The sequence below is a fragment of the Sphaeramia orbicularis genome, chromosome 12 (genome assembly GCF_902148855.1).
Source record: "Sphaeramia orbicularis chromosome 12, fSphaOr1.1, whole genome shotgun sequence".
NCBI lineage: Eukaryota > Metazoa > Chordata > Actinopteri > Kurtiformes > Apogonidae > Sphaeramia > Sphaeramia orbicularis.
In genome coordinates, this window is record NC_043968.1 from 7,964,447 (window position 1) to 8,108,625 (window position 144,179).

Consider the following 144,179-nt stretch of genomic DNA (forward strand, 5'->3'; position numbering starts at 1 on the left):
ACGCATCCCACACGTGCGGCCAAGTAGCAGCAACCACCGATGAAACGCACGCGCGTGCACCCCCCCACCCGCCGATGAAACGCGGGTGCGTGTAACCCCACTGACGAAATGCACATGCTTGCACCCCCCTATTACACACCGCCACACCAACAGATGAATTCCACATGAAACACTGACTGTATCCAGTGGTTCAATAAATCCATCATTAAGGAATATGATATGTTTTTTTCATGAAGTATATAAACAATATTTAGCTTTTATTCTTATTAGTGCTGGGCAGCAATTAAAATTTTTAATCACAATTAATCGCATGAATTTCTGCGATTAATCACGATTAATCGCATAGTTATGTTGGGGGGGGTTGCTGGCATCAACAGCGTGTATTGCCTTTAAGTGATATTTCAGACTGGAAGTAGTCTGGTGATAAAAATAATTCCACATCGCAGTGCTTACAAACAACTTTGTCCTTCTCACCCCCACCATCTGAAGACATTTAAAATGAAAATGTCCATGGAAAAGACTGGTACTTTTCCATGTTTATGTCCACACCAGTTTATTTCTGCTTGTGAGTGATTGACAGGAGTCTTAGTCCCACTAATAAGTACTAATACTAATAAGCCCAATAATATGTGATGTTCAGTTGTTAAAAGCAAGCAAAAGGGGGCCCTCTAGTGGTTGGAATAAGTGTCACTAACGTATGTTTTGTCCTTTTGGTGTTACTGTAGTCAGTTCGGACATAGAACTAACAGACACGTTTCTTTCACTCTGTTTGTATGGCTCCAAAAATGTTTGCCTGTGAGTATTCTATGTTCAGTTGTTGTCAGAATGAATAGTATCAAATATCTCTGACGTGAACCTTTGTTGCTGGATAAAAAGACGTAAATTTTAAAATAATCTGTAAATGCTAATCGTTAGCATGTCTATGGATTTTCCCATTCAAGTTATCATTGAGCTCATCACATCATAAATGAGTAAAGATTAGTTCAAAGGCTGGCATATTATACCTAAACACAACCAATGAATTTACATAAACTTGGCATGAGCCCGCATAAAGAATTAGCAACCCATCTCCGACTGCTAGCATAAACAAATTAGCGTAAACATGTTAATAGCACATTGTAATAAACACATCCAAAATAATGTCATAAACATGTTTCTAACGGCACGTTTGCATGTGAAATTATTTAGCAAACAACAGAATGATTGATACATACAGGCGTTGAACTGCAGGAGTTACACAAAGTTTGATTCAGCATTTCTTAGGAAGTTCGCCGACTTTCTCCTCTTAGCTACACTGGCACCGGCGCTTAGTTCTAGTGCATGTGGAGCGCCAAGATAAAAGCATGAGTTTCAAAATAAGAGTCCGTATGTAAATGAACGAAGACTTGCTTGAAAGGCAGAACGGCATTAACGGGAGATTTAAAAAAAAAATTGTCAGTGTTATTTAATGAATGCGTTAACGTGGTAATAATGCGTTAACTTGCCCAGCCCTAATTCTTATACACCATATTGAAAGAGAAATTCAGGTTCTCAGGAAAATCGCCGATTATCAATTAGGTCAACCAACTAATGATTAATGGATTAATCGATAATTTACGACGGCGTATTAGGGCCATGTAAGAAAAAAAAAACCGCTTGTCACCACGAGAATAAAGTCGTTATTTAATGAGAATAAAGTCATTATTTAATGAGAATAAAGTCGTAGTTTTAAAAAAGTCATTATTTAACAAGAATAAAGTCACTAATTAAGGAGAATAAAGTCGCTAATTAATGAGAATAAAGTCGTTAATTAATGAGAATAAAGTCGTAGTTTGAAAAAGTCATTTTTAAATGAGAATAAAGTCGTTAATTAATGAGAATAAAGTCGTTGATTAACGAGAATAAAGTCATTATTTAACGAGAATAAACTTGTACTTTTATGAGATTAAACTCGTAATATTTTGAAAATTCGACAAAGTTTCCGGTTTTACAGCGAAGTCAAACTCACAGTAGAATTCCCACTTTGTTCAGAAACACCAAACCCTCTGTGTTTAGTTCTCTGGTGTTTCCACTGATAACCCTACAGCTGAACACTTCATCAGTTTCTCCTCCACAAAAGAGGAAATTGGCTACAAATCAATTTGGTTCTTCCAACAAACCCAAATGTGTGCGAACTCTTCAAAGTCTTTAGACTGATGTGTTGATGGAGGATAGACTAATGAAAGCAGAACTCCACAAAATGTTCCAAGTTCTACATCAATGATTAGGTACAACTTCTCATTATATTATGACTTTATTCTCGAAATATAACGACTTTATTCTCGTTAAATAATGACTTTATTCTCGTTAAATAATGATTTTATTCTCGTTAAATAACGACTTTATTCTCGTAGTGACCAGCGTTTTTTTTTTTCTTATGTGGCCCTAATACGCCGTCGTAATAATTTGCATCCCGAGTCGGGTCAAATAATTCCACAAAAGCCCACAGGTTGAAAAAAAACTGGACTCGCACATCACAACCCGACCTCATAATGAGTACGCACAGAGTGAAAGTGAAACTTACAGACACTTCACTAGTTCTTCTGAGCCTCCTGCTGTTGTGCAGCTTTTCCCTACCTCCATAAACTTTAATTTGAGGGGGCAGGACGTTTGCGTCCCCCATCGGGTCCGGATCAACCCAGTCTCATGACTAAATCCTATCTGAGCTTCTAAAAAATGTCATATCGGTAGCCGATACCGATCTGTAGATGGGATCGGGACATTCCTAACGGTGATGATGTCACTGCAAGTAAAATGTATTTTTATAATAATCAAAACACATTCCAGTCATTCTGCCTGGGATTATGATGGTGTACTCTTCCATTTCTAAGCCAGCAGTCTCAAAAAAAAAAAAAAAAAAAATCAGAACCGATAATTCTCTTCTAAAAGAAATTCCGCTATTGAACAACAAGTTAATAAGACCCATGTGATTGCCCTAAAATCGAAGACATAAAAAAGAAAATGGGTTTAGAATAAATGAGGTAAGAAATGAAATGAATCAAGCCGTGTTATAAACTGAACCCACTCAGGTCCAGGTCTCTTCAGTCTGGAATATCTAGTTTTCTGTTCTTCCTCATTTACCTGTTTACCCTTTTCGCCCTGATCTCCCAGCACACCTCGCAGCCCCGGGATTCCCTTGGTGACAAAACAAAAACACATCCATTACTTCAGTGAGGATGAAATCCACTTTAATAGTGCACTCTGATCTCCAGATATGGAATAAGACAAGGCCTTACGGAGGTCATTGAAACCGTTTAGTTCAGGTTCCACATCCAGACCAATATGATCGAAGGGAAAATAATAACATAATAACCTATAAATAATGAGTCTACATTTTCTTCTTGGATTAATTCTAAAAAAATAATATTACATTATGCGTAAAAATAATGACAAATGCAAATGTTCCTTAGTTTTAGTGCAAAACAATAACATTAAATCATGAAAATATAAATTTTTCAAGCAAAAAAACGTCAACTAAATAAAGATCATTTATACATGTGTATTACACCACAAAACATTTATAAACAGGCAGAATATTGTTAAAATTGTACTGTATGTTTAGACATTTCAGGTTGTTCATATATGTTCAGGTTATTCACATTTTATTGTTAAAAGATAGATTGTTAATTTAAATATTTTTATAATTTCATGTTATTTTTTTTGCATTAAAAGAGAAAAACATGTAGCTGTCATTATTCATAGGTACATTGCAATATTATGTTCTTCACATTAAACGAAGAAGAACCTTTGGAGTGAAGTTAACACTACTGTTGATCTAGAGCCAGGATGTCAAACATAAGGCCTGTGGGCCAAAACTGGCCCGCCAAAGGGTCCCATCCGGCCCATGGGTGAATGCTTTAGGTCCAAACTCCAAAATTCTAACAATATTCTGCATGTTATTAAAAAAAATACTATCATAATTATCTATAAATAATGACAACTACAAATATTTCTCATTGTTTTAGTGTGAAAAAATAAAATTACATGATGAAAATGTTTACATTTACAAACTGTCCTTCCTCAAAGACTGTGAATAATCTACACAACCATGAACAACCTGAGGTTTCTTAAGAAAAATAAGTGTAATGTTAACAATATTCTGCCTGTTTTCTACATGTTTTGTGTCTTTGTAGATCCACTGTGATCTGTAAGTTGTAATGTACATGTATAAATGACATAAACTGACGCATAATATTGTTCAAACTGCACTTATTTTCCTTTAAAAATTTCAGGTTGTTCATATTTGTTCAGGGTGCTCACATGGTTGTATCTGGATGTTTGTAAATGTAAAGATTTTCAAAGTTTAATCTTTTTTTTTTTTTGCAATAAAACACACATTTGGACTCATTACCTTATCACCTCAGATCAGCCAACACTAACCTCCTCACTCCCACCACTAGGACAAAGCACCAGACCTTGGGGGGCCGAGCCTTCGCTGCAGCCGCCCCCACCCCCACCCCCACCCTATGGAACTCATTCCCACGAAACATCAGGAACTCGGACTCAATTCAAAACTTCAAATCACTACACAAAACGTACCTGTTCAAACTTACATTTTCTTGAGCCTCTTTCTTTTCTCTCTGTTCTTTTTGTTTGTTTGTGAAGCATCTTTGAGTGTCCAAAAAAGCGCTACATAAGTGTGATGTATTACACTGGGTTACAAAAAAATGTTTTTTGCAAGTTGTCTAGGTTTTTTCAACTGAATTAGGACCATTTTGCACCGCTAAATCCAAAAATGACATCTGTTTTTCTCAATCAGGTCAGGTTTTCTTTGCTAATTTGATTTTGTAAAATTTCATCTTCTCACAAAATTGATTACATTTTTGTGACTTTATCAGTTGATTGTTTATATAGTTCTCACCCAAAATAGGTTTTAAGAGAAAAAAAATCATTTGATCACTTGATTCCTGTTAGGTACAATGGTGTATTCACCACAGATGTAGCAGAATACGTCAGGGTTATTTTTGCAAGATCTTCTAGTCAAAGCCATTTCATTCACCTGTAATATTAAAAAAAACAATCATAAATTGGCAAAAGTAAAATCTTCAGAACTCATTTATTGCAAGAAATATGAAAGAATTTTGTATCATATGATGTGAAAATGCCCATAAATGTAAGCAAAAATGTGAAAAAGCCAATATGCAGCATAGTTCAGAAAGTTGACCTGATTGAGCAAAATGAATGTGATTTTTGGATTCAGCACCAAAATTATACTAAATCCGCTCAAAAAACTTCAACAATACATTTGTTGTTGACCAGTGTTATTATTATTATTATTATTATTTGCAGGTTATATAATGTTATTAATTTACTTGGTCTGTGTGTGGAACCTGAACTAAAACCAGTTCAACACCAATGACTGTTAGTATTTCAGTGTAATTTTTCATCCCACTGGCCCTGATTTAAAAGGTAATTTGCTATGACATAAGTGGTGTGTGTGTGTGTGTGTGCATGTGTGTGTGTGTGTGTGTGTGTGTAAATAAATGGACTTACAATGAGCCCTGGCAAACCGGGAAGGCCAGCCAATCCGGTGTCTTCCTTTAGTCCCTGACCGAGAAAAACACAATGTCCCGTTGGCTCATGCATCATAATTAGGGTGAATGTACCCAGGATGCACCTCCTCTTCTCCCACTTTTGGTCCTCGGTCTCCATGGGCCCCTCTGACCCCAGCCTTCCCTCGTTCCCCCTGTGGACGAGTACGGCAAGAGCCACTTAATGTTTAATGGATGAACACGCCCGTACAAACTGACCGCCTGTTTCAGTCCATTTTCTGCTTTTACACATGAAAACGTAACCGCACTTCAATACAGGGATGGAAATGTTCATAGAAGTGGACACAGCGGCTTTAGGTGTTTTTAACGACTTTAAGGCTCCTACCCTCCTGGACGGAGGGTAGGATGTTGGACACATGACCTGTCCTCCCACTGATCTGTCCTTTCTGTCATCTCCCTGAAAGAAATAGTGCAAAAGGAAAAAATTCAGCAGGTCATTTCCACAATGCAATCTGATCGACCTATATTAGATTAGATTAGATTAGTTTAGGTTAGGTTAGATTAGTTTAGGTTAGATTAGATTAGATTAGATTAGTTTAGGTTAGGTTAGATTAGATTAGATTAGTTTAGGTTAGATTAGATTAGATTAGATTAGGATAGATAAAATTAGGTTAGATTAGGTTAGGATAGGATAGGATAGGATAGATTAGATTAGGTTAGGTTAGGTTAGGTTAGATTAGGTTAGGTTAGGATAGATTAGATTAGATTAGATTAGATTAGATTAGATTAGATAAGGTTAGGTTAGGTTAGGTTAGGTTAGATTAGGTTAGGTTAGGTTAGGATAGATTAGATTAGATTAGATTAGATTAGATTAGATTAGATAAGGTTAGGTTAGGTTAGGTTAGGATAGGATAGGATAGATTAGGTTAGGTTAGATTAGGTTAGGTTAGGTTAGGATAGATTAGATTAGATTAGATTAGATTAGATTAGATTAGATTAGATAAGGTTAGGTTAGGATAGGATAGGATAGATTAGATTAGGTTAGATTAGGTTAGGATAGGATAGATTAGATTAGATTAGATTAGATAAAGTTAGGATAGATTAGATTAGGATAGGATAGATTAGATTAGAATAGATAAAGTTAGGTTAGGTTAGGATAGATTAGATTAGGTTAGGATAGATTAGATTAGATTAGATTAGATTAGATAAAGTTAGGTTAGGATAGATTAGATTAGGTTAGGATAGATTAGATTAGGCTAGATTAGATTAGGTTAGGTTAGGATAGGATAGGATAGGATAGGTTAGGATAGGATAGATTAGATTAGATTAGGTTAGGATAGATTAGATTAGATTAGATTAGGTTAGGTTAGGTTAGATTAGATTAGATTAGGCTAGATAAAATTAGATTAGGTTAGGTTAGGTTAGGTTAGAGTAGAGCAGAGTAGAGTAGATTTGATGGGTGGAGTTGCAGCAGAAACCCACTGCTGAGACTTCAGAATCAGAAAACGAGGCTTGTCTGGGCCATGAAACAGCGCCGGTGGACTACTGAAGACTGGAAGAAGGGGTTATGGACTGATCCAACCTCCAGCTGGAAGTCTTGTGTTCCCAGTGTAAACTCAGACTCTCTTACTCCTCCTCTATCTTCTCTGTGCTTTCAGCTGTCGTCCTGTCAGTCTCCTCTCACTCCAGCTGTTGACTGTCATAAACTCTACTTCTGATTCTGTTGTGTCTTTGGTTCTTCCAGACCTGTTCCTGTCAGCGTTTCCCAGTCCAGTTTCTGAGTGCCTTTGGATGGTGAAGGAAACTGGACTGACTGACTGACACCTGGACTTTCTTGGACATTTCTCTGGAGGACACACCTACATTTATCAGTCTTCTGATGCTCTGTCTCTCTTCTATGGTTAATTGCCTTTTCCTCTTTTCCATTTTTATAGTAACACACTACTGTCTGCAGTCCAATACTGTTCAAATAATGCTCACAACGGTATGGTACCAAAGTGTGTTCCAACACTACTTTTCTGCAGACACAGGGGGTTGAAGGAATTCACAAACGTTGGGACACCTGGAGGAACTAGTAGCACCAACCTTCCAGGCTTGCTCAACCTCCATTACTGCAGAACTACTTTAAGTTGTTAACCCATTTCTTGTTTGGCTTTTTGTATAATTCTGAAATGTACATTATTTTCAGTTTTGTTAACCTTACCTTTTTTTTTTTTTTTTTTTTTTTTTTTTTTAACCACTGGCTGTTTACCGCTTACCTTTGTACCATTTCAAGCTGTTCATTGGACTGGAACTGCTGGAATTTCAATACAAAACTGGAAAAATTGGGGTGTTCTAAAACTTTTGACCGGTAGTGTATATCTATATCTATATATAATATTTTATTAATTTAGTTATATTTATTATTTTTATTATTTTTATTTTTAATTTTTATTTTTCAATTTCCTATTTATTATAAATGAACTGTACAAATTGGAAAAATACAGATAAAAATACTGAACAAAACATCTAAAGTTGACCAAAACATGGCAAAACGCATTAGTAGAACACTCCAAACCAGCACTATCACTATTATATACAATTATTTACAAGTATTCACAGCTAAAACGGTGCTAAAAATAATAATAGTCTGTCACTGATTGGACTGACCCCTCAGGCAGGCCTTTACCGTAACCTCAGCTTTCAGATACTATAATTTTGTCAACAGCACATACGGTTCAGGTGTTAGTAGACAGTGAAAGCAGAAATGTGGCGCCGGAGACACAACCGTCTTAAAAGGGTTAATATGGAGGAGGGGCTTTAAACCTGTTCCCCAGGTGGGCCCGGGGGTCCTGGTTCAGCTTTCAGTCTCTGTGGTCCTGGTTTCCCTTTAGCTCCCTGGTCTCCCTGAGGTCCAGACTGACCTATTGGACCCTGATGACACCAGACAAGGACATTAAATCCACGTTATTTAGTTGTTTTGTTTCCACTTAAAATTGCATTTTTCTGTGAATACTTTTCTGGTGAGTTCTTTTAACTTTCACTGCAAGTTAGAAAAATCTATTAGTGCAGTTTTTGCATATTTTATTTCAAAACTGTCATTGAATTCAGTGGAGTTCATATTCCATCTTCTATTCCATCTATGCATTTTGAAGTTTTATAATTTCATCTAATGAAATGTTTTCAGTCTTAACTCACATTAACCCTTCGATGCATAAGTGACTCAAAAATGACCCATTGAGGTTGTGTTTTTGCAATATCTTTGTAATGTAATGAAAAGTTATCATTTCATACATTACCATTTATTAACATTTTGCCACTTAAATTGTTAACTTACCTTTTATAGATTTGATTAAATTCAGGTCCCATTGGAATGAGATCATCAATATTAAAATACCTGTCATCTGTTACATAAACTATCTGTTTTGATGAATGCTGTTGGTGTTGTTGGGCTGGAAATGCTTTCGTATTGTAGCTAAAACTAACATATTCCTGGTGCATTAGACACTTAGATGTGGTCCCAGTTTCCCTGTTTCTCCTCTCACACCTCATGCTCCAGTATTTCCCTATTAGATTTAGCCGCTAAGATCTCCACATATGTATTCTGTGCACTGCGATATTTAATACGATACGTGGAATAATCAGAGTTCACCTGAAGGCCTCCTAACCCGGGTGGTCCGGTGATGCCCATGGACCCAGACTCCCCCTGAAGACATGGACAAAAACAGTGTTAAGCTCCTATTCTTCAACACGTCTTCTGATTTAACTGATATGATTCAAGCAGTGCATTATGGGTCATGTGCTGGATATATTAGATCAGGGCTCTCAAACTAATTTTCTTTCAGGTTCCACATTCAGCCTGATTTGATCTCCAGTGGGCCGGACCAATAAAATAATAACATAATAACCTATAAAGAATGACAACTCCAAATTTTTGTCTGTGTTTTAGTGCAAAAAACCCCATAAAATCATGAAAATGCTTACTTTTATGTGAATAACCAGAAAAAAACTGAAACTTTTTAAGAAAACTAAGTGTAATTTTAACAATGTTATGCCTCAACTTATCATTTCTACATGTGCATTATGGATCAGATCTACAAAGACACTAAACTCTGAGGAACAGGCAGAAAATAGTTCAAATTGTGCTGAATTTTCTTTAGACATTTCAGGTTGTTCATATTTGTTCAGGTTATTCACATTTTATTGTTACAGGACAGTTTGTAAATGTAAATATTTTCACAATTTAATGTTATTTTTTGCACAAAAACAAAGACAAAAATTTGAAAGTCATTATTTATAGGCATAATGTAATATTATGTTTTTCACATCAAATTGAGATGAAAATATGGAGTCATTATTTTTTGTAGGTTATTCTGTTATTATTTGACTGTAGGTCATATTGGTCTGTATGTGGAACCTGAACTAAAATGAGTTCCACAGCCTTGACTGTGGAATTTCTGCACTTTGCAAATTCAACCCATGGGCCGAATTGGAACCTTTGGCGGGCCTGTTACGCACCGGCCGAGGCGTTCACCAGGGCGAACATAATATGCTCAATTTGTCCCCTCCCAGCTCCCAAGCACACACGTCAGTCACAAACTAAAATTCACAATATCTATTATTAGTATTTTGCACAACAACTAAGGAAGGGTTAGGGGAGGGAGCGGCTAAAACAACAAACAAAATCTCTTCTAGTTTAACTAACTTACCCAATCAAAAATAAATGCATGAAATAAAATACAGAAAACTTACCTAACTTTCTAACCAAAAAAACAGGAGAAAATGGGAAAACAAAAGAAGCCGACCTCCCCTACTAGAAAAAGGTTCAATTTACCAAAAATGCTATTTACAACTATATACAATCAAATTGTCACACGAGCACACAAAGACTGACGGTCACATGCGCAGGAACACAGGGTGAGATCTGGCAGGAGGCAAGAGAGAGGACGAATGGAAGCGCTGGGGCCATTTTTAAAGGGACTGGGCAATCACCCTCCACCAATCTGCTTCCTGCAAACAAACAGACACAAAAGGGCACAGCACACCTACAGGACGGAGGAGAACACACACACTACACAGAAAACACATACATACAGACCTGATCAAAATCTGAAGACCAGTTGAAAAATAGCTAGAATTTACCTTTTGCACGTTTGGATCTTAATGAGGTTTTAAGTAGAGCTACAATATACAAAAGCAAGAAGGGGGAGTGAGACAAAAAGCACTTTGAAAAAGGAATTTATTGAAAACAACAAGTAAACTGAAATAGGCTGTTTATCAGCTGATCAAAAGTTTAAGACCATCTCTCAAAAAATTACAAAAAACTCTCCAAACCAGAACAAAACATGTTCTCAGTAGGACTCAGTAATGAGTAGCTCCACCGTTCTTGTTAATCACTTCATAAATTCGTTTGGGCATGCTTGATGCGAGTGTTTCCAGGAGGCTGGTGGGAACATTGCTCCACGTGGTGAAGATGGCTTCACGAAGGGCATCAACTGTGTGGAACTGATGGCCATTTTTATAAACTTCCCTTGCCATCCATCCTCAAATGTTCTCTATGGGATTTAAATCATGGGAACATGTGGGATGGTCCAAAAGAGTGATGTTATTCTCCCTGAAGAAGTCCTTGGTCAAGCGAGCATTGTGACCTGCAGCGTTGTCCTGTTTTTAAACCCAGCTGTTCCCACACAGACCAGGGCCCTCAGTCATGAGGGACGCCCGCTGCAACATCTGCACGTAACCGGCTGCCGTTTGACCACCCTGCACCACCTGAAGCTCCAGTGTTCCACTGAATGAAAAAGCACCCCAGATCATGATGGACCCCCCTCCACTGTGCCGGGTAGAAAACATCTCAGGTGGGATCTCCTTGTCATGTCAGTAACGTTGGAAGCCATCTGGACCGTCAAGGTTCCATTTTTTCTCATCAGAGAATAAAACTTTTTTCCACCTTTCAGTGTCCCATGTTTGATGCTCCTGGCAAAGTCTAAACGGGCAGTTTTGTGGCGTTGGAGGAGATGAGGTCTTTGAATTGTTTTTTTGTTTTTGAAACCCTTTTCCTGCAGATGCCGTCTGATGGTTATTGTGCTGCAGTCTGCACCAGTAAGGGCCTTCATTTGGGTGGAGGACCGCCCTGTGTGTTGACGGACAGTCAATCGGATCCTCCGGCTCAGCGCAGGTGTAATTTTTTTGGGTCTACCACTTGACTTTTTTGTTCCATAATGCTCAGGATCTGTCCAAAAATGTAGAATGACTGTCTTACTGCGTCCAACCTCAGCAGCAATGGTACGCTGCCAGAGGCCTCGCTTATGCAGCTGGACGATCCGACCACGTTCAAGAAGAGAAAGCTTCTGAGCTTTAGCCATCAGGAGGGCATGACCGTGTGAATGCCCGACAGAAAATGAGAATTTTGAGCAGATTTTGGCTTTTATAGCCTGTGGTCTTAAACTTTTGGTCAGCTGATAAACAGCCTATTTCAGTTTACTTGTTGTTTTCAATAAATGACTTTTTCAAAGTGCTTTTTGTCTCACTCCCCCTTCTTGCTTTTGTATATTGTAGCTCTACTTAAAACCTCATTAAGATCCAAATGTGCAAAAGGTAAATTCTAGCTATTTTTCAGCTGGTCTTAAGATTTTGATCAGGTGTGTATAAACAGACAAATTATGACCCAGGGTCATAACAGGGCCACATTTGGCCCCTGACGCATGTTTGAGACCCTTGGGTTAGGTGAAGTGCAGTAGGCAGGGGTCCTCAGTCAGTTGATTTGTGAGAGACAGCGTTGATCAAACCTATTTTTGTCCACAGTGAAGCACATTTCCAATCAGTAAAGTCCACACTCATGGCATTAAGGAGAAGAAATCACTGAAAACCTCAAGAGGAACATGAATAATCTCAAGTTAACCATGAAAGCAGAGCTAGTTGGAGCCACTGAAAGCACCAACAGCAAAAACATGACAATACGTAATTAAAAATCAGGATTATTCCACTAAATATTGAATGTATATATTTGTCATGTGTATATTTCATTCATCAACTTGTGCCATAAAAATACAAATTGCTCAATAACTGTCATGTTTTCACCCTTTAAATGCCATGTTTGTAATGTAAACAAACCTTTTTTTTTTTTTTTAATTTAACATTTGTTAATATGCATTATTATATTTTATGCTAGGTCACATGTTAAATTCTAAATGTGTCTGTGCCTTTTTTAATCACTTTGTAGAAGGGTGTTAGTGTAGGAATTTGACATCGTTTATAATGAGTCGATTTTAGAGACTGGATCAAAATGTTAAAAATCGTGCAAAAATGAACAACCTTTGAATTCTGACCTAAAACAAATTGTGGAGAAATAAGACCTTTTATAACATGAAGTGCAAAGTGTGCATATTATGCTCACCTGGATACCAGAACGTTTCACTGTTATTCTTCTCTTTTGTTCATTTCATATTTCACTTCTGATGCTTTTTATATTTGTGTCGTTAGTCTTCCATTTAAGAAGAAGCTGAAACACAGTTATTCATTTTCCAAAAAGCTTTGTAAACAGAAATTCCACACTGCATGAATCTGTCTTCAACATGCACCTGTGATTATAATATCTGAGTAGAAACAGTTTTTGATGTGTTTCGTTCTGTTTTTGAGTGGAAGGTGAATTATTTTGTCGATCTGAAGATGCACCTGCTGCTGTTTTTATGTTGTCGACATGTGAGACTGTCACGAGGAATGTTTAGTTCCGTGGTTTCTGTAACTGTGATTGTGATTTAATGCTTTTCAAATGATTTCACACCCATTCCATGGACCCACACCTGAGACAGTCTTATGTTTGTGGTTATAATAAGCTCAGTCTCAGCTTCAGATTGTTTGTGTGATGTTATGAAGTAAACAAGTCATTTATAAGAAACAGCTGCTTTTGTTCTAAACATCTGCACAAACAGCAAAAACCTACATGAAACTCTGAGGCTGTGTGGTGGTGGATCTCTTGCCCACTGCAATCTTGTGTTAGTAGTTTTTGTTTCATGAGTTTTTGTTAAGTTACAGTTAATGATTACATCACACAGTTTAGTTACAGTATTTTATTTAAACATTCTAATGTGGGTGCGCATTAGTTATGTTTGTGTTATTTACTCATGTTGTTCCTCAGTTGCAGACAAAAGACCAGACAAAGGTTTTTGGCTAGCATTTAAGGAGCTGGAAGGAACTAATACCACATCCTGTTTGTCTCTTTATGTTAAATCTTTATGTTAAATTCTTGGTTTAAATCACATTGGTTTCACACAGTTAGTATTTTGTGTCTAATTATGATTCTTTACTTTTTATGTTATTTTGACTCAGTTAAGGGTTTGGTTTAATTTGTTAGTGTAATGCCTCCCCCTTGTGTTTGATTTGGGTCAGTCCACTTCTATTTCAGCCCACCTTGGTTCTTCGTCTGCTTAGGTCAGTTTTTGTTCTGTTGCAGTTTGGTTTAGTTGACCTCAGTTGGGTTCATCTTTGTTCATTTTGTGAATTGACATTTTTTTGGAGCTTGTGTTAGCCTTTTTCTAACTTTATTAAATTATAATTTTTCCTAATTTTACCACCTTTGTCCTGGTCCTTATGAATGAATGAATGAATGAATGAATGTTTTTATTATTGTGTCTTGCATAAAACATTCCCAGCCCTTACATGGGCTTATAAGACACCAAAAATACAAACCAAAGATCAAATACCAGACAATAGGCACAATAGGTATGAACAAAACAAAGTACTGACCTATTTAAACAAACACATCTGCTGCTTTTTCCAGGCTTCACAAACAAATAATGCTAATTTAAATATGTTTGAACTAAACAACCATTTCATCTCGTCATCATCAGTGCTCCAGAACAAATCAGGGTTTCGGATAAGTGCGTATTGTCGGTTTTTCCATTAAATCACAAATGCAGTGATCTGTTTATTATCACAACATCACACGAGAAGTCATTCCATAAACATGGCGACAAACCTAAATATGGAGTTGATTTACAGATATATTCATTATTATTATATATTACCCCTCTATCTCGTACTAAATTAAAAATTGATTCGGTTTCCTGGTGTGTCCACATAAACCACAACATGTTTCTTTAAAAACTCTTCTTCTTTTCTTGTAACATCCGTCAACATCCGTTTTGTTTTATTCATGTGACTCTAGTTGCAGAAAAAGGTCTTTCCATTGCAGTTTTTCATGATACACCATTTGCGCTACACCGGAAAAACCACCTCTTGCCAGCGCAAAAACTTTTAATCGAAAAACGACAGTTTTGACAAAATTTTTGTTTTGCCATTAGGTACATTTTTACACGCAAGTTATATTCACACAATTTGAGGGTCAATGGAAAAGCGACTACTTATATCATAATCCCCCAAAAATCCCACTTATTTTAACACAAGTCTGAATAAAATTGCTTTTTAACCGCTGCCATACGTTGCTTTTGACCCGACAGATCCTTGTCCAGAGTGAAATCTGTGATTTTACTGCCTGTTGGACCTATTGGATTTGTAGGGTTTTATGCAGGATTTACAGATTTGGTGAAAATAAAGACAGGTTCAAGCAGTGCTGTACTCATAACATATTTTCTCATCGTGGGAAATGACTGAACTGGTCATACTGACGGACCCTCAATCCCTCGGAGTCCTTTGTCTCCAGGTCGAGCCTGTAAAAACCAGGACAACAGAGACGTTAAGAGACCTGGTCCAAGTGGACCAGCTCCAGTTTATTTCTCCTCCATAAACCACTTTGGATCCAGTCAGTTAGCTTTAATTTTCTGATGTTTTATTCAACACGTGTCAGATATTTCTAATTGTGCTGCTTCTTGCCATGGGGTCAGAGGTCAAACTAAATACTGATTTTAACCTTTAGGACCCCAGCCTGTGCTTTAAGGCTGTGCATGTACAGTATTTGCTGTATTTTCTTGTATCTGAAAACAAAGAGAATGAGAAATAAACATATCTGCTCATTTCAACTCTGAAAAACAACAGAGATAAAAGTGGAATGAGTCTTCTGCACAGAACTGTACACTCTGAATGTGGCTGTAAAAACTACAAATTAATCTATTCTATAAAAGTCAAGTGGCCTCTGTGTAAATCCATACACAGCTGACTGCTGCAGTTTGTCATACTTCTGTATTTTTGGTCAAGGAACAGACTAGTGAAAACGGCAAGTTGATAGGACCGACATTTTGGGAGATATTAGTAATTTTTGAATACAATAGCCTTACAATCATGTTGCTATACCTAGAATGCTTTGGCGGTGACTGCTGGACAAATGCGGTACAGCATGCACAAATACACAACAGCACAAAAAACTACCACATCTACAACCTGTGGATCCACATGGGTCAACGCACTAGTTAATAATAACACAGAAACATAGAATACAGTCTACAGAATGACCTTCATTTGAGTAAACAACTAATCACAATATTTTATCAATCAATCAGTCAATCAATCAATCAATCAGTCAGTCAATCAGTCAATTGACAATTATTATCGTACAGTTGCTCCATTCAAATATCCTAAAAAGTAGCAGCAGGAACTTAAACTTTTGATCGGCTGTTTGTCAGCTGATCAGAAGTTTCTATTTCAGTTTAATTATTGTTCAATAAATTGCTTACTCAATTTTTTTTTTTTTATCTCACTCTCATTTCTTCCTTTTGCATCTATCTATCTATCTATCTATCTATCTATCTATCTATCTATCTAGATAGATAGATAGATAGATAGATAGATATGCACTATTAAGACACAATTAGAATAGAAATTTGCACAATATGTACTAGAAAAATATTATTAATATGATAATTAAAGAAATATACATAAGTAAGTGTGCAAAAATATTTAAAATACTGGTGTTTTATTAAAAGTTATGTGGTTATAATGAGGAAATACCATGACCTTAAAGTTCAAACTTTACAGTAACAGTCCATAAAACATGTGAAAACCATCAGTCCCATGTTCGTTAGGACAAAGGTGTATTTATGTATCTGAAGGTTTTTCTCACCTGAGGTCCCTGCTGTCCTTTTTGTCCCTGAGGACCTGGCAGACCCTGAAAAATACAAAACACAAAACAGGACAAGCCAGAACTCGCACTTCGTTCTCCTGTGAGCATTGAACGACACATCAAAAATATGTCTGTGCGGCCCATTTTTGGCCCACGGGCCGTATGTTTGACACCCCTGCTCCTTTTGGGTTCGTTTCTTTCCCACCGGCGTCTCTGAGGACGCTGCCTCTGTTCTGTCAGACTTTACTCTGTGACAGATTGATGGATTTCGCGGCGGCGGTGGGCGACAGAGTGAGTGGGACGCATCCGTCAGAAACAACGGTGTGCAGTGATGCTGCTCGGACGACTGTGCACGTGGACTTCAGAGTCTGCAGTCCCACTCTCTATACTCAAAGTGAAACTATTTCCATGCAACAGGGACTTTTCTTATTCCCACATCTAACCAGCCAGAACAGGGACTGATTCACAGAAGGTTTCTAAAAGTTGAACTTTCAAGTTTTGACCAGAGCGTCAGTAAAACACAGGGAAAGCCTTTAACCCCTTATAGACTACACTGGTCAGCAACAAATTTATTAAGTTTTTTGAGCTGATTTAGGATAATTTTGGTGTGCTGAATCCAAAAATCACATTAATTTTGCTCAATCAGGTCAACTTTCTGAACTATGCTACATATTGGCTTTTTAACATTTTTGCTTACATTTATGGGCATTTTCACATCATATGATACAAAATTCTTTCATATTTCTTGTAATAAACGAGTTCTGAAGATTTTACTTTTACCAATTTATGATTAATGTTTTTTTTTTAATATTACAGGTGAATGAAATGGCTTCGACTAGAAGATCTTGCAAAAATAAGCCTGACGTATTCTGCTACATCTGCGGTGAATACACCATTGTACCTAACAGGAATCAAGTCACAAGTTTCATAAAGTGTGCTTACCAATCTGATTTTGGTATTAATTATTATATTTTGTGAGAAGATCAAATTTTTCAAAATCAAATTAGCAAAAAAACCCTGACCTGATTGAGAAAAACAGATGTCATTTTTGGATTTAGCGGTGCAAGATGGTCCGAATTCAGCTGAAAAAACCTAGACAACTTGCAAATACATTTTTTTGTAACCCAGTGCTATTGTCATGACTTCACCTCAGTATCCCACTGTTTTAATGAGGGGCTGTTCAACACATGCATTAGCCTCATAGCATAATAGCACAAGTCATGCACTATGTGGACAAAAGTAAGTGGACACGTTGAATTCAGGTGTTTCTTTTCTAACAGAGGTTTGGGATACAAAACAATAACGACAAATTTCATAACATAGTTTTATATTGGGATAAATATTATTGTGGTGTCAGAAACCAGTATTTTAATCAAAAATATTCAGTTTGTGTTCAAAAGTATTTAACCTGTATTTATTTTCATGCCAGAAGTTATTCTTAGTGTAATGTGTGGATTGTACCAGAGTAGCTGACTTCTTTTCCTGGGAGAACCGCTACAAAAAGACATGTGCGCCCATGGAAAGTTTTCAAAACGTGGTGGACAAAAGTACATGTGAGTGGAAATTTAGGACATTCTGGGAAATAATTTACATATTCTAGGAAAAAGTTACATATTTATATATGATAAATTAATTCTAGGAAATAGTTGCATATCCACTCTAGATAGACACCAGTAAAATTTTACCTGCAGAAACCCTGATCCACAGTATAAATTTGGTGCAGATGTGTCAATGCATTCTTCAGATAATGCAATTACAGTGTTGGAAGGGCAGACAGAAAAAGATCCCAATTTAAACTAAACTAACCAATGCAATGATATTTATCCCAATATGAAACTATATTCTGACATTAGTCATTATTGTTTTGTCAATAATACTTTTCTACCACAACTAACCCTCTACTTTTTTCACATCTCACTGAGGAAGAAAAATGTCCCATTAAATTTGGAAAAAAATATTTATGTTTATAAATTAAATGGACATAAATATAAATTATAGGGCAGTAACTTTCAACAGAATCATACACTACATTTGGCTGAGGGGGATTAAAAGTACACAGCACGTTACGTTACTTAACTTCTCTCAACATTGATTTTGTGGTTTTTTTTATCCATGACAATGAATTTAAATGTTCTACCTCTAAATTTCTAAAATATTTTTCATGCTCTGACTGTAAATAATACTTTTCTACTGCAACTATCCATCTAATTACTTCACATCTCACTGAGGAAGAAAAATCTCCCATTAAACTTTAAGGAAATACTGATGTTTATAAACTACATTGACATAAATATTAGGACACATCATGTCTACAGCTGTAAGATGTCCATTTTCATAATGATTCGACATATAAATCAATATAAATATCTATATAAATATAGAGATAGATTTAAAACCATAGTTATGGATAAAAAAAACAACAACAAAAAACAAATCAGTGTTGAGTGTTACAAAAGAAACACCTGAATTCAACGTGTCCCAATACTTTTGTCCATATAGTTTATGAAGACGAGTGCTCAATGATAAAGGATGGTCGGCTCAGAACCTCTGTCCTCCGGCGCTTTGACATGCCGTCTCGCACATTCGATTTGTGACCAGTGTCGCCCACAAAATCAATCAGTGCAACCTGTTGTCCTCCATAAGTGCACACTCCACTGCTCTGCTCTGATTTTCCTGAAGCCTCCTTGGTTTGACCCCATCATAGCAGCTGTCTTCCTCCTCTAATATAGACCCTTCTGGGGTCAGTAAATGAGAAATAAACAATAAAAATAATGTGCAGACACTTACTGGAGGCCCCGGCTTCCCTGGAGGTCCAGGTAAACCTCGGACACCCCGCTTGCCCTGCAGTTGAAAAAAAAGAGTATTATTGTGACTGATTATTATTGCTGCTGTTGATGTTGGTGAGTTCACTGCTGAACCTTTAACCCTTTCACGCATGAATTAGGAGAACCTTAGTTAATTTTTTTTTTCATCTTTAGACATGATAAAAACAGTGCAAATGAATTTTTTTTTTAATGAACCTCTTTTTCATGGAGTTACAAAAAATATCTACTCAGCTGGAGTTTAACTGAAGCAAATAAATATGTATTTAACAAACCAACATCAGAAAATGATGAAAACTATGACATAAAAACATTTTTAATGCTGCTAATCATCAAACACTGTGACATCATTGAGTTGAGACATCATCAATTACTTTATGACTTCATCAATTACTTAGTGACATCATCAGTGACATCATCAATTACTTTGACTTCATCATTGACTTCATCAATTTCTTTGTGACCTCATCAGTGACATCATCAATTACGTTGTGACTTCATCAGTGACATCATCAATTACTTTGTGACATCATAAATTCATGACACCATCAGTGACATCATCAAATATTTTGTGACATCATCAATTTGACATCACCGGTGACATTATCAATTATTTCGTGAGGTTATTAATTTATGACATCACTACTGACATCATCATGACTTTGTGACATCATCAGTGACAATAAGTGCCAATTTATTTTATGTATATTTGTATGAGTGTATGTGTTTTAATGTGGAGGATCGAGTGGGCGGGAGCCTAGCCGGGGGAATTGTATGTGTAGAGTAGTGGGGGGGGGGGCGGGGGGGGGGGCTGCCTCTTGTGGGACTCACGTGGGTTGCAGTGCTGAACAGGCCAATGTGTAAGTGCAGTGCCTCCAGTAGAGGGTGCTAGCGTGTTGTGTTTGCAGAGAACCTTAAGCTTGCTGTGATATGTGGAAGTGGGTAATGGTGGGGGCCTTCTCTGGAGTGAGAAAGCGCAGAACCCGCCCCCCCCCCCCCAGCTGACACTTTTTTTCCTCCTCTTTTATGAATTGTGTTTTTACTTGGAATAAAGATTATTGTATTATACCGCTTTTCTCTGGGTGATTATTGCATGGCTCTGACTAGGTGACTTTAAATTCAACCCCCTGGTTGGAAATCACTTCACATTACAGTAGTTAAACCAGTCTACCATCTAGCTAGCATTTGGTGGAGCTAATATGCTATAGCAGGGGTGTCAAACTCATTTTCCTCCGGGGGCCACATTCAGCCCAATTTGATCTCCAGTGGGCCGGACCAAAAAAGTAATAGCATGATAGCCATTAAATAATGACAACTACAAATTGTTTTAGTGCAAAAAATGACATTCAATTATGCCAATATTTACGTTTACAAACTATCCAAACAAAAAGGATGTGAACAACCTGGAAAAAAAAAGAAATTTGTTAAGAAATATAAATACAACTTTATTAATATTGTGCCTCAACTAATCATTTATACATATACATTACAGATCAGATCTACAAAGACACTAAACACTTAGTAACAGGTAGAAAATTGCTAAAATTGCACTTGTTCTCAAGCATGTTCTCAAAATCGATCTGAAATGAAAGTTTAAGCCACAACTAATGATGCAGTTAGTCACAATGTGAAAAATCAACATTTACGCTTCAGAAAAGCTACAAAACTCAACATTTTAAAAGCCCAAAACTAGTCAATAATGTCTGTTTTTCCTGGAAAAAAAGACAAAATTATTGATGTTTAATTTTCTTTTGACCCATGAATCACTGGTGATAAGATTTTAACCAAAGCACAGGTTAAATTTGAACATAAATGATTTAAATCAGTTCAGACAAATAGTGTATTTTCCGGACTATAAGCTGCTACTTTTTTCTCAGGCTTTGAACCCTGCGGCTTATACAACTATGTGGCTCAAGTATAGATTTTTACGGGCTAACGGCCTCCTGGTGACGCTCTAGCAGGGAGCGGCAAACTGAGACAGACAGGTGGAAGAGGTGATGAAGAGGAGAAGTTTTAAGCTGAACTTTGAACAATCATTTTATGTGTCATGCACAAACCCTCATCATGGAAAACACACGAAGAAATGCATATGATGCAGCTTTTAAGTTCAAATCAATCAATGTGTCTGTAAAGAAGGAACTAGAGCTGCAGCATGGAAGAGACAATGAGAGACAACAGAAGAGAGACGTAGAAGGAGTGTGACGAAGCCTTTCTGAGGATGTACAGCTCCGACACTGAAGAAGACGACTGCAGTGGTTTAATGAGCAGAAGGACGATGAAGATACAGATCAATGACTTTTCTGGGTTTTGAACCAGCCTGTTCCTGCCGTTTTACAGGCACTGTGTGGAAAAAAGTAGTGAGGGGATGGAAATAAATATTTAAATCATCTGTCTGTTTACCACAGTGTTTTTCAGCCTTGGGGTCGGGACCCCACATGGAATCACCTGAAATTTCTAGTAATTGATAAAAATAAAATAAAACAAACCTTACTAATAAAAAATATCTATGGTGAGTTGACAGAGACAATCCCAATCCATAACAGACATGACAAACTGTGGTTGTGAAACTGCAGCACTGTGGTTCTGTTTCTGTGTCAAATGTTCATTGTGGTCAGTTTCAGATGCTGCAGCTCTTTCATAATTCATAGTTTCAGTTCTTGTTTGTTCAGTATTAATTGTCCTCCTTGTAAATCACAGCTGGACTGACTGGACAGATCCTGACCAAGGAAAATAAAATTCTCCCTTTGTGCAGTAATCTACACCTGGATTTTCTGCCTCTGTCCATAATAATATCCATTACATAGACTAAATATCGTCTAAAATTAACATTTATTTGCAACATAGTATAGCAAACTATTACATGATCACAAAACAAATTAATCTTAGCAAAAAAAAAAAAAGTCTCCGTTTTGAAAGTCTGGGATTGCCACAAATTTGTGATGTTAAAATGGGGTCATGGGCCGACAAAGGTTGGAAACCACTAGTTTACCATCTGCCTGTGGAAATATCTCATGTTACAACATGGACACCTGAGGCTTATAGTCAGATGCGGCCTATATATGGACAAATATTTTTTTTCTTTTAAAATGTGGTGGGTGTGGCTTATATTCAGGTGTGCTCTGTAGCCTAGAAAATACAGTATATATAAACATATAATATTAACCTCCTGAGACCCAGGAATTGTCAGCAAAGTACCAGCTTTTTTTTTTTTTTTTTTTATTAAATAAGTACCTATATTGGAAACATCATGATGCAAGTTTTGTCTGATGCAATTTTTTAAACATTTTTCTGGAATCTCCTTTGTCCTTTGTGGTGGACAGTTTTCTTTTTCTTTTTCTTTGTTTTTTTTTTTTTTTGTATATAGTTGTGAAACTTGTCCACAAATGTGGACAGAAAACCCATAGCTGGGTCTGAGGAGGATAAAGACAAATAATCATTCATAGAACAATTAACCCACAAAGACCCAGTGCTACTTTTGTGACTAGGGATGAGAATCGATAACAATTTAACAATTCCGATTCCATTATCTATTTTGCTTATCGATCCGATTCCTTACCAATTCTCATTGGGTGAGGGAATAAAAAACAGGTTTGTTTGCATCAACTGTCTTCTATATTTCCATCTCTGCACAGAAAATCCAACATTTACAGAATGTACAAATAATAATAACAGATGATGCCGGTATTTTCTTCTCAGTCCAGGACATGCATCTGTTTGGGTGAAGAGTGAGGAGATTTATGAGGTGTTTGGGTACAGAAGCAGAACGCTGATGTTGGCTGGGTGTTTTCCTTTGGATGCTGTTGTTCTACATCAGGGGCGTCAAACACATTTTAGTTCAGGTTCCACATTCAGTCCAGTATAATCTCCAGTGGATCAGACCAGTAAAACAACAATAACCTGTAAATAATATCAACGCCTAAGTTTTCTCTATGTTTTATATTTTAAAAAAATATAAAATTACAATATGAGAATGTTTACATTTACAAAGCATCCTTTAAAAAATATGAATAACATGAACAACTTGAAATTTCTTAACAAAAACAAGTGCAATTTTAACAATATTCTGCCTCAGTTTATCGTATATATTACAACTTACAGATCACAGTGGATCTACAAATACATAAAATATTTTAGTAACAAGCAGAATTTTGGTAAACATCAATATTTCCTTAAAGTTTAAGTTTCTTAAAGTTTCTATATAAAACTATATTCTGACACTAGTCATTATTGTTTTGTATCCCAGACCCCTGTTAGAAAAGAAACACCTGAATTCAACGTGTCCACATACTTTTGTCCATATAGTGCATTTTGAGGAGATGATAGTTGCTGGACAGTATCGTCTTTAAAAAGGGTTATTTTTGATGGTTTTGGTTTGTCTTGAAAAGTGGATTTAAAGGAAATGCTAATATTAAACTGCTCAACTGTGCATTGAAAATCTTTGAATCTTAGAATCTTGGACAATCCAGGACTTTTCACAATTTAAAAGAAGCTTTTTTTGTTTGGAACGAGGCTTAATGATAAATGGAAGAACTTAAGGAAGTGTGATAAATATTCAGATATATGACACTCCAACCTTAGAAGTAACTAAAGTGGTCAGAGACATGGAAAAGCTGAAGATGTGAACTCGTGTTGACACAGTGCCCTCTGCTGTCAGATACAGGTACTGCACCTTAAAGTCAGATGACATTTTTGGGGCATTTCCATCTGAACAGCCTTTCATTATGTCACCGTCTGTCACTTCATCAGCCGCTCTGATCATCTAATATTCACTGAAGGATTTTACAGTCAAACCTGTGACTGTGCAGTGACTTTATTTACGTATCGTCACCAGTCAGAGCTACTGATGGAGCGGACGTAAAACCAGGTTTCACGTTTAACCTCAGCTGGGTCGGAACAGTAAAATAACATAATAATGTGTAAATAATGACAACTCCAAATTTTTAATTTTGTTTTAGTGCAAAAAAAACCCATCAAGTGATGAATATATTTACATTAACAAACTATCCTGTAACAATAAAATGTGAATAACCTGAACAAATACGAACAACCTGAAATGTCTGAAGAAAATTAAGTGCAGTTTTAACAATATTGTGCCTGTTACTAAATGTGTTGTACTATAATGCACATGTCTAAATGATAAGCTGAGGTGTAGTATTGCAAAAAAAAAAGAAGAAATTTCATTTTTTTCAGGTTAAGATAAATTATGAAAATATCCACATTTGCAAAATATCCTTTCACAAATAAGATGTGAATAATTGAAAAAAATTAAATTTCTTCTTCTTTTTTTTTTTTTTTTAGCAATATTATGCCTCAACTAATCATTTGTACATGTACATCATGGTGCAAAACATTTAGTAGCTGGCAGAATATTGTTAAAATTGTATTTAATTTTCTTTAGACATTTCAGGTTGTTCATATTTGTTCAGGTTATTCAACATTTTATCATTAAAGGATAGTTTGTTCATGTAAATATATTCATTACTTATTGCTCGCTGTAATATTGCTCACTGAAAGGAAAAAAAAGTAATTTGTGACATTTACTTACACGCACTCACATTTATCTATGTGCATAAATGATTGTGGGCGTGTCCATGAAGCACTCACATGCAAGAAAAAGGTGTAATATAAGTAAAGTAAATAAGTAAGTAAATGGATAATAACAACAACAACAATAATAATAATAATAATAATAATAATAATAATAATAATAATAATAATAATAATAATAATAATAATAACTAGAAAAGCACTCAGAGAGCGCAGACCTCCGCCAAGGCTGATCAGTGGCCCCCCCCGTGGGCCCCCCCACGCCAAGGAGGTTATGTTTTTGCCAGGGTTTGTTTGTTTGTTTGTTTGTTTGTTTGTTTGTTTGTTTGTCTGTCTGTCTGTCTGTTTGTCTGTCCGTTAGTGTGCAACATAACTCAAAAAGTTATGGACAGATTTTGATGAAATTTTCTGGTCTGCGCCCCCCCCGTGGGCCCCCCCCACCCCCGATCACCACCAAAATTTAATCATTTCTTCCTTATCCCATTTCCAACAAACCCTGAAAATTTCATCCAAATCTGTCCATAACTTTTTGAGTTATGTTGCACACTAACGGACAGACAAACAGACAAACAAACAAACAAACAAACAAACAAACAAACAAACAAACCCTGGCAAAAACATAACCTCCTTGGCAGAGGTAATAATGATAATAACAAGCTATGAACATAAGAGTAGCACAGTAAAAAAAAAAAACTCAAGGGAAGAGAAAGAGAGTTAGTACCATCTTCAATGTTCAGTCAAAGTCAGATTTGCTGAAGTTATATATTTAATCCAAGGTGGTTGTTTTTTTTCCCTGTTGTTTGCAGTGCTATTGTGATTTTCCTTAGTTTTTCCTCAGTATATATACATACATACATATACACACACACACACACACACACACAGAGATATATATATATATATATATATATATATATATATATATATATATATATATATATGTATTAGGCCTGTAACGGTACACGGTACATTTTCGGTTTTCAAAGCCACGTTTCATTTTTTTTTGGTTCGGTACGGGAAGAAAGAAAACCCCTCAAAATGTCTATTAATGCATTTATGAATTTTTTAACATTTTCCCCCAATTTTTGGAGACAATAGAATATAGAAAAACAGGAATAATTAAATTCTACTGCTATGAATCAAATAGAAAATAAAATAAATTATAAATATTACTAAATGTATTTTAAACATTAGTATTGCACTTTTCCCTGAAAGGCAGTTTTGAACAAACAAGAAAAATCTAATCACAGTTCTGTCAGTTCACATTCTGCAGAAAAATAACATAAAAATTCCACATGAAGTGCAACATTAACAAGAGGGTAAACTGGTATTCTGTAGAAACAAACTGAAGAGAAACACTGACAACACAATGAACCAAATGATTTATTTTAGGACAGAGAACAAACTGTTTAGGACACTGTGTGTATTTGTGTGTGTGTGTGTGTGTGCACGGGGGATTTTTTTTTTTTTGTTGTTGGAGCCGGGGGATGGGGGGGGGGCGCAGTTATATACCTGGGGGTGCGGTCCATAACTAATGTAACGAACGCTGTCGTGAAACGAAAGTGAAACTTTACATACTTTCAACTTTCTATTTATTCCTCTATGATACAGCGTGAGTGACAGACAGACAGACAGACAGACAGACAGACAGACAGACAGACAGACAGACAGAGCTAGTGTCAGTGTTTTAGAACTACCGTAGTTCCTAGGGGCCAAACAATGTCCATCTTACTAACGTCTCTTTCCTGGTTGTTGTCTTTCACCTGAACCTGAACTGATCCAAACTGGACTGGACTGGTGGTGGAGGGTCTGCAGTCTCTTCCTTCCAGGTTCACATCATATTTGTTGTTTTTTTTTTAACCTTATATCAGATGCTATTTCATATTTAGGGTCAATGTGTGCTCCTTTATTAAGTCCGTGTGAAACTTGTGTGGATTTAAAGTTCTGTGTTGAACGATGTCTTTCGTTCCTTTTTCTTTTTCTCATCATACTGTGCCGTTTCAGTACCGCTGTGTACCGAACCGAACAGGTGTGCACCGAAACGGTTCGGTACGTGTACCGTTACAGGCCTAATAATAAGGGTTATAATATAGACTTCAGAGAACCGAGTTAAGGTTCAAGGTTCAAAGTTATTTTATTTCTACCCGTGGGTAGATTTGTTTTGCAGACATAGCGATTGCTTTTGGCATTACAACAAAACACACATTGAGCCTGTTCAGCAGGTACTGGATCGAGTGTCAAGACAAAAAGTGTTCAGTGTTCCACCGTTCAACAGTATAGCAGCACGGATAAGTAAAAGAATAAAATAAATAAGATCAAATAAATAAAAACAAGATGCAATAAAACACAATAAAATTAGAAAAGCACTTGGAGAGCGCAGACCTCTGCCAAGACAGATCAGTGCCCCCCCCCATCACCACCAAAATTTAATCATTTGTTCCTTGTGCTAGTATCAACATTTCCTGAAAATTTCATCCCGTCCATAACTTTTTGAGTTAACTTGCACACAGACAGACAGACAGACAGACAGACAGACAGACAGACAGACAGACAGACAGACACCGGCAAAAACATAACCTCCTTGGCGGAGGTAAAAACCTCAAGAAGATAAAAACAGCCTCTGGGATAAAAACCAGGATAAGAACATAAAATTTAATTTGGCCCTTTCATGCATAAGTCACCCCCGTGGACAGTTCTTCTCTAGCTGTCGTCTTGTATATTAATGGGTTTAGTTGTTTAGTTCCATATCAGCCCACACAGTGAACACTTATGCATCATCTCATATCCTGACATTCAGACCATTATTGTAACTTTGCTGTTCTTGATAAACCTGATCTGCACTAACATGTTTACGTGTAAATCAATTATTTGTTAGACAAGAAGGTTTTTTTTTTTGCGGATTGTCTTGATGAAATGAAGAATTAATAGCATTAGAATATGTTAAAATGTGAGAAGACATCAGATTAGCAGCATTAAACATGTTTTTATTTCATTGTTTTCATATCACTTTCTGATATTGGGTTTTAAACACGTTTCTTTACTTCAAAAATTAAATGCATTGATATTTTTTACTTATTTTTACTCCACAGAAAAAAAAACTCGACCGCATTGTTTTTTTCATGCCTACGGAGGAATAAAAACACTGAATAAAAAAATCTTGACTAAGGTTCTCACAATTAATGCATGAAAGGGTTAACAATTAGAAGTCACAATAATAATAAATAGAGCAAAGAAATAGGATAAATAACTAAAATAAGTAAATAAAGTAAATAGAGTTACAGGTGTGTTTTTGCTTTTTTGTGAAATTAGCGAACTTCATTTACAGCCGTTTTCCAAGAGTCGTACATGAAAAACTCCATTTCCCAGAGTTCTTGCGGCATATCACGCTGACGTCACCAGGAAGTAAAATGTTATCTGCTGCAGAGGTGAAGTTGAGTGGAGGTTTTACTATTTTAATGTTAAACAAACACACTCGACACGTTTGACGGAATCAGCGCTGGATATTAACGCTGACTAAGAAATAGTTAATAATAAAAGAAGTAGAAGTAAGTAATAACATGAAACTAGCGGTAGCCGTTTCACTGTCTCACTGTTTTTAACGACTAGCAAGAGTGACATGTCAGTTAAGTGTTTCTTACTCGACAGTACACACTTATTTTGCTGTTAGATTCATTAATTTTCTCACCCTCTGGGCTCCTAAATGAGCTCCACCCACACAAAGTTCGAGCATGTAGAGATAACAGAGCTGATGTAAAGTTGTGTTGTGTTCAGGGTCCTGTTCCAGGTCTGGTTAACTCTGTCTGAACCTGAGGCAGTCAGTCCTGCACGAATCCACAAAGGAAGCAACTGTTGGACAAAGGTGAGCAGATTAACCACACTTTTACCAAACTAACCTGTTGGTCTTCATCTGTAATATATTTTCAAACATGCCTGATAAATGTATATATGTGTGTATATATATATCTGTGTATGAACATGTATGTACATATATGTGTTATTGTATTGTGTTTATATAAATTATATTTGTTCGTAATTAGGGGTGTGAGAAAATATCATGATATATATATATTGTGATATTTCATTTCACAATACTGTATCGATATTAAAAAAGCACTGTATCGATTTTTTTTTTTTTTTTTTAGATATTTATTCAAATGCAGATATGGGAGAGGTTCATTTTTGTTTTTCTTCACTGTTTATATCTTAATTATTATTTTTTAAATAATGGTTATTTGAAGCATCCTAAATGCACTTTTTACTGTCTGAGAGGTAGATGTTAGTTCTTTGGGAAACTAGGAGAATTAGAAAAATTTTGTGACATAGCATTAGATCCTGTTCTAATCAAATAAAAATGTGTTTAGTATTTGTGCATATTTCTGATTTAATTTAATTCTTTCAGGAAATAATCTTAAAAAAAAAAGAAAAGAAAAAAAGAAACAAACCATATCTTATCATGATCTTAGTGTTGTGATTTGTATCGTATCAGCGGATTCTTTTTTGTTTTTCTTTTTTGTTTCTATTTTATTTATTATTATTTTACACTCTTTTATTAAATAATGTTAGTTCATTTGTTGGGATTGAACTAAAATAATGTTCTGATGTTAGTTCTGAACTAATAGAATCTGAACATTTGAACAGGATCTTAATCTGTAATGTATGTAAAACATCATTTAAGTTTGAACACAGGAACATTTTGGGATAAAGCATTAGATCCTGTTGTGATCAAATAAAAATGTGTTTAGTATTTGTGCAGATTTCTGCTGTAATTAAATTCTTCAAGGAAATAATCATTTAAAAAAAAGAAACAAACAAAATATTGACTTTTTAACAGTATCATGATCCTAGTATTGTGATTTCTATCGTATCGCCAGGTTCTTGCCAATATACAGCCCTATTTGTAATACTATAAAACCAGAAAGAAAATTATTTAAGAAGTATCAGGCACGTTATAGTATAGATATATTATAGTATAGATATGTTTAGACTTGGAAGCTTATTACTGTTATTAATCATTTAAGGAGAAGGGGTGGGAATTATAAGTTATGTTTCTTCTCACTCACTTTCGAATATGTTTTATATGTCTTATGTTTGAGTGTTTTGTTTATTTATTTTTCTTCTGTTTTGACATTCATATTCGAAATAAATGCATCAATGAATGAATGAATGAATGAATCAGTAAAGTTTAATAATCATAATAAATTTTATTTGTAAAGCACTTTACGTTTTTATCTAAAAATCTCAAAGTGCTACAGGCAGGGTACAATAAATACAGAGAATAAAAATAGAAATTTAGTATGACAGATAAAAACAGTTTAAAAATAAAAAAAACAGCAGTTTAAAAATAAAGACAATTAAAACAGGTGAAGCATGCACAGATGTGGGGAGATCATGGATATGCTTTCCTGAATAAAAAGGTCTTCAGACCTTTTTTAAAAGTGTCCTCAGTCTGTGGGGCCTGGAGGTGGTCAGGCAGGGCGTTCCAAGGGAAAGTTTACACCTTATTTTGTTACCGAAAAAAACTGTGATTTCAAATCAAGAAATACAAATAGATGAGATAGTTTTTTGGACTTTGAATGTTTGCTAGCTGAGGTATTACTGCTTAGTCTAAAGTCCAAATATCACGGTCACAAATGAATAACAGCAGCAACTACTTTAGCCCTTCTTAACAGAGAGAAATCTGCCCCCAGGAGAGAAGTCAAAACCAGTTTAAACTGGAGTTTCCAGGTATCTGTGCTTATTTGTTTGTACTTTACTCACTACATTTCTGCATAGATATCTGTATTTTCTACTCCTTATACTTTCAAAAAGACTTACTTTTATTTCAATGCATTTCAGTGGAATTTTTGATAAGCTTTTACTTTAGCTTTTACTTTTGCCACAAATTTCAACTTAAATGGACTTAACACTAATACATAGAGAAACATGATGCATTGGTATATCCCTCAGTTCATTCTACACATAACAAATGTAACTACATTAAAACAGAACAGAACAAAAACAATGTTCAAGACAAAACAAGGTGAAAATGACATTAAACATGTAACAGCATGTAGACAAAAATGACTTGAAAGACTAAAAAGTGACAATTTACTGTTATTTTTCATTTCATTTCTGTGTAGTTTTTCACATTTACTGCATTAAAGACCTTTAGTCAGTGATGGTGCATTTTGAGAGGCCTTGCTTATGCGGCTCAACAATCTGGCCACGTTCAAAGAGAGAGAGCTTTTTTGCCTTTGCCATCAGGAGATCATGACAGTGTGAATCCCTGACAGAAAATGACATTGGATCCACATTTTTGCACAGATTTTGGCTTTTAAAGGCTGTGGTCTTAAACTTCTGTTTGCCTGATGAACAGACTATTTCGGTTTAATTGTTGTTTTCAGTAAATTGCTTACTCAAACTATTATTTTTTTGTCTCCCTTCCATTTCTTCCTTTTACATTTTGAAACTCTACTTAGAATCTTAAGATCCAACAGTACAAAATGTAAATGCGTGCAATTTTTCAACTGGTTTTAATATTTTTATCAGGTGTCTATAATCTACTATGTAATCATAGGTTTTTAGTCTTGGCTCACACAAAGCGTTACATGAACATTATCAACAACCAACATAACAGCATATTATTACTAACATAACATAACATATTATTACTTACAGGACTAAATATAAGGCAGCAAATGTTATAAATTTAAAACTTGATTACACATATTTGAATTAATCAGAAATATAGCAGCAGAATCCAGTGTGGTATTGTGATGGTATTGGTGCATATGATGATGTTTGTATCTTTGTAAAAACTTTCCATTTTCTGTGTAGTTGCAGCTTTCATGTAGCGAGGGGTGGATGTCAAAAAGTTAAAACGCAGATAGAAGGAAGAATGGCAGTCCGTCCAATATGTTATGAAAATAATCACACAGTACGTCCTTCAAAACCAGACAAGGTCACTTCAGTACGTCCTCATATTTCCATTTTATTCTCTGCAGTTAAGAGCATAAACTTCAAATGAATTTGGCACAGACTGAATTTTATTCACTACATCCCCAAATCTGATTTTCTGTATCCTTGCTGTTCTGTGGAGATCAAACTTATACTGATTAAAAAATATAAAGACTTGAGAAAGGGACGGTATTAAATAAGTTGCACTTTTTCCCACACCTTTTCGGGCATGTAAATGAAACTATTGTGCTGTTTTTCATTTTAAGATTGTCTTGATTATTGATTTTTGTATTATTATTATTATTTCTGTTTTATTTGTTCACATATATGTTCAGTTTTATTGCATGTTCGAAAATGAATCACAAAATAAAATAAATAAAAAAATAAAGACACTAACTTAAACTTCTGAATAGGACTGTGTATTGGTAAGAATCTAGCAATACAATACAAATTACAGTACTAGGATCACAATAGGATATATCGCAATATATATCATGATACTGTTTACAAGGCAATATTTTTTGTTTTGTTTCTTTTTTTTAAAAGATTATTTCCTGGAAAAACTTATAATGCAGCATTTGAATAAAGTTTTAACATTCGGCTTTACCACTACAAAAAAAACACACAAATAAATAAATAAATAAATAAATGTATAATGTTTTTCAGACATTACAGTTTAAGATCCTGCTTAAATGTTCGTATTCTGTTGTGAAAAGAATACATAGTGTTCAGTCTCTGAATCATCCAACATCAGAACATTATTTTTGTGCATTCCCAATAAAAAAACAAACAAACGTTTGCCTCTTTCAGACAGTAAAAAGTGCTTTGAGGATGCTTGAATTATCTATTATTTAACAAAACAGCGTTATCATTTTCAAAAAACTACACGTATGACCTGCAATATCACAATAGTACTTTTGTAGTATACAAACAACAGAATAAAATACCCATGTGAATATAGAAATAAAAGAGTCTGAAGAACAAAAATGAACCTCCGCCATGTCTGCATTTGAATAAATACCTGAAAATATCGATACAGTACTTTTTAATATCGATACAGTATAGTCAAGTGAAATATCGCGATATATTGCGATACCGATATTTTCTTACACCCCTGCTTCGTAACGTCTTCTCTTTCCTGCCAACCCTAGGGGCCTCTGTTGATGTAGTGGACGTTAGGTGAAGGACTGTAGTTGCAGTCATGTAATTAGTGACAAGATTCCTAGATTTTGCAAAATCTTCTACCATGTGACAAAAGCCTCTGTGACTTATGACACATTGAGCCTCTTTACATTTGTACACATTTACATGTACTAATCAGATGTGATGTGTTTACATGCACTTCAGAAATGCGATAATCGAAAACACGGTTTAGATCAGGGCTCTCAAACTCATTTTCTTTCAGCCCAATTTGATCTCCAGTGGGCCGGAGCAGTAAAATAATAGCATAATTACCTATAAATAATGACAACTCCAAATTTTGGTCTTGGTTTTAGTGCAAAACAACCCCATTAAATTATGAAAATACTTACTTTTATAAAGTATCCAAACAAAAAACGTGTGAATAACCTGAAAAAACTGAAATTTCTTAAGAAAAATAAGTGCAATTTTAACAATATTCTGCCTCAACTTATCATTTCTCCATGTGCATTATGGATCGGATCTACAAAGACACTAAACACTTAGGAACAGGCAGAAAATAGTTAAAATTGTGCTTAATTTTCTTCCGACATTTCAGGTTGTTCGTATTTGTTCAGGTTATTCACATTGTATTGTTACAGGATAGTTTGTAAATGTAAATATTTTCATAATTTAATGTTATTTTTTGCACTAAAACAAAGACAAAAATTTGAAGTTGTCATTATTTATAGGTATAATGTGATATTGTTTTCACATCAAACCGAGAAGAAAATCTGGAGTCATTCTTTTTTGTCGGTTCTTCTGCTGTTATTATTTGGCTGTAGATCATACTGGTCTGTATGTGGAACCGCAACTAAAATGAGTTCCACAGCCTTGACCGAGGAATTTTTGCACTTTGTAAACTCATCCCAGGGGCCAGATTGGAACCTTTGGCGGGCCACATTTGGCCCCCGGGCCGCATGTTTGAGACCCCTGATTTAAACGCTCCAGTCCATTATCGGATTTCTTTCAGAGTACGTACGTACATACATAGTGATGGTAGATTCAGACTTCCTGTTATTGTCTACTGTTCGTGTTTGACTGTGTAACTTCTGTTTCCTTCGACTTTAATTGTGTTTACACAGAATGAAATAAATCAGATAAACCCGTGTACATGCAGGAAGACATCAGAGTATTGGGGAAAAATCCAGGTGTGTTAATCTGATTTCTCATAATCAGATTGCGGCTTTTATCTGATGAAATATATCACATTATCCTGTTTACACGGTCACTTGAATAATCTGATAACTCCAGAAATCAGATAATAATTGGAGTGTTAGTGTGGATGTAAACAGGCTCATTATCTTTGAATGTTTTCTGGCATATAATAATAATAATAATAATAATAATAATAATAATAATAATAATAATAGCTTTATTTATATAGCACCTTTAAAAATGAAGTTTACAAAGTGCTTTGACAGACAAAGCAGAGGGCACAACAGCAGGATACAAGATGCAAGTAAAGACACTAAAACAGAAGCAACACAATAAAACAGATATGTACAACAAATGCATAAACATGACACTTCGAATTAATTAAGTGAATCGGAGTAAAGAGGGCAGGGATGACATGATGCTGTCAAATCAATGTAAAAATGAAAGAGTGAGATAAAACAACATGTATGAGAATATAAATTAATAACCAAACAGGATAAAATTCAGATTTAAAAAATTAAAATTAAAATTAAAATGGGACAGACATCACATAAAGGCAAGTCTATAAAAAATAATACGATATGATATATGATGAGGCTCTCGGTCTCATGAAAGAATGAACAAGGTTTTGCTTTTGATATTCTAATATTTTAAATATGCTCTTATGATACCCTTCAAATACAGTCTCTCCACGATGGCACTGGCTGGAGTAAGAGTCATCGAACTTGCAGGCCTGGCACCAGCACCCTTTTGTGGAATGATTTTGGCGGACTTTGGGGCCCAGGTGATCCGTGTTGACAGGACGAGGCCTACCATGGCGCTGGACACACAGGGCCGAGGGAAACGATCCGTGGCCATTAACCTGAAGACCGCTGAGGGTATAATGCTGCTGAGGAAGCTGTGTCTGCAGTCTGATGTGGTCCTGGAGCCCTATCGTAAAGGTCAGATATCGACACTCTGACCAGCAGTGCAGCATAGGTTCTCTCAGGAAAATGGTCCTGGAATGGTGTGTAATAAACCGTCACTGAATCATAAATGCACCCTTTCAGCTGCAGTCAAACTTATTACACTGCGGGTTGAAGGCAGGGTCGTGCAATCTGGCCAAAAGACCTTATGTCAATACAATTTTCTCAATTTTTATACAGTGTATACAAGTTAAAACAAAGGTTTTCTTTAAGTTTCCTCTGGTTTGTGGATGCTTAGGCTGTGCTCAGTAAGAGTCTGGTTTAGACCAGCTCTAAATGTAAAGTGTCATGCATAGGGGTGTAAGAAAATATCGATTCTGCAATATATCGCAATATTTCATTTCACAATACTGTATCGATATTAAAACCTACTGTATCGATATTTTTAGGTATTTATTCAAATGCAGATATTGTGGAGTTTTGGTTTTTTTTTTTATGTTTTTTGTTTTTCTCTTTTGTCTATATTTGATTATTGTTTAATAATATTTTATTAAATAATGGTTATTTAAAGCATCCTAAAAGCACGTTTTACTGTCTGAGAGGCAGATGTTAATTCCTTTGTTGGGATCGCACAAAAATACTGTTCTGATGTTTGTTCTGAACTAATAGAATATAAACATTTGAACAGGAGCTTAAACTGTAATGTCTGGAAAACATAATTTCAGTTTGAACACAGGAACATTTTGTGATATAACATTAGATCCTGTTCTGATCAAATAAAAATGTGTTTAGTATTTGTGCAGATTTCTGGTGTAATTCAATTCTTCAAGGAAATAATCATTTAAAATAAATAAGCAAATAAAAAAAAAAATCGCCTTTTTAACAGTATCATGATATACCGTGATATATCGTATTGTGATCCTAGTATTGTGATTTGTATCGTATCGCCAGATTCTTGTCAATACACAGCGCTAGTCATGAGATAACTTTTGTTATGATTTGGTACTCTACGGGTTTTTGTTGTTATCTGACTTGAAACTCAACCAGCATTATTAAAATATTGACAAGACACAGATGAACTGACCTTTCCGCTGAGAAAAACAAAACAAAACAAAAAAACAGATTTATTGAGCAAGTAATCATAGGTCTATCAGCCATCATACTGAGGTGTTGTACAGTCAGAGGCAGTGGGGATGAAGGATCTTCATTCCCACTCAGCCCTGCAGTCATCCACTACTGCTGCTTTTCTGGTTTATCAGAGTGAGAAGAAGAGGATGATATGGGTTTTCCAAGATGTCTTCAACGGTATTCAATGTCTGTCTTTCCACCACAGTTCCCATTGAATTTACAAATCTACATTCAATACCTTAAAAAAGTATTTAAAAGGTATTCAGTTGGATATGGTAGGTCTTAAATTATGTTGCCATAAAGTTGTGGCTGTATTGTGTTTAAATGTGTCTGTTAAATGTCCAAACTGCAAAGAAAGTAACGTTAGTCGACTCAGTTCCACCTGTTTCAACTCGACAGTTTATACTGAAATTAGGAAGCAATTATTGCTAACTTTGCAGCCCCCGGTGAGAAATGATCACAGAACATTCATGTAATATCCAGTCTCTGCTGATGAAATAAATACATTTTCCTAAATTCTACGAGTTACAAATTTTTGCCAGTATGGCTTTGAAATGGGCAGTAAATTCTGTTCTAATTAGTCTTAAAAAGTCTTAAATTTAACTTGTAGGAACCCTGAGAGAGGGACTGGATTCTGCTGAAGGCACTTGAAAAATCAGAGTATGATTCTTGCATGACCACCAGTTTCATCCAGATGGGAGAAGGCTCGGTACTAGCAACCCGCCCACATGCCTGTGTGCAACGCTCAGTAAAATAGCGTAATTAGATACCTACATGTACCCAATTAAATACCCACAAGTCATTCCTTCCCACAGCCATCAGACTCTGCAACAGTTCCCAGTGTAATGTAAACATAATGTAATGTAAATATGTAAATAATATTTGTATTTTTTATCTATATAAATACCAAATTTCTTATTTCTCTTTATATTTAATTTTTCACTCATATACTGTTTTTCTACCTGTCTTTTCTCTGCATTTGTGTGTTAGCCTATATGTTACTGCTGTTAAACTGTGAAATTTCCCCACACTGGGCTAAATAAAGTCACATCTTATTACACTGAGAAACAGGCCATGACACCATCTTTACAATTCCTCCAAAAATAGGTCTTATTACAAATTAAGACTGATCAGGAGCTTCAACCCTGGGTGAAGGTGAACAGTGTCTTCTTTTCACCCATGTTCATTTCTGTGTGTGTGTAAAAATAACTCCTCAATAGAAACCTCAGGCTTTATGAAACTTACAGACTGACCAATAGCGAATTTTTGAAAATAATGATTATTTTGAGAATTAAAAAAAGATAATACGCAAGTACGTGGCTGTTAATGTTTTCTATCCTGCCCCCAGAAATTCAGCAGTGCCAGAAATGAACTTTGACTTTGGTAGATCCTGAAAACTGTTCACCTCAACATGAGTCATGTACTAATAATTCAATAACTGAACCTGCTGTAAAAACTGCAGGTAGGATCTTTTTTTTTTTTTCCCCTTTTGAGCTGTTTAACTAATCAACAGTCTGATAGTAGTAGAGAGTCTTGAATCCTCTGAGCGTGAATTTACACCAGTTCGAGTCTCTATCCCTCGATGCTCAGCTTCACTGTGTACTCTGATGAACAAACACTATCATGCCCTTCCAGTGTGAGTCTCTACGTACCAACGTTATTATCGTTAACAAAAACTAATGTAATGATGAAAACTAGAATTGTAAAAACATTTTTGTTAACTGAAATAAATAAAAACTATAATTAAAAGAAAAAACTATACCTAACTGAAACTGTATTGTGTGTTTACAAAACTAACTAAAATGGATAAAAGTTTTGAAAAAAATTCCCTTCGTTTTTGTCTTGTCATTGTCAGATTGATATGAAATCGATTTATTTTTCGCTCTAGCAATTTTATCTGCTGGCACCAAATGATATTTGACGGTCTGTCACTTGTGTTCACTTGTGGTTTCCAGTCGTCTTCTGGTCCCCACTCTACCTGGAAACATGGAGACTAAAGTTGGGAGAAAGCAGCAGAGTCCTGTCTGGGATTTATGTGAATACGATGGCGAAGAAGAGAAAAGATATAAAAAAAAACTAAACTAAAATTAAGCTTTTAGAAAATAATGGAAACTAATAAAAACTAGCAAACCTGCCCTAAAAACTAATTAAAACTAACTGAATTAGAGAAAAAAAAGTCAAAACTAAATAAAACTAAAGTATAATGAAAAATACAAAACTATTATAACCTTGCTACGTACAGGTCATACAGGTCAGACTAACATGTTAATTTTCTCTTTTAATCAGGGGAGTCATTTGAAAGTTAGTGCTTGTGCTCATACATTGATGGGAATTGAGTCTTGCATGGAGGGTTTTCATCCCCTTTCTGATGCAATGTTCATCATCACAATCAAATCAAATTTTATTCTCATAGCGTCACATTGTAACAAAACTTATCTCTCATGTCATAAGAGAGTGGAAATGGGTGGACACACATGGAAGCACAGCAAACTGAACTACAACTGTTAAAAATAGAACAGCTGGTGCTAGTATAACTGCCAATAACTAGAACAAATGTCCATAAGTGCTGTCCCTACTCCTACACTACAAGCACTAACAGTAGATCTACTACTACTGCAGCTGTTATTACCAATAATAGAAACCTCTACCGTCCACGTAACTATATAATATACACAATCGCAACTATATGGATAGTGATGATGGAGACAGGAGAGAAGCAGGACCACAGCAGCAGGTCCAGAGATGATCCGTGGAAAACCTGTGAGGACATAAAGCACAGAGAACCCAGGAGAATATTTGATAATAAGGAAACTAGCAATGGGTTATAATTTATAGTACTTTATAGTTTCAGGTAAATATGGAAAGGAAAATGTATAACTCCATGAGCAAAAATGTTATGGAAAAAAAAAAAAGTTGATCAGTTTTATATGTTTTCTTCATTTTTCTTTGATTTTCAGGTGTGATGGAGAAGCTGGGCCTTGGTCCACAGGAGTTGCTAAAGGAAAATCCTCGCCTGATCTATGCTCGGTTAACGGGGTATGGGCAGAGTGGATCCTATGCTCTGGCAGCTGGACATGACATAAACTACCTGGCTATGTCAGGTAATACCATACTTAACTGTTAGTCTGCAGCACGGCTAGGCATTAGATCCGTAATATTATTATATTCAGTGCTGTTTTGTTTAAGAAATCAGAGACAGGCATATTTCATATATTGATTATGCCTAATGTTTCTCAACTATTTCCTACCATCTACAGCACTGGGTTACAAAAAAATATTTTTTGCAAGTTGTCTAGGCTTTTTCAACTGAATTAGGACCATTTTGCACCGCTAAATCCAAAAATGACATCTGTTTTTCTCAATCAGGGCAGGTTTTTTTGCTAATTTGATTTTGAAAAATTTGATTTTCTCACAAAATTGATTACATTTTTGTGACTTTATCAGTTGATTTTTTTATATAGTTCTCACCCAAAATAGGTTTTAAGAGAAAAAAAATCATTTTCTAACAGGATGTATTTATTATTTATTATGTATTCAGTGCAGATGTAGCAGAATACGTCAGGCTTATTTTTGCAAGATCTTCTAGTCAAAGCTATTTCATTCACCTGTAATATTAAAAAAACATTAATCATAAATTGACAAAAGTAAAATCTTCAGAACTGGTTTATTGCAAGAAATATGAAAGAATTTTGTATCATATGATGTGAAAATGCCCGTAAATGTAAGCAAAAATGTTAAAAAGCCAATATGTAGCATAGTTCAGAAAGTTGACCTGATTGAGCAAAATTAATGTGATTTTTGGATTCAGCACACCAAAATGATCCTAAATCAGCTCAAAAAACTGAAACAATAAATTTGTTGTTGACCAGTGCAGTCGTCCTCAAAAACTCAAACACACCATACTTCCCTTATCAAAATGAAGAAACCAAAATACACAGGTCTAACCTGGCCTCCCAACTCAAAATAGGAGAAAACGTGATAAATTAAAATAGACTTCTCACCCTTAACATTTGCTGTGGTGACTACAAACTATTTACTATATAATCAAAACAAATGCCGGAATTCCGAAACTCTCTCTCTGTCTTTCTGAAATCATAAAACGAAACTGGCGGCGTTGGTTGGGAGCAGGGCAAGGTCGAGGGGCGGGGCTGGGCTGTCATCAGGCTCATTTTAAAGGCGGAGTCTGTCTTTCTCCACCAACACTGGTCTACAATTTTTTAGAAATGATTTGCTTCAGACATTAAATGTGCTAAATGTTATGTATTTTAATAAGATTAATTGGAAAATAAATGACAAAAGTGCCAGTTTGCTGATGTTTTCAAGGTATATGATAATGTGTTGTTACACATATATATTGGTTTATGTACATTTATATAATAGTTTTATAAATCTTCCACTAAATAGAACCTGTAAAGTGAATGTATTCTAATGTGCAGACAGTGTTTTGAAGTAGATCTTGTAGCTCTGAAACAAATATTCCTTTTGAGTCAAACCCATTCTCTCGTTAATTCTTGAATTTCACATTTTGACCCAAGGCTGTATCTTGGAAACTTCAGCCAACCAGCATTTTTGACTTGACTTTTCTTTATCAGTGACTCTCATGTGGTAAAATTTCATTACTTTTATTCTGGAAACATTTTCTTTGTAGACCAGTGCAATTAGCGGACCGTACGTTCCTGGCTGGCCAATCTGCAGGACGCTCATTCCTCCAATCTGGGACAGCTACCTGCACTTAAGCACACGCACTTCTAATACATGTACACACATATACACCACTGGCCCTCTACAGGCCGGTGAGGGAGGACATTATAAATGACACATATACATATATGACCTCAGGGTCGTAACAAGTCAAGTTGAGTTGAGTCGATACCACATAGTGGAAACGCAGCAAAAGAGAACAGCAGTAATGCACAGCAGACTGCCACAAAACCTATAATATTAAATGCAGAATATTGAGAGTATCAGCTGTATTACTGCATACAGCATCAGTGAAAATGATGATAAACAACACAAACTTAAAATCACAAAATATTTTTAACAGCTTCACATGACAGATGCTGATATATGCGGTTCAATTTCATTAATAAATCACCAAGTATCTGAATTATTCTGAATATTGGATTGATAATAAACCAACTGAAGCTCATCATACACAAAACACGTTACATGTCTCTAATACTGCGTCAAACAACATGTCTTCAGAGGCTGAGCAGTGTTTGATTTTATGAAAGAGATTAATTAACATCCTCTTCTCCCGAGGGTATTGTGCCGTGATCAGGGAGTGATTCATTTATTTTTTCAGTCTCTAGTAATAATCCTTTTGACTAAATGAGACTAAAGGTTAGATTTGTCTCCTTTTTTTTACAGCTTAATCTAAATATTTACAGATTGCTTTAGTCTCACAAAAAAAGATAAGGAATAAATTACAGCTTAATCTAAATATTTACAGATTGCTTTAGTCTCAGAAAAAGATAAGGAATAAATTAAGTAGGGGTTTGAGTGCCAGTCAAGCCAAGGTACAGACCCTGTTGTGTTTTAATTTAAATTAGCATATTCTGGTGCTGATCTGGCATTTTTTAGAAGATCAGATCAGATCAGATTTAGTCACGTGATAGAGCTGATCCAGTTTTTACACTATTTTTCAGAGTGGTTCCGCTTAAAGGACTGATATTTTGCTTTTTTAAATGGAATTATGCATTTTAATACATTTCCGTGTGGTCTACAAACCTTAAATGTGCAAATGTCCTGACACAACTAGTTATAAAACATAACAAATTTAGCAGGAATTGAAATGGGTTGTAGAAATCACTCGATTTTTGATGAATATAAAGATAGCTTTGCAGCACCTGGAGGATTCAAATTCAAACTTTATGAACTATTAGGGTCCAAATACACAAATAAATGAACCAAAGACTAATAAAAATGGGTTTAGCAAAATATCACCCCTTTAATGGCTTCGGCAAATGAAAACGAAACATCGTGCAACATGTCCACAGTGTGGGAACGCTTTTCTCTGGAAAGCAATGAAAGTCAAGCAGCAACTTGTAACATGTGTAAACTGGCAGTTGCGTGAGGAAGGAGCATCAGGGCTCCCTTTAATACGACAAATGTGATTCGTCACTTACTTAAGTATCACAGGACCGAGTATGAGAACTACAAGGCTGCAGTGAAGCTGAATGTAGAATGAATGCTGAATTAAAGCTGAATTTAGAGCCCATAGAATAAAAGTTTTAGTTCTTATCAGATTTTTGAAATGTAAAATCTAAGTTACCTGATTGCTTGGTTATTTATTTTTACCTCCGCCAAGTGTAACGGCGGAGGTTATGTTTTCATTGGGGTTTGTTTGTTTGTCTGTTAGCAAGATAACTCAAAAAGTTATGGATGGATTTTCAGGAAATTTTCAGGAAATGTTGATACTGGTACAAGGAACAAATGATTACATTTTGGTGGTATTATGGGGGGGTGCCTGCCTTGGTGGAGGTCTGCGCTCTCTGAGTGCTTTTCTAGTTTTATATTTAAAATCTTATTTTAAAAGGTTTTTTAAAAATTTCTATTTTTTATAAGAAGTCTAAAAAACACATCACAGTGGTGCAGTGGTTAGCACTTGTGTCTCACAGGAAAACGGTCCTGGGTTCGATTCCAACACCAGTCGATGGGGGTGGGACCTTTCTGTGTGGAGTTTGCATGTTCTCTCCATGTCTGCGTGGGTTCTCTCTGGGTACTCCGGCTTCCTCCCACCGTCCAAACACATGCACTGATAGGTTAATTGGTTAATCTATATTGCCCATAGGTGTGAATGTGACAGTGTTTTTTTGTCTCTATATGTTCAGCCCTGTGATGAACTGGTGACATGTCCAGGGTGTACCCCGCCCTCACCCATAAGTAGCTGGGATAGACTCCAAGGGGCCCTAGTGAGGATAAAGCTGGCTCAGAAAATGAATGAATGAATGAAGAAGTATAATACCCCACAAATACTGGCGTGGATTGGACTTGGTTCCTTATATGACTTGACTTGGTGTAGGTTTGTTAAAAAAAAATTAAATAGAAAAAAATATTGTTGGTTATGTAGTGAAACATAATAAAAACCTCTGGGTAATACTTTGGTTGCATTTAATGCTGGGAAGAGCTATTTTGATGTTAGACATACACCAGAAATTCATGTTTGTTGTAAAATCAGAATTTAATAGCAAAAAAGTATCGGTATGGGCAAAACTAATCATAAAAAAAATCGTCTCATAAGCAAAATGATTCAGATAAGGACATCACTAATATGAAGCTTAGTCTGGCTACTATTTAAAAAGCAGATTAACTGATGTACAAGTGTTGATAAAAGCTGTCAGAGCAACGTATTGGTATTGATGAACATTCATGCTCTGCAGTTGCTGTTACTCCTCTCTAATGTTATCCTTTAAGGTGGTATTTGTGAAGATTCACTATATTCTGGTGTCTTTTATGTCTTCTTTGCCGTCCCAGGTCTTTTATCCCGTTTGGGTCGTAGCGGAGAGAAGCCTTACGCTCCACTGAACCTCTTGGCCGACTTTGGAGGTGGTGGTCTTACCTGTGCCCTTGGGATATTGCTGGCACTGCTGGAGAGGACGAAGTCAGGGAAAGGACAGGTTGTTGACGCGAGCATGGTAAGAACATCACAGTCTGAAGAACATGAATGGTAGCAGATTGTTATGAATTTCAATTGCTTCACAGTTACTGCTTCAAACAGGCACAAAAAGGAAAGTAATTCTCTCTCTTTTTTTTTTTTTCTCTCAAAAATCTGCTTAGGTAAAGTTTTGATTTTTGGAGCAGGCTCTGTAACACATGCTTACACCTCTGTGAGATAAGGTTAGGGCATCTCCAGCAAACACTGGTCAGGATGTGATATGGGATAGTGTGGGTGTTGCCACAGATCAGGAGCGACTAATGCCTTTTGTGTAATCTTTGCAAATTCATTCCGGGGGCCGGATTGAACCCTTTAGAGCAGGGATCTCAAACTCATTGCCCAGGGGCCAATTGCAGCCTGCGGGATGATATTTTGTGTTTCGTGTTAGTGTGGCTCAAATGCAGCATAGTTCTCAAATGCACCTTTTTGCTGAGTCTTGCCACATTTTTATTTTATTCATTTGTATCACTTACGGGCTACCATAGATAGTTTCGTCACAGCTTCCAGCGGCATTTGTTGTCAACGGTTGTCAAGATAGCCAACCACAAAGTACCTGGGGAAGTATGAACGTTAGTCTGTTAGTTGAACTATATTCCGGAGTGACACCAAGTGGACGTAAAATATCTGCCATCACCCAGTTCAGTCATGTCTCTGTCAAAACGTGACGTGAAGAGAAAGGTTGACAACGAGCACAGGCAATTTCAGGAAAAGTGGGAGACGGAATATTTGTTTGTGAAGCACAGATGCACCCCTATGTGTCTGATATGCACAGAGAAAGTTGCGATGTATAAGGAATACAACGTCTGATGTCATTACTCGACTAGACATGTAGAAGAGTTTACAAAATACCAGGGAGATCAGAGAAAGAACCAGGTCGCCAATCTGAAAAAAGGCCTATTGAGGAAACAAGATTTATTCAAGAAAACAAACAAAGCGAATGAAGCAGCAGTCGAAGCGGCTACGTGGCGAGTGAGATTGTGATACAGTGTATTAAATGGGAGTTGAATGTGTGACTTTGACTAGTTCTAAAATGTCGGATGGACATCATACATCATGAACCAAAATGGAGGAGAAGAGGAAATGTAATGTTGTGAGTTGTATGCTTAAGCTTTACATTACAAAGTTGTTTTGCTTGAAGAGTCTTTTTATTTTTGCAAGTCTTAAGTTATATTCTGAGTTATACTTTCCAACTGTATCTTGTATTTTTATTTTAGAGGTACTGAACAGTCAGGTTTGATTCATGTGTGTGTGTGGTTTTGATGTACTCAGACCTGTCTTTGCTGAACTCAGAGGAGAGGTCAGATTCTACCTAAAAGATCTAATTTTACATCTTTAGAAAGTAGTTGTGGTAAAGAGCATAGAGCAGAAAAAACAGAATATGAACTAGGGGATTTTTGTGGTCCAGACATGCTAGCCTAACAGTGCAGGTGTTAAGCTAAAGCTGTGCACATGCAAAAGCATGTGCTTTTCTTAGAATTAGCTTATGGAGTGACTGACATGTTCTGCCCAGTAAATACCATTAACCAGTAATAAACATACGACAAATGACGTCATTGAATAATGGGAGTCTCCAAGAGTCACTAAAGACTATAAAAAGTAATAAAGGAAACTCTTTCTGGGCAGTTTGTTTCTTTTTCTCTCTGTGACAAAATGTGTGTTTAATGCTAGATTCTTTTGTAACTTTTGCCTGAAGCAATAAACCAAGCTATTGCTTTAACTCTTTAAGACCTCAAACCTTCCTTTTTGGTGAGTTCTTCCATTTCTCCTGGTTTGGTCCGTCCATCCGACACATAACTGGTGAGTTAAATTTAAATTATGTGACCCCCCCTCTGGTAAACAGCCTAAATGGCACCAATTTTAGTACTTTGCAGACATGTAGATGCTGTCCAGGAATCAGCAAAGTCTCTTTTCCGGTGAATAAACATGGAAAAATCTGGAACAATGAGCCATTTAACTTAACATAATTGTGTTTTTTTGAGATTATTGGGCTACGTGTTACAAGATGATTGCTATGGCCAGAGAGACATTCAAAGATGGAGAGTTCATCAAAAAGTGTATGTTTCTAGCTGTGAGTAACGTAAAGAAACCCTTTTTTTGTGGAAGACCCAGACTCTACCCCCAACGGCCCCCACATCAGCTGAGTTTGAGACCCCTGCCTAATAGGGCCGGTTTTGACCCACATGCCTTATGTTTGACACCTGTGGCCTAAAGGAAACCTTTCCTCCCTTGCTTCCCTCTTGGTCTGTAGGCTTCATGACTGAATACTGAATCCCTATCTTGTCTAAATTATTTACGTCCCCTTACATTTGTCTGCGCACAGGGCTTGTCGTTTCATATGTGAATGCTGTACATCACTTTGTAGACTTGTTTACCATGGTGATAGAAGGCTTGATTGTTTCTTCCTGTTACCTTCTGCCAGGAGACAAGTTAGTGGGCGATGTGAGAGGAGCACAGGCTGAACTCACCAGAGCTCAGTGATTGATAGGATAAGTGTGTTTTTAAAACTGTGATCGAAAGGAACAGGTTGTGTTTATATGCATGTGGATGCACGCTGTGGAATTCAATAGATTTTAGTTTTTAAGTCCTCTCAGGCGTTAGGTGGGTGGTTATTGCCTAATTAATCTATGGGCATCTCTCAGATTGACCCTAAAAATATAAACAAAGTTTCAGTGTTTTCATTCCTCATCAGAGCAGAGGGAAATTATGGAGGAGAAAAATGATAAGGGACTGTTCTAAACAAAGCTGTAAGAGGATGAAATTATGGTATGATGACATATTACATGTAAAGGGTCAACTGTGACATAGGCTACGTTTACATGTAGCCGGGTATCTGGCAAAACGGAGATTTTTCTCTGCATTTGTGCCTATCATTAACATGAGAATGATGGGCACACGCACTGAAAATGATGGTTTCTAAAAACTCCAGCCAAGCTGGAGATTTCAGTAAATCTTGGACACTTCTCAGACGGACGTCACAGTTTTCGAAGGAAATATTCTACCACTTCACATGTGATGATATAGTATAGAGCACCGATGTCAAACATGCGGCCTGGGGGCCAAATCCGGCCCACCAGAGGGTCCAATCCGGCCTGTTGGATGAATTTGTGAAATGCAAAAATTACACTGAAGATATTAACAATCAAGGATGTCAAAATGATTTTAATTCAGGTTCCACATACAGACCAACTGGATCTCAAGTGGGTCAGACCAGGAAAATACTATCATATTAAACATATAAATAATGAAAACAGCCAATTTTCTCTTTGTTTTAGTGTAAAAAAGTAAAATTACATGAAAATGTTTGTATTAACCAACTATTCTTTTACAAAAAATGTGAATAACCTGAAATGTCTTAAGATAAGTAAATGCAATTTTACCAGTATTCTGCCTGTTATTGAATGTTTTGTGCATTTTTAATTATAATGTAAGTTGTAAGGCACATGCGTAAAGGATGAACTAATAATCTGAGGCATAGTATTGTTAAAATTGCGCTTGTTTTTCTTAAGATGTTTCCAGTTGTTCATAATATTCAGATTTTTGTAGATGTAAACATTATCATAATTTAATTTTAGTTTTTTCACTGTTATTATTTTACTGGAGACCACTTGAGACCATACTGAGCTGAATGTGGCCCCTGAACTAAAAATAGTTTGACACCCCTGGTATAGAGGAAGAGAATGGAGCTGATAAGTGAAGTTACAAGTATTAAATGAGAAAATAAGGAAGTTTGGGGCCAGTTAGCATCTTAGCTAATTAGCGCCCACTACATCTGCTTAACAGGATCTTTGTGTATTTACATGATATAAAATAAGGCTTTTATGAGGTGTTTCCCATCTTCATACTTCATATTTTGTTTATCAGTCCTTTATTTGTTTTGTCCGGTTCAGTGGAAGGTAAATAAAGTGATAATTTACGTCCTTGCACAGCGGTCATCATGAACTAAAGACAAAACATGACTGAAAAGCAGACCACAGCTGTTAACGACGACAGAACTGACACGGTTTGACTCAACAGAGTTCAAACCCTTTTTCATCCACTCTGTCACGTCAGCAAAGCAGTTTGTATTTGTATAAAAAAGTCACTGGCTCATCTATTTGCATTGCATTGTATTGGTTACACGTCTTGGATTTCTTTGTGGGTTCATAGCAGAAGTAACGTTTTGTTGTTGGGTTCTGATTGGTTAAGGGTATTCTATCGTCTCACCACGCTGCCATCTATAGGCCTGGCATGCTCTTGATGATGTGGATATACGGGGCCGAGTAATGGAAGATTTTTCTGAAAATGGTCACATCTGCACAAGATTTTTTTTTTAAATTCAGAGGGTAAAATATCAATTTTCTAAAATACCCGGCTACATGTAAACGTAGCCTTAGTTTTGTACAAAATCCCCTTTTTTGGTCGGTTATTCACCCTCCTCTTAAAAATGCCTGTAAGTAGGGCTGTGTATTGGGAAGAATCTGGCGATGCGATACAAATCACAATACTAGGATCACGATACAATATATCACGATATATCCTGATACTGATAAAAAGGCCTTTTTTTTTTTTTTTTTGATGGTTATTTCCTGGAAGAATTGAATTACACCAGAAATCTGCACAAATACTAAACACATTTTTATTTGATCACAACAGGATCTAATGTTATATCACAAAATGTTCCTCTGTTAAAACTTAAATTATGTTTTATAGACATTACAGATTAAGATCCTGTTCAAATGTTCATATTCTATTAGTTCAGAACTAACATCATAACAATATTTTTGTGCAATGCCAACAAAGGAATTAACATCTGCCTCTCAGACAGTAAAAAGTGCTTTTAGGATGCTTCAAATAACCATTATTTAATAAAATAGTGTTAAATAATAATAAATAAGATATAAACAATAAAGAAAAACAAAAAACAAAAATGAACCTCTGCCATATCTGCATTTCAATGAATACCTAAAAATATCAATACAGTACTTTTTAATATCGATACAGTATTGTGAAATTAAATATCGCAATATATTGCAGAACTAATATTTTCTAACGCCCCTCCCTGTAAGTGTAGACAGTATGTTTCTCGCCAGAATCACATCAACAAAAATTTCTTCCATTTTGCCAAAAATGCATTTCATATCTTTAATTAAACATCTTTAAATTTTTTACCACATATGTGTCTGGACATACATGGATGCAGATTGACGTTGAAGTGGTTGGAGGAGGCAGACATCGGTCAGTCGGAGAGAAGTTATCAGCGGCTGTGTTTGAAAAACGTGTATCACACAGAAACACGTGTAACAGCACAACAGAAAATGAAAACCTTGAAAACAAGTTAAGACAAAGGCATCGCAATACTATACTATACAAAAGACACTAATACAGAACAACTAATGCTATCCTAGCACCAACAATGTGAATCAATACCAACCTCCCACAGGAGACACACCATTAACCACCCATCAAGTCAAACAATTCATCAATAAAACACTTTTGCGCCACGCATTCAATATCACTGTTGACTACACTCATAGTCTCTGAAGTCAGTGAATACAAGCCTGAGCATCCGTCAACTAACTGGTCGAACAATATTGAAAATGTGTAAGAGTACTACATCCTCTGACACTCAGTTGTAAGGAGTTTCATGTTCCCTCAGCCTCAACAGCTGCAGCTTTGCCTGAATGTTTTCGACCAAAATTTAACGTAGCAGGTGGATCCTCATGTTGACTCGTAACCGACCGCATGTTGCATGTTTTCAGAGACTGTTTATGAAGCTTTGGAGCTAAAGTATGAATAATCATGTCCAGTAAAGTAGCATTAGTCATGAACAGATTTTCTGCCCATCATCTTCAGTGCATGTTTGTCCAAACTGTAAAGAGTTTGCGTTGTTGTACCATTTGTCTGAGCCCTGTTTGTGATACAAGATGAAAAATATGACGGTATCACTGAATGCAGATACAGTTTTGCTCCATCTGTTTTCATTTGATGTCTTATAAATTTAACTTGGGCCAAATAATTGTTAATTGTTTTGGATATTTCTGTAATGTTCTTTTTAACGGTTAGTCCATTATTGACAACTGCAGCTAGAAATGTAACATGTTGGACATCCTCCACCCTCAGCCCTTGTACGATAATGTCAGGTGGAGGGGTGGGACTTCATTTGACAGGAAACAAAACAAAACAAAAAAACACACACTCACAGTTCTGGACAGATTGAGTGTGAGGCATCAATGAATCATCCAATCTGCAATTTTACCATTTCTCATTATACACAAAATGGAAACTTTAACGATATGGTGTTTTGCAGAAATCCTTTACTGTCCATTATTCACAATGCTAATAAAACAAAACAAAAAGATCATTTAATATCTAATTACATGGCTTTGAAGTCTTTACTACATATATCAGGAGTGTCAAACGCATTTTGTTCCAGGTTCCACATTCAGCCCAATTTGATCTCCAGTAAAATAATGGCATAATAGCCTATAAATAAAGACAACTCCAAATTTTTCACTTTGTTTTAGTACAAAAAAACAAACAAATTTATGAATCACATAATAGCTTATAAATTATAAATATATTTACATTTACAAACTATCCTTTCACAAAAAAAGATGTAAATAACCTAAAAAACTGAAATTTCATAAGAAATATAAGCACAATTTTAACAATATTATGCCTTAACTTTTATACATGTGCATTACAGATAAGATCTACAAAAGGCACAAAACATTTAGTAACAAGCAGAATATTGTTAAAATGGCACTTTATTTTCTTTAGACATTTCATGAGGTTCATATTTGTTCAGAATTAAGAATAGTTTGTAAATGTAAATATTTTCATCACATAGTGTATTTTTCACATTAAATTAAGAAGAAAATTTGGAGTTATTACTTATAGGTTATTATGCTGTTATTTGACTTGAGATCAAATTGGTCTGTATGTGGAACCTGAACTAAAACTAGTTGAACCCTCTTGATTGTTAATATCTTCAGTATAATATTTGCACTTTGCAGTTCTTCCTGTAGGCCAGATTGGAACCGTTGAAGGACCAGTTTTGGCCCACAGGCCAAATGTTTGACACCCCTGACATATATTATGAAACTGGAACAAATTGATACTCTCCATGGTGAAGAGTGAAACCAGTGCATCAAAGGGAGTCAGTCCTCATTGACCTCCATGTTAAAATGGCCATCTTTACCGAAGAAATTAACATGTTTACAGCCTGGTACAGAAACAGTTTTGGCTTCTATAGTTTATTTCCCACTCTATGACAACTCTCGGGGATGAAAGTGGGTAAAACCCTAGGGTTTAGATCACCCAAAGCCCAAATGTTGCACAGTGGGAGGGAGTGGCCACTGTGATTGACAGGTGAGTCTGTCATTGTTGACCTTGCTGTGTGGGTTTTGATTGGTAGCTAGCATTAGGGCTCCTAAGTCGAACATTTAGATCAGGGCTGTCAAACTCATTTTAGCTCAGTTCCACATTCAGCTAAATTTTATCTGCAGTGGGCTGAACCAGTAAAATAATAACATAATAATATATAAATAATGTCAACTCCAAACTTTTCTATGTTTTAGAGCAAAAAAAGTACATTTACATTTTGAAAAGGTTTACATCTACGAACTATCCTTTCAAAAGATGTGAATGACATGAACAAACTGAAAAAATAAGTGTAACTTTAACAATGTTATGCCTCAGTTTATCATTTACACATGTACATTATAACTTACAGATGACAGTAGATCTACAAACACACAAAACATTTAGTAACAGGTGGAATTTTCTTAAAATTGTACTTACTTCTCTTAAGACATTTCAGGTTGTTCATATTTGTTCAGGTTATTTACTTTTTTTTTTTTTTTTTTTTTTACAAAATTATACTTTGTTTTAGTGTAAAAACATGAAAACATTTACATTTTACTGGTCCTGCCCACTTGACATTGAATTGTTGTGAATGTGGAACCTGAACTAAAAGGACTGTTAATGTTTTAGTGTAATTTTTGCATTTCACAAATTCATCCCAAGGGCCGGACTGGACCCTTTGGTGGGCCGGATTTGGTCCCCGGGCCACATGTTTGTCACATGTGATTTAGAGCTTATGTTTACTCGATAAAACTTATTTTTCCACTTGACCGGCAATTCTGCTGTAATTGAGTTTGAAGAGTTACACTAACAAGCCGGTCAGAGAGTTATGTCGTGAAGTTTACTTTTTAAACAAACCTAAATTAGCTGTCAGTTAGCCTGCTAATTAGCCCAGTTACCTGTAATTAGCATGTCTCAACATTCTTAATGACTTTGACATTACTGCTCTATGTGTTAATATTAATAAATTATCTGAAATTACTGAATGGCATTTATTATTGGACTGTTAATCATTGTTATTGATGTTTTCATTTATGTTTCAGTTTTATCCTTAACTGTTGTTTAACTCCAGCCATGTGTGTCTATAAAAGCAACAGGGTGACAGCCATGTTGTGCATCTCAAATGTTCAAAATTACAGCTCACAAACCAGCGGGTGAAAGGTTTTGTCCACTATGCATACGCAGTGGAGGAGGCGAACAACGGTGGCTTCAATTGTTTGATTGATATCTTTATTTCGATCATATTAATTACAAATTAAAAACAGAAATGCAAATAAATGATAATCAAGAGAATGAGAACAAAACAAAACGATAACTTACAACCTCAAAATTTACATGAGCGAAAAGGAGTAGGAAGAAGTCTAAACTGATCTAATCCGACCCCTTCAAACCTTTCCATACTGACTGACAACAACATTGTCCCAAATTTATCAGCAATTTTGAAACCTGTACATTTGGTTACTCATCCATATTACAACACATTCACCATACCCTGCAAAACTGATGTCCAAATAACAAACAAATGCCTTGTGGAGTTTATTTATCAATGTACCTCTGGAAAACTGTAGTTTCTTTAGAAAATTGTAGTTTCTCAGGACTGTTTCAATCGATATTCTGCTCACTTTCAGTATCTGTGTCTAACTGTTTACACAAGTCCTTCTCTCTATGTGCAAGAGCAGCAAGAACCTCTGAGCTGTAACAACAGGGGAAAGTCTTTTTCATAATTTTCTGTGGGATTTCTTTGTGTTTGGATTCAGTTATTTTAATGCCATGTCATGCTTCACTACATGCAAATGTTTGACCACAGAAGCTTCTCCTTCTGTGCTATTTTGTAAGGTCTATGCTCAGAGCTGCTCAACATGAATGTGATCCGTTTAAAAAAATGCACAAATTAACTTCCTCTATTGTAGATAGGATTGAGCCAGACGGTTCTAAAGCGCCAGCACAAACCTGATTAAATGTTTACATAGGCATGGAAAAGCAAGATTACTCATGCAGTGCACATTTTGTCACACAAATGCAATTATAGATAATTATTTGTCTTGTAGGCTATGACTGCACACTTCTGTGATTGCATCAAATTACAATCTTAGTTTTAATACCAGCTTGGACATTTTCCGTGATAACCAAGTAGAGTGCAACTGCAGTATTGCCCACAATAACTGCAGTTAGGGCTGTAAGAAAATATGGGTTCTGCTATATATCACAATATTTCATTTCACAATACTGTATCGATATTAAAAATTACTGTATCGATATTTTTAGGTATTTATTCAAATGCAGATTTTGTGAAGGTTCATTTTTACCTCCGCCAGGAGGTATTATGACCACTTTGCTTTGTGTGTTTGCATGCGTACGTGTTTGTTTGTTTGTTTGTTTGTTTGTTTGTTTGTTTGTTTGCAAGATAACTCAAAAAGTTATGGACGGATTTTCATGAATTTTTCAGGAAATGTTGATACTGGCACAAGGAAGAAATGATTAAATTTTGGTGGTGATCAGGGGGGCCAGATCTGTCTTGGTGGAGGTCTGCTCTTTCCCAGTGCTTTTCTTGTTGTTTTTCTTTTTTGTTTATATTTTATTTATTGTTATTTAACACTCTTTTATTAAATAATGTTAGTTTCTTTGTTGGAATTGCACAAAAATGATGTTCTGATGTTAGTTCTGAACTAACAGAATATGAACATTTGAACAGGATCTTAAACTGTAATGTCTGTAAAACAAATTTCAGTTTGAACACAGGAACATTTTGTGATATAGCATTAGATCATGTTGGGATCAAATACAAATGTGTTTAGTATTTGTGCAGATTTCTGGTGTAATTCAATTCTTCAAGGAAATAATCATTTAAAAAAAGAAACAAATAAAAAATTGCCTTTTTAACAGTATCGTGATATATCATGATATATTGTATCGTGATCCTAGTATTAGGATTTGTATCGTATCGCCAGATTCTTGCCGATATACACCCCTAATTGCAGTATGATTTTTTTTTTTCCCGAATAAATCATGCAGCTCTAGTATGAAGTCAAGTGTGGTTACTATTAATATGTCCTCTATGACTACAGTGACAGTGAAGGCTTCAGTGTAAATAAATTTCCATGGTAATGGTAGAAAAATACTTAGTCTGAACATTATAATTACCACCATCTGCTTCTCAGCATCACCTGTAACAAGGCAGGAAAGAACAAACGTGGTATGACGCCTACTGCAGTTTTCCTTAGATGATCTGTCATAAACTTCTTTTTTATCAAACCCGTCCATCCTCACTATCCATTTGTTTTCTTGATAATTGTCGGCTGTTTTGGGTTTGGCAGTGTCTTATTTTGGACTAAGTAAGCATGAAGCGGCCCAAGACACTCCAACACTTTAGAGTGGTGTTTGTGGCAGGACATTCTTCAATTCTTTATTTTTATTTTCTGCAGAAATAAATAAGATAATCATTTGACAATAGTGTGATAATAATGCACACTGCAGTTGATAATTTTTATTAGTGATTTTTTTTTTCCCCCACACCAATTTTTTTCCAGGTGTTTATCGCTCAGTTTAGTCTTCATTTGGTTAGCGGTTATTATTTCGTTTTATTTTCAGGCTGTATGAGGAAGTTTGATTAAGTTGATAAAAATAGAATGTGACAAAATATGGTTCAAACAGCTATTTGTTATTGAATACAAAATGCATAGTGCTTGTGCGGGTCTTGAAAGCTTTAAAAAGTCTGGAATTTTGAAACAGTGTTTTCCAGACCTTGAAAAGTCTAGAATTTTGTGTGAAAGTCTAAATGAAGTATGAAAAAAAGTTTCTCTCATAGTTGAATTTTCGAGTATATTCAAAGACACATAATCTTGTAAGATAAGAAATACACGAGGAAAGCATATAAAAAAAAAAGGTTATGATTTCAGTAACCTTTGGAATGATACCATTGAAACTTTTTTGGGTGATATTCTTGCACTTTTGTGATTTTCGTGTGTTTTAATAATGTTTCTGTCAGTAAAACATAATTTACCACGAATTATGCATTAATTCATTCATTCATTCATTCATACATTTATTAAAATGAACTTTTCTACTACACACAACAGATACAATGTCAACCAAAAAAGTAGGAATGCAAGTATAAACGTACATATTTATAGGTTATAATGATAATATTTTACTGGTTCTGACCCACTTCAAATCTAATTGGACTGAATGTGTCTGTATGTGAAACCTCAATTAAAATGATTTTGACACCACTGATTGTTCATATCTTCAGTGTAATTTTTGCAGTTTTTCACAAATTCATCCCGTGGGCCGGATTTGGCCCCCGGGCCGTATGTTTGACACCTGCAATTTAGACAGCTATCCCAATACCTTTGGCAATATTAAGTATATTAAGTGACATGCGACCATATCTATCTGATCTGGGTCAGATAGTGTTTCTCTTGAAGGGGTCATATTTTGCTAAACCCACTTTTATTAGTCTGTGGTTCATTTATTTGTGTATTTGGACGCTAATAGTTCCAAAAGTTTGAATTTGAACCCTCCAGGTGCTGCAAAGCTATCTTTATATTTATTTTGACAAAAATCAAGTGGATTTCTACAACCTGTTTTAATTCCTGCTTAATTTGTTATGTCTATAACTAGTTACAGGGTGGGGAAGCAAAATTTACAATATTTTGAGGCAGGGATTGAAAGACAGTGTATGACCAGTTAGTTTATTGAAAGTCATGAGAATTTATTTGCCACAAGAAAATGTCCATAATAGAAAATGTTTTTATTCTATGTGTCCTCCTTCTTTCTCAATAACTGCCTTCACACGCTTCCTGAAACTTGCGCAAGTGTTCCTCAAATATTCAGGTGACAACTTCTCCCATTCTTCTTTAATAGTATCTTCCAGACTTTCTGGTAATAGTTTTGCTCATAGTCATTCTCTTCTTTCCATTATAAACAGTCTTTATGGACACTCCAACTATTTTTGAAATCTCCTTTGGTGTGACGAGTGCATTCAGCAAATCACACACTCTTTGACGTTTGCTTTCCTGATTACTCATATGGGCAAAAGTTTCTGAAAAGGTATGGATAATAGTGTTAGGTATGATTATGACATCAATATATGTTTGGTTTCAAAACAACTGACGTAGTGCCTGCTGAGAAAAAACAACTAAATGTTCACTGTAAATTTTGCTTCCCCACCCTGTATGTCACGACATTTGCTCATATAAGGTCAAGACTTCCGATGAACATTTTTCTGAATATGCCATAATTGTCTGTCAGCAGCAGCGGTTGTAGTCCAGACTGAAAATATGTCCAAACTTGGAGCCAATTACCTAAAATGTTCAGTTGTCGGTTGAACGGGACCTAGCAGCACAGTTAACAACCTGGAGGGGGCGGGGCCTGAAGGGGCTCATGTGCATTTAAAGGGCCAGCGCTCCAAACCACCTTTCTGGTGTCATTACTCAGAAATAGGGCTGAAGATGGACCTGTGGAGTTGAATGAAGGAAGAATTCAGACCCAAGCAGAGCATTTACAGTTTATGGAGACCACAGGGAGATGTTTGAAAATAAAGAATTTCATTAAAAAAAAAAAAAAAAAAAAAAAGCTAAATATCACTCCTTTAATGAAGATACTGAAACATACAGATGGTGCATTTTCGGTAGCCTTTCAGTCTGACGGTAAAGGACGATATAAATTTGCTACTGCTTAATACTAACACTGCATAATACTGAGACGCCCACTGATTTCAGTGACTAAAGCACATCAAAAGCATCTGTTTTACAGACTCCATTATGTCCTGTATGTGTATTCTTCCACTTAAATATCACTGCAGCCCTGTCTAGACAGAACTGCCTTCTTCTCCACAGTGATTTGTTTGTGATTACTCATAGAGAAGCCTTTTGGAAAAAGGGGGTAATTTGACATTTTTAAACTAACTTCCAAACTTTCATAAATTATTGTACATTATGAACAGTGTGAATAGTTGTAACATTACATTAAATACATCAGTGGATGAGAAGTTAACCAAGACCAGTTATTGATGCTGCCAACTTCCTCAATTTGAGAAGTATATTTCCACCAAACATGACCTTGTGTTTGCAGTGTCTACAGTTCTTTGCAGATGGAGGAGGTGAGGAGGGTTTGAAGACCTTAGGAGGGAATGCTCGTGGGTCTTCAGGGGTGAACACATACACTTCAGTTTGGTAGTTGGGAATTAAAGGTCCACTGTGTGAGAGTTAACAAGGAATGTAATACAGAGACAAGAAAAAGTATGCAAACCCTTTCTTTTCCAGTTTTCTACATGAATTTGTAATAAAATGTGATCTGATCTGCATTTATGTCACATACCCTACTAAGACAGTTATATTTCATGTCTTTATTGAACACAGCTGTTAAACATTCAAGTCAACCTTAGTTTCATCAGTCTAGAAAACATTGCATCTGTTGTGTTATGGAAAACTTCAAACTTCAGGCATGCAGTGATTTTTTTTGTTGTTGTTGGAAAGCAGTATCTTTGGCCACGACAGGACACCACACCTCTGCAATCTTGAACAGATATTAACCCCTTCCCATGATTCCTTCAAGCTTTTAACTCTTACTGTAGAGCTCATTTTTTTTGTATTTTATTCCTACTGATGTTTGAAATAAAGTCATTATCATTATCCAACGCCAGTCCATGGGGGTGGGACCTTTCTGTGTGGAGTTTGCATATTCTCCTCATGTCTGCGTGGGTTCTCTCCGGGTACTCCGGCTTCCTCCCACCATCCAAACACATGCACTGATAGGTTAATGGGTTAATCTAAATTGCCCATAGGTGTGAATGTGACAGTAGTGGTTTGTCTCTATATGTCAGTCCTGTGATGGACTGGTGTACCCCGCCTTCGCCCCTATGTAGCTGGGATAGACTCCAGTGACCCCTGTGACCCTAGTGAGGATAAAGCGGGTTCAGAAATGAATGAATCATTATCATTGTGTGCACATTCTACATTTGACCCATTTGACGGTATGCCACTCGAGCTATCTCCCAATATCCCCAATGCATTAGGGGCTTAATGTGACTAATTGCAGGATGGAATTTATGCAATTAGTGCAGTACCAACACGCTGAGTTAGAGTTTACTTCCTGCATACATTAAGTACGCAAAAAGCTCAGAAAATGTAGGCAGAAACAGTAATCTGCTGCAGGGAAACAAATGAATACAAGTGTAAGAACATGTTATGGAATCAGTCTGGCATGACACATTTACATGTAAAGTATTATTACAGAGAAAGACAGCATGCTTGTGCAGTTTGAACACTGAAATTAAGCTAATAAGTAAGCACAAAACACTAGATAGAAACCAGCACTGGTAATTAAGGCAAGGTTTTTACACTAAATGCTCTGTTAAGTGTGGAATGGATTCTATAGCCTGGGCAGGAGCCAATCAAAATAAGAGGTTTTGTACTAAATATAACCATTTCTACTTATGAAAGAGATGAAAGCAGAAATGAAAGTCTCTCTATATAAGACAAGTGTCCTTCAATAACACCACCTACAGCTGAGGAAAGTAAAAGCCCACTGACACTATTTGAGTTCAGGGCCCATGACCTTTACACAACTGGATCTATATTTTGCAAATTGACCCTTTAAAGCAGGGGTGTCAAACATGCGTCCCGGGGGCCAAATGTGGCCCACCAAAGGTTCCAATCTGGCCCGTGGGATGAATGAGTGAAGTGCAAAAATTCCACAGTCAAGGCTGTGGAACTCATTTTAGTTGCGGTTCCACATACAGACCAGTATGATCTACAGCCAAATAATAACAGCAGAAGAACCGACAAAAAAGAATAACTCCAGATTTTCTTCTCGGTTTGATGTGAAAAAAAATAATTTTACACTATGCCTATCAGTAATGACAACTTCAAATTTTTGTCTTTGTTTTAGTGCAAAAAACAACATTAAATTATGAAAATATTTACATTTACAAACAATCCTGTAACAATAAAATGTGAATAACCTGAACAAATATGAACAACCTGAAATGTCTAAAGAAAATTAAGCACAATTTGAACTATTTTCTGCCTGTTACTAAGTGTTTAGTGTCTTTGTAGATCCGAAATGGTAAGTTGAGGCATAATATTATTAAAATTGGACTTATTTTTCTTTTTTTTTTTGTTTATTCACATCTTTTTTGTTTGGATAGTTTGTAAAAGTAAGTATTTTCATAATTTAATGGGGTTTTTTGCATTAAATAAAAATTTGGAGTTGTCATTATTTATAGCGGGGTTTTTCAACCTTGGAGTTGGGACCCCACATGGGGTCGCCTGACATTTCTAGTAAGTGATAGAAATAAAAAAACTTACTAATAAAAAATATATGATGAGTTTTGAGAGAGATAATCCCAATACATAAAAGACATGACAAAGTGAGTCTGAAACTGCAGCTTTGTGGTTCTGTTTATCTGTCACATGTTCATTTGTGATCGGTTTCAGATGCTGCAGCTCTTTCATAATTCATAGTTTGAGTTCTTGTTTTTTCAGTGTTAATTGTCAGTCTTGTAAATCCAAGTTGAACTGACTGTACATATCGTGACCAAGGAAAATCCAATTCTCCCTTTGTGCAGTAATCTACACCTGGCTTTTCTGCCTCCGTCCATAATAATATACATTATATAGACTAAATGTCCTCTAAAATTAACGTTTATTTGCAACATAGTACAGCAAACTACTACATAATCAAAAACAAATTAATTTTTAGCAAAAAGTGTCTGGGGTCGCCAGAAATTTGTGATGTTAAAATGGGGTCATGAGCCAAAAAGGTTGGAAATGACTGATTTATAGGTTATTCTGTTATTATTTTACTGCTCCGGCCCACTGGAGATCAAATCGGGCTGAATGTGGCCCCTGAAAGAAAATGAGTTTGAGACCCCTGCTACAGAATTCCTGTTTTATGGAACCTTCAGTTATCAGTTAAGTTGCTTTTGTAACCTAATCAGAATCTCTTTTAAAAAAAAAAACAACAAAAAAAACACAGGGTGTCCTGAATATTTCTAAAAGTAACTGATTACATCTCCTTGGGGAATTCAGTGCAGTGCATCTCATGAATTTTAGTGCGATCTGCAGCACCTGGAGTAACTACCAAACATATGGAGACTTAATGATAGTATGATTATATGCAGCTGATTTGTGCAGTAACTGTCTGCAGGAAAAACATATTGGTGTATTTCAGAAGCCTGGCTTAAAGCGTGTTTATTTGTGCGAGGAATTTCTGCATCATCATATTTTACCTGCCCTGTACGTTTACCTGTTCAGTAAAGCTGGAGCTGGACTGTGTGCTGCTGATAACCCAGTGCTTTAACACACTGGAATGTTAAACGTATTGACAGTTATGTGCAGTAAATGGAGCATCAAAGGTGCAATTAAGTATAGCTATCGAATGTATTTCTGTCCTTATGCCTGCTTTTCCTCTCTTCAGGTTGAAGGAGCTGCATATTTGGGCTCATTCATATGGAAATCTTCTCGCATCGGTATGTGGAACCGTCCTCGAGGAGAGAATATGCTGGACAGTGGAGCGCCGTTCTATGACACATACCAGACATCAGATGGGAAGTACGTGGCTGTGGGCGCCATAGAGCCACAGTTCTACAGCAAGCTGCTTCAAGGTTAGTGCACTAGTTCCCAACCTTGTTTTTGGCTTGTGACCCCATTTTAACATCAGAAAAATAAAGGAAGGTCCGCACAACCTGTGAGCTCCCAAACCATTTATTGGTGACGTTTCAGGCCTCGGCCCTTCATCAGGCTGATGAAGGGCCGAGGCCTGAAACGTCACCAATAAATGGTTTGGGAGCTCACAGGTTGTGCGGACCTTCCTTTATTTTTTCACGTTCTACTTTTTGGGATTCTGCACACCTCTAATTTTGGATGTGCGTGTTGTTTACCTTTTCCCATTTTAACATCACAAATTTCTGGCCACTGCAGACATTCAAAACGGAGAATTTTTTTTTTTTTTTCTGAAATAAATTTGTTTTTGATCATCTAATAATTTGCTATACTATGTTGCAAATAAACATTAATTTCAGATGAGATTCAGGCCATATAATGTATATTATTATGGACGGTGGCAGAAAAGCCAGGTTGAAATTAGATAGATAGATAGATAGATAGATAGATAGATAGATAGATAGATAGATAGATAGATAGATAGATAGATAGATAGATAGATAGATAGATAGATAGATAGATAGATAGATAGATACTTTATTGATCATTTGCAGGAAATTGTTTGGTTACGACAGCAGTACAAAAAACACACTGACCCGTCCCAACAGACATCCCACATACAACCAACAATGGAAGGAAGAAGTGATAAAAACAGAATAAAAGATATATATAAATATATAATATGTACAATAAAAGTAATGAATCAGAATCAGAATAGCCTTTATTGTCATTTGACAGCACAGACTACATCAAACGAAATTAACATCGATGATTAGGGACATGGATGTAAAGTAATACAATAAAACAAAACACGTATTGTATGGACAGCATACAATAATTTATCGCACAGCAATATTGAAAAGTTTAATAGCAGCCGGCAGGAAGGACCTCCTACTACGTTCAGTCCTGGACTGAGGGGGAATCAGTCTGTGGCTGAAGGTGCTCTTCCTGAACACCTCAAGGTCGTGCAGTGGTTCAGCTTCCAGAGCATTCTCAGCCCAGCCACCTGCTGAACTGTGTCCAGTCCAGTCCCAGTGATGGAGCTGGCTTTCTTCATGAGTTTGTTCAGTCTGTTTCTGTCTGAAATGCGAGCTCCCTCCCCCTAACACACCACACCCAAAAACAGGACACCAGCCACCACAGTCTGGTAGAAGCTGCACACAAGAGGCTTGGAGATGCTGAATGACCCTCATCTCTGTAGGAAATAAAGTCTACTGTGCCCCTTCTTGTGCAGAGTCTCCATATGACAGGACCAGTCCAACTTGTTGTCCAGCTGGACTCCCAGGTACCTGCAATTGGAGGCAACTTCCACCTCTGTGCTGTGTTGTGGATTACTGCACAAAGTGAGAATTTTATTTTCCTTGATCAGGATATGTACAGTCAGTCCAGCTGTGATTTACAAGGAGGACAATTAATACTGAACAAACAAGAACTGAAATTATGAATTATGAAAGAGCTGCAGCATCTGAAACCGACCACAATGAACATTTGACACAGAAACAGAACCACAGTGCTGCAGTTTCACAACCACAGTTTGTCATGTCTGTTATAGATTGGGATTGTCTCTGTCAACTCACCATATATTTATTATTAGTAAGTTTTTTATTTATTTTGATCAATTCCTAGAAATTTCAGGCGACCCCACGTGGGGTCCCGACCCCAAGGTTGAAAAACACTGTTAGTAGTATACATACGAGTGCTTCTACGAAACCGGTCCCTAAAAACAGGACATGGGGCTAAAAATTCACACCAGATGTAGACTAATGTTATGAAGCAAGTTTGGAAGCACTTTGGGTCTATTTTAAAAATAAGTACTTACTGAGATAAAGAGAAACTATTTTTCAGATAAAACACATTTTTATAATATTTTGCATTATTTTTAATACAGAAATCTGTATGTAACACGGTCAAAAGGACACAAAAATTATGCGCTATTATTTAAAAAAAAAAAAAAAATCTCTTTATTCTCTCACAGGTACATTTTAGGAATCGAACTAATTATGCAAGGCAGAGTGTTTCACAAAAGTGACCGCTGTTGCAAAATAATTTGCAATTTATTTGTGTTTAACTGGGCAGGTTCTGCACATAACGCAAGTGGACACGATGGGTTACACACGAAACCTGGAATGAGACTGAGATTCATGAAAAACCTGCATGTCTGGATTAGAAAAACCACTAGGATCATCAAATTTAACACTGTCTTTATTTATCGCGGTAAATAAGACCATTTCAATCGATGTTTACAAGATCAAATGCACTGACATCGAGGTAGTTTTTCATGTCCCAGTTTTGGTCCTATTTTTGGCCCCAGTATTTTATTAAAAAATCATTAATTATGGGATGGCTCAGAGCAAGAGTATAATTTTTTTGGCATTTATCTGAAGTCATCATTAGGTCCATCCTGGGGGGAAACGTGTAAATTTCTCTTTTATTATGGGGTCTAAAAAGCTGGCAAATTGCCAGGTACCAAAATGTACCCAGTTTCATAGAAGCACCCCAAATACAGGTCACAAACACAGCATGGTGCTTGTGTTTGTCTTGAAAAATTTACCGCCGCAGGTGGGAGACATCTTTGGTCCCTTTGACGCTCTTCCTCACTGTACTCTGGCATGTTGAATTTACGTCTCTGTACTCCCGTCTACGTAGTGGAGCTTCGTCAAGTAAATGCACACAGAGTCAAGTCAAAGTCGGAGATCGAGCAGAATTGGAGCCGCATAAAGTGTTTATTCATGCATAAAATAAACACTGAGCTGACATCCGCAGAAGCAACTGACTGTTTCGCTCCGGGAGACCATTTTTATATTTTCAGAAGTAGGTTGGGTTTAGCTACAAACCGTTCCCATTTTTATCATATTTTGAACATTAATCTAGTCACGTCGGAAACCCCCTTTTTTTAGCTTGTCTCCGATAGGGTACGATTTTCTTGGTGTCTATCAGGATTGGTCAGAGAATATACATATGCACTAGATTCCTAGAATTAATTTATCATATATTAATATTAAACTTTTTCCCAGAAAATGTAAATTATTTCCCAGAATGTCCAAAATTTTTCCTCACGTGCACTTCTCTTGTACACCACGTTCACCAAAACTTTCCATGAGCTCACATGCTCTTTCTGGCCGCCCCATTTTGTAACTTTCCACCATTTCACATGTTCGTTCTTTTGGGGGTCTCCCAGGAAAAAAGTCAGCTACTCTGGTACAATCCACACATTACACTAAGAATAACTTCTGGCATGCAAATGAATACAGCTTAAATACTTAATGAACACAGGTTAAATACTTTTGAATACAAATTGAATACTTTGATTAAAATACTGATTTTTTGACACCACATGTTACGTCCTGGCCCAGGGGTTTACCGAGACGTACATAATATGCTCCATGTCCCCTCCCAACTCCCAAGCACACACGTCAGTCGAGAACTAAACTCCAAAATGTTTATTATTAAATAACTAAAGGAGGGTTAGGGGAGGGCTCGGCTAAAACAACAAACAAAATGTCTTCTTCAAAGTTTAATCTAAATTCCCTGATCAGAAAAATAAATGCAAGAAATAAAATACATTAAACTAACCTAAACTCCCTAAACGAAAAACAGGGGAAAAGGTGAAAACAGAAGAGCCACCCTCCCCTACCAGAAAATTAGGACTGTTGGAAAAAAAGGGACAATTTACAACTATTTACAAAATTTACACAGACACGATCGAACACACACGATGACTGATGATCAAACACACACACAGGATCCACAGTTGGGAGCGAGCAGGGAGCAAAGAAGAGAACTTGCTGCTGGATCCAAGGCCATTTAAATATGCCAGTCCATCTGGCTCCACCAATCCACTTCCCCCTGCAAGGGAAACAACACGTCAAAAGACAACACAGCACCCCCACAGGTCTGGGGGAGAACACAGCACACACTGTAACAGAAAATATAAACATATAAACACAAATAGACAAATTATGACTCAGGGTCATACCACTTGCGCAGGTCTTGAAAGTCTGAAAAAGTATGGAATTTTGAAACACTGTTTGTCCAGACGTTGAAAAATCTGTAATTTTGCATGAAAGTCATAATAAATTATGGAAAAAAAGTTTCTCTCATTGTCTAATGTTCTTTTTTCTCCTAGGTTTAGAGCTGGACTCTGGAGACTTACCCCCGCAGATGAGCTTTAATGATTGGCCGCAACTGAGGCGAGTCTTCGCAGAGCGCTTCGCCTCAAAAACACAGGCGGACTGGACGAGGATTTTTGACGGCACTGATGCCTGCGTTACGCCCGTGCTATCTTTTGATGACGTGAGTTCGCATCCACACAACCAGCAAAGAGGTTCATTCATCAAAGACTCAGACGGGGAGGAGAGTCCCAGGCCAGCTCCGGCTCTCTCTCGGACCCCCGCTGAGCCCTGCCTCGCTTCCGATCCTTGTATCGGAGAACACACGGTTGAGATCCTGAAGGAATACGGCTTTACATCAGAGCAGATAGAGCAGCTACTGGCAGCGGGGACTGTGGAGTGTAATGCAGCAAAGTTGTAATGAACCGCTTGTCCAACACTTGTGGAAATCTACACTCGGAACAATTAGTGTTAAAATGCGTTGAAGTCGATGTGCAACACACGGAGAATCTTGAGTGCAATTATGAAACACCTTGGATTTAATGATTATGAGTAATTGAGGACTTGCTATTCAAGTCCTTTTTGTCAGATATTCACAGGGGAGTTTTAATAAACATGGGCAGGCAGAGAGAGACAGAAAAATACCGTCTTCTGTTCAAAAATGGGAAACATGAAGTAGTCTGAGCCCGTTGTTTTCATCGCATAATGCCCGATGACCCCGATGCAGACCGGTTCTCACTGTCAGAACCATGTGAAGAGCCCGTCATGTGTTTCCTGATGCTTTCAGCCGCATGTGTTTACCCTTTATAGTTCACTCATAGAAAAACTCTGAAATTCAAAATGTCACCCATAGTTTGTTATTGGAGGACATAACAAGACTTTATTACTTTTGTCAAATATTTCAAATTTTTTTATTGTCATGTAGAAAATCAAGGCCAATAAAGTTACTGTATTTGGTTTCTTGTGTTTAAGTGGCAAAATAATAATAATAATAATAATTATAATCCACTGTATCCACTGTAATGCATTCTTTTATCCAACACTTTTCAGTTTCTATAAACCAAGAAATGTCTCATAATTACTTGAAAAGTGACTCTGAAACTAAATAAAACCCCAACAAACTAATCAGTTCCTCTAATAAATAAATTCTGTATAATAATAGTAATAATAATAATAATAATAATAATAATAATAATAATGATAATAATAATAATAATAATAATAATAATAAAACCAAGAAATGTCTCATAATTACTTGAAAAGTTACTCTCAAACTAAATAAAACCCCAACAAACTAATCAGTTCCTCAAATAAATAAATTCTGTACAATAATAATAATAATAATAATAATAATAATAATAAAAATAATATTAAATCCAAGAAATATATACATATAGGGTTAAGCATTTACCAATTTTACTAGATCTTGTTTTCCACAATGCACATGCAGGAGAATAACATATTGGTAAATTTCATAAGAATTGTAAGAATGCCCCCCCCCCAAAAAAAACAAAACAAAACAAAACCAAAATGTACACATACATAGGTGGTTCCACATATCACCAAAACCTAATATCTGTCAGGGAGAGGAGAATTTCAGGTATAGTGGAGAGACAGTGCTGTGCTATTTAAGGTCTGCTGTGGTTCTTTGTTGGTGTTAATAGGGCACTCAGATGGAACTCCTGACATCTGGAGGTATTTCTAAGAGCCTCACTCTCCATCTTCATCTGGACTCCATTCACTCTAAATCCCATCATTCTGGGCAAAATCAGGAAAAAACATAGAACTCAAAGTGTCACTGTGTCTCATCTTGTCTACTTCTGTTATTACACTTAATGCAGGTTATTAAATACATATTTCGAAGCACTTGAACACATCTTCAGTGAAGCACCTGGGGTCATAGGGGGTTTCAGGTCTTTCAACCTCATCTCCCCTCACTCAGGCGACCCGACTGGGAGTGTGTCCAAGTGGCATTAGCCCAGTCCTTGTCCCTCCTAATCCACAGTCATCATGAGGCTCTACTGATGGCTTTCCTTTTCCTCACTCCACTGATGCCAAGGAGGCTGCAGACCTTGCAAATCGATCTTCCTGCAAAGCCTCTGCCCCCCACGTCCATGGGCAAACACCGAGTACACCACCCCCATCTGCGACAGTCCTCTGCCAGCTCTGCACTTTCCCCTTCGTCCTTTCACTGGCCTCCTCCGTCTTCTGCTCCCAGGACACCGTAAGCTCAAGCATGACCACCTGCTTTGGTTTGTCGGAGAACACCACCATGTCTGGTCCGAGGCAAGGTTCTAATAGTTTTGGATTTTTCATTCTAGTTTAGTTTTATTTAGTTTTGACTTTTTTTCTCTAATTCAGTTAGTTTTAATTCGTTTTTAGAGCAGGTTTGATAGTTTTTATTAGTTTTGGTTATTTTCTAAATGCTTAGTTTTAGTTTAGTTGTAGTTCAGTCGTCTCTTTTCTCTTCTTCTCTGTAATCATATTCAAATAAATCCCAGACAGGACTCTGCTGCTTTCTCCCAACTTTAGTCTCCATGTTTCCAGGTAGAGTGGGGACCAGAAGACGACTGGAAACCACAAGTGAACACGTGTCTGACTGTCAAATATCATATGGTGCCAGCAGAGAAAATTGCTAGAGCGAAAAATAAATCGATTTCATATCAATCCGACATTGACAAAGATGAAAACGAAGGGAATTTTATTCAAAACTTTTATCCATTTTAGTTAGTTTTGTAAACACACAATACAGTTTCAGTTAGTTATAGTTTTTTCTTTTAATTATAGTTTTTATTTATTTCAGTTAACAAAAATGTTTTTACAATTCTAGTTTTCGTCATTTCATTCGTTTTCGTTAACAATAATAACCTTGGTCTGAGGCTCGTTTCTATGATGACTTCTGGGAGTCGGAGCTGTGTACCCAAGTCACCTCTCATCTGCCAATCACTGGCCGTTCATAGGACGCCTGCTTGAGCTTTGGTTGGGGGTTGACGTGTTCTCGCACTCGAATGAATGTTATCTGGCGTGTTGATGGTTGGAGGTGTTCGCTCTGGTCGATAGCGCTGCAGATGGACTCGGCAAACACCTTCAGGACCTGGTCGTGGTGCCACCGGTATCGACCTTCACCAAGTGCCTTGGGGCGACTGCTGAGTATGTGCTCAACAGTTCCTCGTCTGTGGCACAAGGAGCATCCTGGTCTTATAGTTTTGAACAGACAATAAACTGTATATGGACTTAATTGCACAGAGCACACATTTTTGACACATAAGTGTTGCCTTAAATTGGTAATTTTGCACTAAAAGAACCGTAAATATCAATGCCACATTCTTCTCCACTGCCTTTTAATAGTTAGTCAGTGGAACATTAGAAGATCTGCCATTGAACTTTACTTTGTGTTCATTATCTGTTGCATTATAATCCATGTATCGTTTGTTCTTTTCATATTCAACTGAGAATCAACAATCAGAAAACAAAAAAACAACTCTTTATTTCATTATTCATTACGACATTACATTTTACATTACAACTAATATATATATATATGTATATATATATATACAATAAATAATAAAAATTAAAGAAAGACAGAAAGACAGACAGAAAGAAAGAGTGTGGGGGGAGGGGGGTGTGACGTTAGTATTTTTATGATCACACAAAGAAGTCAGTAACTTCTGGGTCATACCAAATCAGGTATTAAAAATGTTAACATGAAACCCTATGTTTAGTCTATTTGCTTATTTCTGATTTTTATCTTACCAGCCGACAGGCTGTAAGCTACTGTCGTCATGCGGCGTCTGTCGTCTGTCATGCGTTACAAAAATTTCAATCGTCTTCTTCTCTGAAACTACAATTCTGATTGACTTCAAACTTGGTATACAGCTTCTTTATGATGACGTCAACAAAAGTTAGTGAAATTATTTGGATCCGGATCTGATTCTGGATTTGGTGCGACTTTGAAAAATTTCCCCATTATAAGAGATAGGAAGTGGATGGATGCAATAACTCAGTAAATCTAAATGATCTCCAGTGTAAATGTCTCCAGTCCAGCCCTGATGGGGAGATGACCCAAACATAATGTCCACATGCTGATCAGGATCTTCTTCTGGATCCAGGAACTTACGGAAAATTTAACATGGGCTCTTATGGGGAAAAGATTTCAATCGTCTTCTTCTCTGAAACTCCAGTTCTGATTGACTTCAAACTTGGTATACAGCTTCTGGATGATGATGTCAACACAAGGTAGTGAAATTATTTCGATCCAGATCTGATTCTGGATTTGGTGCGACTTTGAAAAATGTTCCCATTATAACAGATAGGAAGTGGATTGATCCAATAAATCAGTATCAATGATATCAAGTTGGAATGTGAATTTTTTACAGATCTGATTGGAATATGACCAAAACATGGGCTATTTCTGTAATAGAATAAATACACAGAACTGGGTGAGAATAAATGGCATCTGGATACATTTCCCAAAGCTTTGAATTTGGCCGCTAAGATACAGGGCCATTGGTCCTATTTTTAATTTATGCATTCAATCAAAAGAATGAAAAACAACTTGTTTTTTGATTTTTAATTTGTACATGAATAATGAAATGAGTCATTTTTTCATTTTCCGATTGTGCATTCTTAATTGAATATGAAAAGAACGAATGAAACACGGATTACAATGCAACAGATAATGAACACAAACTAACTTGTTCTGGTGTTTGTATAAAAAGTTTTGTTTTGGGTTTTTTTTTGTCATTTTTGTCTCATCTGACCTTATTTCAAAGAATAATTGTATTACAGTCACTGGTCAATGTAAGTTTTGATTTCATTTGAATTATACAGCCATTTACACTTTAAATAAATCATTCTACAAGTCAAGGATGTTGCTGTGTGTTGAAACTGTTGAACTGTCAGACTATGAAACTGCGTCAATAGAAAGACGACACAGCAGACAGTCACAGAGGTGATGTGTGAAACGGGTTCGATGGGTAAGTGCTTCTCTCCACGATCTGTTGAGTTGCTGAAGATGTCTGCAGCTTCAACATGACCACTTAGTTTTTTTATCTTTCTCTCATAGATAAGGGTGAATTTCACTGAGCTGCACATTCTGAGGTGCACAGTGTCATTTCATAGACTCTGTGCTGAATATTGAGACCGCAGTTAAGCCCAAGGGGAGTCTAGAGAACAATTTCACGTTTCTACTTTGGAAATGAAGGGGAGATTTTTGCAGTTTTTGGCAAAACTTTCCAGTCTGTGTGTGTGTGTGTGTGTTTAATCTTTAATCATTTCATAGCATATTTCACACATGAATCTATATGTGTCACATTGTGAATTGATTTGTACAAAAGAAGAAGAAAAAATTTAATCTAAATAACCATTATGTTGTGCTACATTAATTCTGAAACCATTAAATGAAGGTTTAATAACCACTGGAGTTGTCGTCATTGCTTAGAGCAGTGGTTCTCAACTGGTCCGGCTTCAGGACCCACTGCCCCCCCTCAGTGATAGGCCAAAACCCACACTGAGAACAGGTAAACTGCTCAAATGTATTTAATGAAAAGATGGTGTGTTTGGAACCTGAGATAATACAGAATATTACAGTATGAAAACACAGAAGACAAGTCTAATAATAAACCAAACTGACCAGCAGGTGGTGATAAAGAGGGAAATATTCACTTCACCAACACGAGCATGGATACATTTTAAACAAAACTAAAATGTGCATTCAGTTACAAATTAAAAGTACATTCAGTCATTTATTTTATTTTATTTTTATTTATTTATTTGCACAAAATAAAAACAGCAATGGAAAAAAAACAACAACATTCAAACAAGTAACAAAATTGTGCAGGAGAGGTTAGAAGCCAAAAAAGAAGGCTTATATGAACACCTCCCCCGAAATGAACAATACACAAAAAAGAATTTAAAAATACAATATAACTGAAATAATAAACTGAAGTAAAAACAATAAAAATGTAATCCACATTACAAATCATCAAATACACATCAAGTGATATACAGCCTTACATTTTTTCATGAATTAAAGTCCTTTTCAGATGCTTTTTAAACAATGATAAAGTAGATGTTGATTGAAGTTCAAGTCTTAGATTATTCCACAGATTTGGTCCACCATATTTCAGAGAATACTGACAAGCTTATTCAAGCATTAAACACACTGAGGTTTTTGTCCTCAGTGTAGGTAAACCCATATCTGATGTAGTCATGGTTATACCTGAGTTTCACCATGATATGAAGAGAAACCCTTGGGTTTTCTTTTATGCTGTGTATTGTCTGGTGTTAATGAGCATTACAGCCCATTACTGCCACCTACTGTTGGGTAGTATGAATGGACGGCACTCAGCGGCATAAAAAACAAAGCACAGGATTTGTTTCTTAACATTTTTTGCCTAGACAAAGACGAGCGACCCACGGAAGATGGGTTTAAGACCCACTTTTCGATCACAACCCACCTTTGGAGATTTACTGGCTTAGAGGGATGAAAATAAAGCATAAAATTTAAATCAAGTACAGACAAGTTAATCCCAGGAATAGAATAGAATAGAATAGAATAGAATAGAATAGAATAGAATAGGCTTTATTATCATGAAATAAATTGTGCAACAAAATTGTAGGTGGTCTCTGCGCTTACAGCTAATAACAATAGAATACAGACATATACTTAAAAATATGTATAAAATAGTGTGCAATAGAAATATGTGCAAATTAGATATACTGTATACAACAAAGTAAAAATAATTAAATAAATAAAGTTATAGTTATGTAGAAATTCAAGATCAGTGAAATTACCATATTTGATTCATTACTCATAAGTGGCGCAAAAAAAAAAAAAAAAAAAAAAAAACTCCAAGAAGCATGTATGAAAAATACAGAAAAACACATGTAAGGTGAAAGGAACATTTATTTTAGAACATTAGACCAACATGCGTGCTGGTCCAGACCCCTGTCCACATCCACATGATCCCTTTGAACATCATTCCTTACATTAGTTCCATTACTGTATGGAACCGAACAAAGCAGGTCCACTCACTGTTCATGCACAGGTGGACCTGACAGACCCTGGAGACCACACTGGACCTGACAGACCCTGGAGACCACACTGGACCTTACAGACCCTGGAGACCACATTGGACCTGACAGACCCTGGAGACCACATTGGACCTGACAGACCCTGGAGACCACATTGGACCTCAGACTGTTGACTCACTGTCCTCACTGGAACTGTTGCAGTCGCTGTCTTGTGATGTGTGCAGAAATGACCAAAAATGATCATTTGCCAGATAAAGGGTTACTATAAATTTGCCTCTAAACTTCACCCTGATCTCCTCGTAGATCAGGTACTTCTGAATGATGAACTTCACTCATGTAAATCCTGAAAAGTGTTTGCTCTTCAAAATGTTCTGGTTTTAATTAAAGACAAACTCCTCCAAACTTCGTTGATTAAACATGGAAGCAGTGCAGTTATTATTGCGGCGTATAAGCTAAAAAAAAAAAACAATCCAAACGCCGCGGCAGGCTAAGACATGGGGGTTCACACTGAAGATGCGTCAGACTCACCATTACAAACGTTCATGAGGTTTATTATCCATATCACAAGCATAGGAAACAAGCACTTACTTCAGTCGTCGTATATTCAATGCTGTGCAAGGATACCCTCATAGCCAGTGACAAAGACAACGGTGACGGTGATAACGATGATAATGACGGTCAACAGAAAGTTTCTCCCCAGGCTCTCCCCGCCGCCATGATCCAGGCCGCTTACACACCCAGGTGAGCGCAGAGACTTAGTAGACAACACCACACCCACAGTGTCACACGTAACAGGTGCCAATATCATGACGTCACACAAATAAGAGAAAAACCAAAGAAAACCCACACAGTGCTTACGGCTCCTACAGTTATTATTAAAATTCTTCCGTTTCTCCATCACAGACGCAGTATATTTCCATGTATTTAATATTCTGCTGCAGACTTTAGGTAATAGCACACATTGCACAGGTTAAAAAAAAAAAAAAAAGGCAAGTTTCAAGAAATGGGAATGGAAAGATGAACTCAAACATGGCCCCGAAAAAGCTCAGATGAAAAGGATATTTGGTTGATTCATTGGGTGCTGTCTGGAAGAAAGAATGCAACAAAACAGAGTGGATGGGGAGCTGTGTCTGAGACGTCTGCTCCCATCGCCACTTCAGCTGGACGGCCATGGATTATGTGTCACTCAAAGCAGAAAAATGTCTTTCAGGTACTCTACATCTTCTCAAGTATTATGTGCTTTTAAAACCTGGGTATTCATCAAAATGATCAACACAAAAGACCTTGAAGGTGTCACTGCCATGTCAGCACCTCTGCTTCACAGTTCAGGAGCAGATTAAATATGTCTTACTGTGTACGTTATGGGAATGTAATATCAAAACCTAAGAAAAACTGTCGTCATGTCCATTTTTGTTGGACGTGACGTGCACCCAAAGCAAGTTCTAAGGCTGCACTGCAAAAATCCAAATCTTACCAAGTGTATTTTATGTTATTTGTAGTGAAAATCTCATCACACTTAAAATAAGACATAATCACCTAAAGAGTAACTTTACTTAAATAAAGGTTACATAAATAAATAAATAAACATCTAATGCCTCAACTTATCATTTACACACTTCAGATCAAATCTACAAAGGCACAAAACATTTAATAACAGGCAAAATATTGTTAAAATTGCACTTAATTCTCTTGAGACATTTCAGGTTGTTCAAGTTTGTTCAGGTTATTCACATTTTATTTTTACAGGATACTTTGTAAATGTAAATATTTAGATAATTTTCACTTATTCCGTTGGCAGATTTTTTTTTTTGCATAATTCAAGATTTTTTTTCACTTAATTCAAGCAAAAAATTCTGCCAATGGAACAAGTGAAAATTATCCTGGTAAGATTTCTTGAAATAAGATTTTCAAGCTCTATTGTCTAAAAATCAGTTCTTGTATCTCACTGAAAAGTTCCTCTTTAAGTGATTATGTCTTATTCTAAGTGTGATGAGATATTTGGACTAGAAATGAGAAAAATACACTTGGTAAGATTTAGATTTTTTACAGTGTTCTTGTTTTAATGCGAAAAATAATGTTACGCCTTAATGGTAAGTTAATAATGTTATGCCTATAAATAATGACATCTATCTATCTATCTATCTATCTATCTATCTATCTATCTATCTATCTATCTATCTATCTATCTATCTATCTATCTATCTATCTATCTATCTATCTATCTATCTATCTATCCATCCATCCATCCATCCATCCATCCATCCATCCATCCATCCATCCATCCATCCATCCATCCATCCATCCATCCATCCATCCATCCATCCATCCATCCATCCATCCATCCATCCATCCATCCATCCATCCATCCATCCATCCACAGTACCAGTGGAATGTGTGTTCTGCCGTCTTGGTCGTATCTCCGGCTGCCTCTGAAACTTACATAATGCTTCTTAACACTTTCCATCAGAGCCGTTCTCTTCATCCACTGGCGGCTTTGTTCACTCAGTCGTCCTTCATTCATGTACTATTACTACATACTCCACAGGCAGGTATGTGCGGAATGGCAGTGGCGTGACAGCCAAACACCTGACTGAGCGTACGAGGCCGAACACAGGGCAGTCAGCTGTAAGCCTGTGGTATGGATGGGATTAGAGTGCACTTCAAACAACACCCACTACATACACAGGCTGAATTATGGAGATTGGAGGTATTTATGCTACATTATGGAACAGGATTAATCCTTAACTGGCCTTCAAAATGAACGAGTATATTTCATCACAGACCTCTTTTATTATTTCGTTCACATAATTTAATATTATAACAAATCTAAGATGGATCTCAGCATAACCAGACCTGTCCTGAAGCACATATACAACAACAATGGTAGATGCCCCCCCCCCCCAAGGCAAATTTATTGTATAGCACCTAGGGATGTAACAATTATAGGTATAACGATAAAAACGGGAAAACTGCCAACAGTTAGTATTACCGTTTAAATTCTAATTATCATGACAACCGTGTTTGATTACCGCACTTTTAGGGGAAAAAAATTAAAGTGAAAAGTAAAGTAAAATGTAAAGATCTGCTTTTATGTCAAATATTTGAGTATAGTTTTAATTTATTACAATTTTAATTTTCTATACCTAATATTTGGAACCAATATTCACTTTTAAAGTCTTTGAAAAGGTTCGTTAAGCATCTGTGTGTTATTTATGCAATAAAGTATATACATTTTTCAAATTGGATTTTATATATTTTGTGTTTTCTGACCTTTTATATTTTTATAGAAGGTTAAAGTGAAAAAAACAATAGGCAGATGAGATAGATGAAGTTGTGCTGTAGAAAAAGATACTAAACATGGGTATAGTGAACATCCGTTTATATAGTATATAAAGGCAAAATCAAAAGGACTGAAAACGGACAAAATAGGCTCAGACCACTAAGGGTTAATATTTGAATGTTTCTGCAACAGAAGGGACATTTTGTCAGTTATTTTATTTTATTTTATTTTTTTCAAGATTCAACTTGGTTAAATCATTTCAGTGTGTGTATCAGTACTTTTTGAACATTTTGAGCACAATTTCAACAGTACCGCGATAATAATGATAACGTGATAATTTTGGTCACAATAACTGTGATATGAAATTTTCATATGGTTCCATCCCTAATAGCACCATTCATAAGAAAAGCAACTCAAAGTGCTTTACAAAGGCAAAGAAACACATAAAATTACATTAAAATCATAGACTAATACCAGGAAAACAGCAGAATAAAACATTAAACTAAAGGAAAGTGCAGAAAAGATAAAAAAGACAGAAAGAAATTACCCCCAAATAGACCCAGTGCTTCTTCTGTGGCAGTTCCCAAATGAATTTTTCTGTCTATTGAATCATTCTTAATTGATTTTATCACCATTTATTATAATATTACCCTCTGCATTTTGTATTTTTTCAGTGTAAACCGTATATTTTCTTATATTTAATTTTCTGATCATGCAGACGTTCATAAAAGCTCAGATTGCAGTTGTGTTTTATTCGACCAGAAACATAGAAAACTGAAGAAAAAGTGATTTTTTTTTTTTTCCAACAAAATATATCATAAAGTTAATATAAAACAAGCGTTTCCATTTACTGTCATTGATCCAATTCCATGGGTTTTACTTTTATCAAATCTGTTAAAAATGTGAGTTGCAGTGCAGGTATTAGAACTGAAAAAATGCTCTAATCAAAGGCAGCTGCAAACAAATGAGTCTTTTACCTTGATTTAAAAGAACTGAGAGTTTGAGCAGACCTGCAGTTTTCTGGTAGTTTGTTCTAGATGTGTGGAGCATCAAAAATAAAAGCTGCTTCTTCCTGTTTGGTTCTGTCTCTGGGGACACAGAACAAACCTGTACCAGAGGAAATGAGCGGTCTGGATGCTTCAGACGGTAAAAGGAGGTCACTGATGGATTTCAGAGCTGCCTGAGAAAACAACAGATCTGCTCCGGCCGAGGTTTGGACCCTGGTCACCCGCATCGTAGATCACAGCTATCCGTCCACATTTCAGGATGCACAGGGGCGCCGCTACCAGTTATGGACCCCATGAAAGCATAGTCATTGTGGACCCCACAGAAATGGACTATCTTATCAATCTGTTGGACTTACGCTTACTTACTTATGCTAGCATAAACACGAAACCAAAACTTAACATCCTATCACCGTTTGGCTCCTGAATTCTACACCTCACTTCTACTGCAGATCTTTTTTATTATTATTATTTCAAACTATACATTTACATAAACATGTACTTATACATAAGGAAACACACAGACACGATATATACAAAGAAATTATACAACAAACCTATTAAACCCCCCAAAAAAGAAGAAAACCCCCCAAAAACAAACCAAAAAAACACAACAAAAATAACCCAACAAGATAAATAATGTTATCACCTCCTCTTTCCAATACTCAGGGCTGATTAAGAGTTAATATAATGTAAACTAACAACACATTTCTCCATCAAGAGGACATAGAAGACAGCAGGACACTCTTGTTGACAGTAGAGAAAAAAGGATTCTGTTGTTGATAAAAAACAAATTCATTTGTCCACAAAGAGAAAACTTAATCTTTTCCAACTTTAAAAACAAAAGTAAATCATGCTCCCATTGCACATTAATAGGGTCCACATCAATCATTGTGGACCTTACAGAAATGGACAATCTTATCAGTCTGTTGGATTTATGTTTACTTACTTATGCTAGCATAAACACGAAACCCAAACTTAACATCCCATCACCGTTCAGCTCCTGAATTCGACACCTCACTACTACAGCAGATCTTACATGAAATTTGAACAGCTTCTGTGTCCACTGGGCCCCCCGCAAACACTGGGCCCCATGAAGTTGTCATGTTTACCCGCCCTTATCGGTGCCCCAGAGGATGCACAGTCCCAAGTCTCTCCCACACTGGAAACAATCTAAATCTTACCAAGTGTATTTTTCTAATTTCTGGTAAAATATCTCATCACACTTAAAAATCAGACAGAATCACCTAAAGAGGAACTTTTCAGTGAGATATAAGAACTGATTTTTGACAATAGAGCTTGAAAATCTTATTTCAAGAAATCTTACCAAGATCATTTTTACTTGTTCCATTGGCAGATTATATGCTTGAATTAAGAAAAAAAAAATTCTGCCAATGGAACAAGTGAAAATTATCTTGGTAAGATTTCTTGAAATAAGATTTTCAAGCTCTATTGTCTATAAATCAGTTCTTATATCTCACTGAAAAGTTCCTCTTTAGGTGATTCTGTCTTATTTTGAGTGTGATGAGATATTTGGACTAGAAATGAGAAAAATACACTTGGTAAGATTTAGATTTTTTGCAGTATTCTTGCTTTAATGTGAAAAATAAAGTTACATTATGCCTATAAATAATGAGAAGTGGCTTTGTTTTAGTGCAAAAAACATTCAATTATGAAAATTTTTACATTGATAAACTATCCTTTAACGATAAAATGTGAATAAATATGAACAACCAGAAACGTCTAAAGAAAATTAGGTGTAATTTTAACAATATTCTGCCTGTTATTAAATGTTTTGTGCCTTTGTAGATCTGATCTGAAATGTGTAAATGATAAGTTGAGGCAAAAGATGTTTATGAATTTATTTATTTATTTAGATGAGAATTAATTCTCATTTTCAACAACAACCTGGCCAATAGGTCAAATTTTCACTTACTTCTCTCAAGAAATTTCAGGTTTTTTTTTTAGGTTATTCACCTTTTGTTTTTTTGTTTGGATAGTTTGTAAATGTTTTTGGCAGATTTTTTGCTTGAATTAAGCAAAAAAAACAAACAAACAAAAAAAAAAATCTGCCAATGGAACCAGTGAAAATGATCTTGGTCAGATTTCTTGAAATCAGATTTTCCAGATCTATTGTCTTTAAATCAGTTCTTATATCTCACTGAAAAGTTCCTCTTTAGGTGATTCTGTCGTATTTTGAGTGTGATGAGATATCTGGACTAGAAATGACAAAAACACACATGGCTAGATTTAGATTTTTGAAGTGTGTGTCTTGTATTGGAGGAGGGGTCTACTGTACATGCACCGTTTATGATGCGAGTCTATACGGTAAAGGAAGTTAAATCAAAACTAGCCTGAAGTCTAATTATGAAGAGACAATTACTGTCTATGTGAACAGCATTTGGGTCTGCATGAAAAACCAGCGGGCAGCCACAGACTGTATGGAGTATAATTAATCTACAGTGGGAACTCTAGGACTGCATGGACTGAATATCAAATGTGTTTGAACTGCTACAGGACACAGACAGTGACTGAATGAAGCCCACAGAGTTGTCAAACACAGGCCTGTACCTGCACTGTATCCTGTTGTTTCTCATTTTAGATGAGTGTGAACACAATGGAATGAAACGCTTTGCTTTGATTCCAAAAGTGGTGACATTATTCTGAGCTACTTATAATCTGCATTTATTTATTTATTTATTGTTAATGTGGTGAGACTGTTTTTGTGGAGCGGTGACCGTAATTCACCGTAATTTGTATTTGGAATTTCCCTGTGGAGATCAATCAATCAATCAATCAATCAATCAATCAATCAATCAATCAATCTATCTATCTATCTATCTATCTATCTATCTATCTATCTATCTATCTATCTATCTATCTATCTATCTATCTATCTATCTATCTATCTATCTATCTATCTATCTATCTATCTATCTATCTATCTATCTATCTATCTATCTATCTATCCATCCATACATCCATACATCCAGTAAAACAAGGGTCTGAATCCCATGATGCAGATTTCATTTTTTGTTTGAAAGAAAGAAAGAAAGAAAGAAAGAAAGAAAGAAGTCATTATAATCAAAGGCTTGTGCATTATCAGTTGACTGAAATATCTGCACAGAATCTGTTTTTGCCTTTTTTAAATAATATATAGTTTTGTTTTTTGTGATCTGCTGCCCAGGTTCAGTGTGAGTTTCCTGCTTCTTTTTAATCTTTTGCCATCAGCTCTTCCATGTTTTTGACTTCATTTAAAATGGAACATCCTCTGGTTTGTGTGTTTACTTATGATTGAAACACACTCGTCCAGATTTATTCATAGTGGTGAATGGAAGTTGTTTATTCTGTCTTGATTTACTATAACAATGTCTAAAAGAGTTTTCATCTAATTGAGGATTTCACTTGGTTTAATAAAGGACACATCAATGTTACCCTAACCCTAAACTGCCGCTACCGACCTGGTGGATGTTGAAATGTTGCATTTTTCATCACTGGCATTAATAATGCTTCTGAAGAGTGACTCACAGCCCATTTTAAAATATTCCTCAGTGGAATTCAAGATGCATCATAGGTAATAAATTTACTAACTTCCATTGTAAAAGGTGAGTTGGGGAAAAAAAGAGCGCAAATGTAAGCTGTGACATTCATAACTTTCGGTTCACATTGTCAGTTTGTCAGTTTAGGCTGCAAATTTTAACCCTATATCCTTATCAACCTAAGGATTAAATATTTTTAACATGAACGTGAAGAGGGGCCTTTTGATTTTTGGTCACTTGGTCCAGGGACAAAACAGTTTATGTTTTTTTTTATACAAAATAGTTCACATGTAACAAGGAATTTCACTCATAAATACCGACATCTGTGTTATATAAAGTATACCACACATTTGTATAAGAAAAGATAACATAACATAACATTACATAACATAACATTACATAACATAACGTAACATAACATTACATAACATCTATCTATCACAAAGTATAAAACTTAAAGGGCTCATATTTATCCAAACCCACTTTTATTAGTCGTTGGTTCATTTATTTGTGTATTTGGTAGTTTTAGTTTGTAGTTTTAAAGACGTGTTGCAACAGTTATACTCAGCTATTGTTTTGTTGCACTTTAAGCGTCTCGGCCTCCACTGGAAACTGGGTTCAGCGCCAAAATTTACAGACTTTCATCAGTTTGCGATAAACAAACCAACCAACGACAGTTAAATAGCTTTACACAGCTCCTCTGACAGACACTGAAGATAATGACCTTTGGAAGCTTAAACAATGAAAGTAATAAAAACAGGATGTCTGTTCTCAGCTACTGGCAAATTTAAAAACATCTATTCACACAACTATTTCTGCATAATTTATCCTCACAAATGCATGTAAATTTCCCACACTAGACATTTACAGATACAAAATGTTAGAAGAGAGAAAATGCACAGTTTTTTAATTGCAAATCTTAAAACTGATGTTGACAGATGCCGTATTTTTAACCCATACCCTTTTACTAGCGCTGCATATTTTGTGCCTTCATGTAGTTTTTGTGTGATCTGCATCATTTACACTCTATCTATCTGTCTGTCTGTCTGTCTATCTGTCTATCTGTCTGTGTACTTGTATGTTGTGTGTAAATGTATAAACGTGTATATGGATGAATGCGTCTGTGTGTATGAATAGATATATAAATATAAGAGTAATGTAAAAGGAAGAGGGACATATTTATTATTTATAATATTTTATGGAGAGGGGGTGGGATTAAATAAATTGCACTTCTTCCCACCCCTTTTTGGGTAAATGTAAATGGAACTATTGTGCTGTTCTTCTGTCTAAGATTGTTATGATTGTTGATATTTGTATTATTATGTATGTTTTGCTTGTTCGCATATATGTTAAATTTCATTGCATGTTTGGAATAAATCACTAAATCAAATCAAAATCTATCTATCTATCTATCTATCTATCTATCTATCTATCTATCTATCTATCTATCTATCTATCTATCTATCTATCTATCTATCTATCTATCTATCTATCTATCTATCTATCTATCTATCTATCTATCTATCTATCTATCTATCTATCTATCTATCTATCTGTAAAGTTGAATTCTATTCATTTTATTAGTGTATGATAGTAAAAAAAAACAACTCTGACCCCTCTGGCTCTTGCGGTTCTGCACCATTTGTCTAAATATGGTGTGGTGGAAAAATTTACTTTTTATATTTTATACTCTTTATATTTTATACTGTTAGTACATCTTCTTTTAATGCTGAGTCATTATTCATTATGTGTGATGTTTACCACTCTGTAACACCCCCAACCCAGGAACGGAGTTCTTGCCTTGAGTTAAAACCCAAACACCTAAATGTCTGAATGTGTAGATAGAGGATGGCGCCTGCACTCCAGATTGGATCCAAGCAAGGTTAGAGTGGAGAGGTCATCATGACCTCTTCACGGAGCAGAGAAGGAGTAGTATGGGGTGGTACGATGTACGTAAGGAATGACATCATAGTTTGAGGGGGTTGGATTTGGTTCTATATAATCTTTAGTTTTCTCTTGTTTAATCAGACTTCACTTACAGAGTTTCTCTGTGATTGACTTCTCAATAAATGCATTTATTTATTTTAACTCTAACTTTCTCTCCTCCTCTTTGTGTGTGGGTTATCAGTTGAACATTTCCATAACAATGGTCACTTCTGGCTCTGAAAAGTCCACATGGTGACTGCTGAAAAGAAACAACTGGCTTCAAAAGGACAGAAACCAGTGGATGACGTAATGGTTCATCTGTCTATGACTTATATACAGTCTAAGGTAAAAATCCACCAGGTCAACACTGACCCACTGGGGGTTTATACTATTAAAAGTGATAGAAATTGGCCTGTTTTAAGCACAGAAACTAGAACATAAGTCTTGGTTTTACTTTTGAGTTTCTTATAAGTGCATTTTGACCAAACACGTCTTCTGTTCTAACCCTTGACATTATCAGAAAGAACATGCTGGCTAGTCCAAAAATATTAATAAATGTCATCGCCAACTTTTTGCTCTCCTTCTGCTGTGTCAGTTCTTCTATTTTCTCAGTCTGCTGTATTTACTAGCTCAAGGACTTTATCAAAAGGATTAAGAGGCAGAAGCCATTTTCTAATTCAAAGAATCACGATTAAAGGAGCCTGTGTTCATCCTTTTCTTTGTTGTTTGCTTAATATCTAAAGCATGAGTTGTCTTTACAAACATTTCCTGACTTTATAAACTTTATAGAAAAATGACAGAACAACAGAATCAGAGTCCTGTCATTGTCTGTTAGTTGTGTGGTTTCTTACATGCAGTGCATATTCAGTCTTGTATTTGGTTTGTCTTCTGCTGTGTCCAACTTTTCCAAAAGTTTGTAGTCCTGACTAAGCACGCTGACAGGCTTTCTGTCTTTACCTTGTCTTGATCTTCCATAACTGTTACTGCAACAAAAAGCTCCTTATCCTGATGGAGGGCACTTCAGAAACCAATGAAATATCCTTAGCTGCACTGGTATTAATGGATATTTAAATGTTTAATAACACCCACCAGGTCCTGTATCGCTGTTAGCGCTGGAGCAGTAATTGCTTTCTCCACTTTCCTCACTGAACTGTTTGATGATTAAGGCTGTGTATCGGCAAGAATCTGGCGATACGATATAACAATACTAGGATCACGATACGATATATCACGATATATCATGATACTGTTAAAAAGGCAATTTTTTTCTTCGGTCCACATCGGTCACATCGGTCCAAAATCCCCAAAATGTTTCATGTTAATCTGAGATGTGATGAACTGTGAAGACCAAAACATGCTATTTACACCGTTCACAGACTCCTCCCTGTGTCCCTAATGGATGGAGACAACCTTCTAGAGAAAATCACCACTTCATTCAGCTTCTTCCTGTTATGCAGGTTGTTACTCATCTGTATACTGTACATGACTCACCAGCCACTTAAGACTCCACACCATCTGCTCTGTAATGGACTCTGCACAGCCCCACTACTTCCTGAACTTCAGGTGGGTCTTTTATTTCCTGTCTTTCATTATTGGACACACTGATTAATCCAGGTGTGCCTAATTAATCCGTAGTCACAACAAGAAGTAGCAGACACACCTGGATTAATCAGTGTGTCCAATAATGAAAGACAGGAAATAAACGAGCTGCCTTAAGTTCAGGAAGTAATGGAACTGTGCAGAGAGTCCATTGTGACCATCCTTTAGGTGTTCAGCAGGTGTTGTACAGTGTTAAGGGCTGTGTATCGGCAAGAGTCTGGCAATACAATACAAATCCCAATACTAGTATCACGATACGATATATCATGATGCTGTTAAAAAGGCAATTTTTTGTTTGTTTCTTTTTTTAAATGATTATTTCCTTGAAGAATTGAATTACAGCAGAAATCTGCACAAATACTGAACACATTTTTATTTGATCCCAACAGGATCTAATGTTCTGTCACAAAATGTTCCTGTTTTCAAACTGAAATTCTGTTTTACAGTCATTACAGTTTCAGATCCTGTTCAAATGTTCATATTCTAATAGTTCAGAACTAACTTCAGAACAGTATTTTTTGCAGTCCCAACAAAGGAACTAACATTATTCAATAAAACAGTGTTAAATAATAAATAAAGTATAAACAAAAAAGAAAAACAAAAAAACAAAAATAAACCTCCACAATATCTGCATTTGAAGAAATACCTAAAAATATCGATGTAGTACTTTTTAATGTCAATACAGTATTGTGAAATGAAATATCGCGATATATTGCAGAACCGATATTTTCTGACAGCCTTATTGCTGATAGGACTGTTCTTCAAGAATTACATCCCACACTGTAAGACATGATACATTCACTTTACTTAAAAAATTTGAGTGACCCGTTGCCTTAAAAAAATTAATAATGAGTAATGAAAACTTGAGTGTATTAAACTGAAATGCTTGATTTGAATGGAATTACTATTTTAAGTCCAACACTCTAAATTAGCCAAGTTAATTTAACTTAAAATTTGTTGCAATGTCAATTCCTTTGTATAATCATTAATTTAATATCAGCAGTCATTTGTATTCAATTCAAAGTTGAGTTAATTAAAATCTCTTGCAATATAAATTGCTTTGTATAATTACTAAATTTAATATGTTATAGCACAGATGGAAGTATGGCAGTAATTACCCCTATGTAATTTGCCAATACAGGAAGTGCTTTAATTTGGCAAGGCATAACTATTTAATTAAAAAACTACAATTACAGCTGAACAGTAAACCCATAGTTCTTCCTCTGCCTCTGCCTTGGTGCAGCTCTACAAAAATACAAAAACAAACACAAAAAGGCCAATAAACACTGACACACACACATTAAATCCAAATTAACACTAACACCACAACCCCGCTGAACCCCTGCACAGAAAAAGAACACATTTTCAACAACATGCCCAATACCCACAATGCAATGCGAGGATAAAAAGGTGTGGTCATGACTAAAACTAAGTGATTTAAATCCATTCAACTTAAACTTTTCATACTTTCAACTATGTCTACAAATTAGTAGAACATACTGAACATTTTATAGTAACATCATAAAACTTAAATCATTTAAGTACATTGTGATTAAAGCATTTTAATAAAGACAAATTCCGGGCTTACAGTGTGTGCACAGTCTGCATTCAACCGCATGTGTGTGTTGAATCAAACTGTTCTGTGGTAAAAATGAACTGGGCTTGTGTTTGCCTCATGAACCACTACTCAGGACTGAGAGGACCACCGTCTCCACTTGCTTCCTCCCTTTTGAGCACTCACTCCTACTTTCCTGATCATCATTTCCTCCACCAGCGTCACATGCGTCATCACTTGATAAGCATGAAGTCTTTCTGTAGTGGATCACAAATGAGCTCCTGTGATTTCATGGTTGGGTTGGGCAGCTGTGGCTCAGGAGGTAAAGCAGGTCATCCAGTAACCACAGCGTTGAGGGTTTGAATCCTCTTCTGTCTTAGTCATGTGTCGTTGTGTCCTTGGGCAACACACTTCACCCACCTTGCCTCCAGTGCCACCCACACTGGTGTATGAATGTGCGGTGGTATGTTTGGTGGTGGTTGGAGGGGCCGTTGGTGTGGATTGGACTCAGATAGTGATGTGACGTTCACGAACGAATCGAATCTTTTGAACGGCTCTTTGACATGAACGATGGGAACCGAGTCTTTGTAAAGAGTCATTCATTATTTTATTTTATTTTATTTTTTTTAAGGAGGGAGTGTCCAATTGCCTGTCAATTTAGCGTCACCGGGAAGGCATTGGAGAATGTTCGAGCAGAAAAAAAAGAGTGCTTGTGCACTGCGCATGTCTCATGGCAAGAGGTTAAAAAACAACAACTTTGAAGCGTGGGGTGAGCATAGAAAAGTCTGAGAGTGAGTGAGTGACCACCTGTGAATAATGAGCCAAAGAAAAAGGAGGATTTGGATGCACTTTTCAGAAAGAAAAGATGGGCACGCAACTTGAGAACTGCACTATGGTTCAGGTATTTAAGTAACTGCAGTGATTAATCACTGTTGTGTTTTGTGCCCGTATATATGATAAAATATTAAAAACTGCACTAAAATAAATAAATAAATAAATAAGCTAGTAAAGGTAAAAAAAAAATATTAACGACGGAGGGGTCACTATTGCATCTATTATTGCACATTCTGTTTTGTCAGCTTTTGTTAAGCAGTCTTATGGCTGTTGGATAAAAACTATTTAAAAATCTGTCAGTTTTGCACCTCAGGCTCCAGAAGTGTTTCCCTGAGGGCAGGAGGGAAAACAGTTTGTTGAGGGCGGGGGGGGGGGGTCTTTTTTTTTTTTTAATTTTGAATTTTATTTAGAACAGCACATTTGTTACAAAAATAATAGCTTATTCTCTACATATCAAATGTACATATGAAAAATATTAGGAATAAACAATATTTTATAAGTGCTCACTTATAATCATGTATAGAAAGAAAGGAGAGAAGAAAAAGAGGACAGGAAAGATAGGAAAAAAAAAAAAAGAAGCATGCCAACTCATACTGGGGGTGTTAAAGTTCAAAGTTCAGATGAATACACCAAGGGAAGCCCAGATTTCAACAATCCTTATTGCCTTTTGCTTTTTAGAGTGCTTAACAGAGAGAATGTATTGTTTAAACTTATTATAAAATGCAGTAAAGCATGTGGTTTTTTTGCTGAGTATTTACAACAGTGAATATGGAATTTCGAGAGTAAAATTAAAAGATTTATCTGGTATAATGGTTCACTTTTGAGCAAGCTTTTTTCAAATACACCAAGCAATACATTCCTCCAATACAACATAAAATGTCTTTCAATGTTATTATGAATAAAATCACGGGGGGGGGTCTCTGACAATAGAGGGAATGCACATACGTCACTTCCCCCCTAGGCCACGCCCCTCTCAGTCAGACTGAGCGGCAAAAACAAACTGGCTCAACATGGCGGAGTATAGCAGTAACTACAGCGAGACCAGGAAAAATGTGGAATATAAGATGAAATTAAAGACAGTTGGACTGGACATGGATCCATACAAGCTACCAAACAACAGCTGTTCTACCAACACTGATCTGGGACAGAAATCACCTCTCCTGACATTTATATGAACCTGAGTTCAACGCCGGGAAAATCCCCAAAGCAAAGGCTGAAAGCATCCAGCAGACCCAGAGTTGTGTCCATCCTGGTCCTGGTTCATTAGAGGATTCCAGCTGGTGAGTGCTTTCATTCAACATACTATTGTTTTGGAGGTTTTGTGTCAGTGCAGACGGATTCTGTTGGCGGTGATTTCCATGGTAAAGGCCCAGCAGTAGTGCTCACAGTTCACTACTGATTTACTGGAGTTGAACCCTTAGTACTGACCCAAGTGAGTGGATGATCTACTGGTACTGTGGAGATTTAAGGAGAGTTCCCATCAAATACTGGATCCAACACAGATCCAACAGCTTTGTGCTGGAGTAGCCCCTGATTTGGAAAACTAGGTTAGCCTCAGTTTAAGCTAGTTTACAAATCATGTAGAGCACAAGGTTCACAATCACACAACTGAACACACAAACGTTTCAGTTCTGAAACATAGAACTAAATGACAGATGCTAACATTAGAGCTTTACTAAGAAGGAACGTTAGCCAAAACCAGATGGAATTTAAGGGATGATTTTACACAAGAACACAGCACAAATGAACGTTAGCTGACACAAATCCAGGTTTGGTTGTCTGGATTCCAGTTCTTTCTCTGAATTGCAGCGATCCATCTGCTTCTTCTGTCTTTGGCTTTAGGTCACCGCTAAAACCAGAGCTCCCAGTGCTTTTTAAACCTATTTGTGCGATCAATGGCACAACAGCTCTGCCCCATTTTTTAGATTGTTCTAAAGTTTTCGCAGTATTCAAGCCAAAGCTGCTACTCTTTTTTTTTTTTTTTTTTTTAATTTGAACAATTAACATTGAACAGTAAATGTACATAATAGTATACAACAACAAGGGTAGAAAGTTCCATAATTCACAAAATCTTTTACATTATATAGAGAAATACATGTAAGTAAAAACATTAGTAAAGAATAAATAAATAAATGTAATAAAAATAAAAAATTGCTTGAGGAATAAATAGAAATTATACAAATTGCATAAGATTATACATTTGACATATTTTTTTTTTTTTTTATTTGCTTTAGAATTTATACTGTTACTCAAATTGTCTATGTAATTGGAAAAAAAGGACTTTGAAAACAGTGATGTTTGGACGTTGATGTGCAAATTTGGAGCAATGAATGTGAAATTTGGCAAAAATAATCAAAAGGTCGATAATATATCTTTTTTCTGGAGTTATTTTATCAATGTGTGATAGGCCAAATAAAATGTGTTGAAAGTTTAATTTACACGAAGAGTCATTTTTTGTGTTTATAAAATTATTTGAATCAATCCAAAATATATGTGTGTAGGTGCAATCCCAAAATAAATGACATATTGTTTCCTCTGCGTTGCTGCAAAAAGATCAGAGTATCAATATTTTTATATTTAATCATATAGTCAATCTTGAAAAGAAAAAAAACTTGACTATAAAATATAATAAATGTTGATAGTTGTCAGCTGGTATGTCCTATAAACTCATTTTCCGTTGGAATCCAATATTGTTATTATTATTATTATTTTTTTGTCAATTAGAATAGCAGAATTTCCGCATGCTCCGTTCAAATACAGGGAGGAGATGCACTGTGAGGCTGCGCTGTGCTGTGCCTCCAGGAGAACTGTCTCCTCCCCTCATGAACTCTGCTGGTACCCGATGAAAATATTGTGTCGCTGTCCCTCTGTATATCGCAGTTAAAATGCTTTCAAACACTCTGATTATATGCTCTATCCTTCCATAATCTGCATAACGTATGGAATGTATTTCTGTAATGTGTTTAGGCTCGCAGATTAATCATAAAACCGCAGTGAAAAAGTCACTAGGGGAGGCAAACAGTACCCCTGCCTCATGATAGATGGCGCCTGTGAGTCCACAGATTCATGCGCTTATAATCTTCTTCGTTCTTTTTTATACACTTTAATTCACCAGGATCGGCACATGGATTTCATGTACAAATAAAGGTAAGACCATAAACTTTTTTTATTTTTAGTTTGAAATGGCTCTTTTTGAAGGTTTCTTGTTGAGTTCCTGCCAGTCTACCTATGCTGACTTGATGCAGAGCCCATATACCCAGGCCATTCCTTTTGCTCACTCTCTCTATTGCAGTTTCTCAGGCCACCGTATATTTGTAGATCTGGCTCTGAAAGAGTCAGTGCCTCCCCAGCCATGAACCCCACTGCACGTCACCACGCGCAGCCACAACAAAGGCGGAATCAATAAGCAGAATCATTAAGCAGAATCGTTAGTCAGACAGGCAAATGATTCCAAAGAACCAAGCTACTTGGATCCGGTTCTCAAAAAGAGCCAGTTCTCGATTCCCATCCCTAAGTGTAACTGTCAGTCACCTTTTTTTTTTTTTTTCTTTTCTGGGCTCAGCTGGCTGACAGGCAGCTGTCTGTACCGACAAGGCAGCAGTCTTCACCAACTGTACTCCCAGTCATCATTGCCCATTTTTCTGACACCTTTGCTTGTGTATCCTCTTTTATTTGGACATTTTACCAGGGAGTATCTCACACTACTTTTTTTTTCTTTTCTTTTTTTTCTTCCTACTTGTCTTGTCCAGCGTCCTAACAGCAGAATGGTAGTCTGGTTCATTTTGGTGCTGAACAAATTTGCTTTGCCAAGGGTAACTTCATAAAGTATATGAAGCGCCCTTGGATATTCTACTGTGTTTATTATGAGTTTTGTTGAACCACATTTGCAGCTGTCAGTCACCTTTAATACCATTAAATCCCATCAGAAAGATGACGACACAAAGGACCTTTTGTGAAAAATGTATTGGACATGTAGAGGTGCTGAGATGTTAGGAAGCAAGTACATAACACAGTTTTGTGGTAAATCTGGTCCAAGTCGTCTACGTAGAACTAAGTGTGCTGAGACTGTTGTCATGGATGTAAGCGCCAAGACCATCAACACCAGAGAAAATGCACCATTAAAGCAGCAGGAAAGAACTGAATGGTGTTTTGTCATTTAGACTGGCAATTTTCCTCTGAATTTTGCTTTTACTTTCAATATACCAATTATGACACCGCATTTCCATATGTTTTGAAAGGACAACTTCTTGTTCAATGTAAGATTTCACTATTTTCATGAACAGGATGTTATTTGACGGCGGAATAGCTTGTTTTGAGGTGCTGAAAATACCAAACCTTGAAATGAAATTTTCACATTAGGGGAAGTGTTTCCCTGCAATGTAATTTACAGAGCTCTTCTGCTTGTTTCTCACATAAGTATACCCTGTGGTGTCTGTTGTTGCTTTCAGATCTCCAGGAACATGGCATGGTCGTCTGGTTTTATCCTGTATCCAGTCTCCTGTTGTCTGTGTAAGGTATAAATTCAACACTTCAACACTAAAATGAATTGTCCTCAGACACTAATGAAGTAAATCATATTCCGGGTTGTTATGCTCGGATGCCACACTGTGATAAGTGACTAAAATTTCAGTACAAATTGTGAGATATTTCAGTTTTGAGCTCTTTCAGAAGGTTGTCCAGCTGTTCTAAAGAGTTCATTCTCTAATAATTTCTTCATTTTACAAGGAAAATGTCGTCTTGGCTGAAACTGTCGTTCCATGGAAAAAGCACAGAAGTGGAGACAACATTTAACTCATAAAGACCCAGTGCTACTTTTGTGGCAGTTCCCAAATGAATTTTAACTCTATATTTAACCTTTCTTAAGTGATTTGTCACCATTTATGATAATATTATCCTCTGTGTTCAGCATTTTTTCAATGTAAATTAGGTAACACGGTGATATTTGTATTTTATTTTATTGTTCTTATACAGTTCCTTTTGCACTGAGTGTGAGCTGCTAAACTGATTTCCATTGTTCCTTTGACAGTGACAAAAAAGATCTATTCTAGGGTTGTAACCATATGAAAATTTCATATCACGGTTATTGTGACTAAAATTATCACGGTTTTCATTATTATTGTGGTATTATTGAAATTGTGCTCAAAATGTTCAAAAAGTACTAATACACACACTGAAATAATTTAACCAAGTTGTATTTAAAGATAAATAAATAAATAAATAAAATAATAGGCACAATGTACCTTCTGTTGCAGAAACATTCAAATATTAGAGAGAGCACATTACTCCAGTGTTGGTTTCCCTGCACTGGCTACCGGTAACCTACAGAATTGATTTTAAGATACTACTCCTCACGTATAAAGCTCTAAATGGAACCGGACCAAGTTACATTGCAAACTCACTGATCAATTATGTACAAACTAGAACACTGAGGTCATCAAACGCAGGGTTACTAGCGACTCCCAGAAATATTACAAAGAAAATGGGGGACGCAGCCTTTACTAACTATGCAAGTTATGGAATACAATTCCAAAAGACATTAGAGAAGCCAGTTCACTGAATATATTTAAAACCAAATTAAAAACATTTTTATTCTCATTAGCCTTTGAAAGGAGATAAAAATGGGGTCACAATTCAGGAACCAGGAATGTGCGGGGTTTTTTTTATTTTTATTTTATTGTATTTCTGTTTTTATTTTTTATTTTATTGTATTTCAAATTTCATCTTATTTCTTGCACTTCAAAAATTCTATGCATAATCAAATATTTTAATGTGCACTGCTTTTATATTTATTTTTATTTTATTGTATTTCTAATCAAATCTTAATGTATTTTAATATTGTATTTTTTTCAATCAATGTGAAGCACTTTGGACTACAATTTCTGTATGAAAGGTGCTATACAAATAAAGTTTATTATTATTATTATTATTATTATTATTATTATTATTATTATTATTATTATTATTATTATTATTATTATTATTATTCATAATAATAAATATTAACCCTTAGTGGTCAGAGTCTATTTTGGCCGTTTTTCAGTCCTTTAGATTTTGCCTTTATATACTATATAAACAAATGTTCACTATACCCATGTTTAGTATCTTTTTCTTCAGCACAACTTCATCTATCTCATCTGCCTATTATTTTTTCACTTTAACCTACTATCAAAACATAAAAGGTCAGAAAACACAAAATATATAAAATCAGATTTGAAAAATGTATATACTTTATTGCATAAATAACACACAGATGCTTAACGAACCTTTTCAAAGACTTTAAAAGTGAATATTGGTTCCAAATATTAGGTATAGAAAATCAAAATTGTAATAAATTAAAACTATACTCAACTATTTGGCATAAAAGCAGATCTTTACATAGGGTTTTTTCCCCTAAAAGTGTGGTAATCAAACATGATTATAATGATAATTAGAATTTAAACGGTAATACTAACCGTCTGCAATTTTATTGTTTATCATTATACCGGTAATCGTTACATCCCTATTCTATTCTATTCTATTCTATTCTATTCTATTCTATTCTATTCTATTCTATTCTATTCTATTCTATTTTCCTATATTTAATCCGTTGCTCATGTTAATGTTCTTTAATGCTCAGTGTAAATTCAAAGGTTATTAAATCAGAAACAGAAAAAAAAAAAAACAACAGAAAAAAAAGTGACATTTTTAACAAATCTCTCATTAACTGAACAAAAACCCAGTGTGTCCGTCCACTGTCATTGATCCAACTCCTTGGGTTTTACTGGTGAATCAATGTTGTAGAAGATGACAGCGTTTCCGTGGTAACTACTCTGAACGTCCAAATGGGTCGTATCTGATGACCATGAAAAGACTAAAAACTGTATTTTATAAATCATATGGTAACTGACATAAAAGTAGCACTGGGTCTTTATTGGTAAAACTAAAAAATTGCCCATAGATGTGAATGTCAGTCAAACCACGGGCACTTGTAATGCACAAGAATGTGCACAACAAGAGCTTTTAATCTGTGTGTGTGTGTGTGTGTGTGTGTGTGTGTGTCTGTGTGTGTGTGTGTGTGTGTGTGTGATCTAATGATGTTCTTGTGATTTCCAGACTCAGTCTCCTGATGGAGTCAGTCAGACTTGACCTTACCTTTGCCTCTGTAGTAAACATTCTTGGATCATGGTCACTTTTACACAGATCACAGATAACTGACCACTTCATAGTCTGCTCTTGGTTGAATGGTGATTTAAAGTGATGATATTATACAGACTTTCACATGCTATCATGTGCTCATAGAAACGCCTGGAGGCTTTCACCAGTTATTTTACCAGGTTCATGTCCAGCTGGATGCAGTAATCTACAGAACCCCCCTGAGGAGGAACTCACACATACATATATTCAGAGTTGGGGAGGCTTAAACTATATTTTATTTTGCTGTAACTTGCTGGTAGTTAAACTACATTCATATTTTGAGCCGCGTCAAGTAGTTCAAGTACTTTTGGGGAATTTTTTGTAGTTTAACTACTAGGGGTGTTAGAAAATATCAGTTCTGCAATATATCGTGATATATCATTTGTAAAACTACGACTAAAAAAGGTAGTTTTAGGAACTATTTATCTTAAGCATTAAATTGAGAATGTACATGTGGTGTATATGAAACAAAACATGGCCATGGTTGGGTTGGCACGTCACTATCGGGGTAAGAAAATATCGGTTCTACGATATATTGCGATATTTCACAATACTGTATCGATATTAAAAAGTACTGTATCGATATTTTTAGGTATTTTTAGTCAAATGCAGATATGGCAGAGGTTCATTTTTGTTTTTCTATATTGTTTATACCTTATTTATTATTATTTAACACTGTTTTATTAAATAATGGTTATTGAAAGCATCCTAAAAGCTCTTTTTACGGTCTGAGAGGCAGATGGTAGTTCCTTTGGAAACTAGGAGAATTAGAAAAATGTTGTGATATAACATTAGATCGTGTTCTGATCAAATAAAAATGTGTTTATATTTGTGCATATTTATGGTGTAATTCAATTCCTCCAGGAAATAATCTTAAAAAAAAAGAAACAAATAAAAAATTGCCTTTTTAACAGTATCAAGATGTGTCGTGATATATCGTATCATGATGCTAGTATTGTGATTTGTATCATATCGCCAGATTCTTGCCGATACACAGCCCTACTAACTACTCAATTTGAAAACTACAATTTTGGGCAACAACATAAAATTAAGTTGTTTTTTTTAAATTCATTTTCTGTAATATAAATTATATTTCACCACTGAACCCAAGACAGCCCCTTTTTCTTTCATCCTGAATTACTTTGAAGTCATGATCATGTCATGACATCACAGCCAACGCTGCCTCTGATTGGCTCGCCCAGGCAGCGCTCCAGTGTTTGGCAGCTGTGCAGTTATTACTAACATCATGTGTTCGTCATCACCATGGACAACCCTCCCACCAGCGCCACCCCTGATAGTGACGTGCCGCCTCAACCATGTCCATATTTGGTTTCATATACACCACATGTACATTCTCAATTTAACGCTGAAGATAAATAGCTGCTAAAACTCCTTTTTTTAGCGGTAGTTTTACAAACTACATTTCTCCAGGGGTAGAAATGGATGCATGGATGGATGAATGGATGCATCGGTCGGTGATGGGAGCCCGTGGAGGTTATGGTAAACTGGTGTGATGTGTTCCCGTTTGTGCAGTGTTGTTAGGACTGTGGCGGCGCTGTTATGGATGGACTGCAGTTTTTGGAGCCGTTCCCTGGGGATCCCATAGAGAAGGGCCTTACAGTAGGCAAGCCTCGAGGAGACAAAGATGGATTTGTTGTTGTTGACGACGCACAGCAACAGCAGCAACAGTCTATACAGATGTAAATACACACAATTATCCATATTTTCCACCCTTCCCCACAGGCAGAACTGACTGAACATCCATAAAACTGAGGTCTGTTTTCAGCGATTAACAGATGAATGACAAATGGTAAAAGCTCATCATGTATCTTTGTTTTAATTCTCATGGGAGGTGTATAAGTATAGATGTTAAATGGACAGGACTGCGTCTCTGTGTTCACTGTTGCCCGTCATGTGGGTCATCCTTCAGGCCTCCGCATGGTCACATGACTGAAAACTACAAACTATCTGTAGCTTTCAGGCAGCACACAACAGGACTGCATCACTGTTACTAACATAAACTAGAAAAGCACTCAGAGAGCACAGACCTCCACCAAGGCAGATCAGTGCAACCCCCCCCCCCCCCCCCCCCCCGCGATCACCACCAAAATTTAATCATTTATTCCTTGTGCCAGTATCAACATTTCCTGAAAATTTCATCCAAATCCGTCCTTAACTTTTTGAGTTATCTTACAGACAGTCAGACAGACAGACCGACGCTGGCAAAAACAGAACTTTTTTGGCTGAGGTAATGAATTGGTATTGTTGGTTGAAACCATGTCTTAGTAGCTCATCATTTTTCTTTGAAAAGCTGTTGGAAGATGTTTGTGCAGATGTTTGTGCACACAGTGGTGTGTGCTGTAGGTGACAGTGTACTGAGGATCAGCCTTGGGAGGTTTAAAAATGAGCATGGGCTGTGTTCAGTAAACAAACATATGAACAAGAAAACAAAGATGTCCAACTGGGGACCTCTGTGGAATGTGACCCTGCGCTCTCATTGGCTGATGTTCTGTGGCGCTTCGCTCTCATTGGCTAATGTTCTGTGATGTTGCACTGTCATTGGCTAACGTTCTGTGACGCTGCGCCCTCATTGGCTGATGTTCTATGACGCTGAGCTCTCATTGGCTGACATTCTGTGACACTGAGCTCTCATTGGGTGATGTTCTGTGACACTGCACTCTCATTGGGTGACCTTCCGTGACACTGTGCTCTCATTGGCTGACGTTCTGTGACCCTGCGCTGTCATTGGCTGATGTTAACCCTATATCAGCCAATGTAGCCTAACCCTCACCCTAACACCCCCGGTATCTACAAGTTCTGTTCCTGTTTTTTTTTTTTTTTTTTTTTTTTTTTTTTTCATTTTCTGCTTTTCTGGTTAAATGAATTGATATAAAATACTTAAAAAAAAAAGAATAATTGCTCAATATAAAATTACAAAAGAGCGTTATTTATTGAAAACACATTTAGTTAAAGGTCTAGTGAGAAAAAATTAAAGAGGATATTATTGCAAAATATAATATTTGTGTTTCCACTAGTTTATGATCAATAACTCAAAAATGCTCTTCTTCTTCTTCTTTGTGTTTTATTGGGAGTGGAGTTCAGCAGGAGGGTGAATTTCTGTCATCTGTTATCTTTAAGTGTGAGTCGGAGTTAATATCCTTTTAACTAAAAAGGCTGGAATAGATAAAACAAACACCGAACTTTAATGAGAAATGTTTTTGTTTTTTCTAACTGCCACAGGGCAGATTTGATGCGGTATTTAATTGGTTGAAAGCTTCAGTAAATTTGTAACGTTTGTTCGGAGATTTCATGAATGTTTGATGGTACCGACCAGTATAGGGTAAAGTCATCAGAGATTCAAAGGTTCTTTATTGTCAATTTGCTAGATGCACAGAACATCCCCTTGTTCAATGTCATACAGTAAAAAAAAAAAAAAAAAAGATAAAAAATAGATTAAGAAAAAATAAACTGTATAAAGAATAAACTATAGCAGAATATGAAGTCGACATGTTAATCTGTTTACAGTAACAGGATTTTTTTTTGTCTGAATGTTAGCAAGATCACTCAAAAAGTTAAGGACAGATTTGGATGAAATTTTCAGGAAATGTTGGTACTGGCACAAGGAACAAATGATTAAATTTTGGTGGTGATGGGGGTGGGGTGAGGGGGTGTTTTTTGTTTGTTTGTGTGAGTGTTAGCTAAATAACTCAAAAAGTTAAAGACAGATTTGGATGAAATTTTCCAGAAATGTTGATACTGGAAAAAGGAGCAAATGATTAAATTTTGATGGTGATTGGCTGGGGGTGGGGGGTGGGGGGTTGTTTGCTTGTCGGAATGTTAGCAAGATAACTCAAAAAGTTATGGACGGATTTGGATGAAATTTTCCAGAAATGTTGATACTGGAAAAAGGAACAAATGATAAAATTTTGGTGGGGATCGAAGTCGGGGGGGGGGGGGTTTGTTTGTTTGTCTTTTGGCAAGGTAACTCGGGCAGCTGTGGCTCAGTTGGTAGAGCAGTTTGTCCAATGACCAAAGGGTCGGTGGTTCGAATCCTGGTTCCGACTGTCCACATGTTGAAGTGTCCTTGGGCAAGACACTGAACCCTAAATTGCTCCCAGTAGGACCAGGCAGCGCCTTACATGGCAGCAGTTGCCTGCTGGTGTATGAGTGTGTGTGTGAATGTGAGGAACTGTAAAGCACTTTGGGCACCATGAAGGTGTAGAAAATGCGCTATATAAGTTCAGTCCATTTACCAACTCAAAAATTTATGGACAGATTTGGATGAAACTGTTAGGAAATGTTGATACTGGCACAAGGAACAACTGATTACATTTTGGTGGTGATCAGGGGTGGGGGGGTGAGGGGGGTGTTTTTTGTTTGTTTGTGTGAATGTTAGCAAGATAACTCAAAAAGTTATGGATGGATTTGAATGAAATTTTCAGGAAATGTTGATACTGGCACAAGGAAGAAATGATTAAATTTTGGTGGTGATCGGGGGGGCTGATCTAACTTGGCGGAGGTCTGCTTTTCTGGTTCTTCTATCAGATCATTTGTGAGTATACAAAGCAGTTGGACACATGTCATCGTAGCACATACTGTAGCGCTCTCACATGCATGGAAGTCTGTAGACACACTCTCCTTCAGGCAGCCCCCAGGTCAGGCTGAAGAAACACTCAGTAATTGGATGAAATACTCCCACTTCTCCCTCTCTCCTCCCCTTTCACTCTGGTCTCCGTTGAGTTTCATGCTGCTTGGTGCACACCAGTGGGAAAACCTTCATGCACAAACTTCCAGTGTGGATCTCAGGCTCAGCTATGCAGTAAGAGCCCAGGATTAGCCCGAGCTGAGCACCAGTGCAAGGACTGGGCTTTTGGCCATTTACCCAGAACGTGGCTTAAACAACCAGAAGCCTATTCCCTGTGTTTGTCTTTTCCACCCTAAGTCTCCTCCTCACTCCCTTCTCATTCTTCCCCCCCTCTGTTTTTCACCTCTTTTCTTCCCTTCCCTTCTTTTCTTTGACTATGACTCTTTTATCAGAAGATCAGTCTGTGCGGCCTCAGCCCTGCCGGGTCCCAGAGCCCGGCAAACACATCAGCAGCTCTTTGCACCGGTACTCAACAGACTGCCCGGGCTCCAAAGAGGACTACATGGACAGTGTAGAGTCTGCTGTGTTTGGAGCCGTGGAGCCTCCCAGGCGTTCACGGGGACGCCTCATCCTCCACGGCCTGGTCATGTTCGGAAGGGAATTCTGCTACGCCGTGGAGGCGGCTTTCGTCACGCCGGTGCTGCTCAGCGTGGGCCTGCCCCGGAGCCTGTACAGCCTGGTGTGGCTCATCAGCCCCATCCTGGGTTTTCTGCTGCAGCCCATCATCGGCTCGGCCAGTGATCACTGTCGGTCAGCGTGGGGCCGGCGGAGGCCTTACATCCTGGCCCTGGGTGTGCTCATGCTGCTGGGAATGACCATGTTCCTCAACGGGGATGCTGTGATCTCAGGTGAATAATAATAATAATAATAATAATAATAATAATAATAATAATAAAAAAATTTATTTGTAATGCACTTATTTATTTATTTATTTATTTTGCATATCATAAAACAGCAAGAGAAAACTAAAAAAAACAACATTCAAACAAGTAACATCATTGTGCAGGAGAGGTTAGAAGCCAAAAAAAGGCCTATATGAATCCAATCCAACTTTATTCGTAAAGCACTTTAAAACAACTGCAGTGGACCAAAGTGCTGTACAGAAAAATAAATAAAACCAAAATAGAAGAATAAAATACAGAATAGATTTAAAGACATAGAAACTGTACAAAAAAGAAAAATGCTATACAGAAGAATAAATAAAACCAAAATAAAAAAAAAAAAAAATACAAGAATAGATTAAAAAGCCATACAATTAAAAACAGAATTAATAAATAAATAAAGTAGATAAATAAGAACAATAAACCACTACCAAATAAAAACAGTAGAATAAAGCTAGTACCTTCAAACATCTCACATGGTTTCAAAAGCCAAGGAGAAAAAATGGGTTTTAAGAGGGGATTTAAAAACAGACAGAGAAGAGGCCTGTCTGAATAATGCACAGAGAAAAAAAAAGAAAAAAGAATTAAAAATGCAATATAACTGAATTAATAAACTGCAGTAAAAACAATAAAAATGCAAATCACATTACAAATCATCAAATCAAATGATATACAGCCTTACATTTTTTCATGGATTATAGTCCACATTACATTTTTATCGAAAAACCTCAAAGTGCTGCAGGCAGGGTACAATAATACGATTTAAAAGGGAAGTCAGAGAATAAAAATAGAAAGTGAGTAAGACAGATAAAAACAGTTAAAAAAAAAAAAAAGGTGAGGCTGGTTGACATCTAAGAAAGAGATTAAATCAGCAGTTTCACACATCAGATACTTTTAATCTGCTCACATGAAGTGGTAAAACACAGGCTTTGAAGTCGACTGAAAGTAGTTTTTCATCCCAATGTAAAAGGTGAGAAAGTTGACATATCAGGAATATTAAAAGACACCACCTTGATCTTGTCTATTTTAATATTTCCTCTTATCTGTGTAGTATTCACTCCTGAAATACGTGTGGAACTGTACTGTAACAATGAATGTCCTGTCTTTACATTTGGGTTGACCCAGTGGTTTCCAACCTTTTTTGGCTTGTGACCCCATTTTAGTTTTAGTTTAGTTTATTTCAGGCACAAACATAATACAAAACATAGGGAGAAAAGAAAAAAACAAAATACAAAACAAAAATAAAATATAGAATAATAGAAAAAAGAACAACTGCTGTGCCTGAAAGGGAGTAGGAAGAAGCCAACACTTATCCAGTCCACCCCCCATTTTAACATCACAAATTTCTGGCGACCCCAGATATTCAAAACGGAGAGTTTTTTTTTTTTTTTTGCTAAAATTAATTTGTTTTTGATCATGTAATAGTTTGCTATACTATGTTGCAAATAAATGTTAATTTTAGAGGACATTTAGCCCATATAATGTATATTATTATGGATGGAGGCAGTAAATCCAGGTGTAGATTACTGCACAAAAGGAGAATTTTATTTTCATTGGTCAGGATATGTACAGTCAGTCCAGCTGTGATTTACAAGGAGGACAATTAATACTGAACAAACAATAATTGAAACTATGAATTATGAAAGAGCTGCAGCATCTGAAACTGACCACAATGAACATTTGACAGATAAACAGATGTTGTGATTGTCTCTATCAACTCACCATATATTTTTTACTAGTACTTTTTTTTTTTTTTTTTATCAATTACTAGAAATTTCAGGCGACCCCATTTGAATATCCAGGCGACCCCACATACGGTCCCGACCCCAAGGCTGAAAAACACTGTTAACCCATTAAGACCCAGTGCTACTTTTGTGTCAGTTCCCAAATGACATTTTCTCTCTGCTTAACTTTTCTTAAGTGATTTATCACCATTTACCATATTATCCTCTGTATTTTGCATTTTTTCAGTGAAAATCATGTATTTTTCTATATTTAAAATTTATTTAAAATCATGTAGATGTTCATAAAAGCTCTGTTTCAATCAGAAACAGATGAGACTGAAGAAAAAGTGACTTATTCAGTTAAATCTGTCATAAACCCAGTGTGTCCATCCACTGTCATTGATCCAACTCCATGGGTTTTAGTAGTGAATCACTGTTGTAGAGGATGACGGTGTTTCCATGGTAACTGCGGAACCTCTGAACGTCCAAATGGGTCATATCTGATGACCATGAAAAGACGACAAACTGTATTTTACACCAATTATTTACATGTATTGATAGGATTAATGGATCGACAGGTATTAAACAGTTTAAATCAGTAGATGCTTTTGGTCTTCAGTGGATGTTTGGGTTTTTATTTGTTAAAATCAAATCAGTTACTGCTCACAGTGTTTTGTTTGACAGTACAGGAAACTGTGGAACAGAAAAATCATCTGATCATCCTTTTATCAGCCTGTGATTAAATAGGATTAGGTTGTTACTTATACAAGGATTTCAAGGACTTTATCTTTTCTTTGCCCTCTAGCTTTGTCTTCCTCTGATCTCTGTGGAAAACCGAGGCTCTGAATTGTATCTGTATGTGATTAAGTGGGGATAATAAGGACAAATCTGTAATGAAAACAACTATTTAACTGGTTAAATGTGAATAATCATAGCACCACATTTTGAACTTGTGATGAATGAAACGCACGCTTTGTGTCAGGATGTGCTATTTCCATGAAAAGATGATGGAGCATGGAAGAAAAAAAAAAAAATCCCTGCACCTTTGGTTGGACGTTGAAAACAGCTGATAACATTTTATTGCCTGTTCCGGCTCCAGGCAGCATCATGAGACAATCACTGGACAAAAGCATTCCTGACCTTTAATGTGAAAGATAGGTTGGAAAACCATGTCCTTGCAGTCTGACCACATGTTATCAGCTGCTGTTGGAGCTAATATATGGGATCTGTGTTGTGTCAAGTGTGCACTTTCCACAGTAGTTCAAGGAGAAACCTCTAATCACAGGGTTTAACATGGATTCTTCTCATCCTCTTATCATTTGGAGGAAGCAGAAAATAGTCACAGGAAATTCACATGTTGTATTCAGATGTTGTCAACTTTAAATTCACTATGCAATTACCATCTACGGTGGCCCAGAGGTGCAACAGCCCAAAACATTATCCACTATAAAAAAAAGACAACAGCCCAAAAAAATCATCCACTATAAGAAAAAAAGAGAGCAGCCCAAAACATTATCCACTATAAAAAAAAAGACAGCAGCCCAAAAAAATTATCCACTATAAGAAAAAAAAGACAACAGCCCAAAAAAATTATCCACTATAAGAAAAAAAGAGAGCAGCCCAAAAAATTATCCACTATAAAAAATAAAAGTCAACAGCCCAAAACATTATCCACTATCAGAAAAAAAAGACAACAGCCTAAAAAAATTATTCACTATAAGAAAAAAATGACAACTGCCCAAAAAATTATCCACTATAAGAAAAAAAGAGAACAGCCTAAAAAAATTATCCACTATATGTTTTTAAAATAACTTTATTTTTAGCGCACCGACCTCCACTTCCGGAGAGTTACTTTGTTAGCATTAGCCACATTAGCTGAAGGCCTTAAAACTTTTAAGCCGATGCTTTTTTGTTTTTGTAGTGGCCTTAATTTTAAAGCAGGAGAGCTTTCAGGTAAATGGTGCCCCCTTAATTGAAAAGGTGGATGATGTTTTTTTTTTCTTATAGTGGATAATTTTTTGGGCTGTTGCACCTCTGGGCCACTGCAACAATCACACAAATTGCATGGTTTCTATTTCAAATGTAGACCATTAGTCCGAGAAAAACCCAAAATCAGGTCATCCAATTGCTGCTTAAATTCATATAAAAAGAATCCCAGGATCTGCAAAGGTTATTCGCTGAACTGTGGAGTATTTCATTCTTGTGACGTACTCTGGATAAGCCTATTACATTTCTGTTTCTCAGGGTTGAAGCACATGCCAGAGGATCGTGTGACATAATGTTTGGATTGTTACAACCATCACGGGACAGAAAAAAGAATGTGTGATGGTGTCTCACAAGAGGAGAAATACAGATGCAGAAAAAATGATTAGACCACCCCTTGTTTTCTTCAGTTTCTTCTTCATTTTAATGCCTGGTCCAACTAAAGGTCCATTTGTTTGGACAAATATAATGAAAACAACAAAAATAGCTCATAGTAGTTTAATTTCAGAGCTGATATCTATCCATTTAACATGTTTTCTGGATAAAAACCAACATCACTTCAGTTCTTCCATCAATGTCTATGTCATTGTACTGACAAAAACAGTGCTTTTATTCATTCCATGTTTTCTTTTTCTGTCTGTTTTAGTCACATGATACACACAGGAGTTAGGACTTGATCGCATAACCATTGTTTTTGTTAACCCTTTATAGTTCACTCATAGAAATACTCTGAAATTCCAAATTTCAACTTAGTGTGTTATTGGACATCATCATCTACTTCCTCACTGGTTGCCATGACAACAGTCTCCCTCCTCTTACCATAAAACATTTTTATTTATTACCTCTGCCAAGTGAAACGGCGGAGGTTATGTTTTCATCGAGGTTTGTCTGTGTGTTTGTCCGTGTGCAAGATAACTCAAAAAGTTATGGATGGATTTAGATGAAATTTTCATGAAATGTTGATACTGGCACAAGGAACAAATGATTACATTTTGGTGGTGATTGGGGGGGGCTGATCTGCCTTGGTGGAGGTCTGCGCTCTCTGAGTGCTTTTCTAGCTGTTAAAGGACAGTTTGCAAATGTAAATATTTTTATAATATAATATAATTTTTTTGTATTAAACCAAGATAATTTGGAGTTGTCATTATTTCTAGGTTGTTATGCTGTTATGCTATTATTTTGCTTTTGTAGTTGGCATTGTCCCCATCAAATAAAGTTTAGAAATAAATAAATAAAGTAGAAAAGCACTCATAGAGTGCAGACCTCCGCCAAGGCACCCCCCCCCCCATCACCACCAAAATTTTATCATTTGTTCCTTGTGCCAGTATCAACATTTCATGAAAATTTGGGGTTATCGTGCTAACAAAAAAAATAAAGGTCCGTACAACCTGTGAGCTCCCGAGGCCCTTCCTCAGACTAAGGACAGATAGGATGACACAGGTGTTTTATATAGAGTGTCTAATCACAGTATCATGTGACATGCGATATACATCATCTTAGAAAAGCAAAACGAAATGTAAACTTTTCGAACATACAGTCAATCATTAGAAGTTGAGTCAAATGTTCCAAAGTTCCACAAATACAGTGATCCAGCTGCTTATCATACAAATACAAACAGATATTAATTGAGTTTCTTTACATTCATACAAGTCCATGTAACTATACTGTCCATCTGAATGTGGTGACAGAACCACAGCATAAGTGCACAGTTTTCTTATTAACAAATTTACAAAAACAGAAATTGTGTTTGAGGTAATGTCAGTGTTATCTTGCTAACAGACAAACCCATGATGAAAACATTACCTCCACTGTTCCTTGTCAGAGGTAATATTATAGTATGACTTCTACCTGTTACAAACAAGCTGTAGTAAATAATGGTTCCCATACAGATTATAGCTATTATTACTAGTTTCCATCTCCAGTCCTTAGTCAGGCTTTTAGTAGAGAAAAAAGAGCAAGAAAGATAGAAAAAAAGAAAGAAAGAGAGAAAAATAAAGAAAAGGAGAACATTTAAGGTTTCCTTAAATGAAATGGTACAATCACAAATGTAAAAAAAAAATAATAGGAATACAGCATATGGTAAATATTTACCTCAAGGTTACATAGAATTACAGTAAATTCAGAATCGTTGAAAATGTTTGCTTCTCTGATTTTGCTTTAACCAGCTTTTGATACTTTTGTTAATAGTTTTTATCTCGTGTTAACCCATAAAGACCCAAACATCCACCACTGACAAAATCTTCTACTGATCGAAACTGTTTAATACCTGTTGATCCACTAATCCTAGCAATACATGGAAATAACTGGTGTAAAATACAGTTCTTCATCTTTACATGGTCATCAGATATGACCCATTTGGACGTTCAGAGGCTCTGGATTGAACATAGAAACACCGTCATCTTCTACAACATTGATTCACCAGTAAAACCCATGGAGTTGGATCACTGACAGTGGATGGACACACTGGGTTTAAGTTCAATTAATGACATATTTCACTGAAACAGTCACTTTTTCTGCAGTTTTCTCTGTTTTTGATATAATGAAACTGAACTTTAATCTGAGATTTTATGAACATCTGCATGATCAGTGAATTAAATACAGGAAAACACCTGATTTTCACTGAAAAAATGCAAAATAAGGAAGGTAATATTACAATAAATGGCAATTAAGCAATTAAGAAGGTTAAATAGAGAGAAAAAATCATTTTATATCTTTATATTTTACATCATCTTTTATAAAGAAAGTTGACTGGCCCATGGAGGTCTTTTAGCCCTTTCATGCATACTGGTCATTACAGTGGACAGCTGTTTTACAGCTGTTCTCTTGTATATTCATGGATTTTGTTGTTCTTTTCGTTGTTTTTTTTGTTTTGTTTTTACACATATCTTTATTAAAGTTTTAAGACACTACATATCTTTTCTGACATGAATTGGTAATATTATGTAGATCTCTCCTGAGCATAAACCCCCAGAATCACAAGCCCTCCCCATAGTTTTCACACAATTTATCAGTAAATACATGTTTCTGTGTGTCAAAAATTAAACATGTGGTGTCCAGCTGAGTGGACATTTTTGCAACTTCATGAAAAATAGGTTCATAAGATTTTTTTTTTCCGTTATTTTTTAAATGTATTTTTAAATTTTTTTTTATTTATTTATTTTTTTTAAATTTTATTTATTTATTTTATTTATTTATTTTTCAGATGAAAATTTTCAATCGCATTGTTTTTTTCATGCCTAAAGAGGAATAAAAACACAGGAAAAAAATTTTGATTAAGGTTCTCATAATTCGTGCATAAAAGGGTTAATGTGCGATTTTACAGTTACCACTGGCTGCACCTCTGGTGTTCCTGCCATGATTTTGTCTCATGAAAAATTTGCATAAAATCTCTGGTGCTAAGTTTTGTAAACACTTAGAAACCAGTTTCAGGTTTAGGAATATTATAAAATGATCAAAACTGAGCAGATGATACTGCTTCAGTATGTGACAGCGGCGCCATCTGGGAGCAGCACTTGCTAAAAACTAAACACATGCAATAAAACAACTTATAAGGTCATAAAGTGACAAAAATCTCTCATATTCACTGTTTACAGCTTCAGTATTTCTATAAAATCTGGCTGAATCACTGTCTCGTGTTGTAAAACCAACATGCTTCTGGGCCTTACTGAGCCACGGGATTGGCCTCATATTTAATGTTTGTGGAAATGACCAAAAATAAATAAACAAAGTGTTTCCAAATGCTGCTGTTTTTTATTTTTTTGTTTTTCATCAGATTTTGACTCCTCTAAAACGAATTTGGCATATGACATTTACAGTTCCGCATCAGTAATGCTTTCCAAATGCATAATAACACGACACAGATGCAATGCAGCTCTTGAATCGCTGAATGGTGATTTTTGGTGTTTTTTCTCGTAGCACTCGTCAGTGACAGGTCATTGAGGAGGATATGGGCCATTGTGCTGGTGATGATCGGGGTGGTGCTGTTCGACTTTGCTGCAGACTTCATCGACGGACCCATCAAGGCGTATTTGTTTGACGTATGTTCACATAACGACAAGGAAAGAGGCCTGCACTACCACGCTCTGCTCACTGGTATGAAATGACCAAGTGCTTCATGGATGCATTCACTTCACTATTTGTTTATTTCTTTGATAACTTCCTCAGTGTGTTTGTTCTTTCCAATGTGTGTCTTCAGTATTTGTCCAGTATTTCATTAACCTCATAGGATAATTGTCTAAGTCATACACTACATCACAGGTGTCAAACATGCGGTCCGGGGGCCAAATCCGGCCTGCCAAAGGATCCAATCTGGCCCATAGGATGGATTTGTGAAATGCAAAAATTACACTGAAGATATTTACAATCAAGGATGTCAGAATAATTTTAATTCACATTCCACATACAGACTAATTAGATCTCAGGTGGGTCAGACCAGTAAAATACTATCATATTAAACATATAAATAATGAAAACAGCAAATTTTCTCTAGGTTTTAGTGTAAAAAAGTAAAATTACATGAAAATGTTTGTATTAAAAAACTTGTTTTACAAAAAATGTGAAAAACCTGAAATGTCTTAAGATAAGTAAATGCAATTTTACCAATATTCTGCCTGTTAGTAAATGTTTTGTGTATTTGTGATTATAATTTAAGTTGTAATGCACATGTGTAAATGATAAACTGATAATCCGAGGCAGAATATTGTTAAAATTGCAGTTGTTTTTCTTAAGACGTTTCCAGTTGTTCATGTTATTCAGAATTTATAGATGTTAACATTATCATAATTTAATTTTACTTTTTTTCCACTGTTATTGTTTCACTGGTCTGGCCCACTTGAGATCATATTGGGCTGAATTTGGCCCCTGAACTAAAATGAGTTTGACACCCCTGCACTATATGGACAAAAGTATTGGGACAGGTTGAATTCAGGTGTTTCTTTTCTAACAGGGGTCTGGGATACAAAACAATAATGACTAATGTTATAATATAGTTTTATATTGGGATAAATATCATTGTATTGGTTAGTTTGGTTTAAATCGTTATCTTTGCTTCCAAAATGTCTCAGATGGTTTTTAGGAAGAAAAATCTACCATTCAACTTAAAAAGAACATTTTAGTATCAATTCACTGGCTCCTGGTTAAATTTCCAAACTGACCTTAAAATTCTTTTGTTTGTTCTTAAATACCTCATTGGTCTCTTGGTCTCTGGTCGTCCACTCCTTTGTGCTCTCTCAGATCAGTCACAGTTAGAAGCTGACAGGTGACGGGGGCTTTTACAGTCACTGCCCCCCCAAACTGTGGATGAACTACCTTTGCACATCAGGCAGGATGACTCAGTTTATATTTTTAAATCCTGTCTTAAAACATACTTTTTCTCTTTGGTTTTTAACTCAGTGTGAGGGGTATAATAAATAATATTGTCCTCTGTATTTTGCATTTTTTGGTGTAAATCATATATTTTCCAGTATCTAATTCACAGATCATGTAGATCAGGGGTGTCAAACTCATGTTAGTTCAGGGGCCACATCCAGCCTAATATAAAATAAAGTGGGCCGGACCTGTAAAATAATGTAAATAATAGGATAAGAACTTAGATATGATGTCAACTCCAAAGTTTTCTGTATGTTTTTGAGTGAAAAAAGTAAAATTCAGTATTTAAAATGTTTACTTCTATGAACCATACTTGGACGTAACATGAAAAAATGTGAACAACCTGAAAATAAGTGTAATTTTAACAATATTACTATTATTATTATTAATAACTTATTATTACAGTGGATCTACAAATACACAAAAGATTTGATAACAGGCAGAATATTGTTAAAATACTACATACTTCTCTTAAGACATTTCAGGTTGTTCATATTTTTTGAGAAAAGCCAGTCTGTAAATGTAAACATTTTTGTACAATTTTACTTTTTTGACACGAAAAACAAAAAGAAAAAAAATAGCTTTTTTTCATTATTTATAGGTTATTATGATAGTATTTTACTGGTCTGACCCACTTTAGATTGAATTGACCTAAAATTATTTTAACATCCTTGACTGATAATATCTTAGTGTAATTTTTACATTTCACAAATTCATCCTAGGGGCCGGATTCGACCCTTCGGCAGGCCAGTTTTGGTCCCCGGGCCACATGTTTGACGCCTGTGATGTAGATGTTCATAAAAACTCAGAGTAGATTCAAAGTTAATTATATCAAAACAAAGAAAACTGATGAAAAACTGACTTTTTCAGCACAGATATTGCTAGCTGGGTATAAAAACAAGTGTGTCCATCCACTGTCATTGATCCAACTCCATGGGTTTTACTGGGGAATCAATGTTGGAGAAGATGATGTTGTTTCCACGGTAACTACGGAGCCTCTGACCGTCCATATGGGTCATATCTGATGACCATGAAAAGATGAAGAACTGTATTTTACATCAATTATTTACACGTATTGATAGGATTAGTGGCTCAACAGGTATTAAACCGTTTTAGATAAGTTGATGGTTTTGGTCGTCAGTGGCTGTTTGGTTCAAGGTTTGGGTCTTTATGGGTTAATTTCTGTGTTTTATTATTCTGTATTTTGTCAGTTTGCTTTATAAAGCACTGGGTACTTGGTTTGAAAACTGCAAAATACTACTATTATTATCATTATTATTATTATTATTATTATTATTATTATTATTATGGATTGGATTTATATAGCGCCTTTCTAGACACCCAAAGCGCTTTACATTATTGGCCCATTATTCATTCGCTCTCACATTCTCCCACTGGTGGTGGTAAACTACATCTGCAGCCACAGCTGCCCTGGGGCAGACTGACAGAAGTGTGGCTGCCATTATTATTATTATTATTATTATTATTATTATTACTTTTATTATTATTATTATTGTAAAACCAGCTATCTCTAGTTGTGCTGCCTTCACTTGTCTATTGCATAAATAGAATAGACAAAATTTTTCCATTGACAAATCTGAGGGATACTTGTCTGTGTCATGAAGTAGAAATCATAGCTATTATTGTTTCAAACTGTCTCAAAAAACATCAAGACACACAAAGTACAAAGGCCATGCATATCATTACAGGTATAAATGTCACAGATACGATCTGTGGAAATCTCACCAACCTGTTGAATAATCAGCGATTGCACCTGGAGGTACAATAAAGCAGATGAAAACTGAAGGTCACACACGTGCGTTCGTCTTCCTTGTGCTTTCAGAACAGGAGCGTCAGACTATGAAGAGGGTGTACATATAATTTAGATATAATTTAGCATTTAAAAGTGCCAAATAGAGCATAAATTCAGCAAATTCTGCTTATGTTTATGGTGATATTGAAGAGATCCCACCTTCCAAAATCTTCCAATAACTACATCTATTCACGATACTTGTTCATCTCACCAGAAATATTATGAAAGATACAGTTTGGAAAAAGGCCATTTGCAGATGAGGAACTTGAGTGAATGGATGTTTGATTGACAGTGGCTTGAACCGGAATTTTTCTGTTTGTGTTGCTTAATTGAAACTGTTCTTCAAGTGCTGACTCTATTCACATTCAACTGCGTGCTCTCACACTGAGGAGAGGAAGTGCAGCCGGGTTAATACACCAGAAAACCATTCCAAAACCGTGCTATTTCAAGTTTGAGAAAAGCTCACACATAAGCCTCTGTGGTGTGTCAGACTCCGATCAGAAACAAGTGGCTTATGTTTGAAACCTCACACTTTGAGAGAGGATGTCAACGCTACGAAACGAGCCAAAATTATCCTGTAATTCCCATGGAGACCGAGCAAAAAAGTAACTGTTTCACACCTGATCAGTCATGAAATCATTAATTTCTATCTATTTCTGTTCAGCTGGTTTGACAGTAATTAACCCATGAAGACCCAGTTTTACTTTTGTTGATATTTTTTCCTCTCTTTGTCACCATTTATTACAATATAATCCTCTGCATTTTGCATTTTTAACTATATCATGCATTTTCCAGTATTTAATTTATTTTATTTTAATCCTTAACCTCCTGAGACCCAGGAAATGTCAGCACAGTACCAGCTTTTTTTGTTTTTTATTAAATCAGTGCCTATATTGGAAACATCATGATGCAACAATTTTTTCAGATGCAGTTTTTTAAATTTTTATGGAATGCCCTTTGTGGTGGACAGTTTTCTTTTCTTTTTTGTCTAAAGTTGTGAAACTCTTGTCCACAAATGTGGACAGAAAACCCACAACTGGGTCTGAGGAGGATGAAGATTCAAACGTCCACTACTGACCAACACCATCTTCTGATCTAAACTGTTTAACATGATTTTTTTTACTCTATATTTAACATTTCGTAAGTGATTAGTCACCATTTATTATGAAGTAATCCTCTGTATTTGGAAATTTTCCTGTGAAAATCAGGTCTTTTCCAATATTTCATTTGCTGATCATGTAGATGTTCATAAAAGCTCAGACTGAAGTTGAGTTATTATACCAAAAAACAGAGAAAACTGCAGAAAAAGTGACTTTTTCAGTCAAATCTATCATTAACTGAACATAAACCCAATGTGTCCATCCACTATCATTGATCCAACTCCATGGGTTTTACTGGTGAATCAGCGTTGTAGAAGATGACGGTGTTTCCACGGTAACTATTGAGCCTCTAGGTCATATCTGATGACCATGAAAAGACGACAAACTGTATTTTACACCAGTTATTGACATGTATTGATAGGATCAATGGATCAACAGGTATTAAACAGTTTAGATCAGTAGATGGTTTGTGTCACCGGTTGCTGTTTGGGTCTTTATGGGTTAAAAGTCACTAATAACGTCCTGAAATATATCTTTAAAACAAATGTTATGAAGTGTTATAAAGTCTTAAACTAAAAAGTGTATGTGACAGGTTTAACCCATACACACCCAGTACTACTTGGCAGTTCCCAAATGAATTTCTCTCTCTATTTAACATTTCTTCAGTTATTTATCACTATTTATTCTAATATTATCCTCTGTATTTTGCATTTTTCACTGAAAATCATGTATTTTCCTATATGGAGTTTCCTATATTTTATTTACATGTTCATGAAACCTCAGAGTAAATTCAATGTTATTTCATCAGAAACAGAAAATGGAAATAAAGTGACTTTTTCAGCAAAGATATCAATAACAGAACATAAACCCAGTGTGTCCATCCACTGTCACTGATCCAACTCCATGGGTTTTACTGGTGAATCAATGTTGTAGAAGATGACAGTGTTTCCATGGAAACTACGGAGCCTTTGAACGTCCAAATGGGTCATATCTGATGACCATGAAACGATGAAGAACTGTATTTTACACCAGTTATTTACATGTATTGATAGGATTAATGGATCAACAGGTATTAAACAGTTTAAATCAGTAGATGCTTTTGGTCTTCAGTGGATGTTTGGGTTTTTATTTGTTAAAATCAAATCAGTTACTGCTCACAGTGTTTTGTTTGACAGTACAGGAAACTGTGGAACAGAAAAATCATCTGATCATCCTTTTATCAGCCTACAATCAAATAGGATTAGGTTGTTACTTACACAAGGATTTCAAGGACTTTATCTTTTCTTTGCCCTCTAGCTTCGGCTTCCTCTGATCTCTGTGGAAAACCAAGGCTCTGAATTGTATCTGTATGTGATTAAGTGGGGATAATAAGGACAAATCTGTAATGAAAACAACTATTTAACTGGTTAAATGTGAATAATCATAGCACCACATTTTGAACTTGTGATGAATTAGTCTACTGTCTAGAGTCTATTGCAAAAATATATAAATAAATAAAAAATAATAATAATATAAAATCATGAAATACTTAAAAAATAAATTATAGTCAGGAAAAAATTATCAAACCATCAAAAGTCCTCAAAAACAATGGTTATACAATCCAGTCCTAACTCCTGTGTGTATCATGTGACTAAAACAGACAGAAAAGAAAACATGGAATGAATAAAAGCACTGTTTTTGTCAGTACAATGACATAGATACTGATGGAAGAACTGAAGTGATTTTGGTTTTTATCAAGAAAACATGTTAAATGGATAGATATCAGCTCTGAAATTAAACTACTACGAGCTATTTTTGTTGTTATCATTATATTTGTCCAAACAAATGTACCTTTAGTTGGACCAGGCATTAAAATGAACAAGAAACTGAAGAAAACAAGGGTGGTCTAATAATTTTTTACGCGTCTGTATATGTATATGTGAGGTTTTGTTCACTTTAAAGACGATATTAGCTCCCAAAGACCCAAACGTCCACCATCTACCAAAACCATCTACTGATCTAAACTGTTTAATATCTGTTAATCCACTAAACCTATCAATACATGTAAATAATTGGTGTAAAATACAGTCTGTCATCTTTTTGTGGTCAACAGATATGACCCATTTGGACGTTCAGAGGCTCCGTAGTTACTGTGGAAACACTGTCACCTTCTACAACATTGATTCACCAGTAAAACCCATGATATATTTTACAGAAAAAATAACTTTTTCTTCAGTTTTCTCAGTTTTTTATATAACTGTCAAGTTTAACCTGAGTTTTTATGAACATCTACATGATCAGTGAATTAAATATAGAAAAATACATGATGAACCTTGATACATGATCAAGGTTATTATCGTTAACGAAAACTAATGAAATGACGAAAACTAGAATTGAAAAAACATTTTCATTAACTGAAATAAATAAAAAACTATAATTAAAAGAAAAAAACGATAACTAACTGAAACTGTATTGTGTGCTTACAAAACTAACTAAAACATATAAAAATTATGGATAAAATTCCCTTAGTTTACGTCTTTGTAAATGTCGGATTGATATGAAATCGATTTATTTTGCTCTAGCAATTTTAGCTAATGGCACCATACGACACTTCACGATCCGTCACTTGTGTTCACTTGTGGTTTCCAGTCGTCTTCTTGTCCCCACTCTACCTGGAAACATGGAGACTAAAGTTGGGAGAAAGCAGCAGAGTCCTGTCTGGGATTTATTTGAATACGACGACAGAAAAGAAGAGAAAAGAGACGACAAAACTAAAATTAATACTACAACTAAACTAAAACTAAACATTTAGAAAAAAAATGAAAACTAATAAAAACTAGCAAACCTGCTCTAAAAATGAATTAAAACTAACTGAATTAGAAAAAAAAAAAGTCAAAACTAAATAAAACTAAACTATAATGGAAAATCCAAAACTATTAGAACCTTGTTCACCAGTAAAACCCATGATATATTTTACAGAAAAAGTCACTTTTTCTTCAGTTTTCTCAGTTTTTTTTATGTAACTGTCAACTTTAACCTGAGCTTTTATGAACATCTACATGATCAGTGAATTAAATATAGAAAAATATATGATGCTTCAGTACCAGGCATTAAAATGAACAAGAAACTGAAGAAAACAAGGGTGGTCTAATAATTTTTTCCACGACTGTATTCCCCTCTGCTCCCGTCTTCCTCTTAAAACTATATCCTTAAATCACTCTGTTAAAAGTACCCAGGGTCTGCAGATGTAGCTGTGTTCTCATGTGCTGCTTGGGGCCAGGATCATGTTTTCAGTGTGATCGTCAGCGGCGCTCTCAGCTGTCAGCAGGCACCGGCTGGTGGGAGCATGCTAGTCAGGCAGGCGGTAATCCAGCTCTGAGCGAGTCATGTGCTGCAGTCATGGGTCTGGGCTGAGGGAGACGGGGGCCGGCCACATGACTGCTCAGACGCCCCCTTCCACCGCTGGGATTTGAGCTTCTGGGTGGAAGGAGCGTGCTGCTCTGTGATTCATGTACCTTTTGTCCTTTTCCATGAGCTTTTGCAATCTTTTGGAGCTGCACAGTTGAATGCCACTCATTGAATGGCAGTTATGAAATGTTATTACCTCCATTCAGCCTGTTGATGGCCTGGTTAGTTTTAAGGGTAGCAGCAGCTTTCATTATCTGTGTGCAGCTGAGCTTTTTAATTACCTTTATTATGTTTTCAAAGATACTATTGATGAAACCTGTTGTACACAAATGACTGAACATTCATCCTTCAGAAGTCAGCGAACTCTGTTGTTAAGTTACATACATGGTTAACCCTTTATCGGGCATGTGACTGTTTGCGGAGATTATGTTTTCATCAGGGTCTGTTTGTTTGTTTGTCTGTTAGCAAGATAATTCCAAAAGTTATGGGCAGATTTGGATGAAATTTTCAGGAAATGTTGATACTGGCACAAGGAACAAATGATTAAATTTTGGTGGTGATCGGGGTGGGGTGGGTATCTCACATGAATTTTTGTAAAAAAGGATGTTGACAGACATTACAACAAGCAAAGAAGAAGAGTTTTAAAAGAAACATGGCACGGTATATGTGGACATACCAGGAAGCCGAATAATTTTTTAAAAATTTAGTACGGGATAGAGTTGTAAAACATAATAATAATAATGAATATATCTGTAATTCAACACCATATTTACGTTCGTCGCCATGTTTATGGAATGACTTCTCATGTCATCTCACGATAATAAATAAACAAATCATCGTATTTGGGATTTAATGAAAAAAACGACATTACACACTTCTGTTTTTTCGACATTTAGTAAATATCAGGAAAGTTTTGTGCAGATGTCCAATGGAAAAACCCCTAGTGACAGTTCCAGTGAGGACAGTGAGTCACCAATCTCAGGTCCAATGTGGTCTCCAGGGTCTGTCAGGTCCACCTGTGCATGAACAGTGAGCGGACCTGCTTTGTTCGGTGCCATGCAGGAATGATGTTCAAAGGGATCATGTGGATGTGGACAGGGGTCTGGACCAGCACACATGTTGGTCTAATGTTCTAAAAGTGATGTTCTTTTCACCTTACATGTTCAAATAAATAAATAGATAAATGCCCGTACTATAAAATTGTCAACATTTAAGCACCTTAACCTTAAGCAATGTTTCCTCACCATGCGGCTCCATTCACTATACTCTGTTGTCCAGAAATGTCAACAAGTAACTTAAAGGCTAAGACTGAATTTCCGATGTTACACTGTACCATCAGAACCCCAACTTGAGAGATGCTGGGTTTGATACACGCAATAACATGAAAGATTTCACTTTAACAATATAAATATTATTTTTGTTCCAACACCTGCAGTCACCAGTTCATTTCTCTGCAGGTCTACCACACACACAGTATTTAACTCAGTCAGCAGAGAATCACACAAAGCTCTGTAAACCACTGCCACGCCTATTACCACACGCCACAGTCGTGTTTGAGTTCTCATCCTTTCACTTAGTGTGTGTTCTGTCCTGTCCTGTTCTATTCTATTCTGTTCTGTTCTATTCTATTCTGTTCTATTCTTTTCTGTTCTGTTCTATTCTATTCTGTTCTGTTCTATTCTTTTCTGTTCTGTTCTATTCTATTCTATTCTGTTCTATTCTTTTCTGTTCTATTCTATTCTTTTCTGTTCTATTCTATTCTGTTCTATTCTTTTCTGTTCTATTCTATTCTGTTCTATTCTATTCTGTTCTATTCTGTTCTGTTCTATTCTGTTCTATTCTTTTCTGTTCTGTCCTGTTCTATTCTGTTCTGTTCTTTTCTTTTCTTTTCTGTTCTGTTCTATTCTTTTCTTTTCTGTTCTATTCTGTTCTTTTCTGTTCTGTTCTATTCTGTTCTATTCTATTCTGTTCTATTCTTTTCTGTTCTGTTCTATTGTGTTCTATTCTATTCTTTTCTGTTCTATTGTGTTCTGTTCTATTCTTTTCTGTTCTTTTCTGTTCTGTTCTATTCTATTCTGTTCTATTCTATTCTGTTCTATTCTTTTCTGTTCTGTTCTATTCTGTTCTATTCTTTTCTGTTCTATTGTGTTCTGTTCTGTTCTATTCTTTTCTGTTCTTTTCTGTTCTGTTCTATTCTATTCTATTCTGTTCTATTCTTTTCTGTTCTGTTCTATTCTGTTCTATTCTATTCTTTTCTGTTCTGTTCTATTCTGTTCTTTTCTGTTCTGTTCTATTCTGTTCTGTTCTATTCTTTTTTGTTCTGTTCTATTGTGTTCTGTTCTATTCTATTCTGTTCTGTTCTATTCTGTTCTATTCTGTTCTGTTCTATTGTGTTCTGTTCTGTTCTGTTCTATTCTATTCTGTTCTGTTCTGTTCTGTTCTGTTCTGTTCTTACATAAAAACTGCAAAACAGGGTGTCTAAAACCAAGATAAAAATACAAAATCTGAGGAAAAAGGTACTCAAAACACGTGAAATATCTGTCCATGCAGTAAAATAATTTCACTTGTCAAGATTTTTTGAATTAAGACTGTTAAATCTAGAAATAAACATGTCTACACATGTACGAACACGTAAAATAAGAAATGAACTCTTAAAACAACAAATTATTTAAGACTTCTAAACTGTATGTAAGTATACAGATGCATGTCTAGGCTAACGCCCCTGTGATCATCCTATGTTGATTTGTTTTTCGTTTATTTGTTTTGATGATGTCTATGTCATCAACATTATGTGTATTTTTAAAATTTTTAACTTATAGTGAATGAGTGCTGTTCAGTGTTGGCTGTTTTCTGTCTCGTGTCCGTCACCTGCCTAGGGACTGCAGATGAAAAGTAGTTATTTTTACTAATTCTGGCATATTTACATGGGTGTATTTGTATACAACAATGTTCATAAATGTGCATGGTCCCTATTAAATAAACCAATAGAATAAATAAAGAAATCTATTTTTTTTTTTTTTTTTTAAATCTTGGAGTATCTACATGGTATACCTACTTATGTTTCAGTCCTCATTGCATATACCCACTTCTAAATCCCCTGATTCGCACCGTTCAGTATCTGAGCCAAATTACCCATGTTTCCCCTCAGATGATGAAGCCATGACCTGCCCTACTCTGCCTCTAATTGGCTAGTACTCGCTGCCTTCACTGATTAGATTGGTTAACTTTAGGCATGAGGACTGATGAGCCAATCAGAGGCAGAGTAAGGCGGGTCATGCTGAGGAAAATATTGCTAACTAACGCTGTCCACCTCTGGAACCTGATTGGATGTTTCAGGTGCCAGTGTCTCCCCGGTTGATTGACAGGTCACTGCATGTCTTGTTGAAAGATGCGTGAAATTTGGAAATTGGAACGATAAAGGCAGGATAACCGTCTTTTAAATGAGTGACACATAATGAGAGAACCTACTTTGATGGAATACATAATTCTGAGGTCAGTTTTAAGGTGGTTTCAGAATGAGTCACTGTTTTAAACTACTGGTCATGTGACTGCACATTTAGAGGAGAGATGTTGTCACCAATAGTTAAAATGTGTGAGTAGGCTAACATTATGAAAGGCTAATGCTATGAAAGGCTAATGTTATGAAAGGCTAATGCTATGAAAGGCTAATGTTATAAAAGGCTAACGTTATGAAAGGCTAAGGTTATGATAGGCAAATGCTATGAAAGACTAATTTTATGAAAGGCTAATGTTATGAAAGGCTAACATTATGATAGGTTAATGCTATGAAAGGCTAAGGTTATGAAAGGCTGATGTTATGATAGGCTAATGCTATGAATGACTAATGTTATGAAATGCTAATGTTATGAAAGGCTAATCTTATGAAAGGCTAATATTATGAAAGGATAATGTTATGAAAGGGTAACGTTATGATAGGCTAATGCTATGAAAGGCTAATGTTACGAAAGGCTAATGTTACGAAAGGCTAATGTTATGAAAGTCTAACATTATGATGGGTTAATGTTATGAAAGGCTGATGTTATGATAGGCTAATGCTATGAGTGACTAATGTTATGAAAGGCTAATGTTATGATAGGCTAATGCTATGAAAGGCTAACACTATGAAATTCTAATGTTATGAAAGGCTAACGTTATGATAGGCTAATGCTGTGAAAGGCTAAATCTATGAAAGGGTAATGTTATGAAAGGCTAACATTATGAAAGGCTAATGTTATGAAAGAGTAACGTAATGAAAGGCTAATGTTATGAAAGGCTAATGTTATGAAAGGGTAACGTAATGAAAGGCTAATGTTATGAAAGGGTAACGTTATGAAAGGCTAATGTTATGAAAGGGTAACGTTATGATAGGCTAATGCTTGGAAAGGCTATCATTATGAAAGGCTAATGCTATGAAAGGCTAATGTTATGATAGGCTAATGATATGAAAGGCTAACATTATGAAAGGGTAACGTTATGAAAGGCTAATGTTATGAAAGGGTAACAATGAAAGGCTAATGTTATGAAAGGGTAACAATGAAAGGCTAATGTTATGAAAGGGTAACGTTATGATAGGCTAATGCTAGGAAAGGCTATCATTATGAAAGGCTAATGTTATGAAAGGCTAACATTATGAAAGACTAATGTTATGAAAGGCTACTGGACTACTTAAAAAAAACAAGGGAAAAAAAAGGAAACATTTGAGGTTCTACCCACTTCTCCAGGGACCACTACACCACTGGTGAGAACCAAATAATTTGCAGCGATGGACTGGATCTGATTTGGTCAGGGATGTCCAACGTGGTTCATAGAGAGTAAAGAAGATATGGTGGATGTATATACAGTCATCTGAAAAAAATCCATGCTCAGACTCAGCACTAATTATAGGAATACTAGTGACGTCAACAGCTCGCTCCTGGATCTGTTTTTGACCGGAGTCCATCCACTCTGAGCCCAGAGGACCGTGTGGCTTCAGTGTCAAAGCAATGACACACATTTATTTTCTCACCAGTGCAAAATGCTCGTATTTGGGAAAATAGCCTGGAGCCCATTCACTACTCCACTTCTGGGCTCAGACATGACAGGAGTGTGATGAGATTCCACTCCAATGAGGGATTTGGAGAGAAATGCAGGCGCTGCACTTAAAGCTGCTGTACATGACAAATACTGGCACTTAGCATAGCACTCTACAGCACAGGTGTCAAACATGCACCCGGGGGCCAAAACCAGCCCGCCAAAGAGTCCAATCTGGCCCGTGGGATGAATTTACAAAGTGCAAAAATTCTACAGATTCATTTTAGTTCAGGTTCCACATACAGACCAAAATGATCTCAAGTAAAATATCCTATAAAAAAATAACGACTCCATATTTTCTTCTGGGTTTGATGTGAAAATAATATTACATTATGTCTATAAATAATAACAACTTCAAATGTTTGTCTTTGTTTTAGTGCAAAAAATAACATTAAATTATGAAAATATTTATATTTACAAACTATCCTGTAATAATAAAATGTGAATAACCTGAACAAAAATGAAAAACGTGAAATGTCTAAAGAAAATTCAGCACAGTTTGAACTATTTTCTGCCTGTTCCTCAGTGTTTAGTGTCTTTTTAGATCCGATCCGTACTGAACATGTAGAAATGACAAATTGAGGCAGAATATTTTTAATATTGCACTTATTTTTCTTAAGAAATCTCAGTTTTTTCAGGTTATTCACATCTTTTTTGTTTGGGTGGTTTATATAAGTAAGTTTTTTCATAATTTAATTGGGGTTTTTTTTGCACTAAAACAAAGACAAAAATTTGAAGTTGTCATTATTTATAGGTTAAAATATTACTATTATTATTTTTATTTTTATTTATTTATTTATCTATTTATTTATTCGTTTATTTATTATTGTTATTATTTTACCAGTCCGGCCCACTGGAGATCAAATCTGGCTAAATGTGGAACCTGAAAGAACATGAGTTTGACAGCCCTGCTCTACAGTGTTTTTAACATCATCAGAGAGATATTCTAAAGGAAGATATGGAATAGACTAATAAGGACTAATATGGAGGGTCTGTCCTCCATGTGTTATGGTCTGGGGTTGGTCAGATATAGGTTCAGCAAAAATGATGAAAATAAATTTTGTTACATTTTATTTATTTATTTTTTTTAGTTTAGTTTAGTTCGAATATGCAACAAAACAAAGTAATCTTACTTAGTCCTTTTTAGAAATAAGGAACAGATAGTTAGAAGTCATGAAAAAACATAAAACTTGGACATGTACATGAAAACAAAGAAAAGGAGTGGGAGGAAGTATAACACATTTAACAACCCCCCCCCCCCCCCCCCCCTCCACACAACAGTCTATCCTTTAGCTTCCTATCTGCATAATATAAGAAAAATCAAGTCCCTTGGATGTTTTTTTTTCTTACCTTTACTAATTTATTGATTTATTTATGTGCAGTTTTTAATATTTTATCATATATATGGGTTGTTTTTAGTTGGTGTTTTTAAATAATTTTTTCTGTGTTTTATGTCGTGCTTTGCATTTTCCAATTTTCCATAAGTTCCCGGATCCAGAAGAAGATCCTGATCAGCATGTGGACATTATGTTTGGGTCAACTCCCCATCAGGGCTGGACTGTAGAAATTTACACTGGATATCATTTATATTTACTGAGTTATTGCATCCATCCACTTCCTATCTCTTATAATGGGGACATTTTTCAAAGTGGCACCAAATCCAGAATCAGATCCGGATCCAAATAATTTCACTAACTTTTGTTGACATCATCATAAAGAAGCTGTATACCAAGTTTGAAGTCCATCGGAATTGTAGTTTCAGAGAAGAAGACGATTGAAATTTTTGTAACGGACGACAGACGACGACGACGGACACCGCATGACGACAGTAGCTTACGGCCTGTCGGCTGGTAAGATAAACAGTCTTGAATCAAGCAAAAAATAAATGAATCTTAAATTTAGCAAAAAATGTTGAATTAAGCAAAAATTCAAAAATTCCACAGTCTTGAACTGAATTAAGCAAAAAAAAATCTTCAACTAAGTAAAAAAAGTCTTGAATTAAGCAAAAAAAAAAAAAATCTTAAATTTAGGAAAAAATCTTGAATTATGCAAAAAGTAAAAAATTCCACAGTCTTGAATTAAGAAAAAAAAAAAAAAATAATAATAATTAGCTTGAATTAAGGAAAAAATGTTGACTTAAGCAAAAAAAAAATCTTCAATTAAGTAAAAAAAAGTCTTGAATTAAGCAAAAAAAAAAAATCTTAAATTTAGCAAAAAAATCTTTAATTAACAACTTCAAATTTCTGTCTTTGTTTTAGTGCAAAAAATACTGAATTATGAAAATATTTACATTTACAAACTATCCTGTAACAATAAAATGTGAATAACCTGAACAAACATGAACAACCTGAAATGTCTAAAGAAAATTCAGCACAATTTGAACTCTTTTCTGCCTGCTCCTCAGTGTTTAGTGTCTTTGTAGATCTGATCCATAATGCACATGGACAAATGAGAAGTTGAGGCAGAATATTGTTAAATTTGCACTTATTTTTCCTAAGAAATTTCAGTTTTTTCAGGTTATTCACATCTTTTTTGTCTGAATAGTTTATAAAAGTAAGTATTTACATAATTTAATGTTTTTTTCTTTACCCTAAAACAAAGACAAAAATTTGGAGTTGTCATTATTTATAGGTTATTATGCTATTATTTTACTGGTCCGGCCCACTGGAGATCAAATCAGGCTGAATGTGGAACCTGAAAGAAAATGAGTTTTAGATTTAGATGTTAATGTGTGCTAATGGGCTTAATACTATGATTTACATTCCTTTACATTTTCAAAAATTACCCCCAGTTCCGCATTTGATAATTTTTGGAATTTTCTTTTCTGGACGTCAGTAGGTAGGGGATTGTTGGATATTTGTCCAAATTTACAGACCCAGGTTTTCATGCATGAGTGAACAGGGGACAATTGTGCAATCCAAAACTGATAAAACTGGTTAAAACTGGTTTGTGCAAAGTAGCGGTGGGATTTAAATCCAATCAAAGGTCATGTGAGAGGTCAATGGGCATCCATCTTGTTTTCCACAAAATTACCAGGTTACAGCATTAACACTTTGGCCACCATGTCATGACCTTTGATTGGATCTAAATCCCACCGCTGCCCCTCGCTACTTCAATTGGTATAAAATGCAGTTTTTCATCTTTTCATGGTCATCAGATATGACCCATTTGGATGTTCAGAGGCTCCGTAGTTACTGTGGAAACACCGTCATCTTCTACAACATTGATTCATCAGTAAAACCCATGGAGTTGGATCAATGACAGTGGATGGACACATTTATTTTGTGTCCAGTTAACAATATATTTTGGAGAAAAAACTATCTTTGTCTTCAATTTTCTGTGTTTTGGATATAATAAGCCTGAGCCTTAATCTGAGTTTTAATAACCATCTACATCACAGGTGTCAAACATGCAGCCTGGGGGCCAAATCCAGCCCACCAAAGGGTCCAATCCGGCCTGCGGGATGAGTTTGTGAAATGTAAAAATTACACTGAATATATTAACAATCAATGGTGTCAAAATCATTTTAATTCAGGTTTCACATACAGACACATACAGTCCAATTAGGTTTCAAGTGGGTCAGAACCAGTAAAATATTATCAGAATAACCTATAAAATTTATAGGTTATTCTGATAATATTTTACTGGTTGTCATTATTTATAGTATAAATAATGACAACCCCAAATTTTCTCTTTGTTTTTTTGGTGTAAAAATGTAAAATTACATGAAAATGTTTACATTACCAAACTATACTTTTACAAAAAACCTGAACAAATATGAATAAACGGAAATGTCTTAAGAGAAGTTAATGCAATTTTACTAATATTCTGCCTGTTACTAAATGTTTTGTGCGATTGTAACGCACATGTGTAAATGATAAACTGATAAACTGAGGCAGAATATTGGTAAAATTGCTCTTGTTTTTCTTAAGACAATTGAAGTTGTTCATGCTATTCAGATTTTTAAGGAAACTTTGTAGATGTAAACCTGATCATAATATAATTTTACTTTTTCCACTGTTATTATTTCACTGGTTCGGCCCACTGGAGATCATATTGGGCTGAATGTGGAACTGAACTAAAATGAGTTTGACTCCCCTGATCTACATGATCATTCATTCATTCATTCATTTTCTGAACCCGCTTTATTCTCACTAGGGTCACGGGGGTCGCTTGGAGCCTATCCCAGCTACATAGGGGCGAAGGCGGGGTACACCCTGGACAAGTCGCCAGTTCATCGCAGGGCTGAACATATAGAGACAAACAATCACTCTCACATTCACACCTATGGGCAATTTAGATTAACCAATTAACCTATTAGTGCATGTTTTTGGATTGTGGAAGGAAGCCGGAGTACCCGGAGAGAACCCACGCAGACACGGGGAGAACATGCAAACTCCACACAGAAAGGTATCTACATGATCAGTGAATTAAATATAGGAAAATACCTGATTTTCACTTTAAAAATGCTAAATACAAGATATAACATTAAAGTAAATGGAGATTAATCACTTGAGAAAGGTTAGAAATAGAGAAAAATTAATTTGAGAACTGCCACAAAAACAGCACTGGCTCTTTATGGGTTAAATTTGTAACTTGTCATCGCTGTTTTACTCAATAACAGACTAAAGCCTCTGCGTCTGCTGTGTCCAATTATATCTGAAGGTCTACGATGTCCCCAGTTTAAAGTCCAACATCCTATGGTTCATCTGTGTGTTTGCAGCTTGTTGTGGTTTTGCATTATGTGAACATATACAGTATACCTCTAAACCTAAGGTCATCTGGAAAGATTTTTCTGTTGCATAGAAACATTTTCAGGACTAAATAGAAAGTATGTCAGCTCAGATATACAGGGAGTCCATAAACTCTCTTTTCAATATAACAAATGTAGGTGCTTTTACCTGAGGCCATGTCCTAGTTTTATCTGAGCTGCATGTTTATTATGCTGTCAGTGTGCACTACTTTTGTGGCAGTTCCAAAATAGTTCATTTTTTTCTCTATATTTGTTTTTGATTTATCACCATTTCTTCTAATATTATCCTCTGCATTTTGTGTTTTTTCAGTGAACATCAGGAATTTTCCTATATTTAATTCACTGATCGTGTAGATTTTCATAAAAGCTCAGAGTGAAGTTGAGGGTTATTATATCAGAAACAGAGAAAACCGAAGAAAAAGTGACTTTTTCAGTCAAATATATCATTAACTGAACATAAAATAAGTGTCTCCATCCACTGTCATTGATCCAACTCCACTGGTTTTACTGGTGAATCAATGTTGTAGAACAGGGGTGTCAAACTCATTTTAGTTCAGGGGCCACATCCTCCCAATATGATCTGAAGTGGGCCGGACCAGTGAATTAATAGCATAATAATATATAAATAATACCAACTCCAAACAGTTTAATGTGTTTTATAATGAAAAAAGTAAAATTACATTATGGAAATGTTTACATCTATAAACTGTCCTTTTAAAAATGTGAATAACATGAACAACCATGAAAAAAACTTAAATTTATTATGAAAAATAAGAGCAATTTTAACTGTATTCTGCCTCTTCTTATCATTTGTAAATGTGCATTGCAACTTACAGATCACAATGGATCTGCAAATTTACAAAATATTTCAGTAACTGGCAGAAAATTAGTAAAATTATACTTACTTCTCTTAACATATTTCTAGTTTTTCATATTTTTTTGTGAAAGGCTAGTTTGTAAATTTACACATTTTCATGTAATTTCACCTTTTTTACACTAAAACAGAGGAAAAATTTGGAATTGTCATTATTTGTAGGTTATAAGTATTTTACTGATCTGACCCACTTCAGACTAAAGTAGGGCTTTATATGGGCCCTAAAGTAAAACAACTGACTGTTAAAGTCTTCAGTGTATTATATTATATTATTGTATTATTGTGGACAGGGAACGATGATCTCCTCACATTGTCATCAAACATGTTTGTGTCATCACAGTAACACAATTTGGATGATTTGAGTAAAACTGTGGCCGTTAGACTGACTCCACAAACCACCCCCCCCATGGAGGTTACAACACCTGGACAAAATCCTATCTGTCTGTCTGTCTGTCTGTCTGTCTATCTATCTATCTATCTATCTATCTATCTATCTATCTATCTATCTATCTATCTATCTATCTATCTATCTATCTATCTATCTATCTATCTATCTATCTATCTATCTATCTATCTATCTATCTATCTATCTATCTATCTATCTATCTATCTATCTATCTATCTATCTATCTATCTATCTATCTAAATAGCAACAACAATAACACAGAAGTAGATGTAACAAGTGGTTGCAGGCACAACAAACCCCATCCCTCACATGTATTGCCGCTTCTTTTGGCATCGATCCAGCTGATCTATCTATCTTCATGACCTTTATTGAAGCGACATCAAATGACAAAGACATTATGTACCCTATTATACAACATTTACATTACATCATCATAATGTGTGTGTGTGTGTGTGTGTGGGGGGGGGGGGGGTTAAGATATATGACATGTAATATACAAAAGAAACAAAATGTCAGTCAGTAATAAAAATCAATGTCCTGTCCTGGTTGTGTAAATGTTCTGTGTGTGGTGGAGTGTGTAAGATGTGTATGTGGTGTGAGTGTTGTGATGTGGGCTTCTGAATTAAATAAATAAATAAATAAAGATAAAAATAAAATAAGTAAATAAATCAACCCTGTCTATTTGTAAAGCAGTGACATGTTTTGGTCTCCACCTGTGTTGTGTGTGCAGGACTTGGTGGAGCTTGTGGCTACTTGGTGGGTGCCATGGACTGGGGTCACTCGTTGCTGGGTCAGCTGCTGGGCTCTGAGTACCAGGTCATCTACTTCTTCTCAGCGCTCACCTGGGGTATCTTCCTCACCGTACACCTCTTCAGTATTCCAGAAACACCGCTGGTCAAAGACACATCCTGCACTGATTCTGCACCTCCCAGCGCCCTCCGGCTACTGGGCTCCAACAGTAACGGTTATGGGACTCTGGGGAAGGAATCCACCGCCCCGGGGGTCTCATCATCAGTTTCAGATCTTAGGCCGAGGTCTTTCTCTGCCCTGGGGGAAGCAAACTCAGTAACCTCCAGTGCAAAGCAGCCAAATAAGGAGGTACAGTACGAGCTTTAATACTCTCTCAGCATTGAATTCTCAGATATTTCATGAGTTTTTTCACTGACTCATCCTGCTCAGGGTCATGCACAGGCTTGATCTGTGCTTTTAAAAGAGCTATATATATATATATATATATATATATATATATATATATATATATATATATATATATATATATATATATATATATATATATACATATATATATATATATATATATATATATATATATATATATATATATATATATATATAATGTTTTTGCAGAGAAACATTTTCAGGACTAAATACACACACTGTAAAAAATGATTTTGGGGGTGGGTAAATACAAACTATGGACATCAGTTCCATTTTAATCAACCGTAATAACGGCCAGTAAAATCCATTCTGACTGGTTCAATTCTACAGACACGACCTATTTGTTAACAGTAACAATTGCTACTTAAAATAATATAATAAAGTCTACCCCATAATATTGTGACGTGTTGGAGGGGCAGCTGGGGGCAGTTTCCCAGCATGCATTAGGACAAACTAGTCGGAACAGTTTTTGTGTGTTTGACAGTGTTCTGAGTTGATAAGAAGTATTGTTCTTTTTATATATTTGCACAGTTATAGTGTGTTTGACACTTTTTGTTGATTTTTTTGTTGAATGAATATTTCTATTGAGTTGCATATTCTTGCACCATAAGGTAAGTTGCTCCTTTGTTTCATGATGCTCTGGAATGGTGTTGTAGACTGTGGTGGTTAAAATATATTTCCAGAGTGAAGTGATCATTTATGGTTTTTCACATATTTGCCAGGGTTAGAGGTTCAGTGCTGAATACTTCCTGTCTTTGTCAGTCTTTTAACCCTCATGGGTCTGAGCCTATTATGGCTGCCTTTGAGTACTTTTTTATATATTTATTTTATTTCGAACATGCAAAAAAAAAAAAAAAAAAACCCAAAACAAAATAAAAACAGAATAGAACATTCAAATGGACAGAATCTATCTTCAGCACTTACAAGTCTCAATTCTGCATAGTCGAAAAGGAGTAGGAAGACGTATAAACTTATTTAATCCAGTCCCTCAGTGCTTTTACACCTTTATCACTAACTTGATACAAGAGTCAAACAATACTATTTTCCTAATTTTAACATCATTTCAGGTTGTTCATATTTGTTCATAATAATATAAAGCCAGAAACCTAATTATTTACCAGTAAGTATCAGTCATATTATGGCATAGTGTATAGATATGATTAGACGAGGAAGGTTATTATTGTTATTAATTATATAAGGAGAAGGGGTGGAGTTTATAAGTTGTACTTCTTCTCACTCCTTTTCGAATATGTATTATATGTCTTATGTTTAAGTGTTTTGTTTATTTATTTTCTTCTGTTTGACATTCATGTTTGAAATAAATACATCAGTCAATCAATCAATCAATCAAAATTCACATTTTTGTGTTCCAGGATAGTTTGTAAATGGAAATATTTTCATAATTTAATGTTATTTTTGCACTAAAACAAAGAAAAAAAATTAAGTTGTTAATTCTAGATTTTTTTTTTTGCTTAATTCAAGATTTTTTTTTACATAACTGAAGATTTTTTTTTTTACTTAACTGAAGATTTTTTTTTTTTTAGCTTAATTGAAGATTTTTTTTTTTACTTAATTGAAGAATTTTTTTTTTTGGCTTAATTGAAGATTTTTTTTTTTTTTGCTTAATTCAAGATTTTTTAACTTAATTGAAGATTTTTTTGGCTTAATTCAAGATTTTTTGCTAAATTTGAGATTTTTTTTGGCATAATTGAAGATTTTTTTACTTAACTGAAGATTTTTTTAGGCTTAATTCAAGATTTTTTTTTACTTAATTGCAGATTTTTTTTGCTTAATTGAAGATTTTTTGCTAAATTTGAGATTTTTTTTGGCTTAATTGAAGTTTTTTTTTTTTACTTAATTGAAGATTTTTTTTTTTTTGCTTAACTGAAGATTTTTTTTGGCTTAATTCAACATTTTTTTCCTTAATTCAAGCTAATTTTTTTTTTTTTCTGAATTCAATTCAAGACTGGAATTTTTGCGCTTGGCAAAAACATCCCAGGGGCCGAACTGGACCCTTTGGTGGGCCGCATTTGGCCCCTGGGCCGCATGTTTGACACCCCTGCTCTACAGTATTTTGAATGGAATTGCAGGACCAGTTTGGGCCACAATCCTACATACAACTACTTTAATGTTTGCGGAAATGACCAAAAATAGTCACTTACCTGATAAAGGGTTCACTGTCAAAGCCTGAAATTAGACGTAAATAAGAATGATCCTCAACATGTTCATGGTCTTATTTTAATTGTTTCCATTTGGTTCTATCTGCTGGAGCAGTCTCTTTTTTTTTTTTCTTTCAATTATAATGGGCCACTAAAATGTGCTTAGAGCAAAGCCTCGTCGAAGTCCCACACATTTTTGAACTACAATGAAATCTAATTAGTTGTTTCAAAGAATACAGAGTCTGATTTTTTTATTTTTTATTTTTTATTTCAGTTCCCTTTTTTCCCATCTTCCATCATTACCTGTCTGTCTTTAAGCCTTTAACATGTCTCCTTGAAGTCTTTCTGCTGAATCTTTTTTTTTTTTTTTTTAATCTTAATGATGGTCTTTAAAAAGGACCCATGTTTTTGAAGCTATTGAACTACTGACAGTCATGCCCTGAGCAGCAAAAAAGAAAAAAAAAAGCAGTAGAGTAATAAGTGCAGTGATAGGAGAAGCTGTTTTATTTGGAGCCTGACCCATGTTTGAGCTTCTTGCTTTGATTATGCATCTTGGTTATATTTCTGTCTGCAGGCCCAGAAAAGGATGACGTTCAGGTCGCTGATGAAAGCTATCATCAACATGCCAAACCACTACCGCTACCTTTGTGTCAGTCATCTGCTGGGGTGGACAGCTTTCCTCTGCAACATGCTCTTCTTCACCGATTTTATGGGACAGGTAATTCTAGTTCTGTGTCTACAGTATTTGGAGACAAAAACAAAAGGACCACAAAATGAAGGACATAATGTAAAGTCAGATTATATGTGTGCTGCTTTAAAATCCAGGGATGGGCAAAAAAAAAAAAAAATTAAATTAAAAAAAAAAAAAAGTACAGTATGTATCAATTATTTTCTTCAATTTGATATGATTAAATGATTTTTTTAATAAGTGAAAAAAATTGTAAAAAAAAAATAAAAAAAAAAAATACAACAAATATGTCTGAAAATGACAAATAATTGGTCCTTTATTCCAGAACTACATGAAAAAACAACCACAAAAAGTATACCAGTAAAAGGACCAAGGTTCTAATGGTTTTGGATTTTTCATTATAGTTTAGTTTTATTTAGTTTTGACTTTTTTTTTTTCTCTAATTCAGTTAGTTTTAATTAGTTTTTAGAGCAGGTTTGATAGTTTTTATTAGTTTTCATTTTTTTTTCTAAATGCTTAGTTTTAGTTTAGTTTTAGTTTTTTATATCTTTTCTCTTCTTCTCTGTCGTCGTATTCAAATAAATCCCAGACAGGACTCTGCTGCTTTCTCCCAACTTTAGTCTCCATGTTTCCAGGTAGAGTGGGGACCAGAAGACGACTGGAAACCACAAGTGAACACAAGTGTCGGACCCTTAAATATCATATGGTGCTGCTAGCTAAAATTGCTAGAGCAAAATAAATTGCTTTCATATCAATCCCACATTGACAAAGACGAAAACTAAGGGAATTTTATGCATAATTTTTATATATTTTAGTTAGTTTTATAAGCACACAATACAGTTTCAGTTAGTTATTGTTTTTTTCTTTTAATTATAGTTTTTATTTATTTCAGTTTACAAAAATGTTTTTTCAATTCTAGTTTTCGTCATTTCGTTAGTTTTTGTTAACGATAATAACCTTGAAAAGGACACACAAAAAAAGCTCTATATAGAAATAAGAACAACATATATATATATATATGTACACACACACACACACACACACACACACACACACACACACACACACACACAGTTGCACTTGACCCCGGTCACCCCTTGAATCCATATTTCATACTGCTTCCTTCTGGTCAGTGCTACAGGTCAATGAAGTGGAAAAAAAAAAGTTAAATTCAGCAGAAGTTTCATTCCAAATCCAATAACAGAACTGAACAAATCATTAAAGAGACTCTAATGTGTTAGTATATGGTGGGTATATGCAGGGGAGCCATCATCACTTGAAAAGTAAATGTTATGGACCCTTTCATGAAATTAAGTCTCTTATTGATCTTAACATTCTTTCTACTTTCGACTCCCAGCTTCTGTGCATCTCTTACACAGTGGATCTTACATGAAATTTTCACAGCTTCTACCCTGTATCCACTGGACCCCCTCCTCTTCTCTATGGACCCCCCCACAAACACTGGGCCCCATGAATTTGTCATGTTTACCCCCCTCCCCCCATCAGTGCCCCAGGGTTTATATGGTGTCAATATTGCTGTTTTTGGCTTTTTGTTATGTCATATGTTTTTTGTGAGGACAAATAAACTATCTATCTATCTATCTATCTATCTATCTATCTATCTATCTATCTATCTATCTATCTATCTATCTATCTATCTATCTATCTATCTATCTATCTATCTATCTATCTATCTATCTATCTATCGTTCTATCTATCTATCGTTCTATCTATCGTTCTATCTATCTATCGTTCTATCTATCTATCTATCTATCTATCTATCTATCTATCTATCTATCTATCTATCTATCTATCTATCTATCGTTCTATCTATCTATCTATCTATCTATCTATCTATCTATCTATCTATCTATCTATCTATCTATCTATCTATCTATCTATCTATCTATCTATCTATCTATCTATCGTCTATCTATCTATCGTTCTATCTATCTATCTATCTATCTATCTATCTATCTATCTATCTATCTATCTATCTATCTATCTATCTATCTATCGTTCTATCGTTCTATCGTTCTATCGTTCTATCGTTCTATCTATCTATCTATCGTTCTATCGTTCTATCGTTCTATCGTTCTATCTATCGTTCTATCTATCTATCGTTCTATCTATCGTTCTATCTATCTATCGTTCTATCTATCTATCGATCTATCTATCGTTCTATCTATCTATCGTTCTATCTATTGTTCTATCTATCGTTCTATCTATCTATCTATCTATCTATCTATCTATCTATCTATCTATCTATCTGTCATTCTATCTATCTATCGTTCTGTCTATCTATCGTTCTATCTATCTATCGTTCTATCTATCGTTCTATCGATCTATCTATCGTTCTATCTATCGTTCTATCTATCGTTCTATCTATCGTTCTATCTATCTATCTATCTATCTATCTATCTATCTATCTATCTATCTATCTATCTATCTATCTATCTATCTATCGTTCTATCGTTCTATCGTTCTATCTATCTATCTATCTATCTATCTATCTATCTATCTATCTATCGTTCTATCTATCGTTCTATCTATCTATCGTTCTATCTATCGTTCTATCTATCGTTCTATCTATCTATCGTTCTATCTATCTATCGTTCTATCTATCGTTCTATCTATCTATCGTTCTATCGTTCTGTCTATCTATCTATCTATCGTTCTATCGTTCTATCGTTCTATCTGTCGTTCTATCTATCTATCTATCTATCTATCTATCTATCTATCTATCTATCTATCTATCTATCTATCTATCTATCTATCTATCTATCTATCTATCTATCTATCTATCGTTCTATCGTTCTATCTATCGTTCTATCTATCGTTCTATCTATCTATCGTTCTATCTATCTATCTATCTATCGTTCTATCTATCTATCTATCTATCTATCTATCTATCTATCTATCGTTCTATCGTTCTATCTATCTATCGTTCTATCTATCTATCGTTCTATCTATCGTTCTATCTATCTATCTATCTATCTATCTATCTATCTATCTATCTATCTATCTATCTATCTATCTATCTATCGTTCTATCGTTCTATCGTTCTATCGTTCTATCTATCTATCTATCTATCTATCTATCGTTCTATCGTTCTATCGTTCTATCTATCGTTCTATCTATCTATCGTTCTATCTATCGTTCTATCTATCTATCGTTCTATCTATCTATCGATCTATCTATCTATCGATCTATCTATCGTTCTATCTATCTATCGTTCTATCTATTGTTCTATCTATCATTCTATCTATCTATCTATCTATCTATCTATCTATCTATCTATCTATCTATCTATCTGTCGTTCTATCTATCTATCGTTCTGTCTATCTATCGTTCTATCTATCTATCGTTCTATCTATCGTTCTATCTATCTATCTATCGTTCTATCTATCGTTCTATCTATCGTTCTATCTATCTATCTATCTATCTATCTATCTATCTATCTATCTATCTATCTATCTATCTATCTATCTATCTATCTATCGTTCTATCGTTCTATCGTTCTATCGTTCTATCTATCTATCTATCTATCTATCTATCTATCTATCTATCTATCTATCGTTCTATCTATCTATCGTTCTATCTATCGTTCTATCTATCGTTCTATCTATCTATCGTTCTATCTATCTATCGTTCTATCTATCGTTCTATCTATCTATCGTTCTATCGTTCTGTCTATCTATCTATCTATCGTTCTATCGTTCTATCGTTCTATCTGTCGTTCTATCTATCTATCTATCTATCTATCTATCTATCTATCTATCTATCTATCTATCTATCTATCTATCTATCTATCTATCTATCTATCGTTCTATCTATCGTTCTATCTATCGTTCTATCTATCGTTCTATCTATCTATCTATCTATCTATCTATCTATCTATCTATCTATCTATCGTTCTATCGTTCTATCGTTCTATCTATCTATCGTTCTATCTATCTATCTATCTATCTATCTATCTATCTATCTATCTATCTATCTATCTATCTATCGTTCTATCTATCGTTCTATCGTTCTATCGTTCTATCGTTCTATCGTTCTATCTATCTATCTATCTATCTATCTATCTATCTATCTATCTATCTATCTATCTATCTATCTATCTATCTATCTATCTATCTATCTATCTATCGTTCTATCGTTCTATCGTTCTATCTATCGTTCTATCTATCTATCGTTCTATCTATCGTTCTATCTATCTATCGTTCTATCTATCTATCGATCTATCTATCTATCGATCTATCTATCGTTCTATCTATCTATCGTTCTATCTATTGTTCTATCTATCGTTCTATCTATCTATCTATCTATCTATCTATCTATCTATCTATCTATCTATCTATCTATCTATCTATCTATCTGTCGTTCTATCTATCTATCGTTCTGTCTATCTATCGTTCTATCTATCTATCGTTCTATCTATCGTTCTATCTATCTATCTATCTATCTATCTATCTATCTATCTATCTATCTATCTATCTATCTATCTATCGTTCTATCGTTCTATCGTTCTATCTATCTATCTATCTATCTATCTATCTATCTATCTATCTATCTATCTATCTATCTATCGTTCTATCTATCTATCGTTCTATCTATCGTTCTATCTATCGTTCTATCTATCTATCGTTCTATCTATCTATCGTTCTATCTATCGTTCTATCTATCTATCGTTCTATCGTTCTGTCTATCTATCTATCTATCGTTCTATCGTTCTATCGTTCTATCTGTCGTTCTATCTATCTATCTATCTATCTATCTATCTATCTATCTATCTATCTATCTATCTATCTATCTATCTATCTATCTATCTATCTATCTATCTATCTATCTATCTATCTATCGTTCTATCGTTCTATCTATCGTTCTATCGTTCTATCTATCGTTCTATCATTCTTTCTATCATTCTATCTATCTATCTAAATAACAACAACAATAACATATAAGTATATGTCACAAGTGGTTCCAGGCACAACAAACCCCGCCCCTCACACATTGTTGCTTATTCTGGCATCAATCCAGCTGATGTCATCATGTTTACGCATGTGCTGATGTCAGCATATCTATTGCCTCTATATATGTGGCAAGTTTGAGGTATATTGAAACAAAATTGAAGTTTTTATTAACATTTGAAATTTCTCTAATTATAAGTAAATGGGAGAAGAAAAAAGAATTTACAAATTCATTAAAAAAAATTTAACTTTGACCTACTTTTCCCCAAATGTAGTCAGATCTATTCTGGGTCACTGGTAATCTATGAACCTAATTTGGTAAGAATTCAACCAATAGTTTTGCTGCTAACAAACAAACCAAAAACAGTACCCCTTGCCTCCCCTTCGGAGGGCGGGGTAAATTAATTTAATTTTCAAAATGTGATAGAATTTCCAAACATCATTTTATTGTTTTGTCTGTTCCACCTGTTCTCAAACTGATGTCCGTTCTGGTCCAGACTCTGCTGACAACGCCAAGCAACGGAATCGCACACATCACCAAACAGTTCCACTGGTATTTGTGTTCATTCACGTTCAGTGGCTGCTCTCAGTTCAGCGACTGCTCTCAGTTCAGCGACTGTTTCAGGTCTCATAGTGTAGACTTTGTCTTTTAGGAATCCCATTAAAAAAAGTCTAGTGGTGTGAGGTCTGGTGAACGTGGAGGGTATTCAACGAAACCCCTCTGTCCAATCCACCTGTTTGGGAAGTTCAGCAGACACTTAATTTCTGCTCAGTTAATGATACATTTTGTTGAAAAAGTCACATTTTCTTCATTTTTCTCTGTTTCTGATATTATGACAATTAACTGTAATCTGAGTTTTTATGAAATTCTACATGATTAGTGAATTAAATATGGGAAAACACCAGATTTTTATTGAAGAAACACAAAATACAGAGGATAATGTTATAATAAATGGTGATAAAATGCTTAAGAAAGGTTAAAGAAAGAGACAAATTCATTTGGGAACTGTTGGAAAAGTCACACTGGGTCTTTATGGGTTAAAGCAGGGGTGGGCAATTAATTTTCTTATGAGGCCACATGAGAAAGTTTGACAGTTGTTAAGGACCGGATCAATACACTTGCAGCAAAACCAGCTCTACATTAACTTTACATGAAAAACAATAAATCCATCCACCTTTGTTTGCATATCTCCGTTCTTTTTCTTTTTCTTTACCTCTGACTTCAGCGAAGAAATACTTACAGTCCGTGTCTTGTTAAAAACTCTGCATTCAAAATCAACTTTTCTTTTTTTGCCGTTAGCTGACCAACAAACCAATCAGTGCATAAGCCTTATGCTAAGTACAGACAGTACACACAAAAATATGCTAATTTAGCAGATTCTTCAAAATAAAAGCATTGCCGTTGTATTAGTTGCATCTATTACAGTGATATACAGACCTGATCAAAATCTTAAGACCAGTTGAAAAATAGCTAGAATTTACCTGTTGCACATTTGGATCTTAATGAGGTTTTAAGTAGAGCTACAATATACAAAAGCAAGAAGGGGGAGTGAGACAAAAAGCACTTTGAAAAAGTCATTTATTGAAAACAACAAGTAAACTGAAATAGGCTGTTTATCAGCTGACCAAAAGTTTAAGACCACAGGCTATAAAAGCCAAAATCTGCTCAAAATTCTCATTTTCTGTCGGGCATTCACACGGTCATGCCCTCCTGAAGCTAAAGCTCAGAAGCTTTCTCTTCTTGAACGTGGTTGGATCGTCCAGCTGCATAAGCGAGGCCTCTGGCAGCGTACCATTGCTGCTGAGGTTGGACGCAGTAAGACAGTCATTCTACATTTTTGGACAGATCCTGAGCATTATGGAACAAAACGTCAAGTGGTAGACCCAAAAAAATTACACCTGCGCTGAGCCGGAGGATCCGATTGACTGTCCGTCAAGACACAGGGCGGTCCTCGACCCAAATTAAGGCCCTTACTGGTGCAGACTGCAGCGCAATAACCATCAGACGGCATCTGCAGGAAAAGGGTTTCAAAAACAAAAGAACAATTCAAAGACCTCGTCTCCTCCAACGCCACAAAACTGCCCGTTTAGACTTTGCCAGGAGCATCAAACATGGGACACTGAAAGGTGGAAAAAAGTTTTATTCTCTGATGAGAAAATATGGAACCTTGACGGTCCAGATGGCTTCCAACGTTACTGACATGACAAGGAGATCCCACCTGAGATGTTTTCTACCCGGCACAGTGGAGGGGGGTCCATCATGATCTGGGGTGCTTTTTCATTCAGTGGAACACTGGAGCTTCAGGTGGTGCAGGGTGGTCAAACGGCGGCCGGTTACGTGCAGATGTTGCAGCGGGCGTCCCTCATGACTGAGGGCCCTGGTCTGTGTGGGAACAGCTGGGTTTAAAAACAGGACAACGCTGCAGGTCACAATGCTCGCTTGACCAAGGACTTCTTCAGGGAGAAGAACATCACTCTTTTGGACCATCCCGCATGTTCCCCTGATTTAAATCCCATAGAGAACATTTGGGGATGGATGGCAAGGGAAGTTTATAAAAATGGCCATCAGTTCCACACAGTTGATGCCCTTGGTGAAGCCATCTTCACCACTTGGAGCAATGTTCCCACCAGCCTCCTGGAAACACTCGCATCAAGCATGCCCAAACGAATTTATGAAGTGATTAACAAGAACGGTGGAGCTACTCATTACTGAGTCCTACTGAGAACATGTTTTGTTCTGGTTTGGAGAGTTTTTTGTAATTTTTTGAGTGATGGTCTTAAACTTTTGATCAGCTGATAAACAGCCTATTTCAGTTTACTTGTTGTTTTCAATAAATGACTTTTTCAAAGTGCTTTTTGTCTCACTCCCCCTTCTTGCTTTTGTATATTGTAGCTCTACTTAAAACCTCATTAAGATCCAAACGTGCAAAAGGTAAATTCTAGCTATTTTTCAACCGGTCTTAAGATTTTGATCAGGTCTGTATATTTGCATTGACTTTTAATTTGCCAATGACCTCATGCGGGCCAGTCAGGGTCAGCTATCGAGCCGTACAATGCCCAGGTCTGGGTTAAAGTATATGTGGATATGTAAAACTGTTCTGGTATATTGTATTTTTCTCTGAGAGCTAACAAAATGCCAGTTTTTTTCTTCCTCATCTTATTTGTGGACATCCAAAACAAGAATTTACTTCTACTGATGGGATTTTTTTTTTTTTTTTTTTTAAAGCTTCTGGACACCGCTGTTTTCATAACAAGCATTCCCTTCAGTAGTTCTGTCCTATATTTAGCACTGGATTAAAGGATGGAAGGGACTTTTCAACAGCAGTGCATTGGTGTTAAATGTCAACTACTGCTACCATGTCCATGTTCTTATGGTAATGAGACCACATTTGTGACTCATTTGCATCTTTTGGTGCTTTTGCTGCTCCGTGCGCACATACGGCTGTCCTTGATCTGTGCAATTCATTATTAGATTGTGTGTCTTTATTTTTAACAAAGATTTATTGACAATAAACAACACATAGGCACATGACCAGACCTATCCTAATATACATAATTTGATCAACTGGAGCAGTGTGACATCAAACCAAAGGCAGAATAATTGAGCCTGTGATTGAGCTCTACTAATCCCTGATTGTGTGGGCGGCCCAGAGAAAATAAGTGCGGGTTTCTGTTGCCCGGCGTAATCTTTATTTGACATGTATAATAATGATCAATGCGTCGCTGTTTCACAGTGTGCACACGGATCAAAAGACACACGTCTGACCGTGACTCATGTCCACGCTTCATTACTTTCCAAAACTGGTACGATAAACCTGCCTGCCCTTTAGTCAAGGATAAGGCATGTGTTCCCAGAAACAGCCATGACTTCACTATGTTTACATGTAAATGAAATCAAACATCAGAACAGTGGGACCTGATGTCTGTGTTAATGATTACCAGTATTTGAATGTGCATGTGGATTTACTGTTTAACCCATAAAGACCCAGTGCTACTTCTGTGCAAGGTTGTAATAGTTTGGGATTTTTCATTCTAGTTTAGTTTTATTTAGTTTTGACTTTTTTTTCGCTAATTCAGTTAGTTTTAATTCGGTTTTAGAGCAGGTTTACTAGTTTTTATTAGTTTAAATTTTTTTTCTAAATGCTTAGTTTTAGTTTAGTTTCAGTATTAATTTTAGTTTTGTCGTCTCTTTTCTCTTCTTCTCTGTCGTATTACATTTTGCCTATAAATAATGACAACTTCAAATTTTTGTCTTTTTAGTGCAAAAAAATAACATTAAATTATGAAACTAGAAGCACTCGGAGAGCGCAGACCTCCGCCAAGGCTGATCAGTGGCCCCCCCCGTGGGCCCCCCCACCCCCAATCACCACCAAAATGTAATAATTTCTTCCTTATCCCATTTCCAACAAACCCTGAAAATTTCATCCAAATCTGTCCATAACTTTTTGAGTTATGTTGCACACTAATGATCAGTGGCCCCCCCCCCCGGGGGCCCCCCCCCCCCCCCCCGATCACCACCAAAATTTAATCATTTCTTCCTCATCCCATTTCCAACAAACCCTGAAAATTTCATCAAAATCTGTCCATAACTTTTTGAGTTATGTTGCACACTAACGGACAGACAAACAAACAAACAGACAAACAAACAAACAAACCCTGGCAAAAACATAACCTCCTTGGCGGAGGTAAATATTTACATTTACAAACTATCCTGTAACAATAAAATGTCAATAACCTGAACAAATATGAACAACCTGAAATGTCTAAAGAAACGTGTTGTGTCTTTGTAGATCTGATCATAATGCACATATATAAATGATAAATTGAGGTATAAATTTGTTAAAATTGCACTTATTTTTCTTAATAAATTTCTGTTAATTAACAAAACACCTCAGAGATGGTTTTGACTTAATTTCTCTCAACATTGATTTTTTTGTTTTTTTTGTAACCCATAAGGACCCAGTGCTACTTTTGTGGCAATTCCCAAAATTAAGCTTTTTAGGCCCGAGCCGAGTAAAGCCGGCGCAGGGCCTATTGAGTCTGCAGTGGGCGCATGGGGACAAAATCGCCAGTGATGCGGTCGCCTTTCGCCACTGTCGCCACTCTCACACATATTCACATTCACGGCACTGAGACCTTTCCGACGATGTATATGACATGTGCACAAATCGCATATTTACACCTGCTCAGAATGAATGGGAGTCAATGGGACACGCCCACTCGGGGTCAGTCACATGTGTGTAAGTGCACGACACGTGACATCTGACCCCACACACATGTGGGGGGCCTCGAGAACTTTCAAAAAAGGGCAAATACGTGGTTGCCATAGAAACGGCTATATTGTTCTTGCTCAGATTATTATTATTATTATTTTTTTTTTTGTCTTATTTTTCTTTCTCCTGCGCTTTGAGCTCAATTTTGACCCTCTGAACATTTACGAAAACTCACCAAATTTTGCCTAAAATTCAGAAGTGTGAGAAACTGAATTTACATATAGGTTTCGTAGATGTCGGTAAAGAAATGTTGCGGCAGCGCCCCCTTGAAAAGTGCAAAATGCATTGCGCCAATGGGAGCGCGTCCAACATAAAGTTTGTGGTAGAGCCACGAAAATCGGTAGACAGATTCATCATGAGGAGACAAACAAAAAATATTATTATGGCCACGCCCCTAAACCAACCCTTAGTCGGCCATATTGGATTGAAATTTCCAAAATGCTGAGTCAGCGTTTTCGCTGAAGTTGTATTTTAACTATCTCCTACTAAGCCGTTTGGCCGAATGAGCTCAAAATCGGTGTACTGTATCTAGAGAAGTGGGGTATCAAAAGTTAGCCGAATTTTTTGAATCGGCATCACCGTTTTTGTGTGACAAGGTTGCAAACTTTGCGAAGTTTTTTCGAAAATTTACCATCATAAAAATTGCTTCAGCTAAGACATACGAACAGCAATTTGGCTGAAATTTGACTCAGACGTCCATCTCCCAGGCCTACACCCATTTATTAAAAGAAATTGAAATTTCGCACTATAGCGCCCCCTACAAATGTACATTTACAAAAATGACATCAGTTCGGACATACGAACACCGATTTGGCTCAAATTTGACTCAGACATCTGTCTCAAAGGCCTACACCTATTTATCAAAAGAAACTGAAATTTTGCACTACAGCGCCCCCTACAAAATTTTTTTATTTTTTTTATTAAAATTGCTTCAGTTCGGACATACGAACACCAATTTGGCTCAAATTTGACTCAGACGTCTATCTCCCAGGCCTACACCCATTTATCAGAAAAATTTTAAATTCGGCACCATAGCGCCCCCTACAATGTTACCTTTACGAAAATTACTTCACGTTAGACATGCGAACACCAATTTGGCTCAAATTTGAATCAGTTGTCAATCTCCCAGGCCTACACCCATTTATCAAAAGAAATTGCCACTTCGCTCTGTAGCGCCCCCTACAAATTTACCTTCACGAAAATTGCATCAGTTCAGACATACGAACACCGATTTGGCTCAAATTTGACTCAGTGGTACATCTCACAGGCCTACACCCATTCAATGGAACAAATTGAATTTTTGCTCATAGCGCCCCCTACAGATTTATATATACAAAATTTTGTTCAGTTCGGACATACGAACACTGATTTGTCTCAAATCAATTGTCAATGTCCCAGGCCTAAACCCATTCATTAGAAGACACAAAATTTGGGGCTACAGCGCCACCTGCTGAACGATGAGCATACTTCCACTGGACGTGCCCTTGGAGAGGGCCTTTAGATGCCGCTTGCGGCTTTAATTTTTTTTCTTCTTTATTTGACCTTTTTTAGGTGATTTATCACCATTTATTATAATATTATCCTCTGTATTTTGCATTTTTCATTGTAAATCATTTATTTTCCTATATGTAATTTCTAATATTTGATTTAGATGTTCATGAAAACTCCAAGTTAATGCAAAAGTTATGATATCAGAACAGAAAAAATTGAGGAAAAAGTGTCTTTTTCAGACAAATCTATCATTTACTGTTAATTAACAAAACACCTCAGAGATGGTTTTGACTTAATTTCTCTCAAAATTGATTTTTTTTTTTTTTTTTTTGTAACCCATAAGGACCCAGTGCTACTTTTGTGACAGTTCCCAAATGAATTCTTCTCTATAAGTGATTTATCACCATTTATTGTACTATTATTATTTATTTATTTTGTGTCTCTTCAGTGACACAAAATTGCACTTATTTTCTTAATAAATTTCAGTTTTTACCAGGTTATTCACATCATTTTATTTTTGGATAGTTTATAAAAGTAGGTATTTTCATAATTTAATGGGGGTTTTTTGCACAAAAATAAAGACAAAAATTTGCAGTTGTCATTATTTCTAGGTTATTCTGTTATTATTTTACTGTTCCGGCCCACTGCAGATTAAATCAGGCTGAATGTGGAACCTGAAAGAAAGAGTTTGAGAGCCCTGACTTCCACTAAATACTACAAAAATATAAATGCACCATGTATAATATTTGTGTAACATGAGATGCACTGCCTAAAATGAGCTCATGATGTCTTCTAATTATAAACCATGCTTCTCTTGATTTCTAAACAAACTTTGTGTCCATTTGTGCGGGTGAGTACTTGCTCAGTGATCCAGTGATTCCACCCACAACACAGTGACACGTCCAAACACTGCTGCAAACTTGGACAGGATTAGATCGAGCTTAAAAGACGGTATAATCAGATTTGACAGCCTCTCATAGCACACTTTGAACGCAGACGCTCTTAAACTATGATTGCGTCTTACACATTGTTGCCCATGCCAAGGTTCTAATAGTTTTGGATTTTTCATTATGGTTCAGTTTTATTTAGTTTTGAATTTTTTCTCTAATTCAGTTAGTTTTAATTCGTTTTTAGAGCAGGTTTGCTAGTTTTTATTAGTTTTCATTTTTTTGTAAATGCTTAGTTTTAGTTTAACCCTTTCATGGATAGTGGTCACTCCAGTGGACAGTTCTTCTCCAGCTGTTCTCTTGTATATTCATGGGTTTTGTTGTTTTATTTGCATATCAGATAACTTTGCTGTTCTTGATGAACCTGATCTGCAGTAACATGTTTGAGAGTAAATCAATTGCTAGTTGTTATTAGACACTCACTGACCTGACTGTGTTGTACCAGAGGCGGACTCTGAAGAAGGCTCAGTCTGTCCTGGATGATCCCAGTCATCCCTTTTATGATGTGTTCAGGTTGCTTCCATCAGGTCGCAGATACAGTATTCCTAAATGTAGGACCAATAGGATGTGGAATTCTTTGGTTCCGGCAGCCATTGTTCTGCTGAATAATTCTTTGTAATGTTGGTGCTATTGTTTTTAACGGACTATTTATTGTGTTTATTGTTGGTTTGTTGTCCGTGTGAAACTGAAGAACAAATTGCTCGTCGGGGATAATAAAGTTTACCAATAAAGTTTACCAATAGACTGTAATTAACAGTTTTCAGAAACAAAAAGTTTTTTTTCACATTATCTCCATAAAGTGAGTAATAACTAGTATTAAAGTATGCTAAAATGTGAGAAAACATCAGATTAGCTGCATTAAAATAATATTTCATTGTTTTCAGGATTAGATCGATCTTAAAAGACGGTATAATCAGATTTGACAGCCTCTCATAGCACACTTTGAACGCAGACGCTCTTAAACTATGATCCAGTCTTACACATTGTTGCCCATACCAAGGTTCTAATAGTTTTGGATTTTTCGTTATAGTTTAGTTTTATTTAGTTTTGACTTTTTTTTCTCTAATTTAGTTAGTTTTAATTTGTTTTTAGAGCAGGTTTGCTAGTTTTTATTAGTTTTCATTTTTTTGTAAATGCTTAGTTTTAGTTTAATTTTAGTTTTGTCATATATTTTATCTTCTTCGCCATTGTATTCAAATAAATCCCATACAGGACTCTGCTGCTTTCTCCCAAATTGTACCAGGCATTAAAATCAACAAGAAATTGAAGAAAACATGCGGTGGTCTAATCATTTTTTCCGTGACTATATGTTAGCATTTTCAAAGTTCTCCTTGCACACATGCTGAAGTTGTACTGTTCTGATAAAGACATACATCTGTGTAAATATTCCATCAAACAGAGCTATATGACAGCTTTTACCACTGCTCCTGCATGACTGTGGATGGAGACAGACCTTTATCCAATGCTACTGCATTGCTAACGAAGTATAGAGATGGAAGATAGTCCCTCATTTTTATGGCGTGCCAGAGGCTTTTCTTTACAGTTTTGTACTGTGAAATATTCTTTCTGAATTAATTGACTCTCTTCTCACAAAATTTGTCCCAAGTGTTGAGTCATAACCAAGGTTCTAATAGTTTTGGATTCTTCATTATAGTTTAGTTTTATTTAGTTTTGACTTTTTTTTTCTCTAATTCAGTTAGTTTTAATTCGTTTTTAGAGCAGGTTTGCTAGTTTTTATTAGTTTTCGTTATTTTCTAAATGCTTAGATTTAGTATTAATTGTAGTTTTGTCGTCTCTTTTCTCTTCTTCTCTGTCGTATTCAAATAAATCCCAGACAGGACTCTGCTGCTTTCTCCCAACTTTAGTCTCCATGTTTCCAGGTAGAGTGGGGACCAGAAGACGACTGGAAACCACAAGTGAACACAAGTGACGGACCCTTAAATATCATATGGTGACAGCAGATAAAATTGCTTGAAGGAAATAAATCGATTGCATATCAATCCGATGTTGACAAAGACGAAAACGAAGGGAATTTTATCCATAATTTTTATCCGTTTTAGTTAGTTTTGTAAGCACACAATACAGTTTCAGTTAGTTAGCTTTTTTTTTTTTTTTTTTTAATTATAGTTTTTATTTACTAGTGGCATTGTACCTGTGGTGCCATTGTGTGTGAAAAGTGCCTATACATGATTGTAAATGGACACAGCAAGAGCAGCAGCAATTTTGTAAAAACTCATCATGATGTTATTTGTTCACATTGTTTGGGAGTGGATATTTAACGAATATTTTCAAGACACAATTATGCATTTAGGCAGTTTGCTTATTTCAGTACCATCAGTTTATAGTATTGGCCTGTCAAGCATGATTAAATTCATACAGCGGTAGGCAACTGCAGCCTTCACATTGTAGCATAGTCTGCTAGCAGTAGAAATGTCATGAACGGCAGCAGAACCACTTCTGAAAATGGAGTATGGTGGCAGGGATGAAGAATTCAAAGTAGAGAGAGGCTTAAATCTCCCAGCATACCTCACAACATTTGAATATGGACATAAAATTGTGCCTAGTAGATAG

At 35.8% G+C, this 144,179-nt stretch overlaps 2 protein-coding genes across 2 annotated transcripts in view; both read left to right on the forward strand.

Annotated features, from left to right (window-relative positions):
* Positions 1-28,274: 28,274 nt before the first annotated feature.
* amacr (alpha-methylacyl-CoA racemase) lies at positions 28,275-67,352 on the forward strand. Its single transcript, XM_030151140.1, has 7 exons — positions 28,275-28,414; positions 28,641-28,728; positions 34,827-35,083; positions 39,133-39,276; positions 43,652-43,812; positions 60,597-60,783; positions 64,968-67,352. The coding sequence occupies exons 3-7, from the start codon at positions 34,837-34,839 to the stop codon at positions 65,369-65,371; spliced, it is 1,143 nt and encodes a 380-aa protein (XP_030007000.1). The 5' UTR covers positions 28,275-28,414; positions 28,641-28,728; positions 34,827-34,836; the 3' UTR covers positions 65,372-67,352.
* A 30,218-nt stretch (positions 67,353-97,570) lies between these two features.
* Positions 97,571-144,179, forward strand: part of slc45a2 (solute carrier family 45 member 2) — a 57,461-nt gene continuing 10,852 nt past the window's right edge. The window contains exons 1-4 of the mRNA XM_030148270.1: positions 97,571-98,391; positions 106,047-106,223; positions 125,632-125,999; positions 128,814-128,957. Coding sequence (XP_030004130.1) covers positions 97,920-98,391; positions 106,047-106,223; positions 125,632-125,999; positions 128,814-128,957 — 1,161 coding nt within the window. The 5' untranslated portion in view covers positions 97,571-97,919. The remainder of the gene's footprint in view (positions 98,392-106,046; positions 106,224-125,631; positions 126,000-128,813; positions 128,958-144,179) is intronic.

Coding starts and splice junctions, on each gene's coding strand:
- amacr (XM_030151140.1), top strand. CDS start 34,837: ATGGCACTGGCTGGAGTAAGAGTCATCGAACTTGCAGGCCTGGCACCA. Junction 39,277..43,651: donor AAACTACCTGGCTATGTCAG/GTAATACCATAC, acceptor TTGCCGTCCCAG/GTCTTTTATCCCGTTTGGGT. Junction 43,813..60,596: donor AGGTTGTTGACGCGAGCATG/GTAAGAACATCA, acceptor TCCTCTCTTCAG/GTTGAAGGAGCTGCATATTT.